Source organism: Nasonia vitripennis, chromosome 4, assembly GCF_009193385.2.
Source record: "Nasonia vitripennis strain AsymCx chromosome 4, Nvit_psr_1.1, whole genome shotgun sequence".
In the NCBI taxonomy this organism is placed as follows: domain Eukaryota; kingdom Metazoa; phylum Arthropoda; class Insecta; order Hymenoptera; family Pteromalidae; genus Nasonia; species Nasonia vitripennis.
The window spans coordinates 28,044,876-28,168,560 of record NC_045760.1 but is presented as its reverse complement, the minus strand read 5'-3'; the positions used below and the strand labels follow the sequence as shown (position 1 = coordinate 28,168,560).

At 41.4% G+C, this 123,685-nt stretch overlaps 10 protein-coding genes, 1 long non-coding RNA gene and 2 other non-coding genes across 32 annotated transcripts; 6 read left to right on the top strand and 7 right to left on the bottom strand.

Annotated features, from left to right (window-relative positions):
• Positions 1-20,834: 20,834 nt before the first annotated feature.
• LOC100121379 lies at positions 20,835-27,842 on the bottom strand. 4 transcript variants are annotated; one of them, XM_016988439.2, is made up of 6 exons: positions 27,636-27,842; positions 26,540-26,880; positions 24,841-25,076; positions 23,982-24,176; positions 23,185-23,457; positions 20,835-23,057 (listed from the first exon to the last, which is right to left on the bottom strand). In XM_016988439.2, the coding sequence occupies exons 2-6, from the start codon at positions 26,682-26,684 to the stop codon at positions 22,374-22,376; spliced, it is 1,533 nt and encodes a 510-aa protein (XP_016843928.1). In that variant the 5' UTR covers positions 26,685-26,880; positions 27,636-27,842; the 3' UTR covers positions 20,835-22,373. The 4 variants fall into 4 exon arrangements, with proteins under 4 accessions (XP_016843928.1, XP_016843925.1, XP_016843926.1 ...); XM_016988436.2 differs by having other exon boundaries at positions 24,841-25,079; positions 27,636-27,841; XM_016988437.2 differs by having other exon boundaries at positions 24,841-25,079; positions 27,673-27,841.
• Positions 27,843-28,275: 433 nt separating this feature from the next.
• On the top strand, positions 28,276-32,365 carry LOC100121397 (GPI ethanolamine phosphate transferase 3). Its single transcript, XM_001604961.5, has 5 exons — positions 28,276-28,629; positions 28,758-31,425; positions 31,501-31,671; positions 31,754-31,977; positions 32,058-32,365. Exons 2-5 carry the CDS (start codon positions 28,821-28,823, stop codon positions 32,241-32,243), a joined length of 3,186 nt encoding a protein of 1,061 aa, XP_001605011.2. The 5' UTR covers positions 28,276-28,629; positions 28,758-28,820; the 3' UTR covers positions 32,244-32,365.
• Positions 32,366-34,040: 1,675 nt separating this feature from the next.
• Positions 34,041-35,576, top strand: LOC100678724 (RING finger protein 212B-like). The gene is made up of 5 exons (XM_016988417.2): positions 34,041-34,211; positions 34,308-34,492; positions 34,561-34,742; positions 34,828-34,979; positions 35,064-35,576. The coding sequence occupies exons 2-5, from the start codon at positions 34,336-34,338 to the stop codon at positions 35,254-35,256; spliced, it is 684 nt and encodes a 227-aa protein (XP_016843906.1). The 5' UTR covers positions 34,041-34,211; positions 34,308-34,335; the 3' UTR covers positions 35,257-35,576.
• Positions 35,577-37,028: 1,452 nt separating this feature from the next.
• On the bottom strand, positions 37,029-65,193 carry LOC100121434 (cadherin-87A). Its single transcript, XM_031930505.1, has 23 exons — positions 64,419-65,193; positions 52,848-52,912; positions 51,976-52,193; positions 49,720-49,977; positions 49,116-49,250; positions 48,838-49,030; positions 47,973-48,283; positions 47,598-47,753; positions 47,315-47,502; positions 47,033-47,195; positions 46,502-46,952; positions 46,177-46,368; positions 45,702-46,091; positions 45,215-45,430; positions 44,822-45,121; positions 44,493-44,737; positions 44,057-44,350; positions 43,461-43,881; positions 42,822-43,363; positions 42,575-42,750; positions 42,139-42,501; positions 41,850-42,063; positions 37,029-41,756 (listed from the first exon to the last, which is right to left on the bottom strand). The coding sequence occupies exons 1-23, from the start codon at positions 64,448-64,450 to the stop codon at positions 41,646-41,648; spliced, it is 5,634 nt and encodes a 1,877-aa protein (XP_031786365.1). The 5' UTR covers positions 64,451-65,193; the 3' UTR covers positions 37,029-41,645.
• Positions 64,978-68,835, top strand: LOC107981788. Of its 2 annotated transcripts, none has more exons than XR_004227687.1 (2): positions 64,978-65,066; positions 66,119-68,835. It is a non-coding gene; the product is annotated as an uncharacterized LOC107981788 (long non-coding RNA). The 2 variants fall into 2 exon arrangements; XR_004227688.2 differs by lacking the exon at positions 64,978-65,066 and adding an exon at positions 65,376-66,053.
• Positions 67,872-72,026, bottom strand: LOC100121452 (histone H2A.V). The gene is made up of 5 exons (XM_001605015.6): positions 71,768-72,026; positions 71,565-71,642; positions 70,173-70,286; positions 69,895-70,024; positions 67,872-69,792 (listed from the first exon to the last, which is right to left on the bottom strand). Exons 1-5 carry the CDS (start codon positions 71,768-71,770, stop codon positions 69,731-69,733), a joined length of 387 nt encoding a protein of 128 aa, XP_001605065.2. The 5' UTR covers positions 71,771-72,026; the 3' UTR covers positions 67,872-69,730.
• Positions 72,027-73,822: 1,796 nt separating this feature from the next.
• Positions 73,823-80,253, bottom strand: LOC100120743 (SPARC). 2 transcript variants are annotated; one of them, XM_001600140.6, is made up of 6 exons: positions 80,008-80,253; positions 77,039-77,118; positions 76,630-76,818; positions 76,332-76,550; positions 75,856-76,206; positions 73,823-75,776 (listed from the first exon to the last, which is right to left on the bottom strand). In XM_001600140.6, the coding sequence occupies exons 2-6, from the start codon at positions 77,108-77,110 to the stop codon at positions 75,714-75,716; spliced, it is 894 nt and encodes a 297-aa protein (XP_001600190.1). In that variant the 5' UTR covers positions 77,111-77,118; positions 80,008-80,253; the 3' UTR covers positions 73,823-75,713. The 2 variants fall into 2 exon arrangements, with proteins under 2 accessions (XP_001600190.1, XP_032455315.1); XM_032599424.1 differs by lacking the exon at positions 80,008-80,253 and adding an exon at positions 78,120-78,366 and having other exon boundaries at positions 75,297-75,776.
• A 986-nt stretch (positions 80,254-81,239) lies between these two features.
• Positions 81,240-87,176, bottom strand: LOC100121491 (ras GTPase-activating protein-binding protein 1). Of its 3 annotated transcripts, none has more exons than XM_008211769.4 (10): positions 86,951-87,176; positions 86,655-86,881; positions 85,415-85,614; positions 85,148-85,328; positions 84,722-85,072; positions 84,166-84,645; positions 83,890-84,079; positions 83,528-83,805; positions 83,287-83,449; positions 81,240-83,196 (listed from the first exon to the last, which is right to left on the bottom strand). In XM_008211769.4, the coding sequence occupies exons 3-10, from the start codon at positions 85,510-85,512 to the stop codon at positions 83,051-83,053; spliced, it is 1,887 nt and encodes a 628-aa protein (XP_008209991.2). In that variant the 5' UTR covers positions 85,513-85,614; positions 86,655-86,881; positions 86,951-87,176; the 3' UTR covers positions 81,240-83,050. The 3 variants fall into 3 exon arrangements, with proteins under 3 accessions (XP_008209991.2, XP_031786366.1, XP_032455310.1); XM_031930506.2 differs by having other exon boundaries at positions 84,166-84,627; XM_032599419.1 differs by having other exon boundaries at positions 86,655-86,874; positions 86,951-87,162.
• Positions 87,177-87,855: 679 nt separating this feature from the next.
• LOC100120768 (RNA-binding protein squid) lies at positions 87,856-97,501 on the bottom strand. 10 transcript variants are annotated; one of them, XM_032599422.1, is made up of 10 exons: positions 97,152-97,490; positions 93,865-93,998; positions 93,019-93,054; positions 92,518-92,558; positions 92,107-92,234; positions 91,634-91,912; positions 91,290-91,551; positions 90,648-90,719; positions 89,434-89,550; positions 87,856-89,156 (listed from the first exon to the last, which is right to left on the bottom strand). In XM_032599422.1, the coding sequence occupies exons 6-9, from the start codon at positions 91,907-91,909 to the stop codon at positions 89,483-89,485; spliced, it is 678 nt and encodes a 225-aa protein (XP_032455313.1). In that variant the 5' UTR covers positions 91,910-91,912; positions 92,107-92,234; positions 92,518-92,558; positions 93,019-93,054; positions 93,865-93,998; positions 97,152-97,490; the 3' UTR covers positions 87,856-89,156; positions 89,434-89,482. The 10 variants fall into 10 exon arrangements, with proteins under 10 accessions (XP_032455313.1, XP_032455314.1, XP_001600539.1 ...); XM_032599423.1 differs by lacking the exon at positions 97,152-97,490 and adding an exon at positions 95,937-96,481; XM_001600489.6 differs by lacking the exon at positions 93,865-93,998 and having other exon boundaries at positions 97,152-97,501.
• Positions 97,502-99,490: 1,989 nt separating this feature from the next.
• On the top strand, positions 99,491-107,681 carry LOC100170120 (uncharacterized). Of its 2 annotated transcripts, XM_031930263.1 has the most exons (12): positions 99,491-99,569; positions 99,668-99,824; positions 99,908-100,054; positions 100,474-100,652; positions 100,712-100,918; positions 102,102-102,323; positions 102,398-102,590; positions 105,724-105,946; positions 106,034-106,340; positions 106,598-106,743; positions 106,840-107,056; positions 107,341-107,681. In XM_031930263.1, exons 2-12 carry the CDS (start codon positions 99,710-99,712, stop codon positions 107,557-107,559), a joined length of 2,175 nt encoding a protein of 724 aa, XP_031786123.1. In that variant the 5' UTR covers positions 99,491-99,569; positions 99,668-99,709; the 3' UTR covers positions 107,560-107,681.
• On the bottom strand, positions 103,937-104,010 carry TRNAI-AAU. Its single transcript has one exon. It is a non-coding gene; the product is annotated as a tRNA-Ile (tRNA).
• TRNAI-AAU lies at positions 104,751-104,824 on the top strand. Its single transcript has one exon. It is a non-coding gene; the product is annotated as a tRNA-Ile (tRNA).
• A 2,977-nt stretch (positions 107,682-110,658) lies between the features above and the next one.
• LOC100121508 (solute carrier family 5 (choline transporter)-like) lies at positions 110,659-123,390 on the top strand. Of its 3 annotated transcripts, none has more exons than XM_016988334.2 (8): positions 110,659-111,004; positions 113,502-114,057; positions 114,510-114,880; positions 114,939-115,243; positions 116,991-117,270; positions 119,692-119,909; positions 119,982-120,461; positions 120,816-123,390. In XM_016988334.2, the coding sequence occupies exons 3-8, from the start codon at positions 114,607-114,609 to the stop codon at positions 121,065-121,067; spliced, it is 1,809 nt and encodes a 602-aa protein (XP_016843823.1). In that variant the 5' UTR covers positions 110,659-111,004; positions 113,502-114,057; positions 114,510-114,606; the 3' UTR covers positions 121,068-123,390. The 3 variants fall into 3 exon arrangements, with proteins under 3 accessions (XP_016843823.1, XP_008209973.1, NP_001123290.1); XM_008211751.3 differs by having other exon boundaries at positions 110,660-111,004; positions 120,843-123,390; NM_001129818.2 differs by lacking the exons at positions 110,659-111,004; positions 113,502-114,057 and having other exon boundaries at positions 114,607-114,880; positions 120,843-122,932.
• Positions 123,391-123,685: the final 295 nt, after the last annotated feature.

Sequence of the window (123,685 nt, the reverse complement as noted above, 5' to 3'; positions counted from 1 at the left end):
TATAGAGTAGTGTGTAACGGCACCTTTTTAAGATTAGATGAGGCAACAATGCTATGCAGCCTGCGCCGGTGCATATGACAATCGCGCGGCTATAACGTTATTGACATCTACGCTCGGCGGTGGCGCAAATAATGGCCAGATGGCTTAATAGCCAGCCAAGGCTTCACTTTCTCTAGTCTGCTGCTTCGTCACTCTTCTTCTTCTCCTATATACATATACTACACACTCCTTTATCCGATTTTTGCGCCAACTCGCGCCTAATCAATCCAGAAGCGCGGCTTTTTTCACCGACGTGTATAAGTATAATTGCACTCGAGTCTCGGAAAACTCTTTTCTGATTCGCTTAGTTAATTTAGCCTCGTGCGGTAACGCTCCTCTCTCTCTCTCTCTCTCTCTTGTCATCGTCGTCGTGGAGTATTAAAAAGCGCACGTACACACACACGGGTACAAGAAAACGCCACAATATATTAACCGAATGGTAGGTATACTTACGGCGAAGTGATGACAAGTAGGTGCGGTTACGAAATTACGAAATTACACGCTTATGAAATCGATGCGCGCTCGCGCAGGACTCTCGGCTCTCTCTCTCTCTCTCTCTCGATGCGAGATTTACGCGAAAAGGCTGGAAAACAACGTCTGTTGAAAAGCACACCGCGCAATTCGTAGCGCGGCGGACAGCACCGAATTATATCGTTACCTGTGTGTGTGTGTGTAGCCATAAGCGCGGCTTAATTAAAATTTAAGCGCCGAGCGAGGAATCCCTCTTCGAGTAAGGAGGCAAGCTATTTACAGTTACATCCCCGGGAAAATATTCTCTCTTGGGCCATTGTAAAAAGCGCAGAGCGCGTGATTGAAGCACAGCGAGAGAGCCGCGGCTGCATTTGTAAAGCGGGGGATAACGCGAAAAGTCGCGCCGTTAGGCATTACGACGACGCACAAGCGGGGCCGTATACAACAGGAAATAAAATATCAATTGAGGACGCGCACACATGCGCGCAAAAACGTCGCCGAGCGCCGCGCTTAAGCCGGTTATTCCTCAGAGATTCTCTCTTTCTCTCCTTTTATTAATGCCCGCAACGGCTATTTAGACAGAGGTGAGGCGGCGCGGCAAATTTTATCCGAATCAACGTTATTTTATTTACGGCCTTTTTTTTATACACCAACGATATTTTCTATACAGCAATTAGACTCGTAGTTATTCGTAGTTTTTGCTATGTGGATGATGGAAGCGCCCGCAGCGACTTTCCGCCTAACGAAGTTTTAGTTGCCAGTGTGTTTTTTGCCCCTTACAATATAACGAGCCGACGGATTGAGCAAGTTTTCGCGATTGAAGAATTTTCGTCAAACAATACCACCGCGGCGTGTCATCTCTCCCTCGATTTCCAATTGAATCTCTCTCTCTCTCTCTCTCTCTCTCTGGTGCAACGACGTGACAACATAATAGACTCGGAAAAATCCCCGCGTTTATCTCGCTTGCGGCTCGCTTTGCATTTTCTAATTGTTTTTCTTTCACGGGGCCACGCGTGCGCCTGAATAACATCGCCGGCTAATATTTCGTTAGGCGAGAAAATGGAATCCTCGTCGTTCGAAGCAGTGTCGCGCAGCTCGTTATCATACGAAAAGCTCAGAGCTTAAAAGCGAGAGGGTATATAGTCCAATTACTCGTCGCTCGCGAGGATTTACGCTGGCGATAAATCATACGGGTATGCAAATCCGTAAAAAATGTCAACGCGAATACACAGGAGGGGGGATCATTATAGAGCTTGTACACGCTTTCCAGGCATTTTCTTTGTTCTGGTTTCGAGCCTCTCTCGCGATTGGTGCGATTCCGAGAATACCCTTTCCTCTCGGCGCAGCTATGACTAATAGTTTGCTTAAGATACACTTATTTGCAAATAATGCGCTTTTCAAAAATGCAGTGCGCGCCGACTACTCCCCATGCACAATCTCTCTCTTTCTCTCTCTCTCTCTCTGGCAGCGGCACTTGTTGTGAGCGCGTACGCGTGTAGGTGAACGATCGTTTGTCCTCCTACCATCGATTGTCCGCCGGGATGTTGCATCCTTGGCTGGAAAAAGAGAGGTGGGTGTCTAGACTGTTATGTAATTGGAACACAGGCTTTGTCAGCCCCCGCTGTCCGTAAATGGCTAACGGAAATGAGCCTGAGAGAGAGAGAGTGAGAGAGAGAGAGAGAGAGAGAGAGGAGAGAGAAACACAGGCGCACTGAGCAAGCGATAGATAGCCGCAAGAAGAGGAGAGAGAATAAGAGGGACAACAAGACACGAGTGCATCGGCAGCTTGGGCAACGCGAGGATGCACTTTGAATTTCGCGGGCTTGTGCAAACGCGTTATTGCCGGCCGCTCGCGAGCTAGAGCTATTATCGAGTGTCATTCATTACTTAATGAACTTCCTTCGCGAAGCTCGTCATTGTTGCCTCGATTTTTCGGCGTACTAATTGGGCTTTTTTAAACGATGTGGGCGCGACCAGATTAGGGATTCGCTTTGACGGGATCGTGGAATTTTATACTTTGTATACGCGGGGCTATCTGGAGAGATGATCCAAGTGGGGAAAAATCGAGGGTCGATTGATGGCGCGTATAGGCTTTCAAGCAGGTTTAATTACGAAAGGGTGTGCGCTGATGGCTTTGTGCGTACACAGCTTTCTCCTCGAGTATAGAAATTGAGGATTAGCCTAGAGGAGATTTTATTTTTATCATTTTTTTTTCGATATATAAATATGGACAACTCAGAAACGTAACTGACGATGAAACGCTTTTTCTCCTATTTATTGGGCATTTTATAGAATAGACCCAACCTCAAAACCATGATATTAGCAATTTACTTTTTGTAACTTTTTGTATTGCACAGTAAATGCAAAAAAGTTTACGAATTTCGATTTGTTTAGATTATTTGTAAAATTAGATTATAATCACGATTTTCTCATTTTTTAGACCAAGTCCATTTTACATATAGCCCTTTCCCGCAGCCATTAACTAGCTATTTTTTCTACTTGTCAGTCTTAATCAATTAAATCTATCTTTACAAGCATAGAGATGTCTTGAAAATTGGCATAACTAAAAAGAATGCTTAAATGTTTAAAAAATCATTTCATCGATGAGCAAAAACTGGGCAATTTTCGGTTACGCAATTTTCCACCGAATATAACGAGCAAAACTCAACCTCCCAATCCGATAGCATCCCCCAACGAGACGACGTATAGCACGTACGATCGGCGACGACTATAAGAGAGAGAGAAACCTCACAATAGTCGGTGCGGTGACTGATAGGCTGTGCACATAAAGAAAAGTAGAATGCAGAAGCGAACTGCTGCTGCTGCTCGGAGAGACACTCGCGCATTGTGCAACGAAGGATGCACTTAAAATTTCGCGGACTTGTGCAAAGACTTTTGCCTCGACTGCGGAGTCGCTCAAGAGACACTGAAACAGCCAGCCGCGGCGAGCTGTCGCATTCGGGCCGATCGCGAGCATTTATGTTGCGTCGATCTATTTCGTCTGAAGGCCTTACCTGAGCGCGCGGATCGTTCATTTTCTAATCCCCCTCCCGCGACGACGACACGCTGTCGTGACAAATGTTAATGTAATAGGCCCCTGACTGAGCTGACACGTGCGACGGATTCGCTTGGGCAATGCCAATTTTCAACCTGCTCCTTATTATTGTCGTAATTTATATAGCTCGTTATATTTAAAAGAAAATTAATAATATACTTACTCGATACGTGAAAAATCGCTATCCGGACGATTGAAACCGTAGCGACAGCTTAGTCGCCATTATAGGATAATTGCGCGTACGAGCGTTAAAAATAAACGTTGAAAAATAAAAAAGGCAAATATGTATAATAAGCCACTAAAAGCTGCGCATTAAATTTAATGACCCGAGGTGTGCGATTCGATATTTCCAAGTTTAACGAGGTGTCTTGAGCTGCTCTTCTGATTTATACAGAAACATTTAACAGCAAAGACTCCCGGCTTATATATATATATATATATATATATATAATTTTTTTTTCATGCATAAAGCGCACTATAAAATTTGCACTTCTGAAATTACTCACTTAGCCGCTCGAGCTCGTAGTCGCTCGAGCGTGAAAGAGCGACGCACAGACGACTGCCTTTACTTGTATTTTTCTATGCGCACAAGCATAGGTGCGCAGTGTTAATAGAAAACAACGGGTATAAACTAAAGCATAAGCAATAAGATGCAACATTTTTATCATCGATACTTTAACGTGGGCAGGTAACGATACATCGGCTGGGAATCTCCGATGCGTATTATAAATCAATGAAGCCGCGGAGACTGCGCCGCAATGAGATAATTTATTACGTTCTCGTTGTACGCACAGACCTACAATTATGAGGTTAGTACAGTTAAGGGCCCCTACACTCCTCACAAAGGGATTTTAATTGAATATACAACACACACACACACACTCACGACCTTAAATTATATCCTCGAAATTTATTTAAACAATAAAGCCGCAGCTCCTTAAGTTATTCCGGAATTTGATCAAGTTAAGTTTCCCTCGGCGCGCATACATTTTTCCGAGGAAAAATCTGAAGAACGCAAATATCAAGGGACGCGAGCAAGCGGTAGCGTCCCGTGCGGCAAAGTAAAGGTAGAAAAAAAAAGCGAATTCCGATTTACCGAGATCGGCCGCCGCGGTGAACCTTTACCGGGAGCATATCACTTGTAACCTCTCTCTCTCTCTCTCTCTCTCTCTCTCTCTCTCTCGTAAAGCCGACAAGAATCGGGCCGACATTATAAGTAAAGCTAGTAAGTTTAAGCTGAATAAGACTTTATCTACGGAAGAGAGTTGAACTTTCGAAGGCTTTTCTTAATTAAATAACAGTATAAATCGCTCTGCACTCGGTTAATTAAAGAAGGCCGTTTTTAAAAGTATTTTAGCGCATTTTCCAGCCGGCCATTATGTATATCCTATCTTGATTGCTTTCCTACCGTAAAACTGTCCCGGCGTTTAATTGATTCGCGGAAAAAGCCACGTTTATACCGCACAAAGTTCAACGCGGCACAAGAAATAGCTTACTTTTTCTACTCGATAAGAAGCACAGCACACGCGCGCGTGTCTCTAAAATAAATTGCGTAACCCGCGATGAGCGAGTTCTCGATATTACATACTTAGTAGTTCATGCCACGGCCGCCTTATACGCGCGCGGAATTCGAAGTCGTTCGAGCTCGCAAATTGCGATCATAAATAGCTCCCGTTCAAAACACACGTGGCGTATAATAATTTTTGCGCCGCTAGAGAGAGAGAGAGGATGTACACTTGCCAGCGCGCTCGACTTTTCTCTCCAAGGCAGCTCTTATACTCTGTATATAGTGTACTGCAGAGTCGTATTTTTTAAGTATAGTAATTACTCAATTCTCATGCGGCCGCTTAATTATTTCGACTCTCTAAAGCGTCGGGATACGGCTCTTTTTTTTATTGACTATATAGCCGCGGCGCTTAAATCATTTCTTTATTAATCTTAATTCTATGCATGCAACAGTTTTCAGTTTTATGGGCGCTTCTTTCGAGAAGCGCGATTTTTCATACTTTTCCGAACTTTGTTGCGCAACGAGATATATATGTAGCAATTAGCGAATCTCGCGCAAAAAGCGCCTCTTTATTAGGTACGACGGGGTGGCTTATTACACGAGCTCGGCGCGACCACCGGCGAGTCGTAAGGCGCATATACGGCTGCGGCCGGAAAAACAGCACGTATATACACAGGCGGAGATAGGGAGGAAGATATAGAGGCGAAGAGGAGAGAACGAGGTATTGGGAATTTTTCATCACGGGGGCGTGAGACACAGCGAGAGGCGTCGGCATCAACAGGAATGTCTTCTGGTAGACGTACACACACATACGCACACGGCGCTGCATCATCCATACGAAGAGATATTCGCATTATCCCGTAACGCAGATTCGTTTCCGAGCTTTTTCCCCCTACGGATAATACGCTTCTTCGTCCGCTCTCGCGCTGTATGTTTCATACACGCCTCGGCGCAGCTCTCTCTCTCTCTCTCGCGCGCCTTTGATTTGTAAGAGAGGAAAAAGGCCGAGAGAGGAGGAAGAAGCGCGAGGTGAGGTGCATGTAACGGGGGAAGGGAGGAGAAAGGTTCGCATGGACGCCGCTTTATTATTGCTCTCGACGGCGGATTATCTCGCGGGTGAATGAATTTTCCGCGGGTTTTTTTTTTAATTTCGCGCCCGAGGTTTCCAGTCAGCGAAGGTAGGTGGCGCATGGGCGCTTTTCGCGCTCCCGTTATCGGAATCTGCGAGCCCGGTGCATTTATATAGCGATGCCAAAACTGTCTGCTCGAGCCGCTCGTTCTATAACTGCTTCGTTGATGGCGATCATTGGTATTTTGTATTTGTATTGTGGTATTGTCATTAATGAATACCGAACACTTGCGTCCATTGGAAAAATGCTTCCATTTCCTCTACACATCCACACAAAAAGCCGGGCAAGCTTCAGGCATCCATAAAATCTCTCCGGCACATTCTGCACCGATGAAATCAGCATCGTTTTATTACACACACACACGGCCGCTGATGCGGACCGGAAAGTATATCACATACTTATTCTGCATATTTTCCAAACTATTCGAGCCCCGCTCGTATAATATCCCCCCGATACATCCAGTCTACACACGCACGCGCTCGTATAAGAAAAGGTCAAGAGTTTAAGCACCAGCATCTCTCGGCCCTTCCTATCTCTTTCTCTCTTTCTCTCTCCGTACACAGCAGCAGCAGCAGGAGCGGCGGCGGCAGTAGCCAGCTCGTGAATCACCTGTGTGTCAATCGCTCGTCAGTCTCTCTCACTACGCGCCTCGGGCAAAAAAGGATAGCTTCGCGTGGAAGAATAGCCAGGACGTTTTCAACATCGCCGCGAAGAGAGAGAGGGAGAGGACCGCGGAAGTCAGCTGTTGCAGCAGCCAAGCGAGCGAGAGAGAGAGAGAGCGATGACTCTTATACAGCCGCTATACAACGTATATGGGATGCTGCGCACGCGGAGAGCGAAGGACCTTTCCATTCCGCGCGCTGCTTCGTGCGTGCGCGCGCGCGATTATCTGCCGGCGAGATTGTGTTTAAGAGGGAATAATGAATTCGGAGAGAAAGAGGGAGAAGGAGGAGGTGGAGAAGTGGTCCGCCCGCGCGCTCACTCGCGCGTGAGAATCCGATCGCACCCTTGAGATCAGCCCCAATTATCTCGCCATCTCGCTCTTTCCTCTTTGCTCTCTTTTATCTCCGGGATTTGCGTTATTACGCGGAGAGAGTACGTTGCCTCGCGTACGCTATATACGTGCTAATTAGAGCAATTTTTTCCGTTACCACTTTGGTGACGAGAATTCAAACTCGGTATAGGCCGCTCTGTCTATACTTAACTCGCTGTGTAGACGGAAGAGAGAGAGCAGGCTGTACACACCGGCAGCAGAGAAGGATGAGAGAGAGAGGAAGATAAGATGTTCGCCAGCAGGTGATGGTGGGTTCAGAGGTCGACCCCTTCCAGCGCGCCGTATATATTCCTGTCCTTTTGCTGCTCCGTGCGAGCGGAGTATACCGGTAACGAGTAATGGCAGCTTTTTACGATACCTCTCGCGATTATTTTTAAATCTGTTTATACAGGTAGCTAAATATCGCAGCGGTATTTTCTCTCTATTTGTCCCGAGCTCGGCGACAAAGCCCAAATAAAAGGCCTCGAGAGAGAGAGAGAGAGAGAGAGAGAAAGATCGGAGTTTATACGAGAGAACCCGTTCCGCGCTCGCCCTTTCGTGTTCCTCAGCGACACTTGGTCGAGCTTTTTTTTCTCTCTCTCTCTCGATCTCCCCCTTATCTCCTCCATATAACCCAGGTGTATATACGCGTCGCGTTCGGTGTCGATGTTCGACGAAAACAGAGTCGATTGTAGTACTGCTGCTGCTGCTGCTGCTGCTGAGATACCGATCGGGCCCGAAGGCGAGCCCAAAGCTCCTACTACCCGTCTTGCTCGCTCGCGTCGTCGACGCGAATTACCGAAGCGGCTCCCTGCATGCGCATATTCCCCGAGAGATACAAGTCGCCGCCGCGAGGATGAGGATTTTACGAGCCCGTCGCCTACCGTCTAGTATGTGTGCGCGGACGGAGAAAGGACTGCGTGCCACCGGGGCTATTCTCCTCTTCTTCTTCTTCTTCTTCTTCTTCTTCTTCTTCTCTTCTTGTCTCTTCTCTCTCTCTCTCTCTCTCTCTCTCTCTCGAGACTGCCGCGAGCGCAGTCTTTTTCTTCCCGCTCATTTGTCTCGGGAGAGATGCCGCTGCCTTCCTTCCGCTTCTCTTCTTCTTTTGCTTTCGATTCGGCTTTATCCGCAGAAACGAATGGCCGTATGAGTCGCTGCGCTGATAAGGCGAGCTTGCAAGTCTCTCCGCGCGATGTTCCCACGAGAGGGTACTTGGTACTGTATGGTTACAATTATAGGATTATTATTACGTTCCTAATCTACGCACACGATGTAATTTACCGCGGCTCCGATAATAGCGTTGCGCAACACTCGCCGACTTTGCGCTCTTATCGGCCTGGTGCGAATAGGCGCTGGTATATATCTAATAAAATCATAATTTTATTACGAGATGCGCATACACACACGGAGCTCGAGAAATTCCATTGTAAATAGCGGTATACGTCTGTTCGATCTTCCTCCTCTGCTTATCTTCTTCTTCTTCTTCTTCTTCTTCTTCTTCTTGGCGAAATTACAAGGCGACATCTGTTGTTGAAATTATCGCTCTCCCGCGGATGATATTCAATCTCCCGCCGCTGTAGCGCATATTTGTCAGAGGATTACGCCGCGGCTTTTCCCGCGCATATATGAAAAGTCCTTAAGGAATCGAGGCGGTTATCTTCGCCGCCGACGAGCTGACCTCTGCGAGCGAGCTATGCGTGTGTGTGTGTGCGCGTGTGTGAACTGGAATATAAGCTGCAGGCGCGTGTATTATTTCGCTTAATACAAAACCAGTTCGCTTTATAAGAGCCGAGCGAAATCAGCTCTCTTTTCGCGGTTAATTAAAATCGCTCTCGGATGTACAAGCAGTGTACACTCATTGTGATCCGTTTAAACACACTCAAACGGGGGGGGGGGGGAAATAAAGCAGAGAGACGAGAGCTGCGCTCGCCTTTTAGTAAAATCAACATTTTAGAACCGCGACCCGAGGAGAGAGAAACGTAACCCGTATTGGACTGCGAGAGCGCTGCCTTTTCACACGCATCTTCTCGATCCCACTCGCGCTCTATACTGCTGCGCTGTCCATATTTATCTCTCGCTCTTCCTCTATCTTCCTCGCCTTCGTCCGTCCGTATAGTATGCGTGTGTGTGTGTGTGCGTGAGGTTGAAATTCTTATTGACTGACTTAGGTATTACCTGAAATAGCCCTCTTACACATGCGCATCCTTCGCTATTTCAGATCCACATTACGTATACTCGAGCCGTAAGCGCAAGAGAGATAAGAATGCAGAGGAGGAAATTCGTTAAAGTGTTCATCGCATTAATAAAAGAGCCGGACCTGACTTTGACGATTTATTCACGAGTCTCTCTCTCTCTCTCTGTGTTTTACGCATATCTCAGTCGAGAGCTCGACAAAGTCCGGCTTTCATATTCAATCGTCACTTGGCCATTTTCATATCTTCGCGGTGGTATGTGAGAGAGTCGATGTTTTTCTGCGAGCTTATAGCAGTCTCACTAATTTTCCAGTCGCGCGGCGAGCTTTGAGGCGACGCTTACGGTTGAAAAGTTTATTCCGAGTGGGTAATACCTTATATTTCATATAAGCGAATAGATATAGGTCAACGCGCTAGAATCAAAGATCGTCGATCGTAAACAACGCTATAATCCACCTGATCGCGTTCGGCTCCTCCGAAAAAAAAAAAAAAAAAAAAAAAAACTGTCCCTCGCTTCTCCATATTTCACTGCTTCTCTCTCTCTCTCTCTCCAGAAATTTTGAAATCCCCCCTGTATACGCGCTCGGAAAGATATTGTAAGCAGATCGGACGGCATAAACAAGTGGGATAATTGCCGCTGCAGCGAGTTTGGAAATTTAAAAGCGAGCGCGATCCGGTATGTTTCTTTAAATTACGGCCCAGCTTGCTCGGATATAGGAGGCGCATTTTTCCTCCGTATATAAGAGACGACGACTACTTCGGTGTGTGGGCCTTTTCGGAGATTTGTGAGGCACTTCTACCGGCGTCGAGATGGACTTTTACTATTGTTTATGGGAGTTTCTTTTTATACACGAGCGCTGCACCGGGATTTAGTCGCTTTTTACGGCGCTTTTATTGGGCATATCGGGATTCCTAATTGGGAGAGGCTTTTTCTCTATTTCCTATACGTAGACCGCGGGACACGGATTTTCTTTCAGTCCTTATCGTCTAATTTATGTGTGTACCTCGGAAAAATTCAAACGAAACTGTATAAATTCGTGGGTATATATATATATATATATATATATATATAATATGGATCAAAAAAATGTATGCGAAGCTCGAATTCCAGCGCATTCTTACGATATCGGCTCGAGAATCGGGAATACGCGGAGCTTTTAAATTCGAGAGATAAAACGCTGCTCTCTCACTCTCGCGCGCGCGCGAGCGGCTTATCTGATCGAAAGTGTAACACATCAATTTGATCCAATTAAGATTTTATCCGAAGGTCGCCCTCCGATCGCGGCTATATGGATATTATGTATGGTGAAATTAAGCCAAAAACGCGGAAAAAAGAATTTAACCGAACAATGCGAATATAGAGAATCGGATATCGAGCATTGCTGTACTGCACACACACACACACACACACACAGAGGGGTCGAGAAAGAGAGGGGAAAAAGAAAAGACACAATCTCAAACACGCGTGAGATTCCCGCAAGGCCCGAAAAAAGCCACACATACACGCATACAGAGCTCCGAAGAGAGATCGCAATCTGCGCAGCGACGAAGGACCGTGTGCTACGGAGGAGACGAGGATACAGCCTCCAGAAAGAGAGAAGCTATACTCGCGGGTGTAAATACACAGGACGAAGATTCCGATGTGCCAGGGCGATTCGCGCTCTCCCGGGTAAAAAATCAGCTGCTCCCTGCGCACAGCTTTTCCTCTCTATTATACGCACCGATACATTAATTTTTTTCTCTTTCAGCCTCGATCGATCGCCGATTGTGTTTTATGAGCCGACAATTTATCGCGCGAGCGTGTACTTTGCTAGTTTTCCTAAGTAAAAGCTGGCGAGAGCGCTCGCAGAGATCGTTATCTTAATTTTGTATTGTGGCCGAGCGCGGAGAGAAGAACGATAATGTATAACGACGACGGGCATCGGCAACAGTTATATATTCTCGAAATAATTGTCCACGCGAGCTTCTCACGTCTCTCGATTTTTCGCGCCAAGAGCGAGTCTATTGTGACGAGAGAAAGAGAGAGAGAGAGGGACCGGATGATATATGCAGGGGATTTTCGGAGGCGTTTTCTTTTCGGTTAGGCTAGATCTTGATAGAGACCGGCTTTTACGAGTTCGGCCCTCGTAAAGTGTTGAGAGCGAGGATACGCGTATGGTATACTCGTCGTATTCGGGATCGTTATGCGCGGCCAAGATTCGGTCGGTAGATATATAATCGGTTTGTATCGGTAAATTATTATTTCACAGTGTGACGTACGAATCCGAGATACGATTGTGCACATACGCAGCAGCTGTTGCTGTTGTTGTTGTGCATATGTAAGCGTTATGCGTTTTCTCTTCCTTTTCTAATTGCTACACGACGTCTTTCCAAATCCAACACGCGTCACCGTCAATCCGCGGAAAATCTCGCGCGTTTCTGTCGATGTGACGCGAAAGGTATGCGCATGTATGCTGCATTCTCATGAAATTAATTTTTCGATTACAACGACGTCGACGCGGATTTCACTCTGAGAAATTTAGAGAGTAAACATCGGCGCTGATAATTATCGAATATATACTGCGTTTTACACATGGATTAAATTAACATAGTACATCGAGCCTCGCGGCTTTTCTTTCGAATAAAAACGAAATTTCCAAGGCCTCCTGACATCATCACCTCGTAAGAAGCCTATGAAAAATGGCGCTTTTTTAGCTTTGCAAAAAATCAAAAAGTCGACCGCTGCAGCTTGCTCCGTGAGAACAAGGTTCACTCGGCGCGAGCAAGTGCGGCATAAGTCACCTACTGAATTGCGACGAGCCGTTACCGACTTTTCGCTACTGTGTGGATCGTGTAGAAAGCGGATGTCTAATATCTCGTTGCGCTGTATGTGCGACGCAAGGTATACCATTATATTTTTCTTCCGATCGATTGTAATGTATACCGATTTTTTTCTTCTCCCAACGGGATTACAACGCGTATATTATACACGAGCACTTGCTTCTCTTCGAGATGAAAAAAATAAATAAATAATAACAAAAAGGTCCCGGCGTGACATATGGGCCGGCTTATTGAAAAATTCGAGATTAGGCCTTAAAAATGAGACCTAAGCTCTCTCTCACGCGAGGGTATACGATGTCGTATACCTATATACATACACAGCGCGCGCATAGTATGCAGCTCGAGAGCGATGTCGTAAAGCCAGTATTTTACGAACTGGAATAAATTCACTAAAAGGACGGCGCGCGAGCGAGCAGGTATAGGTCAAGCTGCGCGGCGCGCGAAGGAGATAAAAAAAGGAGGAGAAGAAAAGAAGCCGTGAGATGGAGGGGGGGGGGGAAGGAGACCGAGAGAGAGAGAGAGAGAGCTTAGATGTGTTACGATTAAAACTGTGGGGGAGCAACGAGATTAATGACGTCATAAAGCCAATAAAATATTGCAGCTTTGGAGAGAGAGAGAGAGAGAGAGAGACGCGTGTGTGTTGTTCAACAATGCGATGAAGTTTATACTTTTTTTAAATGTATAAACAGTCTTGGATTTTGGCATGAGGAATCGATCTCGTCTGACGGTAAACATACATTCATTTAAACATACACCGTATGTACGTACGGGTGAACGCTCTCGAAAGAATTTTCCTTCCCCCCCTGAAAAAAAGGTCCATCGTACGTCTCCATGAATTTTTATGTGAACAAATCCCAACGAGCTCCTCTATTTCTAATCGAGAGTTTATTTACTTTTCGTCTCTTCTCACCTTTCCTGCGGCATTTTCTCAGCAGGTGGCTAAAAAGCAGCGCACGGATTGTACAGGTTCATCCAGCGGAGGGAGGAGTAGAGGGGAAAGCGCTCTTCTCTCTCTCTCTCTCTCACACACACACACGTAACTTTTCCATTTTATTAGCTCCCTTTTCTTCCGTATACCTCTGCAGCGACAGACACAAGCTATTTTCCCCGCAGTCGTGAAATTTTGTTTACGAGTAGAAAAGCGCCCGACTTTTCTATTGTCCCCGCCTATTATATTCGATCTCTCGAAGTCATATTCATATTTTATCATAGTTCTCGGGAAATCTTTTCTGTCGTCGTCGTCGTCGTCGTCGTCGTGTGAGTCTAATAAACGTATACACGAAAAACGCGTGAGAATCATATACCATACCTTGTAAACGCGTAGGTGAACAGATGTTTCGCGGCCGTTTTCGCGTTATCTTTAAAGCTCGTGCACCGCCGCTGTATATAATATGGAATGAAATCCGGAACCGTAAAGCCCCAACAATATCGCTACGGAGATAAGAAAACTATAAGCGTGTATTACACTGATTTTCACTTATACACTATCGGCGCATTTCTTAACGAATATCGCGCTCGAAATAACCCGAACGCCGCTGTGATAAATTTCAGGCGCATGATTCCTTTTGGAGCCCCTGTTCTCCCTCTCTTTTTCTTCTTCTCGTCTCGGCTCTGTGTCCCAGAGTTTCGCTCTAGAATTCATCCGAGCCCTCGTTATTTTTTTCTCTCTCTCTCTCTCTCTCTTCTCTCGCCGTAAAATATAGTATATACCCCCGACGACTCGCTGCCCTTGACGCCGAATGTATTATCCGCGCGTCAGAGCTGCTCAGGTCAGAATACGCGATGATTAGTCCGTCTGGCTCCGGAAGCGTATGTGGGGGATGATGCGCAGAGGAGGCGAAAAAAGGAAATGAAGAAGTGCTCATAACGAAATCATCGCAGGTTCGCGTTCGTATAAAACGAAGAAGAAGAAGAAGAAGAAGAAGAAGAAGAGAGAGGAAGCAGTAGGAGACGATCGCGCTGTAACCCGGAGCACGTTTGTTATATTGGTTTTTGAAGTTTTGCGCTCTCCCTCTCGTTTGAATTTATTCCCGCCCGCGACAGGATGTGCACTGCATGCATTTCAATTTCCAGACACTCGGACACGCGTAGTATACATCGGAGAGTCAAGGAGAAGAAGAAGAAGAAGAAGAAGAAGAAACAATAGACGCAGGAGACGTGAACGCGTGCATCAAAAGCAGGAGCGGCGCATCCAGAGCACGTTCGCGCCGCGGAGACAGCGCGCGTCTCCTCCTATATAGACGGCATTTTAATATTTCCGTTGTTCGACGCCCCTCGCGCGCGAGTATATCCTTGATAAATCGAGGCGCTCGGAAAACACTTTCATTAATTGTCAGGCTTCTTCTTCGGCTCTTCACCAGCTGCGCTGATCTATATATACGTGTGTGTGTTGATCCCTTCGAAAAATCGCTCTTGTTTGGCCGGTTGATTGATGGTGAGCGAATGATTCTCTCTCTCTCTAAACTCGTTTATTCAAATCGCTCGGCCTGCCCTTATGTATACCTGCGCGCGCGGCTCGTGTTTCGCTCTCGACAATGACGCCTCGACCCGCGGAATTCTGAGAGAAAAAAGGACGAGGCGTGTATAACGCGTCTGTGCGTCTGTGTGTAGGAAGGAAGAAACGAGACGGTAACTGATGCTCGAATAAGTGAGCCTTGACTAGATTAATGATGAATTAAGCCTCTCCGGAGAGCAGACGAGTTGGATGTAGTGGTAGAAAAAAAATGGCATGTTCATTACATGCCTCGTGATTCGAGGTGTCAATCTCTCTCTCTCTCTCTCTCTCTCTCTCTCTCTCTCTCTCTCTCTCTCTCTCTCTCTCTCTCTCTTTCTCTTCATACACACACGAGCGCAGAGTAAACGTTTGTTTTATTCGCTCTTGTATACCTGCTCTACAGGTTGCGCTTTTCAGGGGAACCTTCTTCTTTTTCTATACGCATATGGCTCTGCGAAAGATTAATCAAATTAGCCGCGAGAGTTTGTCGTGGAAAAAGAGTCGAGCGTTGAGAGAGATTATTTATACATCCTTTTATGCCCCCTATCAAAATACGCTTTCGCCGTTAGCCGCACCGCGTATCTCTTATCACGTGATTAATCACGCGAACGTTTTCAGGAAAAACTATATCCGAGCTTTTCGAGAATCTCGAAAGCTCCAAGGACACATCCAAAGCGATTTATAGCCAAGTAATCTCAATCCACTTCCTTTCTCTCTCGCTATGGGACTTTGTGTGCGCCGGAGCTGAGCAATAGCTAGTCGCTTCCATGCATTATGCGCGACTGATAGCCCTGCGGAGGAAGTCCACCTTATACACAGTGTACATGTGCGGGACTGTCAATGCCGCGCCGGAACAGGAGCGCTCTCTCTCTCTCTCTCTCTCTCTCGATTCCCCTTATTTCTGACTGGATTTAAAAATTCACTCACGTTCCTACCTGGAATACACTCGCCTTACTGTCTCTGTGTGGGTGTATATGCATATGCCTTTATAAGAAGCATTATCTCTCTCGCAGTCCCTTGTGTTCCGATTTCTCGCTGCACAGCTCACGTGCGCTCCTTGAAAGACAAGCGCTTTTATTTATAAAGATGCAGCAGCAGCAGCAGCAGCGCCGGACGTGCTTTCGCCGCTGTAAGTACGTGAGCCGCGGGGAGTTTCCGTTTTTTTTTTTTCTCTTCTGTGTTCTCTCCCCCTGACGTCTCTATTGTTTCGAAGGGTATAAAGCTACCGATATGCGGCCTGGGTGTGTAATGCACTCGTTAGATTCGACGCTTATTCGGGGATTTTATTAGATTTCTTCGAGACGGAGAGCTGAAAGGCTCATGAATAATTCCGTGAGACACGAGAGAGCTTGAGAAATTACATATGCACCGAGTAACGGAGAGGATGTGCATTGTGGGTGGGCATGATGCACTGTTCTTATTCTTCTTCTTCTTTTTTCTCGTATGTCTTCAATGTGTTCTGAATTTCCGAGCGATTTTGATCGATGGTACGATCCGTGGAAAATTATTTCGCGACCTTCCGTATCGGCCCGCAACGATTCATCATAATCGGCCGATTGCAACGGCTCTTTTTTATACAAGGGAAAAAAACTGATTGTTTAAATTATTAATAAGCGATTCCACGCGCTTTGTTCCACTTTCGCGAGCGCGTGCCTGCAATTATCATTATTCAAAGCGACGCGAGCGCGGTACAACAGACTAGTTTTTGATTGATAAATCGCCGGGTGAAAAGCGTTAATTGACAGCTCGTTGAATAATTTCTAATACGCGGGATGATTAAAAGTTGCCTCTTGGCGCGCGTTGAGTATTATGCGTGTGTTGTACGCGTTGAGGTGGACAAGGGTGTTATTTGCTGCGATGGGATGGGATACGTGCGTGTGTGTCTACTCTATTAATCGTTTACCGGCTGCTTTGTGAGCGAATGTTTATAGGGTGTTGGCTCGTTATTTCGAGTTTCCAACTCAATTTACGCCATCGAGATTAGCGATCAAACTAATTTCGCGAACGGAGCTGTTACGCGTTGTCAGTGTGCGATATCACATCGAAAAAATATACTATTTTGATAATTTATCAGTGCCGGACTTGCTCTTAAGAAAAGCGTGTCTAAAACTGTCTCAAGCAGTTACAGCACCAGCGGAGCGAGTATAAAAAAAGGCTGCTTCAGCATCGATATCAAGCGCTCGGTTAGCAGATTCAACTGCGGGTTTTCGCAATAGCCGTACGCGCCACCTGTCGTCGCCAGCCAGAAGCTCGGTACTGAAATTACAATAGCCGCACATCCAACAGCTCACCTACGTAACGCGACGATCCAATAAAACCCCGAGGACTCGGCTCCGTAATGACACGGCTTACGCGGCGGTAGCTCTCGTCCCTCTCTGGAGATATACTTTTATTAAAAAACGAGAGAGAGAGAGAGAGAAAAAAGCGCGCAGTCCGCATCAGGATATAATAAGGCGGAGAGTAGAGAGAAAGCAAAAGGAGGCGAGATTCGCGCTGCACATAAGCGAGTTGGACTGAATATAGCGCACAAAAGCGATCTCAGGAGCAGGTCTAAATGACTGTCTGCTCCGCTATTCGCAGTCGCGAAAAGCCGATCCCCGCGGGCGCATCCAATAATTTTGCGGCCGACAGGTAGAACTAATTTTCAATGCCATTATTTAGCGCAGAGCCGCCGGATTGTTATTTCGTCCTTCCCTCGCTTCTCTCTCTCTCTCTCTCTCAGCGCATGAAGAACTAGAAGTGGTAGGGGGGCACAAGCGCCCCTTTTCTACCTGCGGTGATTGCCTTTTGCACATCAAAAGAGAGGCGGCGACTCTGGCTACCGTTTTGCTGTTATTGAATTATAAGAGACCAGTCGCCTTAATGGATCGCCGCCGACGCTCCGAGAGAAGGATATAACACACACACACACACAGACAGAACGAGAGAGATCTCGTGTTTGCACAAAGTGCCCAGAGAGAGGATTGGTATATAGTATGCGAGAGAGTTATTTCGCTCGATCGATTTGCGGCTACTGCTTCTTTTTAAGTTGTTTGACTATTCCACATCTCTCTCTCTCTCTCTCTCTCTCTCTCTCTCTCTCTCTCTCTCTCTCTCTCTCGGGGCGTAATTGACTTTTTGATGTGGGAATCCGAATAATAGTCCTTCGCCCCCCTCGCTTACGCATCTCCTTCCTCTCTCTCTCTCTCTCTCTCCCTCTCTCTCTCTCTCTCTCTCCCTCTCTCTCTCTCTATATATTTGTTTTTACATTTACAGAATTAGCCGCGCGCGAGCACTGATTGATTTTCATTATGATTCCATTACGCGTATGCGCGTATACATCGCGGACCTCTATTATATGGTGTATTGCTACCGCTCGCGCCGCAAATTGCGCGAGCGCGCTCATTTCAAATGCTTTTCGCGATCCAAATTTGCCGAACCGGATTCCTCTTTCTTCTTCTTCTTCTTATTCTTCTTTCTTCTGCCTCGAAAAAATGACTGACGGCTTATACACTATATATATATATACAATCCACTCGACGCGGTGACTTCGCTTCTTTCTGTATTATACTTATGTACTTATATATTCTCCGAGATCGAAGATCGCGGCGAAAAATATTTTACGTAACGGAGGCCGAGCTGATGTTTTCGATCTTCAGTAACGCTTGACCTAGCGCTTTTTTCTTTTCCTAGCATCAACAGCGCACGCATTTACTATACAGCTCGCATACACACTCCGCCAACAATATATATATATATATGTAGGTTCGCATTGTATTTAAATCCAACGCCGGCGACACTTGTCGCTCAATTAGGCCGACGGTGAAATTTACATAAATTATACGTCGAGATTACAATATATATATATTTCCCGTGAAAAATAAGCGGAAATTTACAGCGGAATGTACAGCTGCGAAAATGTGAGCGATATCGAAGATGCGCCGCGGTAAGTACCCGTGCGCGCGCATAGCAGCATCGCTATAAAAGAGAGAGAGATAGAGAGAGAGAGAGAGGAGAGGCTGTATAGTGTCTCTGGAATGATTATCATGCGAAGAGGGAGAGAAAAACCGAGGTCTTAGGTCGACGCGCCGCCGAGAGAGAGAGAGAGAGAGAGAGAGGGTCATCGGCGAGAGGGCAGCACGAGGACGGCCAGAGGTCGATCGGCGGCGAGAAAGAGGCGCTCCGCTCGGAAGAGAAACGAGAGGAGAGGGAGCCGAGCAGCGCACACACTATGCGCGCTTTGCATCTACCTGCTTCTCCGAGCCTACTTATACCGATCGCTACTATATAGAGACGCGCCTCTCGCGATCCGATTTTCTCTAGGTGTACGCTATACTGTATAAAAATTGCTCAATCCTTTTATAAGCGAGAGAGCACACAGTGCACGACTATTGTTGCGCCATACGGATGCGCAACTAGGCTGAGGGAGATCTGATAAGCGCGAGTCTCGTAACGTCACAACCTTGATACCATTATTTCAACGGGAAGAAAGTTCTCGCGCTCTTGACTTTTTCCTATGACAATGCCTTTTGACAATGCAACGCGCTACTGATAAATCCGGTTACGCTAATCCCCTCGTCGCTGATATAATCTCGCTGAGATTCCTGCGCAACCGCCACTGCCGATTTTTTCGCGTTTGAATTACATTTCTATATTACGGCGTCGATGCGCGTGTACACCTGCAGGACCTGTCAGAGCTCTGCGCATTTCCATAGAGCGTCGAGCAAAACCGATCGTTCAACTCGCGCGCCGCTGCGTTCATAAGCCGCCGATTTATAATAATACACAAATAACAGTCGGAGAACGCGCTCGTGTACACACAACCGTTAGATTACGCAACGATACATATACAAAGGGTAAAAAGTATCGGTATACACGCATCGCTATGTAACAGACGAAGATGAGAGAGAAAAGCCTCTCCCAAGTGACCGAATTAGCGTCTGCGCGCCTCTACGCCGCTGTATTTTATAGATATTCGAGCGAGTTATGGCTGCACGTACATACACACAGATATAGGCGCGAGCGAGCGAGCTCTCCTCTCTCGAAGTATAGGTGAGGCGCGAGAGAGGTGAGGGAACATATCTGTGCAGCGCAAGAACGAGCTTGAGAGAGGAGGCTGCGCCGCCGCGCGCATGGCACTTTTGCGCGACCGGTGACCTCTCGGTGGCCTTTCGGTTCTCCGCAGCGAGTATACCGCACGTATACCTGTACGTGTGTATGTACGCCTCTATAGGAGGAGGAGGAGGAGGACGACGACGACGACGACGACGAGTCGAGTCTGACACGGAAAACTCGCACCGCAGGTTGAAGCTTCGTGAGAGATGCTGCGCGCAGGCTGTGTATACTCGACTATCGGATCGATCCGATCATTTTTCTTCTCTGCGCTCGCGCGCGCATGAGTCGCTTGATTTTCTCTAGTTTCTACAAAAATCATTCGCTGTACACAGCGTTCTGAAATTTTATTTGGCAGTGTACGTACAAACTAGCTGCTTTGATGAGTACAGTCGGGGGACGCATTTATCTTCTAGTTAGAGCGGGTGCAGCGCATAGAATGATATCGCACAAAAAAAAAAAGCCGGGCTTTTTTACGCTTGACAACAATTTATATCTCGCGACAGTTTTGGCTTTCGTGAATAATCGAGCGGTATTAGCGGCGCCGCGAGGGTAATTAATTACCCGTTGTAACGCTGAGAAAGCATGTTGAACCTCTGAAACGACGATCATTTGTTCGATCCGATTCTGGGTTATACTCTTCGCCGATCACTTTCTACGCGCGATATTATGATCGCACGCTGCGGAGCATCTTCTCGCCCACTCGCTCGAGGTATATCTCTTTGAATCGGCTTTTATTATAAAATCTAATGAATTCTCGGGGCTTTTACGAAGAATCGGCTTTCTCGGTTTTGTTACAAGCCTTTCACGCACGTGTGGGATTATATTATATATCTCGGAGACGCCTTTCAAAAGCCGTGATTTAGCGCGCCGGCAACTAATGGCGGGAAATTAATAAATATCAAGAGCCTTCTAATTTAAATACAAACGTTGCATCTCTTATTGAATATCGAACATATTCTGCTGTGCGAGGGATGAGAAGCGTTGAAGTAAAAACAGTCGTTTTTTACATTATGATTATGCCGAATTTATTTACTTTACAGAACTTACGATAGACTCCACTGTATCGTCCATTTCTTAAGTTCACGTGGCAGTATCACGATAATAGTATCGCATATACGAACACAAGGTTATTTTCATCTTCTATATAATATTTTGTTGATATCTCGACAATCACACGCTCTCATCTTATACATCGAACGAATTACACAGATGCTTGTATAAAAATGCAAAGAAAGTCTATAACTATGATAATGTGCATTTATGAAAAATTACAACTAAGAGTAATACTTTGTAGAACACACCGTTTAAATCAACCGTATCGGTATAGCACACACGACAAAAACGTAGACGAGACAATTGTTTATAATGTGATGGATACAAAACTCCGACAGCAAAGTAAGGGTACATAACGATACGATACATATGAGTGACTAGAACAAATGACTATAATGACGAGTTTTTTTTCACTCTTGCTTCTTGTTGTTGCACTGAAATAAGACGGAAAAATTCAGCACGACGTGCGCAAATCAGACCAACGACGTCAAAGAAAGATTCAATCCATGCATCAACAGCCCGTGCGACGCTAGGCAGTCTCATCAGGGCTCACATTTTCTCCCGATAATGAAACGCAAGTTATCGTCTTATATCTTGATATTGGAATAAGATTTTTGTACGTAAAGCTAGTTTTGATTGCTCTGTGAAATCGATGACCTTACCCTCAATTTTCACTACTGGTTGCGTACGCTAAGTGTTATTCTAAGCAAAGTGAAATGATAAGCGATCGAACGTACAAAAATAGTATCTTTCTCGGCTACGAATAAATGAATAAAGATAAAGGAAAGTTTGAATTGCATGTACATCGCTAAGGAGGAAAAATTGTATAAAACTGTATCGATACTTTCATTCAAATGGAATTAAATTTCATCAGCCTTTGTGCATAGCAGCGCTAGAAGGAAGGCAATTTCTTCGCACAATCGAAAACTTCGTTGTCCCAAAGAAAGTTTTGAACACCGCGGCGAGAGAATCGACAGCGATAAATGCATACTTTGGTCCTGAACTCGCGCATCAAAAGAAGCTTTACGCAAAAAAGGATCTTATATCGATAATACATACAATATAATAATAAGTTAAATTTCGAATTCCGCGGTACGTACACAGAAGTTCAGAACTTCTGAAAACGCCTTGCCTTTTCGCGGGACAAGGACAGCGGCCTTTTCAAAAGGCGATGGGCGCATCGTTGGCTCGGGAACGGCAAAGTGACTCCCCTTAATATTCGCAGCCCGCGGCTTTCGAGACTTTTTTTATTAACTTTTTTTCTTTCTTTCTCTATATCACCCGCCGTTCTATGTAAATATGTATAGCGACGCGCAGTAGTAGCTTCCGCGCACAGTTCGAAAAGTGTTTGTGTGTGTGTGTGTGTGTGTGTGTGTGTGTGTGTGTGTGTGTGTGTGTGTGTGTGACGATGGCCGAGAGAAGCGCATTACAGTGCAGCATTTTGATAAGAAGAAGAGGAGGAGAAGGAGAGTGTCGGTTAATGCTTCAGGCAAAGTTGAGGGGCTCGAGGGTCTTGCTGGAGCAGGGTTTGGCGTCGTCGGGTTGCGCGGGTTCCTTCTGGTCCTTGTGCTGTCGCCAGGACTCGGCCCAGCGCTCGTCCTTGGCTTTCTTCTCTTCGAGGCTCTTCATCGCGGCCGACTGCCACTGCTCGATGTTCGCAGTGGTCTTGTCGGTGCGCTGCACGTGCTCGTAGCCCTGCATCCAGTACTCCTGGATCTCGCTCCTGGTCACGGATGTCCTCGTGGTCGTCTTCTTGGCGCCGTCCTTGGAGTTACGCGGTCGAGCCTTGTCGGCCGACTGTATGGGTAGTTTCTTAGGCGGCGCCTTTTTCTTGCTCTCGTCGGTGCTGAAGCTCGTCTTGGTTTGACTGGCGGTCATGTTGCCGCCAGTACCGCTACTGCCGTCGGCGTCGCGACGCCTACGCTGGCGGCGACGCTCCGGTTCCGGTTGGTCCTTTTCCTTGTCGGCTGCGGCACTCGTGCCCTGATTCTCTAGCTCCTCGTCGAACTGGTTCGTGTTGAGGAAGTGGTCGCGCGCCGAGGCCCAGTGGTCCTTGCGCGGCTTGTTGTTGCCGTTGTTCGAGTCCATGCTGGTCCGGTGCTTCTTCGAGTTCTTGGCTACCCATGGCGGCGGCTGCTTCGTCGAGCGAACGCCGTCCTTTAGGGTTGCCTGCGTAAGGGGCAAAAAGCAACGTACAAACCAAAGCATCGATAAAAGTGCCAATTACGTCGTTCACACTCTGAGCCGACATCCACACCTGTCTAAATCACTTAGCTTCACACCAGCAACGACTTACCCCTGAGGAGGAACTATCTACAGGCTTATAGAGCTGCTGAGTCGGGTCGTCCTCGCCCGGGGGTGCGTGGCAACTGGATCCGTGTCGGCCGTGCAACCAAGAGAGCAGAAACGATAGAATAGCACAGGATAGCCCGAGGGCAGCGGTGGCCGTTAGCTGTGACCGCGTCCTCCGGGGCACCCAGCCCGCGCCGTGATAGTCGAACACTGAAAGCGCCAACAAAGCGCTACTCGTCGTGTACGAGATTCCGACGCTCGTGAAGATCCAGGCATTCTGTGAAACGAGAGGTGAAACGTTACTTTTTGATTATTCGAGCTTCAATCGCGAGAAAGCACAAGTTTTAGGTTTTGGCAGTTGAAATGATAATCTCGTTTTTAAAAACTATAGTGTAATATTTTCAAGATCAATTTTTAAGTCACAATAGTGAAAGCGCCGTGTAATGCACATATTTTTAGGTATGTTCATATAGACCTTATACAAGCTTGTACGAAATCAAAGTAAAGGAAGAGACAGATTTTCAGAGACAAAATTTAGTGTCACATTGCTCATAAATATAGAAACGCGACGAGAAGCACACAGAGAAAGCGTTTATAGTAAGGAATGTCAAAATATGCATATCGTCACAAGTTTCACATCATATCATTATGTGCGCACTTACATTGTTTACAAAGCAAGAAAAATCGTTTCGAATACCTGCGAGTTATTCTACTATTTTTTTACTCGTATGTCTCGTGTGTTTTGAAAAAAGAAGTGTCGTGAGAATAGAAAGAGGCGAAAAGAATGAATATTTTCCTTACCAGTCGTGCCCAATTAAAGGGAAAGAAGTATACGACGTGCGAGATGTCCAAAAACAGAAGCAGCGCAGTTATTAACAGACAGAAGACCGCAACAAATATCATGAAGCGAAGCCTTCCAACTAGCGGTAGCATAAAGAGACTGACCTTAGCAGTTCCCGAGCTACAAAGGGTCGCCAGACATGCTGCCGATGATAGCTGTCGAAAAAAGACACACAGCCACATTTTATTGACACATGTACCATACTCTCTTGTATAAATCGTTTATCGATGCGCATAATTAAAATTGAAGTTATGAACGCGCGCAGAGTACATTACGCAACGCGCGCGAGCGGGAACTGCTGCCTCTGCTGCAGAAAAATAATTACATGCATTCGCATAGGCTCAAATGATTTTGCAAAACCGAAATACCTAATTGCATAAATATACATTTGTAATTAACGAACAGGCCGCTGCAGAGCGCGGCGCCATAAAAATCAAGTTAATGAAGTAGTTGTGAAAAAGCTGAGCAGCTGCCGAGCGAGCGAGCGAGCGAGAGAGAAAAATAATCGGCTGCAATTGTGAAATTTATATTTTCCACGCGGATTTTTCAGCGAGAACGCGAGTATGCTCTTTCTCTCTCTCTCTCTCTCTCTCAGCCAACTTGTTATTAAGATCTTCATCCTCCCTCCCACTGCATTTAGGCAATTAGGTGTTTTCTGCCTCTTCGGGCAAGCATCTCAGTCTCAGAGGTCATACACGCGATATAGAATTCTTCCAGCGCTCTAATGGACTTTCCAGGAACTTTAACCCCGGCGAGCGTATCTACAAGTAAAAAAAGGAAAAATTATCATCGGTGAACGAGCTGTGCAATGGGACTTACGAGAAGAAGTAGTCTGACAAGGCCGGTAGCTGTCTTGAGGTGGCCCTGTATGTCACAGTAGAAAATCAGATGGCTGGTCCTTGGCCAAGGCATGGCGTTAGCTGACGATCCGTGTGGATGATCGTGTCCGTAATTTCCATAATTCGTGTGCGAATTCCAGGAGTGAACCGTCGAGTGAATCCCGGGAGAATCCAGCTCCGAAGATTGAGAGCTGATGCGCCCTCCTGTTCGGCTGCCTGCTGCGTTTAAATCGATAGCGTTGCTGACTTCGGTCGATCGCATGTTATTTATTTTTTTATTTTTTTATTTAAAACTATATATATCGAATTTTCGAGCTTCTTAGCGTCGACCGCCTGCGAGCTCGCAATTGATTCTCACGCTGTGAGCGCGACCATAACTCGAAGCCGCGATTCGGAATTTACAAACGATATCGTTTTTTAATTGAGAAGAACGAGAAGTGTTACATTCAAATGAGAGAAGGTGTGTATATATAAGAGGTATATAAAGCACGTTTCCTTTTGTGAACCAATTCGAGATATGTTAACCCCCGCGTGATGCGCGAGCTGTACCGTTGTAGAGACGTATTGTCAGATGCTTATATTTACACGCAAGTTTGTAGACTTATGATCGGAGATGAGATAAGAGAGAAAATCGAGAGTCACGCTCTCGCGCGCTCGCGTTTTTAAGCTTATTAATTTACATACCGAGAGAGCGAGAGAGAAAAAAACGATCTGCCTGTAAATCGTCCCGAGGGTGACTCTCGATTTTTTTCGGAGCAGCGCCGAATACAATCGTGATTCGATTTCTCGAAACGCACACACAGTATATACGTAAACGTGCTTATACAGGCATTTCCGAGAAAAAAGGAAGCCATAAATTCAATTTAAAGAAAAAGAAGTCGACATGTGTGTGTGTGTGATGCACATACATAACGGCTAATTCAAAGGCGCCTCGTATGGCAAATGATACGTCGATGGAGATAGAACACAGGCAGCGTCTAAATAGTTAGCCTGACAATATATACCTCCTCGTCGTCGCCGTCGTCGTCGCGAGAGAGAGAGAGAGAGAGAGAGAGAGAGAGAGAGAGAGAGAGAGAGAGCGATTCGGAGGCGAGAACAATGCTCGGGAAATAAATAAGAGAAACAGCGCGCGCAAGAGAGAAGAGAGAAAGGAGAAGAAGGAAGAAAAAGAAGAGAGAGAACGAACCGCCCATAGCTGAGAAACAGAATATAACAGCCGGTTGTAAAGAACCTGCGCGCGCGCTACGGAGACGGCCGAATAGAGACAAGACAGAAGTAAATTAGCGCGCGCGAGGGAATGAATAATCGCCCGATGCATCGATTTGACGTGTCTATTATACGCTTATCGTCGTCGAGTACTTTTTTTTATCTCGAAGGAGAAAAAGAAACAGCCGCGCACAGCGTTTTACTTTCTCTTACGCGTTGAAAAGGAAGCGAAAGAAGAGCATTTCCTTGCGCAGTCACGCATCGAGTCGCAAACGTCCGCGTCCCAAACACGAGCGGGAACAATATGTAAGTAATCTCGTCCTGGGGGCAGAGAGTGCCGAGTGCTGTTCGTCGTCGCGCACATCAGCGCGTAATCTATGTAAATTACGACGACTGAACTGAGCTACTGCCCTGAGAGATCCGCTACTTTTAAACGAACGACGACGACGACGGCGACAGGCATGTGCACGTACCAATTTCAAAGTCCTGAATGTCTTCAGGCCGCGAATAGGCGGCAGGTGGAGGCTCCAGGTCGCGAATCTCCTCAAGGAGGAGCACCTCTATCTCGTCGGCTGCGTACAAATCGGAGACCGAGCGAAGATGCCGGGACTCGCTCATTACTCAACGGCCGGCAGCGATCAGCTGTTATCTTTCTGCCGCCCCAAGCAGTAGTGCTGCAGTCCGACGATTATTTTCAATCTCATTGGATCCGTCATTTGGCTATGGATTTCGATTACGGATCATCGATTCATCGAGAGGCGGATATGCTTGTGTGTGGGACCTCTGATATACTCGTGCGCTGATCCGGCTCCTCCTGAAATGAAGTTTTTCGAATTAGTCATTGCGCGTGTTTTTTCGATCATCTGATATTTTGTTTTTTTTTCTCTCTCGGAGCAAAGAGTTTCGTATGCGGCCTCGCGAATACTATCCGCATTTAATCTCTACTTTGTTTTTTTTTTTATTACGCAATAATCATGAACAATTTTTTTTTTTTTCGTTCTCAGAAAGCGAAACGACGATTTATCGCCGTCTCAAAGGTTACGTGCGCTACCTACTTACCTGAATAGAAAATGAAAAACGAAATGCACTACGGAACGCAAAGGAAAAATCCAACCCAGAGAATCGCATGAAAACGAAAACACGATCACGATATAGGCACAAAAACGTTTCTCAAAGTAAAGGGTTGTATACGCCCTACAAAAACACAATACAATAGCAACAAAGAATAACAGAGGAAAAACGTGTAATTCGTTTCTACAATGCATCTACAAATAAACCAAGCTTTCTCTCTCGCCTTGCACGACAACAAGACCTCATTTTCACATATTCCTCTCATCCCAAAACAACGAAATCTTACCCCCCGAAACACAAAAAAGCAGCTCGAAAACACAAAAGAAACGACGAAAGGAACGCGTAGACATACAAAAAATCGATCTAGACATCAACAACGCACACTCGCGCACACAAGCCTCTCAAAATTCGAGGGGTAAGTATATAGGAGAGAGAAATTCTATCGGATTTCGTGCAGTGCGGTATGCTTTTACTCTTGCGAGCAAAATAATCGATTACTTCGCTAGACTCGACGCTCCACGACGATGTCGCTTACTTATCTTCGCCGACGAGCACGAGACAATCACATTTTTCACGAGTTTTCTTTCACTTTTTTCGCCTCAAACGCCAACTCCTCGGGCCAAGTGACAATACGAGATCGCCATTTTTTTCCGTCCCCCTTCTCGGATTCCCGAAAACATAAACATAACCTAGACGGGACATTCACGCGCAGACGCTAGGCTACTGGGATGCTGATCAGCGCTTGCGCGAATCAACCCCTCGCGCGTATGCGTTTTATATATGGGGTTGAGCTGCTCTGTATGCTGTGCGGGCATGTGTGATGCAGCTATAGAATGATGCTGTGGAGGGGATACGCGTCGGATTTGGGTTTTGAGCGATATACTTATGTTTGACTATTTTGGGAATACTTGTTATAACGAATTTATTATTTTTATAATTAAAAGGTTTGATTATAATCTAATTTTTAAGTTTTTAATTTTAAAATTTTTCCAACGTAAAACACGAGAAACTCTGACTCACTCGCTATAATCTTAAACTATATTGACAACAATAGCTTAAATAACTTTTCGAAGATAAAAGAAACCAGCTTTGCAACAATGTATCTGCATAGCAAATGCATTTGAGGTTGCGCTGACGTCAGAAAATCGACGGTAACCAATAGGAATCAGTTCTAAATGCAGCCATCTCTGCAGTCGCACCATCAGCGCTGTTTGCTATAATGTGTAAAAACTGAAAAGTGTGTCCGCACGTCGAGGTAGCGACGATGTCTCATATCTTCCTCTTTGTCGATGATTTTTTCCAAGAAGAATAAACATTTTAAAGTACACACTGATAATAATGCGGTGATACGATTCATAACCTTAAATATTTTCTACTGACAGTTTACTATTCCAATGATGTATTGACACAAACATACTTGAATCTTTTAGAAGAAAAGCACACACGGTCAAGTCAGTGCAATGTTAACGTAGTTTTTTCAACAGTGGCAAAGGTAATTTTTCCTGATAACTTCGCTGATAAGAGTTTTTAAATGCGTTTGTATTTCTAACCTTCAAGCTCGTACTTCTATGAGCTTTTGGTCAAACTTGCAGTTACAGTGTGGTTATTTTTAATTTTCAGGTGTTATGAAAGCTTCTCACAGAGATCGTATACAAAGCGGAAAGTTGTAAGACACCTTTAGCCATGGCAAGACTCTTTGGTTACATATCCATATTGTTCTGGGCCTCCTTGTCCATGATCTTTGGCCTTTTTCTCTTTACCAATGGATTTTTTCTCCGTCGAAGTGTGAGAACCGAGCAGAGTAACTGTTCTTTTACTCAAAATGATTTAATTAATTTGGATGATCCTCTTTTCGCTGCCACCGAGTGTCTGAAGCCACGTGCACGCGTGATATTACTGATTGTAGATGCTCTCAAGTATGAATTTGTTACCAAATTTCACGATGCTGCTTCAGCATCCACTTTTCACAGAAACAAAATTCCTATTATCAGCGAAACATTGCAAAGTCATCCAAAGAATTCTAAATTGCTAAAGTTTATAGCTGATCCACCTACTACAACGATGCAAAGATTGAAAAGCATAACTACAGGAACATTGCCTACATTCATAGATGTACATAATAATTTTGCCGCAGACAATATTGTAGAAGATAATTTCGTTCAGCAGAATATAGATAATGGAAACATTTTTATGGGAGATGATACTTGGACCAAACTATATCCTAATAAATTCTTAAGAGAATATGCTGCTCCTTCATTCGATGTATCAGATCTCGATACAGTTGATCTTGAAGTTAAGAAGTGGATTTTCGAGGAAATTAAAAATAAAGATTGGTCACTTTTAATAGCACACACCTTAGGTGTAGATCATTGCGGTCACAAGCATGGAATGCATCACCCAGAAATGCTAAGGAAATTGAATGAAACTAATTCTTTTATACAAGATCTCATTGATAAAATTAATGAAGACAAAAATGACACAATACTCTTTGTAGTTGGAGATCATGGCATGACTGAGAGTGGTGATCACGGTGGTGACAGTGCAGATGAGATTGAAGCAGCCATGTTCGTTTACTCAACTTTGCCACTAATAGATACAAGCACAAATTTTGATATTGAAAAAAAATTTATAGTAAACCAGATTGATATTGTTCCAACTATATCGGTTATTTTAGGGATTCCAATACCATTTTCAAATATTGGAAATTTGATTATTGAAGCATTACCAAGCAAGCCTTTAAAGTCGTATGATTTTAATTTTATCGCGCATTCTGTATGGCGTAATGTATTACAAGTCCAGCATTACATAGATACTTATTCATCTGAAAATTTTCTTTCTGATGAAAATAAGCTAGAAGAATTGAAGAGTATATATAATGAACTTTTTAAGAAGATAGAGTTTGTTAAAAGTGATAGTGACTTGAAAGATTTTATAAATATAGCTGATAAGTATTTTACAACAGTGCGAAGAATTTGTTACGAAGTATGGGTGCAATTTGAGCCTAATTTAATGTCAAGAGGTCTAGTTTTATTCTTCTGCTCAATGTTTGCATTTTACATAGTGATTAGTGGATTGATAGGAAAAAGAATGCATTCAGTATTAGAATCTTCTTTTTTGACTTGTGTATTCGCTGCAGTCTCAATAAGTTTGACATCGATTTTTGTACTGTATTGGCTGCAAGTGTTAGATGACTTTGAAAATACATCACTCTTCTTTGGTGGTCTGCTTCCAATCATTTGTTTTGCAATTTTACTAATTCAAAATTGGGATTATGTTTCAATGACATGGTATGAAGCATCTCGACAGAAGAAAACTTTAATAAGTGTTTTTTCAAGACTGATTTTATTAGCAACAGTTTTTGGTGTATTTTCAAACAGTTACATCATTGAAGAAAATAAAATTTTATCCTACTTTCTCATAACACTGTTTTGTTTTCTCATTTACTCTTTGAAAACTAAGAGTACTACTGAGACTTTAGATAAAAAAGGGAAAGGTTTGGGAAAGTCAAACAAGAGGATACTCTACGTTTCTATGTCACCATTGCTAGTCTTTGTTATTTGCTTACTAATTAGAAGTTCAAACTACTTTTGGAGGTATAGGGAAGAGCAGAAACAGAAGAATGAACACGAACAAGATTATGTTAGCTTTGTTATTGGAAAAGCAGGGTCAATTGTTTCAAAAGACATGGAAATGATTTTTGTTGGTATTGCCATTGCATCACTTGCTCTATACATCACAGTAACGAAAATTTGGCTTCGCGATTGCGGAAATTTATCCGGATATTCTCCAAGTGTGATCTTAGCCAGATTTACTCCAGGGATCATAGTTGTTGCTACTTCATGCTTTTGGATCCTGAAATTGCAACGAAATTCTAAACTGAATCCTACTCTTGCACAACGCGTACATGCATTGCCATGGATTGTTTACATACTTTTTGCAAACGCTGTATTCTTAATATTTTATCGTCCATTAACAGTTTATTTACTTCCAAAAGAGAGAGACAGTATAAGCATTTACCAAGAGGAAACTTCGGTACCAAGGATTTATGAAAAAATAAAAAATGTTCTATACAAAAAGAAGAGCGAAGACGAAAATGAAATGCCAATAGTTTTTGGACTGGGAACAGTTTACAGCGCATGTTTTATTTTACTCAGCATGTTTTTATGCCTATTATACATTTTACTACTTGGATTTGTAATAGCTCCAAGTGTAATTTTGATGAATCTAGTATGCATAGGATTATTGTATGTTAGTGCTCTGGATAGAATTCGCAGTGCTACGAATTTTGGTGAGTACAAACTATACTCTTTAATAACTTAAAATGTCTGGTATAATATTTAATTTTACTATTTTTTTTTTACAGAGGAACTTTTGCATGTTCCAAATCCAGCTATCTTATGTTGGTTTCTCATTGCTGAGTATTTCTTCTATGCCACTGGTCATCAACCAAGTTTTTCAACAATCCACTGGGATGCTGGATTTATAGGAATTGATGGTTCATTACAACTGAACTCAATTCGAGCAATACTCATTGGTAACTAAAATTCTTTTCCTCTATTTATGTAGAATTTAAGAATAAAACTGAGATGATTGAAATAAAAAACTTTGTGCTACAGGAATGAACACATTTGGTTCGCACATAATCCTAGGAATGGCGCTTCCCCTTCTCATATTTGCGCCATTTACATTGCGCTTGGTTTTCCCTAATTTAACAAAATCTGCAAAGACTCAATGGGATGACGTGAAACGAGGTGAACTTGTTTTGTTTCAAAATGATACCCCATTTCATTCTGAAGTCTTCTCTGTAGCTGGGAAATACATTTTATATCATGCAGTTAGAGTAAGATTAATACACATCTAATTAAAATGTAACACATAAATGTACGTTTATGTTCAATGGGACTTATGATTTATTTACAGGTGTTTGTATGCATGCTTGCTGCTATGGTGCATTGTAGGCATCTCATGGTCTGGAAGATTTTTGCTCCAAAACTTATTTTCGAAGGAATAAGTTTTATTGTTACAGTTGGTAGTGTTTTAACGTCGTTATTGTTATTGTTGAGAATTGAGAAACGCATTGAAAAACTAATTACTCAAATTACTTGAATTGAGCGACGATGAGTCTGAAAATCAGGTAATAATTATTAGTGACATGGACTGTATTAAAGATTTCTAAGTCACGGAGGTAGAAGAATAAACAAATACATGCTTTTTAACGTACAAACGCTTTCCTGCGTACAGTGCATTCTTATTTTTACCACGTAAGAGCCGCGAATTTGATGCAGGAATGCGCACATACGCATTTTGATAAACGATCCAGATTTGTAACACTACTATTTATCTATAAAAAGTACTAGTTTCAATAATAATATACTAACGGAACTAGGAATATTGTGTTCAATGATATTTCAACTATAAGCATAATAAATAATATGGCGACTAGTTCTCTGAATAAAGAAATCGTTTAAAATCTGCCTTAACAAAGAACGTGTATACTGAAGAAAGCTGTAGGGTTTAGACTAATGCCCAGTGTGAGTTAATGTTGTGAAAAATTAATTTTATTGCTGATTTTTAGGATGGCTTAGGATGTTGTGTTGATAAATAATATAACAGATTTTTATTTACATAAGTCAATGTTGTAAGAAATCATTTTGAATATTACGACATGTTTTGTCTGATATATTAACATGCGTTGAAGATATTACCAAAATACTAATTTTCAGTAGTAAACTCCTTAGTCAATTATACAATTTTAGCAATATCAAGCATAAAAGGAATATAAATTAATTTTGCATATTAGAGTAAATGAAAATATTAATATTGATATTAATAAATAAAAACAAACAATGTAACGTAGGAAAAAATAATGCATTCAATAATTGCGTCAACAAAAGTATCTAAAAGCTAGTGGAAATTAAAATTACCCAAATTAATAAGTCATTAATTATTCTTAAAAATATGGAAATGCAAAAATTTAAATAAAGTAACCATTTGATCAGAGTTGCAAAATTGTATTGTTTGATTGCTCATTTATGCAATTATTTTCAATGATCCAAAGACTATTATTACAAAGAAGATATCTGATTAAATTATAGCTGTGGTTCCTATTTGAATCATATTAGTTTTTAATGTTAGAAACATCAAATGTAGCATGAAATTATGCCATTTGGATACTTTCATCGATTTTGCCGCTTTGCTAATAATAAATTTATCAGATAGGTAATATTTTTAAGGATTTTTACAACTAGTTTGTAACGTAACGTAAACAATAAACTATTCTATGATCACTCCGATAATTAATATTTTCACTGAACTTTCATTCTAGATAATAAAAATGGTATTAAAATTGTTATAAACATTTTTGCGCTTGACTCAAAGTATGTAATGTTTAATGCGAGAAACGTGCACTATAATAAAAATTATCTTAACATTTTGGAATGTTTTGAAAAAATAGTACGCTGTGATTCTTTTTGATTTCTCCTTCCAAATCCACTAAAAAAATTATATTCATAATTTATTTTACACTCGTTCATGCGCGAAGAAAAATGTATACGTTTGTTCGCACCGTAATTATGTTCTAAATACCTGAAAAGCCGATCTTTTTTCGCAAAATTTTCCGAGTTTCCTGACACAGTCACGCCCAGGTTTCAAAGTCGGCAGTGTACTTTTAAACTCTTCTTGGGATTGCAAATTTACTTTTCTTTATCGTATACTCATAAGATCGGTTAGTTTGAAGTTATATTTGGTTAAGCTTCATTGTATGAAATTCCGTTAAAACATTAAAGAATTTGCAAGACATAACTTTTTTGAAATTATATAGCAGACGGTAATACTTGTTCCATTGTATGTGTGTATATATATATATATATATATAAAACATTGTTTGCCAAACAAAAAGTCGATTGGTAACACTGAAAGTCAGAGTAAAGCTGAAGACTGAAGAGTCTGAACTCTGAAGGTGAAGAGAAAGGACAACGTGATAGATCTGCCGAATAATCGCTTTACTTTTGCACAAAAATAACTAAAGGTTCTTACTAACTTCTTTAAAGGGATTCTTTTCAGTCTAAAATACAGGTAGACGATATTCTTTCAACCGTCGATTTAGGTGTAGGTTATATCGAACTGCTTTTCATCGCGGAAAAGTGATACCAGTGTTTTGTTTGACAACAGGTGGTTTATTGCGTGTATATAGAGGTAAATGATCATAATGGAACCGGCATTAGATAAAGCTGTTAAAAATTACAAAGAATGGGTACGATGCAACTCGTGCTGGTCGAAAATAGAGCAAAAGGAACCAACAAACTTTTACATTACCCAGTGTGGACACGTCTACTGTGGTAGATGCATTGTGCAAGGTAAATCGCGTTTTAACGTTTCCAAAGCGTTTACTTACGTATACATATATGTTTGACTTGATTTGCAGCTGAGAAAAGATGCTTTCAATGCGGGGATATAAACGTCATATCTTTACCTGTGAGAGAGCCTCTAAGCCCTCAAATAGCTCATTATTTTAGTGATGTTGATGTTTTACGAGACAAAGCTGAGCAGGCAGATATTTTCCAGAAGAATCAGATAAAACTTTATTTGCAAAGGGCTCATGAAGTTGTACGTTTATTTGTCATCATTTTTCCTTCGCATTAATTTATTAATGATTTGACAAGTTAGTTTATCTTACCTATTTGTGTTGCAGGAAAATAAATATCAGGCTTTAAAACAAGAATACATGGCTAATGCTGATCATATGAAAAAACTTCATGAGAAATATAATAAATTGAAGATGATTACACTTATGATGCAAAAAGAAAACAAGAAGCTACTTTCCAAAAGTGGCGTTTACACTCCGTAAGTATCTTGCATATAATTTTTAATTAGAATAATCATTCAAGTAAGTCTTTTTAAACTATTCAAAAATTTAATTCAAAACAGAACTCAGTATCGAACTCCACCTGATCAAGTAAATCTGAACTCGAGCTACAAAAATGATGAAGGTTTTAGGGTACCAACGATAACAAAGGTTCCTAAATCTGCAGGCTATTATTCTGCTTCTTCTAGCGGTTCTAATTTTTCAAACTATCAGACAATCACACCAAAATCTAACTATTCTCGTTATTCAAAATGAGTTATTTTCATATCTATAACTTGGAATAATTCTATTTTCGTTTTTAAATCAGACCATCGTAAAAAGTTTTTCTTTTATCCAAATGAATATTTATCTATTGATCAGTAAATATCCATTCATAGTTTTTGAAATTTGATAATCATGTATTTTCATTTTTATTTTTGATAAAGACCTTAGGAACTTGTAGATCAATGTTGAATCAATCTTTATTTTTAATTCTTTTTTTTCGTACAAAGAACTAAACTTATGTAAAGCAAAGGTCAACTTAGCTCAAAACGATCGTTCTTTTAGTAATAAAGTGCCTAACAGCCAATACATAATTATACTTCTTTTATTCATGAAAATCCAACACTTTTAGCTTACAATAATAGAAAAAATCATTAGGTAAGTACGTTATGCCCAAGTCAAGATAATCCAAAAGTACTAATTGCTTAATTTTTACAGCTCTTTGACGCATTTCTGCTCGGCAAATTGCCGGACAGAGCAAAAACCTGAGAAAACCCCAATGAAGCTATAGAAGAAAAGACCAGACCAAGTACAAGCAGCGCACCGCACATCAGAGACAAGAACAACGGATGGAAGTTGGTGTAAAGGAAGAGGCGAGTTTCCACGTTTCTGCGCTTTTCTGAGCCGGCGAGTCCTTGCTCTTAAAACCGCTTTGTCTATATCGCGCGTCGTCGCGCGCGCGCGTTGCTCCACTGCAATATTTCATAAGGCTAATTTTCGTAAGCGCGCTCAGTTCGGCAGTCGCTGTACTTAGCTACGCCGGCGTGTATATACGTACACAAACACACACACACACACACACACAACTGCATCCGGCGCTCCAATTACTTAATCGGTTAGCAAAATATCGCGTAGTTGCGCTACAAGGGACGAGTTACGCCAGTCGCGCGAACAATAAGTCTCGCTCTTTCTGTATGCACGAACAGAGTCGGTGGTCTTATAGCGCGCGCAGGTGCTGTCCGAAAAGTAAGTCATTCAAAGTAGGAGCTCGAGCGCGCAACGACTCAGCTCTCCGACAAAGTATTAATTATCCGCGCTTACATCGTCTCTGGCGGAACAGTCCTAATTCCTGTGATCTTATACCTTTGTTTCCCGTCGCGCACTCGCGAGTGAAAGTCTTTGAATATACTCGGCAGTACTGCTGTTGCAGTAGGGGTCTTATTTCCGTTTTGACGACGAGCCGCGAGCGGCGATCGATCTAATCGGGAGAATAATCGCCGGGAGAGAGACAGATGCGCGCTTCTATACACCGGCAATTAGAAGCGTCGAAGATTCAACTTTTCTCGCAACTTTTACGACACTTGGCGCTCAGGATTTCCGGTTTTTATACGTTGCAGCTTGCACTCGCGACACGCCTGTGCTTTTTTAGCCCATCGCTATTGCGATTTTTTCTGCAGTACATCCTTTTTTTATTCGGTCTTATTCTTTTGAAGGTGGAGGGTACTTAACACTTCATCGACAAAGTACAATGTATTAAAAAACATTTATTAAAAAATTGTTACAATCAAAACAAACGAACAGCGTTTTTCAACTGCGAAGTATACAGGGAAGAATTTTCAAAACAATGGCATATATTTTTTTTACGATTTTTCGGCAAAAAATGTCATGTTTCTTCTTAGAAGAATGTCCATTTATACGATTGACAATATATAATATACTATGTAATGTATACATGCTATTCGTTACTGCCTTTTTGCCGATATCTAGAATATTGACGTTTTACATCAAGTCTAAATCATCGAGTAATTTTTCAAACGAATTATTCGAATATAATTTTGTATAAGCACATAAGATCAAGGTGTGTTTGTGTCTGTCTTTGTGTGTGTGTGTGTGTGTGTGTGTGTGTGTGTGTGTGTGTATTAAAGGCTTACGTTAAATATGTTACAATCTTACATCTGGAGCATCGAATCGATTGTATAAATATATATGTATATCAATCGACTTGTAGACAATGACGAATTCGAGAAATTCAAAATAATTCAATACGTCGAACCGATAATTCTCTATTTTCTTTTATAATAATAATAATTAATTATTGTTCTCTACTTTAAGTATAAATATCTACTGATATTGGTATGCGTTTTATGACCGCAGGGACAATTATATTCGTCATATTATAAATACTTAATACATGAAACATCGTTTAATTCGATTACTTATATCGATTTCGTCGAATTAAATGTCGTTTTTATTATTATTTTTCATCTTTTGCTACTCTTCTCTCCCAAAAGTATACGAGTTACATTGCACGATTTTTTTCTTTTTTCTATATTAAGACCTTCTTCGCAATAGCATGTTATACGTACGATGGATTTCGAATATATTGAACTTCCTAAGCCCAATAACGCGCGGTGTAGACGATTTCGTTAGAAAATTGTTCCTGTTTCATATGAGACTTTATATATATAGAAACAAGGACAGCCACCTATGTGCTTATCGAGTAAGGTCACATCTTGCATTTGAAGCTTCGTTAAAATCATCAGAGCTTGCAATTCGATCACACGCAATGTTATCCGACGATCATGTTAACTGCGGACATTTATACTTACTGACGTTTCTCTCATCATTTCTTGATCTTCATAGATAAGACAAGAGATCGATTATTAGTACAGTTGTGTATAAATGTATAAGCACTATTATTGAACACGAACATTGGCACTATCAAAAGACGTTGTTTAACATCCTTTTTTGTTGCTTATTATGTATATATAATACATATACATCGTTAAGAAATTCCAGCAGTCGTAAATATTCTCTAAGTTACTTGAATTTCACAGTTTTTTTCACAGTTTATTATTTTGGTATATTATATATAATATACTAATATAGATTACTTCGAAAAATCATTGTATAGCAAACTCTTTAGCAAATTTTCCTTAGCAAACCAGATTGAATATTATTCCTAGCGTTTATTAATTCAAGATAATGTACCTACAGCTATACGTTTATTTTATGCTATATACCTCTACGTGAATTTATCGCAGTCAGACTTTTTTAATGAGAAAGTGAAGCGCACATACAGTTATTGTAAAATTTTTCAGTGCTTAATCGTTATTATTATTATTATTATGTAAAAAATAATCGTACAAATATTGATGTTTCTAGAAATTGTTTGCTATAAATGCATAGTCTTATAGAGCGAAAGTTATTAATTGCTGAGAAATCTTCATCATTTTCAATCAAGCAATCACTTTCTCAACATTATTGGCATATGCTTTTGTTTAATTCCTACGTACTATCGACTGCGCTATTTGTATATTACTCAGTAAAATAGATTCTATATGCGATTGAGTTGGTTTCAAGTTGAATTTTTCCGGCGAGTATGTTGAATGAGTATGCGCAACTGAAAGGGTGTTTAGAATTAAACTATATCACTGTTCTAAAATTAAAATTTAAGTCTTACAATATCGTTAATTGAAAGTACTTTTCTAATTGTTTTGCCAGAAAAAAATTTATAACGTATGTGGTTCGTTGTCAATTGTTAATTTTGTTAGTAAAAACGTAGATATCGTCAGAAAAAATATGATGCTTATTTGCAAATTACCAGCTAATTTATCAACTAATCTAGAACAATATACACACTCAACAAAAATTATCTAACCTGCGAAAACTGGGGCTTATTCATTTGGGTAAGTTCATGTCAATGATTTGTTTTTCTCGGCAAAAATACACACTTTTCGTAAAAAATTGCTTGTATTCTAATTACATCCATTGCGAAGAAAGTCTTGTCTTAGCTATGATATGACTATGTCCGCCCATTGCCTTAGTTCAAAGGACTTAGAGCACTCAAGTCTTCGAGTTAGGGATACAGGTATATAAGTGGGATGAAACGAAAATTAAATCAAAAACAATAATAAAATAATAATAATCTCATTCATGATCATATACATAAAAGGTATAAAACAGGATTTCCAAAAACACGTTACATGCTTCGAACTGTACATTTCGATTCGCTATATAATATGGTTGATGAGCTCGTCTGAAAAAACGAAAATAAAAAACAATTTTCGTTTATCGCTTAAATAAGTCTTATAATCTAATAAAAAGATTACTTTAAAAATATAAGTATAAATACTTTACAACGCTGAGCTACAATCCAGTCGTAATTCACAAACGCTTTACAAAATACAACTTCGGGTAAAATGCATTATTTTATACTAAGATGCGAATAAACGATCAAAGAAATTTGTAATAATCTCTCTCCCTATATTTCATTAATCAACGTTTTTAATCCACAACCAATGACTTGAGGGCTTAGTCTCGAAAACTCGAGGGCTTTTCCAGAGACTAAAATCAATTGGTTTATCAAGAACTTGCACCTCGACGCGAGTCGATCACAGTGTAAACGTTAAAATTTTAACTAATAAACGATTAAATCTTTAAATATATCAATGTATAAATAACGTAACAACTAACTATCGCTTTTTTTCGATCGCGCCAAGGTTCTGGCAGTAAGTCGAATTTTTTTTTTAATTTTTTCTTTGATTATTCAATTTACAACAAATTGCGTTGAAAAGTTGAAGTGCAAACGTGATAGATTTCCCTCTTACATTTCGACTTGTGAGTAACGTTAAAATTGAGTTGCAATTGCCGCTTTAAATGCTGCAAATGGAACTTTACTGGGAAATGATAATCATATAAAACTTGAGCTTCGAGAACGGCGAATTGGGCTGGACGGAATCTACACATTTAAATACGCTTATTAATAAAAATTATATACAAAAATTGGCCAAGCTACATGTCGATCGCCATTGGCAATTATACGTTTCGCGTCCGTTTACAATATTATTTTTTGTTTCATTACATATCATATTAAATTTCATCTTTATACTACTAGGCTCGCAACTCAGTTTGATTTTTTTTCGTTGAGATGGCTTTCATTCTTTGGAAAACTGGCATTACTAATTCAAAAAAGATCAGCTTTCACATTGAGAATAAACTTTTTTTTAACAAAATATAGCTAACAATTGAACTTTCCCTTCGGAGCTCTATAAAGTATAAATAAAAGTTTTCAAACAACGATCGTATATATACTCTTTTTAAAACTTAAACATCTTCTACGTGATTTCAACAATTTACGAAATAAGAGTAAATTTTTTTGATTTCAACTCAACAGGCAATACATAAAAACTATGTAAATGATCAACAACAAGCGTGAAAGCTTTCGCAGTTTATGCATATTCCGAAATAATAATTATTTCAAATTATTATATCAATACATTTTATCAATTACGCAATATGGAAGACGAATAATCGGTGTCATTTAACAAACTTTTATACATATCATAACTTTTATCAACAATTACATTGAAAATATGTTTAATTTCAATTTAAAACAATCGTTAATACATTATAGAGCTCCGACAATGACCTGGTAAAAGTCAGATAAATGCATTAAAAGCAAAAAAGGGTTTGTCTTAATACTTAATCTTCCTCCTCCTATATGCTTCAACTTTCCAACCAATGAATTCCTTGAGCTCGACGCTGTGGCACCTCACACATGAATACACGTGATCACACATACGGAATACATGCAATAATCATGAATCACTCGATTAGAGTCCATTTTAAACCGTACAGGTTTCCTTATAACAACAAAGTGAAAGTCATCAATGGGGCCGGACTCTCGCGAGCTGCGCTCTCCTCAGCTACAGTTCCACCCACGTCAATTCTCTGATGCAGTTGCAACGAGCAAAAAATTAAAATGCAAAATATTGATAATTTTCCGCGAAAAAATTATTTTAATCGTTCGTTAATTTGCAACTTTTTTAAAGCGAAAATTAACTATAAATCTTAAAAACAAAATGACTTTTAGAAGCTTGCATATTTATCTTCTCTTTGTGTTTTCTTCCCAGATGTTGTCGTGATACGCGCGCGGAAATATTTCATCGTGGATAGGCGATCGCGACACCCGAGAATCCAGCTTTCCCGGCGTGAATGTCTCAAACGAAGAGATCGTCGATCATCAACGCTCGCCGTCTTTGAGAGCCTTCCAAAGAAGAGTAAATGCTACGATATATTTATAAGTAGCAACGAATCGCGAAGAAATTTAGAAAGACATAACTCGGAAGACCGACCATACATTAACTGGTTATTGTCAAAGTCTTGAGAAGTTACACGAGCGACAGGAGAATTAGTAGAGGACGAAGAGTTTTGGTGGGCGACTTATTGTATATATGGCGAATTCGTGTTGCAACACAGAGGCTAACTATCCCTCTAACCTATAGCATCCTTACAATTATTTCTCAACTCCTTGTCTTTCCCCGTTAACTTTTTCATTTTTACCTTTTCTCTATCATTCGTTGATTTTCGCGATTACTTCAGTTTCGTCTATCCACTAAATTTGGCCTATTATCTTCGCTTGATGATGAGAAAGAAGTCACCTAGACGAGCCCTGAAACGAATTGAGGTTGTCCGTCGTTATCCAAGGTCAACTGGGACAGCGTTACCGGCTGGAATGTCGAACCTTGAAAGCCCATCGCAGACTCGTACATCTGAAATTCCCGTTTAACACTTCGCATTAATAAATATTATTTTTATAAAGAATCAGTGAGATTCATTGATGAAATGGCCACTCTTGCGCTTACATTGCGATTTCCTGGAAGGGTCGTGTAATCCGGCGTTGATGAACGGTGCCTGTTGGATGGCAACGGATGCTGTATCGTGGCGTAAGTGTTGTCTTGCGACGTATCGCCCATTGCAAGGCTCATATTACTTCCCCGTCTTTCCGTACTTAAACCGGCTTCCGGCTCGCTAAAGACTTGCATCGTCAATTCTTGCTCCTCGTACAGTTTAAGTTTCCTAAATTCGCAAAAAGATATAATAAATCATGTCATTGAAACAAAATATGTTGCAAACAAGTCGTATTTTACTCACTGTTCAATCCACAGTGGATTTTCCGTAGTGTTCAATTCGTCTATAATTTGCTTTTTGATAAGTCCATCTTTCTTGCGAATATCATTTGGCACACTTATGACCCAGTGTTTCAGACAGCAACAGACGACTGTTACAGTAACTGCACCTACGAGAAGAACCACGAGAAGGGCAATAAGTGCCGCGAGAGCAATGTCAAAGGATTCCTCTTGGACACCCACGTATGCAGGTACGACATTCTCGATGGCAAAGCCCGTGTAATAGTCCTTCAAAAAGTCATACTTTGAATCTATGAGTTTGAGCACCTGAGGTATGGGTGAAATTGTTTGCGTCTTTGGATCGACCACGTGCAAGTACATGTCACACCTAAAATAGAAATATAAAAAATTGTAAATTCATATAATTAGAGTAGCATACTTTATGAGAATGTAATACTAACCACTCTCGACGAATATGACCAGACGAGTCGACGTGGTATCGAATATCGTCTACTACCACACGACTTTGAGTAGCGTTCGACAGCTCCAAAATAATTTCGTCCTTTTCTCGATTCACTTCTTCCGGCGGCCTCGACAGAATTACTCGGATAAGTTGACACGGTTCAAAGACCCACACCTTTAAATAAAAAGAATGTTCCTGAATTACATAAGCTTTTGAATCAAATAAAATAACAACGCTCAACTTACGTGAACTTTGGTCACAGCAAATCGTTCAGGCGAAGCAATCTCCTTAGCAACGATCTCCACGATAAAACGATCCTGATTATATTCCGCCATATAACCGCTCGTCACCAGCTTTCCGTCCTGAGTGACATTGAAGGGACTCGGGACTATCGAACCACTCGGTTTGTCGGAACCATATTTATAAAGATTCGCACTAGCCACGTAATACTGGAGGGTGCCGTTATCGCCAAGATCTGCATCAGATGCGGTGACTTTGGTCACGAGCTCGTTTATGTTAGCCATTGAGTTTACGCCGGCGAAGTAGGCGCTCCTCTCGAAAGCTGGCGGATTGTCGTTCTCGTCCAAGATCTTTATCGTGACGTTGACGTAACCGTGCTCCAGATTCTTGCGCGAGTGATCGGTGTCCTTTGGATCGACGTAAATATCGGGATCATTGGCTGCGAGGATCGTCAGGAGATAGCTGTCACGCTTTTCGCGATCGAACGAACGATTCGTGTAGATGCTACCGTCTGACTTGTCGATGTAGAAGGCTCGGTCGGCGTTTCCTAAACGATTGCAAAATTTATTTCATGAATAAATACTTTAATTATAAAATGTTATAAAATTTTACTAAAATAAATGATATCAGAAATAATTTCTTACCAGCTTTTATGTAATAATATACTTTGGCGTGCCTTCCTTCATCCTTGTCCTCGGCAGTGACTTTTCCTACGTAATAGTCTTTAGGACGGTTTTCTGGGACGTTAAAATTATATTCCTCATAAAATTCAGGGACGTTGTCATTTGTATCGATGAGGAGGACGGTCAAAAGACGTAGAGTTTCGTAAGCCGTAGGACTTCCATGATCAGCGGCCACGAGCACAAGCTCAAATTTATTCTTGGTTTCACGATCAAGAATTATTTTTGCTCGAAGCTCTCCAGTCTCTTGATTGATTGAAAACTCCTCGGTTTCTTGAACATTTCGATTACCCACTTTCATGTGATAGCTAACTTTACCGTTATCTCCGGAGTCTCTATCGATAGCTTTTACGGTCATTACTAAGTAATTTGGCTCTCCACCATTCTGAAAAAATAATGTTTTAAATATTTGTTCGTTGTTATACTTATGAATGTAACTATTGTTGTTAATTTTTACTCATTCACTAGAGTGAGCTTTTCCGTGCAAATGTTCTAACTTTAACCCAGTTCCCTACCCTACTTTACTGATTTAATTAAAACAAACTAAGTAATAATCTTACTTCAGGAACTTCAACTGTAGCGTTTGGCAACTCGGGCATGATGAATTCCGGTTTATGCTGATTTACAGGAATGACGCGCACGTAGATGTTGCACGTATCAAAATGAGGTCCCTTGCCAGCCATGTCTCTGGCTTCGACTTTGATCTTGTAAGATTGCGCTCTCCCCAAAAGCGAGACTGCCGGGTACAGAATTCCGGTTTCTGGGTTAAGAGCGAACGAGCCATTTTCGTTACCTTTGATTATTTTGTACCACACTTCTCCATTAACGCCTTCATCGTTATCGACAGCTCGAACCTGAAATGTATTATTTATTGTAAGCGTGCAAAACTTTTGATGGCTAAACTTTGTGTGTATTCTTTGTATGCAACGTGCAAAAACCGCTCTACGTTGCAAAAGTAATAGCTTATTGTTTTATTTTATAAAAAAATGCAGTTACCTGTAGAATGGGAGCTGGAGGATTGACGGACAGGTTCTCAGCCACCGATGCGCGATAACTATGTTGCGTGAAAATGGGTCGATTATCATTAACGTCTACGAGTTTTATAACAACAGGAACTGATGTCGATCGTCTAGAATTCATTGGAGCGTTGTCACTCGCCATAACAGATATCGTTATTTCCGGTATAATTTCGCGATCCAGAACTGTTGCTCCTCCCACCGTGATTTCTCCAGTTTCATGGCCTAATAAATAGAGAAACAAACATAACAATGAAAAACGTATGTAAAAGAAAATAAAATCGAACGTAATATTAAAAGATTACTCACCGATATTGAAATCGGATGCATGCTCTCCGATTAAACTGTAGGTTACTTCGCCGAAAGGACCTTCGTCGGCATCAATGGCCTTTACAACCGTCACACGAGTGCCGGGCTGTGAGTTCTCCTTAACGGTCGCGTTGTAGGATTTGTGCTCGAACTTTGGATCCTCATCATTGACATTGATAATGGTCACCGTGACTTTCGCGGAAGTCGAAAGTTGAGGAACTCCCGTATCGTAAGCGACGACGGTGAACTCCAGCTGCTTAGTTTCTTCGTAATCGATGATTTGACTTGTACGAACGATGCCTGGAATGGACAGGAAAATAGCATTGATTTCAACGTATCTCCATTTTCGCAAAAATTGATACGTTGGCTGAAGAAAGCATAAAAATAACTCACCAGTGACGTTGTTTATGTGAAAGTAAGGACTGGGCGGTTCAATTGCATAGCCAGCAATGTTATTATCTGCATCCGTCGCTGTGAATGCCCCGACGATTGCTCCAGTTGGTTGCTCTTCTTGCATTTCTATCGAGTACTTTGGATCCTCGCGAGTCCACGGTCGAGCGAATTCCGGTGCAAAATGATTCACGTCGATGATCGTCACGACCAAATTGCCTGCGACAAAACAACGAACGAGTTATATTTTAAAAACATTCCGACACGAATCAATAAGTCGAAAAAGCTCTATTTAAGAGTATTATACGGAGAATAAACGAATTTTCAAATCCCTTTGCATCTCTATTGTATACTCCATTAAAAACGCCGGAGTAAAATACCGAGGGCGGAAGGAAAGGAAAATCTCCGAACGCGGAATCCGATTATAGGAACGAAAGAAAACGAGTTCGAAGATGAAAACCGCATGCATTTAATGAATAATACGCAGTACCTTTTCCCTGTTGCAGAGTGGGCGCGGAAGTATCGGTGACGACGAGTGTGAGGCTGACAGTCGCGGCGATATCTCGATCCAAGCTCTTGACCACCGACACCTGTCCGGTCTTCCGGTCGACGGCGAAGAAGTCCTTGAAAGCAGTGGTGCTGTCGTTGACACGCTGGCCGTTCCTGTCTATCGCCGTGATCGGCTCGGAAATGGCGAAATTCAGCGCCTCGGGATCCGTGCTGTCGGGATCGATTGCTTTCAGGGTAGTGAAGACCGTACCTATAGCCGTGTCCTCCGTCACTTCCGCTCGCTGAGTTCCCGGGCTGAAGTACGGCGGCTTGTCGTTGCTGTTTTCCACGTTAATCATCAGTGTCGTTGTGCCGGTGAGACTGGGCGATCCTTTGGATGCATTTTCATGAGATCGTTAATATCACGAGTGAGAATAGAATTGAATCAGGAAAAGTGTCGATAAACTGTATTATACCCTTATCGAACGCTATGACCTCGACGTGGTAAGTGTTTCGCTGGTCGTAATCCAATTTACGCGATACGAAGACTGCGCCACTCGTTTCGTTCACGGCGAAATCGTTGAAGCCTCCCTTCTGAATCCTGTAGACGAGCTCGGCGTTGATACCGCTGTCGGCGTCGGTGGCGGTCAGCTCCTCGACGACCGTACCTATACATTATTCGTAAAAGCAACTGTTTATACCGAGCAAAGCATAACGCCCTAGCGGAACAGACGCAGTCATTTGTTGAATAATAGCATCGGATTCGCGGAAGAGCGCGAGAAAGTGAGGAACGGGACTTACCAACGGGAGAAAGTTCGGGTATGCTGGCGGTGTATAGATCGTGGGCGAAGGCGGGCGCATTGTTGTTGACGTCTCTTACGGTGATGCTGATGAGGGCTTTATCGCTGAAAGTTCCGTCGCTCGCCTGCACAGTCAGTGAGATGGAATCGCCGCCGTTGGTGGAGTTGCTCATGTCGACGGGGGCGCGCTTGGCAATCGTGATCTCGCCCGAGTCCGAGTCGATTCTGAAGATACCCATCTTGTTGCCCTCGACGATGGAGTAAGTGATTTTCGAGGTCTTGTCGCGATCGCGCGCCTGCACCCGAAGCGGGGGCTCGAACTTCTCGGCCCCCTCGTCGATCACCGCTCGGTACTTCTTGTGCTGGAACTTGGGCGGACTGTCGTTCGCGTCCGCGAGACTTAATCGCAGGGACACGCTCGTTGTTTGACCCTTGCCGTTGTCGTCCGTCGCCTGCGAGCAGCGAATTAATTAGCGCTCGCTCATCAAACTTTTTACGGCCTCGCGCTGACGAGGTTTAATCTGAAAGTTACCTTGTAATTCAGGAAGTACTCGCTCTGCTCCTCGAAATCGAGGCAGGGCGACGTCCCCGGAGTAGGACAGGCTGCGACGGTGATGCTCCCCGTTTTCTTGTCGACGTTGAAGTGCTCGGATCCCTTGCCAATCAGCTGGTAAATTATTCCGGCGGCGCCGAACCTGATAAGGGGTAAAGCTTTTAATCAGCGAACCAATGCTAATGGCACGGTATAATCTCGAAGATAGCTTAAGGGGGAGTGAATGTTCACTTCGAGGGAGCGTGAGGGGGAGATACTTACCGGCCACTGTCGCGATCTTTGGCCGTGATGGTAGTTATCGGAGTGCCCGGTCCAGCAGTTTCCGAGACGAGGGCCGTGTACGAGGGGTTGGAGAAAGACGGCGCATTGTCATTGACATCCGTTATACCAACCGTGACTGTCGCGGTCGATGAGAGCTTCGGATTTGTATGAACTTCCTCGGCGACCACCTGCGAAACGAGTCGACGGACGGCGATATAATATTACAGCAAACTTCGCAGCTCCTATTGTGTGTTTATAATACTGTGGAAAATCGATCTCTCACCAGGATAATGAACTTTCTTTGATTAGGATTTTCGTAATCCAGCGAGCCATTAGTCACTCGAATATTCACAGATGTGCTGCCTGTTGCTTGGCTCGGCTCGACGGTAAAAGCGCCGGTAATATCCTCCAGTCGCAAAGAGAATACCGAATTCAAACCCTGCGCAGAACACAATTATATTTTCTCTCTCCGCCCAATTCGTTCAGCCGGAGCTTTGTAGCAGCGAATTGCGCGCTCATTCAATTCCGGACTGCAGAGCGCCGGAACTTTTTTAATATTTTCTCTCGTTCAAAGCCGGCGTGATTCGCTCTGTGTACACACACACACACACACACGCGCGCGCGATGCATATAAAAGAGAGATACAATCGCTACTCACAACGTCGGGATCGCGAACCATCATCTCGAGATGCGGCAGGGGTGTGCCGTCGGCGATGTTCTCCGGTATGGAGATGCTGTACTCCTTGCGGTTGAAACTCGGCGGCTCGTCGTTGACGTCCTTGATGGTGACCGTAGCCTCGGCTACCGACACTGTCGAGGGATCGCTGCCCGGAGTTCCATCGACGACCTCCCGAGCCTTAACCCGGAAACTCAGCACACCCGTCGAATTCTCCAGAGCTTCTCGGTCCAAAGGCTTGGCTGTGCGCAACTCGCCCGTCTCCGCGTCCAGCAGGAAGTAGTCGAATGGATCTTTATACACACACACAGGGGAAAAGTTTCGTCGTTACTTTACGCTACGAGCTGTCGGCGAATTAATTAGCGACGCGGCCGCCACTCGGCTCGTCGATGAGAAAACTTTCCTCGCTGCTTTATCCCCGAAATTATACGCGCGGGGAAAACGATCTCCGGCTAGAATTTAATCGAGAAAATATCTCTCACCGACTCGCCTCTCTCGCTTAATTCTGTTTGGTATAAAGAAGCTGGGGAAAAAAGATTCGCCAGCGTATACCAGTCCATAAAAGTGTCTATAAAGCTTAAGCTTTAAACGCGGCGATGCAAATCATCCCTTAAGCTCGCCCGCGACTTTTATTGTTACGACGGCCGCACCACGCGTAATCCATATATCCCTGGCTTGTGTACTTTTTTAAAAGCACAGCAGTGCAGCGCACGCTGTGGCTTTTTTCCCTAACAATTTATAAAACCAGCGCTCGCATTGTTTGGAAAATTCAAGCCGCAGCTCGCTCGCTCTCGGGGAAAATCAATAGAGCCGCTTTCGTGCACGCTTATATCATGTGCGGACTCACTGGTGACGAGTTCGTAGACGATTTTCCTCGGCATTCCGCGGTCGCCGTCCCTCGCTTTGACAGTCATCACCAGTGTGCCGATTGGGTCGTCCTCCTTGACGACTCCGGTCAGCGAGTCCAAGAACTCGGGCGGACTGTTCTGAATGTCGGTGACTTTGATCTCGACTCCGGTGCTGTTGCTGTTGCTGCCGTCCTGTGGACCAGTGAAAGAGAGAGTGTGTTATATATGGATGTGGCTTTTTTCATCGTCGTCGGTGAAAAGGAGAAGACACACTTACGCTCGCCTGGAGTAGAAGTTGGTAGAAAGGTCGCTCTTTGTAGTCCAATGGCTGCTGGAGTACGAGTGCCCCGATGTAAGTGTCTTGGCTCCTCTCGATGTTGACAATGCCGAATTTGGTGCAAGCGTCGGGGAACTGTGTAAAATGTGCGATCATCGATTTTCTATATTTTGAAATAACGCGGGAAGCTTGCAGCTTTTTAAATTTCGAATTTTGAAAACATGGAAGCACGAGTTGTACGAGAGATAAAATCTTCAGTCTCAGCCTCGGAGTTCGTTAAAAATGGAACGCCCGAGAGCGCCCGCATTTATAAGATCCTTTTTTCAAAATTAAACCCCGCTTTAATTTTCAAAAATAGGTCCCTAGGTCCCGTTGCATAATCAACGACCAAAAGCTCATTACCGATCCGGCGTGTCGAATCTTTTTAATCAAGCCTTCCTCAAACAGTCCGGATCGGAAATTAAAAGTCAAGAGCACAGCCGGCAAAACCAATACACATCGATCGCCTCCCGTAATTACTTCGCGTATACACTGATTAACGTGAAGTATCCCAAGAATTCACCCCCTAAACAAAAACAAAAAAAAAAGAAGAAGCTTAGCTCACCTGAGGCTGGGGTATGCAGGTGACTTGAATATTCTCGCCGAGCAGATCGGGATCCGTGACCCGTATGGCCGGGAGTATGGTTGTGCCCGGGGGCGAGTCCTCGGCGACCACCGCCTCGTACGGAACGCCGAGGAATTGCGGCGGGTTGTCGTTCTCGTCGAGCACTATCACGTGCGCCTCCACCCCGACGATGTTCGGCTGCTGGCCCTGCGGCACCGAGTCCTCCAGCGTCACTCGGAATCTTATCGTGTCCGCCTCCTGCAACACGTACACGTCGCATGATGTATTGTACATTCATACCCTGCCGCATTGCGCTTCGCCTATTCGCGGATCGATTCTGCGGTAATCGCTCTCGCGAATTTACGGCCAGCCACGACTGCAGAAGACATTCGAGAGAGGGCCGTAAATATTTGATGAACTCGACGCGCGTACGTCGCTTATACGGATGTGTGTGTGTGTGTGTGTGTGTGTGTGGGATACTTGTTGCGATATGAAAATTCCAAGCGATCTATAGCTCGGGCATATGAGAAAAATCGAGAGATGGGATCGTATCGTGTTCGAAAATAGCCGGGAGAGCTGAGGGAGAATATGCGGCCTTTGTCGCGGGCACAATGCGGCTGCAGCTTCTTTGCGAGGAAAAAATAAGTATAGAAAAAGCACGCGAGGCTACACGAAAAGGAAGAAATCCAGTTACAACATCGCGCGCGGAAAGTCAGGATTTTGCTCCTGAAATCGGAAGTACGTCAACCGCAGAGAAAGAGCGTCTGCTACGTCTCGGGGAAATAAAAGGCGAGTCTCTGTGTCGAATTATTACCGCGTCGGGGGACACGTATATGGTGGGTACGAACGGAATATAAGCAGAAAAACCAGTTAATGTAGTTCTTTGTACCGTGAATCGAGGGTAGACGTGTATTTTCGAGAGTATGGCTGCTGCGGAATTTTTTGAATTATTTGCTCCAGCGATGTACTTGTGTATTTGTTGAGTGTGATGCGAATAAGGATTTTATTTTGATAGAGAATTGAGGAGACATTTTTTTTTGTGGGAAATTGTGGAAGTGTGCATTTGTGAATTGGGTGAACTATTTAAATATAGTTTTTAATTTATTGACGTATTCGTGGTTTGATTTTTAGAGCAGCTATTCGTGGAGCCTGATCGATATGAAGTTAATTATTCCAAGAATGTTCTATTTTCATGAAACTTTTAGTGAATTTACGATTATATGGCATACTTACTGCTTTTGGCACGTTAAAGAAATAAATGCTTCGAAGTTAAAAGCTCATTTCTATATCACTCACAGAATCCCTTTTGAACCAAAAGGTTGTTTGTGGGCAGAATCTTTGGCCAACGCGTGTTAAAATGAGGTTTATCTGAAATAACTGGAAATACTCTGAAACGAATTTTTGATAGCACTTTATTCTAAAAAATGTTGACCAGAAATTCTGCCCAGAAATATTAGGGTAGATTTTCTACCAGTGTTGTCCAAGGGAAAAATCACGTTGAAGTAATGATTGTTCTTCGTCATCTAAATGGATTCTGTTCGTTTTAATTTACTAGCTTCAAACTTTTTACATAAAAATGGGTATTTCTATAGGACATAGAAACCTAATGGAAAAAAATTAATATTTCATAGGATACAGAAATAAAATAAAAAAATCCTCTTAACAAAAGTTTCTATAAGTGTTCAAACAGTTCCAGTACAGCAAAATAATATTTCATCATAAATGAATGCATATCCAAACGTATAAAGAACCTTTCTAAAAAATTTCTGATCCCAAAATTGCAACCTTTACCCCTCACCATCACATCCCTTGCTTTTACATAATAATAACGCTCACAGCCAATAACACTCTGAAGCTTCGTGCTCTCTCACTCCTCGAGTTTTATTTTACTTGGGAAAGCAAAAAACGGAAGAGTGGACGAGAGAGAAGCCGGGCACTATGCACAAAGGCCGCGCAGACAGACTCGGCGCTGCTCAAAGTTTTAACACAGGCGTAGTTACGATTTAACTTCGCAGCGCGCGCACATGCAACTTTGAGAGCATAATAAAAATACCCTTTATACACCTAAATACCCAAGGCTGCACAGGATATCGCGAGGTACAAAGAGAATTCGTTATTATACTCTCACATCACCCGGCTGAAAATAATCATATGAAAGTCATATGGTTATCATATGATTATCATATGATTATCATATGATTATTTTCAGTCGGGCATAAAACGTATTACAGTAAGAGAAAAGCGTATATAACTCACCTCGCGGTCGAGCGGTTTGGCCAGGGTCATGACACCGGTGCGCTGATCGACCACAAATTTATCGGTCAGCTGTACGCCGTACTTAACCGGCGAGCCCTCGGGATCGTGTCCTTTCAGGGTGAAGACCTTAGTGCCCACTGGTGTCGCCTCGTTCAGAGTCCAACCCATCGGGTAGCCCGAACCGTCGAATATCGGCGGCTCGTTCACATTGTTACCGGCTGAAATGCCAAATTTTTCACGGGATCCGATAAATTTTATTAGATTTACACATCGCGAAAGAGAGAGATCAGCAGCTTTCCGATAATGCATAGAGAACGCACTCGAGCGAACGGCTCTGGATAATACATTCCTCCGAACTATATAGACGTATACTTTTCTCGGATCCACTTCCCGTATGCGTGGGTGTATAATATCGACTCGAGAGTCGTATTCGCTCTTGCGGTTATATCTGCTCGGCTTTTATGGAGATTAAATTATACAATATATACCGAATTCGTACAGATGAAAATTTGAAGTCCTCTCGAAACTTTCTTCTTAATCTCTCATCGTAATACCTATCGATTCCGAACGTCTGCGAAAAGTAACTCGATTCTCCGCGTCGTCTCTCTCTCTCTCTCTCTCTCTCTCTCTCTCTCTCTCTCTCTCTTTCTCCATCGGATATATTCACGCTTTAAACGAATAAGAAACTTTCCGTCGTCGGCTAATGATAAAACCCGTACACTACTGCAGTGGGATAATAGCCTCTGGACCTTATAGAGCGGCGGAACATTCGAATGTGGTAATACCCCGCGCGCATAATCGAAATACGTAAAGTTCGCGCGGCACAGTATATAGAGAGCGGTTTATATTCGGGTATATACATATAAACTCACCGACACACGTAGCCAGCAGCAGCAGTGCGGCCAGCAGTGGGCTCCTTCCAACTTTCCCCATGTACCTGCAAGCAGAGGTAAGAAGAGGAGAGCTTTAGAAAAATGTGATTTAAAATTTTCGTTCAACGAGAGATAATTAATTCCCGCTGAGGCTGCAACGGTACATTATTCAAATATGTAACAGTACACGCACATTCGACACGTCGTACACACGTCATTCGGCTGTATAACGACCATAGAATCGTGCGGACAATGCAAAGTACATCGCGTAAATGCTAATGCTATCCCGCAGAGATCCCAAGAAGCAAGTTCTCGCCTCCCGTGTTCCCAAATCTCGCTTCTCTGCACCGCGCAGTTTAATTAGCCTATATATACATACACCCCCGCAGCCCCTATTGTTATCAGCCCTTATTCTTTCCATCCACACATACATCATATATTTCAATCTCATTTCCCAGCTATAGGGCGCACACAGGGAGAGCTTTCGCGTCTCCGGCCCTCTATACACATCCAGCCTCTCTCTCCTCTGGCTGTTGCGCGCGCGTCGCGTAAAATCGATGGCTGCAGCAGCAGCGCTGAGGGAAGGAACGAGCAGCGCAGCAGCAGCGCCTCTGTCCCTCTCTCTCTCTCTCCCAGGGCGAGCTTTTGGCGGCTCTGATGTCTTCGCGCGCGCGAAATTCCCAAAGTGCTAACTTCGTCAAGGGTGAAGGAAGCGGCAGCCGAGCGTGGGAGTAGTAGGCTTGTGCGCGTCCATTATGCCTTTTAATTGCATCCATTAGAGCAGCGGCTAGGGAGAGACATTGTCGCGTGTGCGGCCGATGACACGTTGACGCGCCGCTGATGCCGCCGGTTATATGCACGTTGTCGTCGACGTGTATATGTGTGTTGCGATTTGTTCTGTCGAGAGATAGTGTATGTACTGTACGACGACGCTTTTTTTTCAGCCCACACGGGGGTGGAGCTTTTTTTTTCTCTTTCTTTTTGGCGCCGCTTCGGGATTTATATATAGGCATTGTTTTGATGCGTCGGCGAGCCCTGCTCGATGTTTACGGCTCGGCCGTGTGTTTACAGTGATCGAGAGACTGGGCTGAATTTTACTGATTTTTACTGTATGGTGTTTTCTTTTTTTCGAACCAATTAGGAGGCCGAGGTTCCACCCCGCTAACGATGTGGACCTTTACGATTTGCATACATTCGTGTTAGAAGAGAGAGGGGGAGAGGTCGTTCATTAGTGCTTTTTAGTGCAAACGCAAGTTCGCAAGCTTAATCTCATATTTATCTCTAGCTCCGGTGCAAAAGTTCTCCCTCTCTTAATGGTAATAAAGTATAAAAAATAAAGGAAAACTTCCGAAGCTTTCCCAGTGGCGGCGGCGGAACACTTAGTAAGGGAAAAGATGGAAAGAAATCGCGGAAATTTTACTGGTATAATAAAAACTTTTATAACGCGGCCCAATAAAGGCGTTAACTCGACAGAGAGCTAACTATATATATATGCCCTGAAACGTCGCGACGATTTATTCCTCGAGTATACATCCTTTAAAAATCTACTTATCGCGTCAGCAGCGATATACACCCTTAGGGAGAAAAAAATATCCCTCCCGCAACGAGAGAGAGAGAGAGACGCGTATAATATAAATCAGCTCTTTTCACCGCTCCAGATAATGCAACCCGGTAAGAAGTTTCTGACAGGTTTTACGCTTAACGTTTATACTTCCTTTTAATGCGAGCGAGCGCGAAAGGGCGCGAGAACCGCATTTACGAGAAGCTCGGCTGCTGTTCAGCGCTTTTCCGTCTCTCTCACGGGCGCAAACGCTCCCCGCTGCACCAATACACCTCTAACCCTCAGAGGTGTATATGTGTGTGTGTGTCTAGCCACCGTTGGGGATTGGCGGATTTGCGCGGCGCGTTCTGGAAAATTCGTTTCTAAAACAGGACTTACGTATATACCGCAGCTGTACTGAGCTGCAGTGAGCTTTCGATACGAAAGCTTTGCATGTGTTAAGCGAATGTATTATGCGATTTTCTGTGTGATCTTCGATTCGAATTGATACTGTATAAATGATCCTATGTATTATACACGGATTTGAGACGATCTCTCCTGATTAAGGCCGGAATGTAATATAGGAGAGAAGCGAGCGGCAACGCGGGCTTCGAGGAGAGTCAAAGACAATCCGTAACTCGAGCGACTGCATTAATGCACCGGCAGCTGGCGGGCTGCGTACACACGACCGCGATGTATGCATCCACCCGCTGCTACGTACTCCCGTCGCAATATTACCGCCGTTTGACGTCGCGTCGCGACATATGTGTGCGCTGATCGTCCGCCCACGCATCAGCGAGTGTATAAGCCAAGCGATGAACTTGAACGGTGTGATGATGAATTTTTCATCGTTCTCTAGTTTGAGGAGAATGATACATCTCGTATTTCGCTTTCAGATGGCGAAATTGCAGATTCGAAGTGGATCGAATGCAATCAACCCTTTAGAGGATGTAATATTGATTGGTCCCCGGGTATAAATTTTGGATTATTCCATAGAGCAGTTATTAGTTGCAAATGGATCCTCGAATCGAACCGACTAGCTGTTGATACATAATGCAAAGCAGCACTTTGGACTAGCTCAGTTATATGCTAAATTCGTAAACGTGCAAGTTCTCTCGGATAAAGTTTCGAGCTCACGGTTGTCCTGTAAAGTTGAGCACTTTTGGACAGCATATCTCGAAATTAATTTTCCTCTTTGACACTTACTGTGCCGCAGTCGTACTTATAAACTTTAATCCACAGCATTCATCGTTCGCAGCTTAATCCTCTGCAAGCTCTACTATACTAAAATATCAAATAACGAAGCTTCAGCTATACATACGTGCAGCTGCGCCGCATTAAGCGGACCCCAATTCGCTTTGACGTGGTACGTTATAATGTTACGTAACAACCGAGTAGACGGACAGCTTTTGGTTCGTTGCAATGACTGTGCGATTAGCAAAAATCAATTCTATCGCTACTCGTTGTTATATACTGTTATTATTCTTTAAAGTTATTTTTCCAGACGAGCAGAGCAGCAACAACGAGAACTATTCAAGTCTCGAGAAACGCGCCGAAGTTGAAACAAGTCGAAAGTTTGCTTTGCATCCGCAAAGTCTTGTAAACTTGGGCCTCCGCAGCTTCGTTTGTACAACACAGCCAAGAGACTTCACTCATGCGTTTGGAAGTCTTGTACCTACAGAGAGCTGTAGGCACAAAAAATTATGGACCTAGTGATGGCACACGCGTTACACACTGTTTTACTTAGAAAGAGGAAATATTTGGACAATGTCTCTAGCTTATTCTCTTTGCAAAGTATATAAATGGATATTTAAATCTTCGTATGCTTGATCATATTTGATAGAATATCGGTTCGATTAAACTCGCAGGATGTACATCTAAATCCGGAAAGGCTGCCTGTCGCATCGCTGATAGCAAAGTATGTATCCGTTAGGATTAAAGCGAGTCACGAACGCCGTTGCGAAGAGCGATTATTATTTGCGTAGGATGAATATTTGATATTGGTATTCATGGGCCCAGCGGAAATAAACATGTGCTCCGACGAATAGCAATCGTATATACCGGTAATTGATAGATCGTAGCGAGCTGATAAAAATATGTTTCTAATTTTTCTATTAAAATTATTTTACATGAAATTATATAAACTTTGATTCATAAAATCTGCGATTCAAGAGGATACAAACTTCCAGAAGCTGATTTCCAAAGTCGATTGCTGTATAAGGGAGCGGAATATCGAACTTCGTACGCACACCTCCGCGTATAACTGTGTCTATGCATCGAGAGAGGCAAAGGCGTATAAAGTTTAGCGAGTAACGGCTTCGTCAATATCGATTAACGGTCGCATTGTTTCGCGCTCGCCGGTATGCTCGCGCAACGAACCGAAAGATTGTTTGTTTTTCCCTCTTGTTATTTCCCTCTACACAAGAATTTCACCAGCCGTGTACCGATTAATTAGTCTACATGCTCAAAGAAGAACATTTAATCACCATCAAAATACAGCACGTAACAAAGCCGTTCGTTTCAAAATTAAATATTCCCGAGAGAGCGCAACTTCTTCCCGCAGCAAGAAAACACAGAGTGCGTTATTCCGCAGTTTGCGGTTTCATACTTATAAGCGCGAGTCCGTGAGAAAACGTAAAAAAACACAAGAGAAGCCCATGGCACGTACACGGCTCGCGTCCGAGCATGCGTGTACCGCCCTTCCGGTCCTGACCAGACGCTCTTGCTCTTCTGGCAAAGAGCGAATGAGAGGAACAGAGCGAGAGGGCAAGCTCTCCCAGAGAGAGCAGTCTGGTATTACTAATTACAAGGATAGCTTACTTTGAACATCTCGTACACGCGAACTGAAACTAAATAATCCTCGGGGACGATGGTGTATAGGGTAGTTCGGAGACACCGATGTATTTAATGCAAGAAGTGGAAGAGGAGATGGGGGATGCAATCAATAATCCATAAATTCCTTCCACAAAGTACTCTCTGCTCTGTTGTGTATAGCTATAGGAGAGAAAGTTCCTTTATGGAGTAATAATGTAAGTGCAAAGTTATCCGAGCTATACCCGGCTTATAACTATACAAAAAAACAAGGTACTTTAATCGGGTTCTTTGTCGCCGATAATAACCTTTCTCCGTTCGAAAGCTCGTCATTCGTTTGGAATACAAATGAGATGAGTGCAGAGGAAACGGACGGAAATTAATGCAACTTTCGTATATTTTATAAATATTAACCTGTGCATATACGTGTGATTGTATGAACCTGTTGAGTGTTTTCATCGTTAATTCATCGCTCGGATTTAAACACTTCTCGAATGTATTCTATATCGATATCAAAATATCTACTACAAATGAATGTTCATATCCATCAAAGTTACGGACACAGCTGAGGCGGCTATTTCACGATGATGTATACTCGGACTCAACCTAGACTTAATACAGAGAGCCTCGGGCCACTTTCACTGTTGTCGGATTCGGTGTGGGATTGTGTGTAGGTCCAGCCTGCATCCGTTACTTTTATGAGCTTTGCTCTGCCGCTTGTCTACATTTGCGTAATTACACTTCCAAGCTATGCACAGCTACAGCGAAACAAACGCGTCGATGGACAAAATAATGAAATTCGCAACGATGTAAGAAGCATAACATCAGCTCGTAATATCAGAGCTTCGCTTGTAATCAGCTCATTAACCAAAAGCGCACGTTACAACGTAAGACTTATGCGCACTGATGTGAATGAATGAAATTCTCTTCGGCGTTCTCATTAGCATTGTTAGAAGCAACAATATAAACGCGATCTCCGCGTAAAACGGAACTTTCACTCTGTCTCTCCTTCTTTCGCCATTATTCACGCATACGTGCGCGTCTGAAACAATTTAAACTAGACTCTGCGGCTGCTATATAGTAGTAGTAGTAGTAGTAAAAGAAAAAAGCTAACTCTGTTCCGCAACGGGGGGAACGTTCTCTCGTGCTCGCACGCGGAATGACTGCACTGGAGAGAATTGCGCAATCATCGGTGTGTACGTGATATGTATGTGTGCAGGTCTATACGGGAAAACGACGCTCATTACTCCCGAGGCTTTTCCTGCGTACCGAGCAATCTTCCGCGAATTTCCGTATCCGCGGTGCAGCATCCGATTGAAACTTGCTGATCGTCTTCCGAAATTTACCGAAGTTGGGTGTGTGTGTGTGTGTATACCCACACTTATCTGTAATGTACGACGAACTCAGAATGACATTAAACGTTTTATGATCCGTTGCTTTGAAGTTTTGCTGCTTCAAATTGATACGCATAAGCGGATTGTACATCTTGTATGAGGTGGTCTTTTTTGGGTTGATGCTATATGGGTTGTATCAAGACACTGTCTAGTGCCTCCTGAGTAGGTAGCTTCTTATTCAAGACATTATGCTGGAACAATAATCTATGCAAATGAATTATTGCTTTAGAGCAGTATAAAAAGGTTTCGTGTCTCTTTCTTCGAAGACTATATAGTATATTTTATCTATCCAAAACTACCTTAAGTTCCATCTTAATTTCTTTTACTCTCTACGGTGATCTAAAACGCAAATTAACAAACGCCTTTATCTGCATTATGCTAAACTTCGTAAAATAGGAAACAACGATGAGACAAGTTTTTCACTCGTGCACACGGAGATCAAACGAATTATTTTATACCTAGCTTCGATGCAGCAAATCAAAAGCAATATCTGGTTAATTTAGTACCTACAATGGTTGTAAATGTGTTATATACGCGTACGTGTAAGTTGAATCACACGAAGAGCACAGCACATGTGTATAACGAAAACGCATTCGCAATATTCGCATACCTATCAATTCTGCTGGCAATCCCTTGATTATTGGAATTTCTATTAGTGCCTCTTCCCCCAAAGCTCGCGCGAGTCAATAAAATGTGTACACACGCAAAAAATTACTTGATATCTGCGTTCTAGGCTTTCTAGGTACAGACAATTTGTCGATGGTTGTGTTTCATTTGATGGATTTTTTGTCTGCGATTGAGTGATTGAGCTACAATACGAATATATAAATTGTTTTATTTAAGTAAGTTTTAAAAGCCCTTTAAAATGTTTGTAAATGAAACAGATTTTTAAAAGTAATCTTTAGGAAAAAAAATTAAAATCGGACATTTTTAATTATTTTATTTTAGAGTATTGATTAAAAGTACACACGAAAATCACGTCGAAAAACATATGTATCGTAATAACTGGTGTATCACACACTGAGAGAAAGATATCATTGCCGTAAACATGTACACACGTTAAGAGGAATGATTGCTAATATATTCGTGTACATCTTACAAATATTCTATACGAAACAAAAACAGTTTGTATGTATACTATAGATTTCTGTAGTATACATACAAAATATTGCGGGAAATATCTGTATGTTAATAGTTAACATATGAATTTCATGACTATCGTGCGTATAGTGTTGCATGCAGATGGCGTTTCTCCCGTACCGCCTAACCTCAAAATCCGTCATCCTCTTTCATAGTGTTTTTTTTTCTCTCCTTTTTCTTTCGGAAAAGAATGTTTTTTTCCCGCATACCTAAATTAATTCTTGATAAAATCACCTCCGCTAGGCTTACAAATTGGCAAGATTCGTGTAAACATGCCTGTAACGGGTTTTACACGCAAACCACCTCCGCAAAGAGTTTAAATTCACTTTCCTTCCTTCCGGAGAGATTGTGGACGCCACTGGCTGGGATTTTCGTATTTGAAAATCCTAATCAGGGGCATCTAGGCTAGCCGATGGCAGGTTTTGAATCTCACAGAAGGGGGCGTCGTAGGAGGGGGTCCTCTTCATCCCTTCTTTCATTCTTTCTTTTCCTCTTTCATACAAAAAATATTCTTGAGTGTTTATTTATCATAAATAATCAATAAATCATTAATAATCGAACGAAAGCAACTGAATATACCTAAGGAAGCATGCAAAGTGCCTTTGGAATGATATAATGTCAAAATTCAAAATTTTGTCTTTCATCAGCCTTTTGGGTCTAAAAACCAGATCTGATAGTTCTAGAAATAAAATAATGAGCGTGATTCCAACTGATTCAGCAGCCTCTGGCATTTCCAAAAAGGTATATATCAACTAGTTTATCACTATTAGTTCAAAAGTTATTGAAAAAATTCAAATCTGAAAAATTAATGATTACGATATGTTTAACACACTACTGAATTTTTCCAGTAACTTTTGAACTAATAGTGATAAACTAGTTGATATATACCTTTTTGGAAATGTCAGAGGCTGCTGAATCAGTTGGAATCACACTCATTATTTTATCTCTCGAACTATCAGATCTGGTATTTAGACCCAAAAGGCCGATGAAAGACAAAATTTTGAATTTTGACATTATATCACTGTAAAGTTACTCAGCATTAATAAAATTCATACAAGTGTGTTTTCTAATAATTATTATCTGATTACTTCATAATGAAACATCGTAAAGGGCAGCCATATGTTAACTATTAACATACAGCTATTTGACATATAACATTAACTACGTTAACTATTAACATACGTATTATTGGCTCAAATCGAACATGCCTATGTTAACAGTTAAAATAAATGTTTGCTGCAATGTTTCTTTGCTTTCAGTGCATTAGTGCCATAGCAAAGCAATTATAAAGTGCACATACGGAACGGAGTTCCGGGCTCAACATAAAAAAGTTCACAATTTGCAAACAACGTTACAACTTTATTAGTAGCTACATTAAGACAATTACTCCACACCGGATCGGGAATGCAGTCGTATTCCGGCGGAATCCATACCTGCTACGTTGGATATCAGATTAATCTCCTATCCAAACAGAGCATCGATCCAGATTCCACTGAAATTACCAGATGAACTTGTTCGCTAAAGCAATCAATTCGCTGGCTAACTTTTTGGCAATCGTTACCCGAAAATTTCCTCTAATTTTTATATCAAACTATTCCACTGATTCCACACTAATCTATACTCTGACGCAAACTCAGAGAAAGCGCAAATCCGATCTGGTTTTGCAACGAAAACCAAAAGTGATATTACTTCTCCTAGCATGCGAATATCACGGCAATTGCGTTCCCTTTTCCAAAGTCAAGCAGCGTGGATAAACGCGGCAATAATCTCAGATTGCCCGGTTCTTCGTCGTCGGCAGCAGTCCAGCAGTAGCAGCAGCAGAGTCTACTGCTGCATCGCTATAAGGAATGTTCAACGAAGCTGAATCTTTTTAAGAGGCTTGTCGCGCCCGCGTAGAGCAGAGCCAACTTAGATTATAGCGCGGAAGGCTTCTCTCTCTCCTTTCTCTTTTCCACTCACTTCTTGTCATTCAAGCAGGCGTAGGTACACGCGCGCCAGAAAGACAAAAAGATCCTTATCTGCACAGTAGGTATATGCAATACTTATACTATCCCGCACCTTCTCCCCCGACTTAATTAACGAACATTGTTTCCTCCCCCGCGCCGCAGCGCGGCGGGCGCTAAATAATCGTAAACGCAATTTCTTCGAAAATAACGTTCCTGCGCACTGCCGACGACGACGGTCTTATCGGGCTGATCCCCTTTTTGTACAGCGCGCGATTGTCCGCGAAGTGAAAGAAAAAAACCGCGGGAATTCGTTACGGTCTTAATCCTCATTTGCATGGCCTGTGTGTTTCTTCCGAGGAATTTCCTTCGTCGTCGAGCGGTAGAATTCTTCGAGACAAAGTGTCCCTGCGCAGTAATGAATTTCGTTCCTGCGAGGATTTGTAGCTCGAATTTAAGCTTGATTTCGAATCAAAGTATCGAGACGAAGCGGTATTGGACTGGCCCTTCTCTGTCCAGCGACGCTAGATGGCGCATACGCGCTTTCCATTTTCCCACATTGCTTTCTGCGAGCCCAGTGCATATGTAGCGGTTTGTCAATCATGCCAAAACTGTCCCGATTATGCCACTCGTGCTGTAACTGCCTTAGACTTTCTTTTTTGTCTCCTACTTGTTCTGTTATTTCATTTGTTTCTTATTGATATCCTCGGAGAATACCTTTTTTGGACGCATTTTGACGTTCATCACACGGAGTAATTATAAAGCCATATAACAATAACGAAACAACCCCCAAATTCGATTTCGCATCGCGATAATATCGGCCCCGCGGGTTCGACGGTCAATCAAATACAATGTGTCTTGGTAAATAGCAGAGGCGAGGTAATTATTGTCATTACGGTTACGCGCACTGCTGTGTGAGCCAATGAGTCGTGAAATTTGATTTCAATTTCTTAATCAACGTTAAAGTGGAGCGTTTCTTTCGAAACGACGGTTAATTAATTTTGTGGGATGAATAATTTTACCGCAGAGAAAAAGTCGACGGCGTGTGTTTTGCTTGTACACAAGAAAATTGCTTGATTGGGTGTGTTGAAAAGCAGCAACGCTTGGCTAGGCATTAATTAAAATCTAGTTCGGCGGCCGGCACTATTTTAAAATAATCGATAATTCCTCGAGCCCTGATTAGCGGCCATTGTTGACGAGACGAGGGGTCTTCTTTGGTATACGGTATAGCTTGGCGGTGTAAAGTTTTTACTGAATTTTGAAAAGTTCAGCGTTTGAAGAAAAGCATCGTAATTCATTCGAGCTCTCGTTTCAACGGAACGAAAATATTCGAATTCTTTACAAATACACGATTATACGTCGGCGTGAAAGCCGAAATCACCCGACGATATAAAAACATCGCAGCGCAAATCATACGCAAACAATAAACGTATATCCGCGTTTGAATTACCGTTACAATTTCGTTCTTTCAACATAGCCATAAAATGTTCAGTGTAAAATTAAAAAACGCGCATATCTTTGAAAAAGCTGCCCTACCCAAACAGCCATTATCTCGGAACAAACCCGGATAAAAACGACAATGGCATATTATCACGTATACTGCAGCCGCAGAACAACGAGCCTCATCATGCATACAGCACAACGTGTCCGTCGAAAAGTACACAGGTGTCGTCGTCCCACTTCCCCGCGCGAACATGTCAGGCGCTCCAAGTACCAAATCAGCCCGTATCTCGTCCTCAAGTGAGCCACTCTCAACTTGGTGAGTGTTCCTCGACATTATATACACATACCTTGCGCGGTCAGCTATCGAGGACGCACGACGGCATCTCTATCACATATATACACACACGCAGGAGTCGCTCCCGAGACCCACTGCGTCATATATATAACACACAGTGTCTCGAGGTCGCGTTGCACGCAAAGAGCCTTAGAAACCGGTGTCGTATATGAGAGAGAATGCAGACGCAGGTTCACCTGCATATACATATATATATATACACAAGACTCGGGCTCAGGAGGAGCGACGGTACTATATAACGGTTCGTCGCGCGCGCGCGAGGTCTCTGATCTGTGGGAGAGCCGTGCGCATATACACCAGCCGCCTGGACATTGCGCAGGATTTTTACAGTTAAAACGCGGCCTACTAAGTACTGCGCGCGAGAGGTTTTCCTCTAATGGGGGAATTCGCACAGCTGACACGCTGTTGTTTTTTTCTCGGGGGATGCTGAGAGGCTGAGAATTTGTATACACGTGGACTCGCCGTCGTTAAAATTTCATTTCCAGCCGAGAGTATAAGTATGACGACGACCACTTATGTAGCGGTTCTTTTCGCTTGCGAGTGTTGTAAGTTCACAGAGCTGGTGTAGAAACGTCGGCTAAATTTTACCGAGATGACGACGACGAAGAATCGCGCGTGTAAATTATTCAACTCCCTCGACTTTCCGTTTTAGAGAACGTGTAAACCGATCGAAAGAGCGTTTTCCACTCTTACGCAGCGAAGACGTAACAAAGCGTTACCAGCAAAAATACACGAGGAATCCGGCAATTTGTGCGGGGGAGATCATGCGAGACCATGGGAAGCTCGCCGAGTTCCCAGGAATCCGACATGGGAACCTCCTTTTTCTCCCTGTAGACATAGCGCGTAAGGTGATTATGTAATAAACTCCTACGCAAACAAAAGGAGTCAACGAACGAATAAGCAGCAGGTGAGTTTAAAAAATATACATGTATATCGAACACGTACCAGTGGAATCCCGTCGTCGGCTTCTTATCCATATCGAGCAGCAAAAATTCCGTAACTTCTGCCCCTCCTTGATCTTCACTGGATTTTCCTCATCCCGTTACACATTCGCCAGGCTTTTTCCTCCTCTTCCCGCGGGTGCCCTCTTTCTCTCTCCTCCTCGCGCGCACTATATATCTCGCTTCCTTCGAGAAAAACCTCAGAAGCAGTATCTATCACTTCCTCGTTCCTCTGCTGTCCCCGTCGGAAACAAAAGGCAGTCGCGCTCGTTTCTGTTATTATTTTTATTTTCGCGCACAGGATAGCTCCGATCGATAAACGCTTCGAAACTGCCGCCACGCCGACTGTATGGACAATCAGCGACAATGGAATTTCCACTGAATTTGAGAGAAAGAGAGGGAAAAAACTGACGAAAATATCCTGCAGCAACGCAGAGAGAGAGAGAGAGCGAGCAGCGAGCCTGGCAAGCGTCGAAGGACGCGGCAGAGGGAGAGGAGAGGAGAGCGTGCTCCTATATACACATCTCTGCGAGAGGGCGATTGCGAAAAGCTGCAGCCTGCGCAAGGAATTCTCTCTCGCGTCTCGTCTTCGACGCACGAGCAAGTGTATACACCGGTGTCTACGCGGCCGAACTGTCCGCGCTGTAGAAGCGTGAGTACTTATGCGATGACAAGTATGTACAGACACACAAACACATACACACACACACACACAGTGCGATGAGCGAATAGGGATAGGAATGGCGCGAGCTCCGCCGGTGGCGCAGGCCGTACGTGGACTGGCGAGTGCAGTGGCCGCCGCCACCGCTAGCAGCGCTCGCTCGCTCGCTCCCGGAGGCTGCTGGAAATTCTGAAATTTCTCGCGCGGCACCTATATAGCTATATACCTTGTACACAGATAGCGGCGGCGCTTTGCCTTTCCCGGCGCGGGCGACCTCGGCTACTCCCGCCGACACTCGACTGCTTTCGCTGATCTCTTCGGAGGTGCTCGGCCAAGAGAACACTGCAGCGTTGTATAGCTGTATATACGATAGTGCGGGATGTCGTATGCTGTGCGCGAACCCTTTGTATTTTTTTTTTCTTGCAATGTTTATTTGGAGCCGCTCGCGCTTTCTTTTTTTGCAGCCCGTATAGCGTTTCGGGGAAAGTTCGAGCTTGAAATTTTAGTTCGCTTGCGCGCCCGGCGCGATGCCGCGGTGTTTTTATTATTAAGCTTGCGAGGAGCAGGAAAATCTGGAGGGAAATACTTGGGGATGGAGTTTGGAGTGTAAGGAGTTGTTTGAATATAATTTTTGTTTTATCCGTGTACGTCGGGTGAGCTCCGGGGAAGGTCTCGAAACAAGGCAACCAATGAGATTTGTTTAAAAATGCGCCGGTCGTCAGGAAGAAAAAATTGTTTCAATAACGCTTAGAAATTATCGGCCGATTGATATAGTTTGAAATATCAGTCTCGGTATTATTTAAAAAATGTATCTTTATTCGAACATCGTGAATCTCTTCCTTGACTCTTCCCCTAATAACTTACAGATCCGCAGGTGGTTGGTCGGTTCCGAAAAGACATAGGCTAGCGAACTTGTCCAAACATTGGTATATTCCGCCCACTAGATCACGGGACTTGACCACCTGAAAAGAAAACACAGTAATTAAATCCTAGTCCAAGCTCATTTCTCCACATAAAAGTGAATTTTACTTTTACTTTCGTAGCATCGATCACGTTCATCAAATCTCTGTTGCTGCAGTAGGATAAAGTTCTCACGTAGAATTCGTCGCTCGGATCGGCGAATCTCAGGGCGTTGCTCAACACCTCAGCCGCTTCTTCGATGAGCTTCTGGCGCTCGAGGGGCTTGGCAATCTTCGCGTCCAGCATTCCCTGGTACAGCGGGAACTTGACTTTTCCGGCGTGAAACGCCTTGACCAACTCCTTAATATTCCTCGTGTTCGCTTCGGAGAGCAACAGATTCAAAAAGGTGACTCCGCTTTCGCCTATCTTGGTTACACACTCATCGCATTCAACCCCTGGGAGCAGCGAGGAAGACAGTCATCGTATGTGCTACGCTGGTTTCTATCCTCGAAAGGATTTTGGCCGATACATATTCCAGTTTGTCTTTTCTGCAGCGCCGAGAGTTTGGCCAGATGTTCGATAAACAGTTTCTCTGTGCAAGGATCCTTCCACCATCCCTTCGTATCCTGGAATCCAAAGTTAATAGCGCCGAAATCAAGCAGCAGTTTCAAGCTCGTCAAGCGGTCGTTACGATAAGTCCCGTAGAAATTAGAGGTAAAAGCGTAAAACAGCGGCGAATAGCCTAACTTATCCGAGGCGTTGACATCAGCACCGGGACTCAACAACCTACGAACCGAATCGACGTTATGGTATACACAAGATGCATGCAAAGACGAATGCGTTCGTTCGTTTGCTTGAAGTATCGCCAGCAACGTGGGGTCAGCCTTGCGGTTGGCTTTGTCTACAGCACTGCAGTATGCCTGGTAGGCGTTCTCACCTAATGCGTTCGTCTAGGTTAAAGTTAAACCTTCGATAGCAAGTTCAGTTCGGGCGGCCAAATCGAGTGGATCTTCTATGCTTTTGGCGATGACCTCGCTGCCTTTCTTGACTAAGAGATCGACGATTTTCTGGACTGCCGGCACATCGTGGCTGCGGCTCGCCACGAACAAGTGTAGTACGGCGTTGCCGTCTCGCGGAGTACTCTGGCTTGAACGTCGGCTCCGTATTTCAGAAGCAACTCGATCTGCTTGTCGGAGCATCCTCGGTTTTGGACAGCCAAGTGAAGAGGCGTCTCGCCGTCCGAGTTACGCCAGTTGATTTCGTAGTTCGCAGCATCGAAGATCCGGCTCGCCGAGTGTAGAGGGTTATCGTTTTTCTCGCTCTTCGTACTATTTCCTGTAACCCAGTAGCCTAGCACCTTGTTAAATCTATCGAACATCTTCCGTGACGCACTTGAATTCCGTAACACTATAGCGAATTGCAACTGCAGCCGTGGAGCGTATAACCTGCATCTCAGAAGACTCACAACAGACTCGGCTGGGTGATATCATCGGGAGTATATTAGCTTTGTATAGTAGGAAGGAGAGGGAGTATAATAGTTCTCCACGTGCACATGGTCACGGTGTGACTACCCGGCCTATTTTGACAAGTATTTGATGTTGAATTATGATCTCGTGTTTTTTAGTACGAGGACTATCTGATCTATATATAGTCCGATGTGACCGGTATACGATGATAAGCCGAGTCGCTCGCACGTGTTGGCTCAATGCGACGTGACCGGTGACCCCGACGTTTCTGAAACTCAAAAGCTATATTTTTCGAATAACTTTTGGGTGAAGAATAGATACAACACTTTTCTTTGCGCGAGCTCGGATGTAGATATTTAAATTCCGACATCACTCTGTATATCTTTAAAATATTTGTATAAAAGCTGAAAAAATTTAATAATATAAAAACTTATTTCAAACTCACTTTATTTCATTATCTTATACACATAGGTATACATTATAGATACAAATATACAAAAACATGGATCAGACATCTACAATGTTCATGTCTGTAAATCTGTTATGAGCTATGTAATGTTTCGTCGACTTCATTGATATATATTGCTTTAAATTAAAGTAGAATCAATCACCTTATTAAAATATACATTTGAATTTTGTTTTAAGATTACAACTTACGAATTTCACAATAATTCGGAAAACGCTACGTAAGAAACTAAATCTAACTTGAATTTATAAGTGATGTTAGTTAAAACTGTATCCTTTTGTTGAAGATGGAAATTCGTGTGTATCTTTCTGTCGCCTTGATAGGTAGTAAGAAAATATACTCTACTAATTAATCTTATTACAAAGAACACTAAAATTTAATAAAATCGACCTTTATTATGAAAATGAACGTTTTACATATTGCTGGTATTTGCTGCCAGCATCATTGCGCATATGCAGTGTAATGTGTGTAGGTGTGTTTGACAATTACATTTCTTAACCTATAATTAATTTTAGAATTAACAAATGGATCCTATTCACAATAAAATGAATGAAAAAACTGTAGCTTTCCCAAAATTTTTACATGTCATATCGAAACGAAGAAAAAACATTGCTAACTCACAAATCTACAAGTAAACAACTTCAATACGCACATTCCTTGTGATTTAAGAGCCTTAAGTTTTCATGACAAAACTTTTACACTTAAGCTTCATTCGTGACAAATTATATCCAATTTATTTATAAACGAATTTGAAACATTTTTTCAGAGAAATTAAATCTAACTTGAAGGTGTAAACATATTAAAAGAAAAGAGTTAATAACATAAAAAATATTTTTGGAAGGTCTTGTTAAAAGAAAATTTGCTACTTTACACACACTAAAAGAAGATCATTCTTATGTCATTATATGCGCATTACAAGAAAAAAAAATTAATATTATTCGAGCTAAAACTCTAAAACGAGTCAGGATTTACCTCTTCAAGTTAGACTTAATTTATGAAAAAAAAACCTCCAATCTATAAAGGGGAAAAACAAGCTAAAAAAAGCGTTAAAATATTCATTTTATGATAATCTTTAAAGTTTGAAAAATAAATTTAGTTCAAGATCGACTTTCCAAAGTTTTAGTAATTTCTTATTATAATATTGCATCAGAAGTATTGGAGATTTTTTGACAGTTTACATGCAAAAATAAAGCGTCCTATTTATCAAAATGATTGTTCCAGAAACTAACTACTTATTTCATTAATATTTGGCATTACAAGAGATAGCAATGGTGATTTGAACGATTAAATAAAGTACTGTTTGTTGGTCGAAAATGGATGAAATATTGTAAGAAAAAATCTAATTAATATTCTTCGAAAAGTCGAAAAATTGAACTGGAAAATGCAGAGGCCGAGTTTTAGGAGCGAATCAAGGTTTTCATCAACATCGAGGCATTCTTTTGACGATGCTAGAACGTATCGACTTGAGGATTGTCTGATTAAGAGTAAACCTTGAAATCCGTCAAAAAGCTTATTTAGCTAGTTAAATTAGTCAAACGACATCACATCATGTCAATCGCTTGCATTATTTTATATCTCTATACATAAATCTATGTATATATATATTTATATCACGCCTGTCTCTTTTCTGCTATGCAACTTAGGTACATTTTTTCAACAACCACTGCTTAATCTTTGCTCTCTTTCATTGCCTACCTGATTCTCCGAGCCCCCTCCCCCTCGTTACATTTTCATCGCTTTTTCAACGCTTTAATTTTTCGCTTACTCATTTCCCGAAAAAATCTTAGTTGTTTCATATTTAGCAATTTGTTGTAAACTTAATTTTATGCTGGCTTCTGCGAACCTTTCTTGCCGATAAGCGATTTATGAATGTGAGGAATGACACCTGAAAAAAGTAAAATTGATTAGTATCCACATTTGTTAGGCAAATAGATATTCTTTTGTAAAACATACAAGAGATGCAAATAAACAATGATTGATAACTTACCACCACCAGCTATGGTTGCCTTGATTAAGCTGTCGAGTTCCTCGTCTCCACGAATGGCTAGCTGCAGATGTCTGGGTGTGATACGTTTTACTTTCAAATCTTTAGATGCGTTACCCGCCAACTCAAGGACCTGAAAATCATTACAATGAGTTCAAATTTTAAAAGCTAAAATTTTTTAGCGCAAAGTAATCTTTATAATCAAATTATCTGTCAAACTACAAAATTTAGGAAACGTAGATATAATTTTAATTACCTACGAGTTTCGAATTGTTACTCACCTCAGCAGTCAAATATTCCAAGATAGCAGCACTGTAAACAGCAGCTGTAGCTCCAACACGTCCATGGCTTGTTGTTCTGTTCTTTAGATGCCTGTGAATTCTTCCCACGGGAAACTAAAAAATTCATCACACAAATAAATTTTCATTCCTTCTAATACGTAAAGAAAGTGAACCTAATTCTTTTTTAACGATCGAAAATTGAATATTTAAGAAGAAAAGTAATCGAACAATTACAAAATCCAGTAATAGTAAAATAATAATAATGTTTTCTAAAAGTAAACAGTTGATCAGATACTAAATGAATAAAGATAAAATAGGAGTTATCGTCATTAGAAATTTCACATTCGGGCAGTCACTTAAATAAAGGAATGCCAAAAAAAAAAGAAAAATCTAGGAATAATTTATAAAACAAAAAATAAACAACCAGGAATATTAAACGAGCTAAACAAATATAACGGAAATTCAAAGAGCACACAGTCGGATCAATGTTTTCAGAAGTGATTGCTCCGCTACCAACCGTCTCAAAAACATCGAGCTACCAATCTAGCAAACGCGTCAGCAGCTTTCCTTAGCGAGGAAATATCGAACGAGCAGTACGATGACGCGGCTCTCGAGGTATATATTCAACAATTCGGCTTTTGTTGCAAAAATCGACGGCACCTCGTCAAAGCGTTCGAGCCGGAAAAGTCGGAAAAAATCTCACGTCCCCAAAATACTCGCGGAAAACCTCGTTTCCGAAACCACAAAAATGTCGTTGCAGCACGCGTCGCTCCGCGTAATTCGTCGATTAGCCCTCAATCATAACTGAAAAGTCCGTCGAAAAGTGGACGAGATCGCGCCTAAACAATCGGAGCATCGATTCGCGAGCTCCGACAGCCTCAGCTCGGCGTAAATTCATAGGAAATCATCGAAGCAACGGCGAATTCGCGCGAGCGATTCGAGCCAAACAAAAACAAACGGCCGTCCCTTTGGTTATATTATCCCCTCGAAAACAAAAATCGCTCGACATCGTTGTTCATCCGTTTGATTTTTCCCTCGTGTGTCCCTCCTCGAGACTCCGGCACATGGTTAAACCTGAGCCGCGGCGGAAAGCCGTACGGAAAAACCCGCCAAAAACGCCCTTGCCTCACGGCTCTTTCGCGCCATTTCTCAGCTCGCGCTCTATCTCCGTCTCTCTCGGACCTGCGGCGCTGGGTATACAGTATAGCCGCCGAACGAAGCGTAAGCGCGGCAACGATCGCGATACGGCGGCCACACAGAGCCGTGTCTCGATAAAAAGGCGCCTCGATCCGACGCTGCGCGCTGCGGTATCCGAGCCGCGTATACGCGTACCGAGAATTTCGCGGAGAAGTACGTGGTGAAGGTGGAAAAAAAAATTGACTCTCGACTCACCTGGAGGCCAGCCCTCGCCGAGCGGGATACTGCCTTCGCCTTGGCCTTGCCGGAATCTTTGCCCGCCTTGCCGCCAGCCTGGAAAATTGAAGCGGCGATTTTTTAGGTTATCGGCGCTACGCCTTCGTCCTCACACACTCACACTCTCTCTCTCTCACTCTCCTTCTCTCTTTCTCTCAATCTCGTCACGTCGCGATACTCACCATTGTGATCAGGTTAGTGAGCTGCTAGTTCGCTTTGTCGAGTTCAAAACCGGAGATCCTAAGTCTCTCGGAAATAGAAAAACTGAGAGAGCGTAAGTATATAGGTATCGCTGCTGTATACGAGAGATACTGGCTGCTGCTGCTGGTGCTCACGACACTGTGCCTGCTGAGACTGCTCTCTCCGCCGCTATAATACTCGCGCCGTCTCGCTCCCTCTCCCACTCTTCGCGGTGTACAGCTCTCAGCCAACGCCGAGCCGTTCTCTCTCTCTCTCTCACCTTGTTGGATATGTATATAGGCGCTCCTTCCGCCGAGACGATACGCGCGCCGCCGTTTGGCACGACACTGTAACACACCGCGAGTTTAGACTAGCGCTTGCTCTCTTTGTCTCCCTTGCGCCGTTGTATACCTATATAATAGCGTCGGACTGAGAGAGAGAGAGAGAGAGAGAGAGAGGCGCCGTTTCGTTACCGTCACCGAACTGTCATGGCTATCTCTCCTCCTGCTCTCTTTGTTCCCCTCGGCTTTTTTCACGTGCACACGCGCGTTTAACCCTTATTATCTGACCTGCCGCTGCGGATCGCCATTTGTTTTTTTTTTTTTCAACTTGTCGCGATTTCGACGATGTGTTGAATAAGCGACGATCTGGGGATTTGCGAGCGTTTTTCGATGGAATCGTTTTTTTGTTTCTAGGTGCAGTGTGCGTGGAAGGAATCGATTTTTTCCGATGGTATAGCTTGTTATTGTTTACTCGAGCTTGAGTTGCTATTTGGAAGTAAATGGTGAGATACATTAGTAGTTTGCGATTTTACGTTCATATACATAAGATTGGAAAAAGACAAGGATGATGGACGCGTTGTTTATTCCAACACGCAAGCGTTAGCGGGGCGAGAACGCCGGACGCTTTTTAAAATGAATTTACTCGCGTATTATGAATGTATCCGTATTGTTTAACGTTAAATTTCGTTTCGGTGAATTATAAACGATGATTCAGCTACACCCATAATGTTGGAAATCGTTTACTTTGCTTGTATGCTCGAGTTATAAATATACGAATTGGAGCATATTGCGCCGGTGGTTATATCAATTTTTATACGTTTTTAAAACCTCGAGCAGTAGCCCAACAATGTAATATGATGATTATCGATGTTAATTCGCACACTCGAGCGTAAAATTTAAAAAGTTTCGAATTTCTGATGAAATTTCGAGGAGAAATTCCAAAAAGTATTCCGATCTCCGACTATACATACGTTTTAAAACTTTGTACTTACCAGGCAGAGCTTTGCTTGTTTCATTACATATAAAATTAATGTTTCATCTCAAACCAAGAACTATTATTATTACAAAGCGAAATTATGAATTCATCTGAAATTTCGACTGGTCTTTTCTAACGAATTTGCTGGTATGAAATATGAAATGAAACATAGATGGCGCATTAGCTGCTACGTCAAAGAAGCACAAAATAGGGAAAATTGTGAGTTTGGCCATTCGCCGTGATCATAGAACATTTCCATTGCAAACCTAAGCATATTGGAAAAATTTGCCGTTATTTTTGCAACTCGATAGCACAGTCGAGCGAATGAATCAAATGATGCAATATGAAACGTTTAATAACGTAAATGTGAACAAAAATGAAAATTTGTCTTTTTAAGACAAGACGATACAGAAAAATTGAAAAACCATAGGCTCTGTTTCAAAAATCAATCAAAAACATAGCACTTAAACCGGACCACTGAAGTTGATTGTTTTGCACAGTGAATTCTATGTATAAAAGATTATCAGAATAATTATGTAAACGTTGCTTGATATCTTGTAAAACGAAAAAAATACTATGGGAAATATATTGCAACTGTCAGCATAAAATAGGCAATCACCATATCATATTGTATTGTCACATGAATAGTATATCAAAAAGCGCGCGTACACTTCATAATTCTAGCGGCGGAGTTTGAAAAATTAAGCAGTTTGTGGTCTGGTAAGTGTAAGACTATTAGCAAACAACAATTAAATACCTCTTCGATATGGAGTATGAATTCTATGAAAAGAACAAATATTTATCATACAGTATATATTTATTTTTTAGTGCAGTTATATTGACCACATAATACTGGATTTTATACCTTCTACGTGCAGCTCTGTTTGCGTCATTTATTTCAATTGCTATTTAAATGCCTAAAAAACGAGCAATAAGTAAGCATATTCAAATGCGCAAAAAACAGCGACGGAAAGCTACAATTATATTTCAATATTTGTCCGAATCATTACGAGTATACCCTGAATATTCTATACTTCCTAGCATTGAAACAATTACAAAAAATATTCGAAAATCCGCGAAAACAGCAAAAAATTTTCCAACGGCTTAAAGGATACACATTACAAACACATATCCCAAGGAAGAAGCGAGCACACGCACACGACCCACCGCGAACGGCCATCGAGAATAACGTCTTTGACGGTCACATTGACCAATAAACATGTATATGGGCATAGCATACGTTCCTTGGTATCTCCGTAAAGCCTCTATTCCAGTGAAAAAAGCGATACAAGCGCCTGCTTATACGCCGCACACATTCAGGGAGGGACCGACAACAACGCGTGGCTCTCGGCGACGCGCGCGCGCAGTTGCAGAAAAAGAAAGGACGCCAAGTGTGCGAGAGAGAAAGAGAGAGAACGACGCGCACATCGGGTATAAGCCCGCCAAGGGGCGCGCTGCGGTCAACGGACCGCGAGAGCTTGAGCTCGATACTGGCGCCGCCAGCGGCTAGTTTCGGAGGCTCTTTGGGCGGAGACAACGCGTTCGGTGCACGCACGCACGCTATGTATTTTTTAGGGACTTCAAGGGGGCTGTATAGTGTGTGCAGCGCTTTGTTTAGCGGCGGTTCGGGGAAGATGCGGAATGGAATTTAGACGGTTTTGTTTGTATGCTTTTGGAATCGATGGATTTTTCGGCTGATTTTAGTGGGACCTTTTTGATATTTCAGGTTTTTTTCGGCGTTTTATACTGAAAATTGTGTTTTAACATTTAACATGCAGCGATCGATTAACGATTTACAATTCAAAAAGTCGTCGTCTGCGCTGTTTTTATAACATATTGAGCTTTCAATGCCGATAGTATGAAACCGCTGTACAATAAGGCGGTATATGAGTGCGTAGTAGAGTCACAAGCTACCACAACTGCGCGTCTCTTGGCAATAAAAAGCGGGAAAGCGTTATTCAAATGCGTCTATTGAATTGTTTTCTATAAAATAAAACTCTGCCGATGTATTGATTAAAAAATGTATCTACGCACTATATGATTGCGTAAGAGCAAGTGTGAGTGTTGATTGTTTAGTATTTTATATGAATAATTGTAAGCCGCTGCTCACAAATGATAATTATGTTAGTAGACGACCATATACGTAATCTTTTGTTCAAGGCATGTTACCAGCAACATAATCGATACCGCAGTTCCATTCCATTTAACAGCTTACGTAAACCTTACAATATACACTAATAGTTTTCTCTCACGTATCGTGGCAAAAAGCATACGTTATTTTTATCATAAGTATTTATTCACTGATACATGGCGTGTATTGCAATATAAAATTTAAAAAATACATAATACAGTTACACGATGACTGGTCTCTATAGCTTACATTATATTGGCAATCAAACGAATGAGTATATGACATTACGAATAGGGCAGGTGTGCATAGAAAATGCATGATTAAAAATTGACTATATATATAGACAAATAGGACTTAACCGCTCTTGAATGAAAATGTCAGCATAAAAATATTAAAATGCACTTATATACGGATCATCGTACAAAAGAATTCTTGGCTAGACAAATTTACCCTGCACGTAAAGATCTCTCAGATGCATAAGCGCGTTGCGAAGCAAGAAATATCGCCTCCTTCCACACACGCACACAAACACACATACGAGCGATCTCTACCAATCAATTTCATTCCTCGCTCTCAGCCGCAGCTGCCTCTGCCAAGTGGTCGCACTGCTCCTCCAAATCATCCTGCAAAGCATCGAGGTAAAAATGCATAAAACAACATCCACATCAAAAGCAGATTGAAAAAAAAAATCTAAATACATACCTCCTCGAGCTCCAAGCACTTGCCCCACTCTTTGAGCGTGATTTTGTGGTCGTTGTCGGAGTCGCAGGAATCGAGGAACGGCGCGATGCAATGCTCCAGAGCCATGAGAGGTGCCCTGATGGGGAAGAGCTCGTGTCTGGAGACAGCTCTGTCGTGTGGATGACCGTCGAGGTCGCACCACTTCCAGATCGCCGCGTTGGACCAACGTAGCGTGTGATTCGATTCAGCCTCGCGCTGCATCTTCATGTAGTAATGCGGCAGCTCCTGACGGTCGGCCAAGTCGCGCATGATGTTGAACAGCCAGTCGCGCATGCGACGAGGGAAGTCGAGCCTGTCCTCTTCCTTGCACGCCTGTTTATTATTATTATTATTATTATTTTATTTCTTTTTAGTTTCGACGATGGATCAGCGTGAGGTACAGCTTTAGATTTTTAGATAAAGACGACCATCTGTAACATTACTAGTTCCAAACTTACAGGCATCCGCTTGCACTCCCCGTAGTACTCGATGTGGACGTGCTGGTAGTCGGGGCCTCGACAACGTGGATCGTCGGTGTCGCAGAAGCATCTGGCTTGGTAAACTTCGCAGTCGCTTCCGAAGGTCTCGTTGTAGTTGGTGCAGACTCGTCTTCTAGGCTCGGCTTCCTCGTCGCATTGCTCGATGCAGACGCACTTGGCCTCGTGGTCCTCGGTCAGCTGTGAATTTTTTAAGCGATTTTTTATCGACGATGATGTTTTATGGACGATACGAAGAAGGTATTGGAATCGAATATACCTGACAGACTCGACCAGCCCCGCAGTGCTTGAGCTGGCAAGGATCGCCTTCCGGGAGTTCGGCTTTCCTTTCCTTTGCATGTTCCGCAGCTTCGGCGGCAATGTCGTCGCCCTCCAACATGTTCATGACGTCGTCGTCGACGCTGGCTTCGGTTGTCGTGGTCCTCGCTCGACGATGCTTCTTCTTTTTCTGGTGTTTGGCATTTTAATTAAGATTTGTTATATATATATACGTATATATTATTTAACTTTGCCGAGTTAAGGCTTATGAATTTTCATGGTATGCGATATTTTATTTCTAAGAGAGAGAGAGAGAAAAATATTCTACTTTGCGAAATTCAAGAATGCTGTATGAAAAAATGATATACATATCAATATAACGTTTACGGTTTATAGTTTTGATAACGTACCTCAGCAGAAGCATCGCTGACTAGCAGAAGCGCGACGACCAACAGCCCGACGAGCAGATGCTTCGTCTCCATGGTTGCTTCTGTGGAGAAAGGAGAAACTGTTATTGAAACTATATTCTTTTTATTGTTAAACTATAATTCGATGAGCTTAACTAATGTCTCTGAAAATCTGGAAATTTTCAAACGCCCGACTGCGCTTTTCCAGAGGCGCAGCTAAATTAAGCTATTTTCGTCTGCTCATTTCTTTTGATTTTCACGCGTCGCCGTCTCAAAATATCCCATAAATCTAGGCTGACACTAAACACCCGTCAGTCAAATCTTTTAAAACCGTATTTTTCATGCTGCATTAATCTTGTTAATGTGCAGCGGACATGCCTCTTATTATTTATTCCGCCTTTTTCTCAAAGCTAGAAATTAATGTAATTAAATAATCTAATCAGAATCATATGTCATTAAACGAGTTTGAAATATAGAACGGAAGTAAGAGATATTATCGGATATCCCGAACTGCACTCGGTATCGTAAAGGTCGCTTTACCGTTCTCTGCGTATATTTTTAAGCATAAGCCCCCGTTTGCTCGTTTCAATCGTCATCGACAGAACAGTGCGTCGCTATGTATGTTTTTTTTCCTCAGAATCGTTTCTAAGAGTCCGTGATAAGCATTTTGTATTCTATGTACAATTTACTGGACAGTATTATTCCACGATTTTTAGCTAAAGTTTAAACCGAATAAACCATCCAACGAGTTTCTCATAGTAAAATTGTCATATGAGTTGTCTTACTTAAACAAAATCCTACACTATGCATATTTAAATATTATCACGATCAACATCAACCGACAGCATAGCAATTAATCGCGTCCTTGCGCCTACACATCGCTCTCCAAACACCAGAAAAAAAAATATATATATATTCCTAAAATTAGAATCAATCTAAAGCTCGACTATGTCAATGTCACTGCACTAATCAGCCCAACATAAAAATGAATTTAAAATCGCGACTCAGCAGCCTTAAATCCATTCAAACCCTTAAAGAATTACGCTTCCCTCGCAATTTTAAAATCATAAATCGCGACACATACACGCGCCAAGTGAATAAAAGCTCCGCGACGCTACGATGTCCAGGAAGCGTGGAACTGTCGCAATGAAGAAATCGCGCATCGGAGAGAAAATCCGCACACGCGAAACTTTATTAAACGAGCCTGAAAAGGGGCCGCCGCGCGGAAGCTTCGCTCTCGGCTATGATGTTAGCCGCCCACGCGGCCGAGCAACGCCGCTCGACGGAGCCGCGGCTACTCCGCGCGTAGCGATACGCGATCGTAACGCACGGACTTATCTCTCTTTCTCGCGTGGAACAGCTTTAGCGAGATCGAGAGGATGCTTGTGTTTTCCGACGACGACGGCTGATGATGACCCCGATATATCAGAGGCTGTTGGATCTCTCTGCGACCTGATTATGCGATGCGTCTTTCTTTTTTTTTTCTGGGTGATTCTTGGGTTTGTTATGCTGGGACGACGATTGGATGGCTGAGAGGAATTTGAATGATTCTATATAGCTGTGATGCGTTTGTATGCTTTTTTTCATGGCCTATTTCGCTGGGTGGGTCAAGAACGGTGTGGATTCATTGTTCGACTTTGACTTTGACTTATTCCGTATCAGAAGTAGATGAGAGAATTGCAGGAAGTTGATTGCAATATAATGGACGTTTAGAAAAAATAAAGAAAATTATAAATGTCAAGCAGGCGGAGAACGCGAAAAGGTGACGAACTATTTTCAAGCGATATATTGATGAATGTCTATTCAAACGAAGCATAACAATGTCATCCATTACGACAGCAATGCTAATGAATATATCGTCTTTCCGAGAAATGTATACAATAACGATTTAATTCACTTCGAATATCTCTATACAGTTTTGTTAATGAGTATACTTTCAAATAAGTAAGTGACCCCCATTAGATGTATCAACAACAGTTTGTTTTCCTCCGAATAGTTACAAAATCTCAAGAGATATCACAACATACTGTACCACATTGATATTGAAAAACACAATGTTATATTTTTAACTACAGACATACGATTGTGTAATATGTATTCGATTGCGATACATAATAAAATAAACGACAGTTTAGTGATCGGGTCAAAGTTTCAGCAATTCACGAATTATACAATTTTCTAATACAAATATGCGAATATCGTCGCGATTTGATAAACTGATCCATCGTTTTAAAATCGCGTGGGATACCATATCATATTCTCATGTAGACCGAAGTATAACCCACGCAAAAATATACGCGCAGACTATCAGCGTGTGCGTATTGGCTGTGAACCAAAAATAGCATTCGACAGTTCGTTAAACTCTGCGAAGCATTTATTTATCGTTAAGTCGATCAACTTGTGAATCATGTAAACGAAAATCTTCACATAGTTTTGCAAATCAAAAAATCATTCAGCAATAATTCTAAAAATATCTTTATAAATGACGATTTTCAAAAAAATCGTAAAATTATTGTTTTGCATTAATAATAATCACTAAACTAGTTTTCGTTGCTATAAATGGTTTGCTTATCGCGAATCTAGAGCATCCTTCAATAATAGTAGGAAATTCAAGCACGCGACGTCCGTCTGTGCACTTCCTTTAACAATTATCAATCAGGATGCTACATTTTAATCGCGCAGTTGATGCACTTGAATGAAAATAACACAATTAGACAATCTATCAAGAGCTTGCAACCGTAAAAAGAGTAACCTTCTCCATTATCTCACAACCAAGTCGAAATTGTTAAATTTGAAATTGAAAAGTATTTGGATAATTTAGTAACGATATTTATAGGTATTATTGAATTATACATCGAAATATGCGAAATTCACTCATTCACATCGTCGAACCTTTCAAACCTTCTTTTCACACCTTCTTTCAAAATCAAAAAATAAATAAAACGATCAATAATAAAAAAAGCAACACAAACCTCGAGCAGCCTCCGGCCGATGTATCTAAGAAAGCTTTCAGTGTCTCGAAGCAGCAAAAGCAGCCGATCGACTCGCTAGGCCGGCGGAGACTGTCCGCACAGCAGCGCATAAAACCGCCGAAGAATCGCAGCGGGATGTGATCTCATCGCTCGCTCTTGCGCCGCCCTTCCATATCGCCTGGCCCGTTTCTCTTCGCAGAGGGCTTGCTCATGCTGTTGCAGTCGTTATGCTTTTTTCTCCTCCTCTTCTTCGACTTCCTTACCCCCTTTTTTCGCTCCTCCTCTTCGTGATCTTGTCCGCACGCGCCGCTGATTATTATTTTTCCGGCTAACGCAAACGCGCGGACGCAGTCTTTGACGATGATGCGTCGCGTAATTCGACTTGAACGAAGTGTAATGTCGAGAAATTGAGAGCGACTGCAGGCGAGTCGATCGGAGAAATTACGTTAGCTGATTTGATTATTGTCATTTTTGCGTCTTGGTTTCTTCCTTGAATTTAGGACAAAAAGTTTTCAAACATATTGTATGTCCACATTTTCAAATACTATTGCGTTGTAATTTTAACGGGGACGATGTTCACGAACGATTGATCTCATAAGAATCACAAGAAACATATATCAGTTTCCACTAAATTTATTATACAATGTTATGAAAGGGACAATAGAGCATTACTTCGTAATATATGTATTGCTACAAAAAATCAGTCGATCCATTACTTTTTTGCTTATAGGTTCTTCGAAATTATACCGGGAGATGTTATTTTGCAATTGAAAGTAACAAGACGACCTTTAGATACACAAAATTATCGTTAATTTTTTTTTTTTTTCAATGATCCATTAGATACCCTCATCAGTCTTGACTAATTTTAATATTTAAAAGAATAGCATATGATACATACGTAGCATGATTTAAAGTGGAATTTTATTGCATCCCATATTAATATAAATAATTTCAAAATTTACAACAAAATTTAATAATCTGTGAACTGATGTCGTTCTGTAAATCGTATGAGTAGTTAAGTAACTGCACAAGTTATAACAAATACACGGTATACAATATATTGCTGCACTAAATAATATATCGCGTGAAAATGAAGCTTATTTTTATATCAAAGTTCACAAAAACGATGTATCGTTAGTAGTTACAAACTAGTTAGGAAAAATAAGGAGTTGGTTTTATTCCTGTTTTATATTATGCTGTAATTACAAAAAAAAAAACACACAACAACTTCATATGTTTCAGTAGTAAGATAGGTATATTATACTAAATGCAAAAAACGTTACAATACACTCGCGACACGTTCGTTCATTATTTCTTTCACTTCTTATGTTGGCTTTTTATTTTGGTTTCATCTTCATCGCACTCATTTCATATTTTTGTCGTCTTGTATTCTCTTTGTTCCCCTGTTACGTAATTTCGCTCAAAAACAATGATTTTTCTACAAACAACGTATATAGTTTTGCATGTAAAGAAGGCTTTGGAGAATCTTGTGTCAATATATTTTCTAAAAGACATGATCAATTTGGAAAAAAATAATCACACAGTTAAAAAAAGTCAATTAGTTGATAAATTGTAAAAAATACGCGTACACGTGTGTACTAAAAATTTGTATTGTCTTTCATCGAAATTACGAGCAGCGAAACTTTAGTTTATTCTGATTACGATTTTTTATAAAACTCTAATTTAATCACATTCTTTATAAACGTTAAACGGTAGTGACTTGCAAAAAGTGTTGCATTTATTCAACTAGTTATTTTTAGTGAAATGACGAAAACCGATTATTTCTTACAATGATTTTTGGCCGTTCTGAGAAAAATTTGGGTGACTAATTTGATAAGATTTGTTTACCAATCGATCTTATTCAGGGATACGGGAAGGAGAAGGAGGAAAACCAGTTTCCTTAACTTTGAAAATCAAGAAGGGTAGAATTTTTTTTAAGGTACTTAATTAAGTTCTGTATTTTATTGACAGAGATTATGCAAAACTTAATTAAGCTATTAAGGTATGACAATGTTATGCAGAGGATTTAATAAACTTGTGCATAACTCCAAATTTTACGCAAATGTTAAGTAGTTTATACATGACTTTAAAATGTTATGAAAAAGTTAATTAAGTTATGCGAAATCCCAAGGAGTTATGCAAAAATCTATTAGGTTATGCAGAACCGAAAACAAGTTATGCAAATATTAGTCAAGTTATGCAAAACTTAAAAAAAAAATACGCAGTCCTTAAGAATAAACTTAACTAAAATGTAATAAAGTTATACAAAACATGAAAATGCTATGCAAAGGCTGATTAGGTCATGTAAAACTTTATACACGTTTAACTTATGTGAGGATCAATTATTGCGGTAAATTCTGCGCAAAAAATACCGTTTACGCGCATAACTTTTTCATTTGTGCACAACCTAACAAAGTTAAGCATAACCTAATTAACTTAAGCAGACTGTCATTATTCTAAGGCACAACTTAATGAACTTAAGCACAACCTGATTTCTTAATGCATGACTTAAATGAACTAAGGCCCGTTTTTCACACGCTCCACCTGCCCTAGTGATAACTTAAGCACAACTTAATTAAGTCAAGCAGGAATTATTCGAATAACGAAGCGGAAAATATTTAAACGTGTGACCTATTCAAATTAAGCACAACTGAGTTCCCATGGCAATCACTGAAAGTCCTTAAAGCAATTCTTAATTAAGTTATGCAAAGCTACTTTTAGGTCGATGTCAACTTAGAGAATTGACAAAAGTCTGTACTCGCACTTTAACTTACTCTCGTTTTAACCCCCAAGTCTGTCTTGTTTCTCTGGTAATTTCCGCGCTTAAAAAGTTTATGTTGCACTGATCTTCTTTCTTAAGGAAGAGCCTCGCGAAAGTTTTATTCCTTTTCGGTCGGAATGTCGTTTTCTCGAGTTTGCGTATTTTTTTCTTTTATTTGTTTACGTACGGTTTAGTTTTGAGCGTTGCTCAATTTTCGCGTTTATTCTCGTCTCTTTATTATTGAATCTTGACGTTCTAATCGAAGGGATGATTTTCCAAAAATTAGCGACGATTTTGGTAGTTCTGATTGTTGGGATTTCCACCTGGCTGTCTCAGTCCCCCTCGACCACCTTCACCTCCTCCACGATTGAAGCCACCACGTCCGCGTGTTCCATGTTGACCACCTCGCATCATTCCACCTGGACCACCTGTTTACAGCGAATAATATTACATGAATGCCAATACATCAAATGCAGCAAGCAATGACTCGATGCGAAGCGTTTAAACGAAATTATTACCTGGACCGCGTTGTTGCTGTTGCTGCTGCGGACCTCCCATAGGACGTCCCATGTTACCATCTCCTGGATTTGGCCGCCCTGGATTACCAGGTCCTTCCCTTGGTCGGATTTTCTTCTCCTCAACGTTCAGCTTTTGACCATTCTCGTCCGGGAAGTAGATGGGCTACAGATTTATCAAATTTTATAAAATTATTCTATTTTTCATAAGTATCACAAAAAAAATTGCAACAATTAAACTTACCAAATCAGCAAGAACTTTACTGACAACCGTCGTATCTTCGAACGTAATAAAACCATAGTTTGGAACTCTGGTGTTATTTGGCCCTGGCATTCCTTTCGTGCGATCATTTTGTTTGCTGTGCACACGAAGATCAGCCACGCGGCCATACCGTTCAAAAACTTGCCGTAAGTCGCTTTCAGAAGCGTTATGCGGGAGATTTCCCAAAAACAGTTGATGCGCATCAGTGTAACCTCCAGGGCGTCCTGTGCGACGTTCGCCGTCCGGAAGCGGACGAAAATCTAATTATAAAAATGATAGATACGTCAGTAAAAATACAAATTTTTTGTAAAAGTTTCATTGAGATGGAATTATGCTTATTTTACCTCTCTGAATGGGACCACCGGCTCTAGGTAGTCTTTGCTGATATGGCTGTTGCGTCTGTTGTTGTTGGACACCACCCATTCTTGGCACATGCTGACCCATAGGTATGCTGCCAGAGCTAGGCATAGGCGCTCCCGTAGTAGGTTGATGCGTTGGTACCCGATCTTCGATGCGCAGATTTTGAATGGGAGGCTGAAAAAAAGTAAAAGAAATCATTGATTATCTAACAAATCGAGTAAACAAAGAGTACTTGATGTTTTTAATCGAAAAATAATTACTGGCGAAATTGACGGCTTAGGTACTTGTGGGCTCGTGCTTCCAACAGCTGGCAAAGATTTTACCAAGTTTGCATACGTCACGGGTCCACTAGAACTAGTGCTGCTTGTATTCAGAGGTGAAACTTGGTGTTCAGTTTCAGCTTCAGAAGCAGATGGTGTGTAGTTCTGCTCAGCCTCCGGTTGTTCGCTTGTCTCCTCCGTAGTAGGATAAGCCTCTGATTTCACCGGTTGTGCTTGCTGCTGTTGCTGAGAAACCGAATCTTGTTCATTCTCTTGTTGAAACTGCTCCTGAGTAGTGGTTTCAGCGATGTATTGCTGCTGCTGGGGCTGCTGCTGCTGCTGTGGCTGTTGTAGAGGTGGCTGCTGTTGAGGTGGTTGCGGCTGCGGCTGCTGTTGTTGTTGGAGGGGCTGCTGAGAGATGATGGAAGAATCTTCATGAACAGATCCATTCAGGGTCACCTGCTGCATTACAGGATGAATCTAAAATAGTAATTTATTGGGTAATTCTAAAACCAGGCAGCAAATTTAAAATGAGTGTCAATGCATTGATTCTCACCTGCTGCTGAGGAGGCATAGCGTAGTAAATTTGTTGCTGTTGAGTCATGAGAGGAGGCTGTTGTTGGGTTTGACCATGTTCGACAATCTTCGAGCCCAGTTGTTGAGCCTGATTTTGCTGGTCATCTTTCTCAACGTCTGGTCTCACAGTTTCAACTTCAGTTTCCCTCTCGATGCTATCGTTGTTGCCTTCTCCCTCCAATTCTTCCTCCTCCTCATCGGCATAATCAAAATCTTGATAACGGAAGATGTCGTTGTGCACATAATACTTTGTTGGAGCTTGGGCCGCTAACACAAAAGTTTGCGTGAAGCGACGCATCGGATGGCCAGCATTAGACAGCTCTCCGGAAACCTGCAGAAAATGTTCAATGAACCAATCTTGCGTTGTTTTATAGAGTGGCAAAATGTTGATTCTTTGTTAAATTACCTGGATAACAACACCATTGCCAAGAGTTGATTGGGAATCCACTTGATTGATCTTGGCATGGCAGTCTTGGAAGTTCAGGGCTTGGATCTTTTGATGGATTTGTTTTTGGCCAATCGCCGAATTGGATTCGCGATTGGTTTCCAAACCTCCATGGACAAAAGATGAATAGTTGTTGTAAAACCTGCAAGGAGCATGGCACGTTTAATCGGACGCCTAAGGGTGCAAAGGTAACTTGGGTCTTGGCATTAGTACGGAACAGCATCGAACCTGTGTAAGTGCGCCGGAGCCTTGTTGAGTAAGGTGTAGTATTGTCGGACAAACTCACGACCGACAGATTGTGGTGAGTGGGGTGCCTCCATGACCATTTCCTGTCTACCTTCTGTTTTTGCTTTTTAGTTTCTTAAAATTCTAAATTACTGGTTTCTCCTACTCACAAAGTTGCGGCTTAATTTTAATAAGGCAGTTGTCTGTGAATCGGATTAAAACATAGACTGTTAATTCTCAATCGAAAAAACTGGCAGCAAGGCTTATCTATAATTGTCAAGATAAGTGCTATCGCATGGATTTTCTATTAAATGCACTATGGAACAAAGAGCGATTTCAGAAAAAATACGTCGTAGTGTCATCGAGCCAACAATGTATTTCAATCCGATAAAGCCAAAGGGATAATCGCGCGAGAACTGACGTAAATTAATTCCAATGAGTGGCGAACCAGCGTCGCAGCGAAGTTCGACGAATCAGGCCTCTCGTATAGCATAGGACGAAATCAGCCGGGCTCGTGTATTCCTACCAAGCCGCCTTTTTAACATTCGGCAACGTATACAAGTGTAGCCGAAGTCGAGCCATCAGCGCCAGAAAGAGGAAAAAAGACGCGGATCTTCCGGAGCCTACACACAGAAGAGCTGTGCGTAGAGAAAAACACGTGAAGCAAGGCTTCTAAGTCCTTGAGGGGACAGGTTTCAAGGTTCTCAAGCGAGACCATATAGGTATTCAGTTGCGATCCTGTATATATAGGCATAAAGCGATAGCGCGAGCTTCGGAGCGAAGCCAGGTGCCACGCGCGAGAATTACGCCTGTCCGCAACGCGATCGACCGGCCATCCGCTAACCAGAGGAAAGAAAGAGAGCAGAGCGCGCCAGCCAAGAGAGACAGAGAGACGAAGCGAGCGCCCGGAAGGCTTCTCGAAAGAGCGAAACGTGCCGCTGGCTCGGCGCGCGAGCCGAGGACACATCCACGAGCTCCAACTCCCGAGGGAGGCTCTAGGGTGCTAGTCCGGAGGGCCGAATCCGTTCTCGGGCTTCCTCCTCGGGAACGCGCGGAGTCGACTCGCTCTGCAGCCGGCGGTGCAAGCATGGCGCGACGACGATTTCTCGGCGAGTAGGTGTACGTACAGCGTACGCGGTACGCCTCGCGGCTGCTTCGAAGCATCGCGAGATCGGAGTGGAGCGTTAAAGCTTCGTAGCAAACGTATACCCGGACGCCGCGGATGACCGGGAGAAAAGCTTACCTTGGATGAAGTCGTCGTGGTCGTGGTCCTCCTCCGGACGGGGGGTCGGCCAAGTGCGCGCGATGCTCGGCTCTCTCTCGATCAGTGCGCCTATCTGTATTCTGTGTCTCTCTTCTCTCTGTTGTTCCTTTCTCTCTCTCTCTCACTCGCACTCTATACACGTCCTCCCTCTGCCGCTCCTGTCTCCCTACTTCTTCTCTCTCGCTCGCTCGCTCGCTCTCTGCGGCCTGTGTATTATAATATACGGCAGCGTGTGCGCTTGTACTGTGTGTGTGTATATATATATATGTATATACCTGTGCGATAAATCGGGTATATACAGCGATAATGGACAGGTTCTTCGCGACGATTCGGAGATGAGAACTCGTGGAGGGGAAAGACCGCCTGCACCAGGAGATCGTATACGCTATTTTTTACCGCGAGGAGCGAGAGGGATTTTACTAGCCGGCCCTTGCGCCGATGAGCACGCGAGTTGGAAAGAAGAGACGGGGCTCTGCGTTGGCCAATCGCGACTCGAGCTACGAGCGGAAGACAGACGCGGACGGATTAGGCTCTGTAGCGCCGCCACCGTCGACTCTAAGGCCCTCTCTACAACAAAACTTTTTTCTTAAGCATTGGATGCGCACAGCCAGCGCTTACCCAAAATGTACAAAATAAATGAACGTATTGTTACCTAGAGGGAAATTGTCTCTTATACGAGGCTTGCTCCAGCAGCGTTGAAATTTCTTTTTCTTTTCTATTATTATTCGTCTTAATGCTCTGCGCTGGCCGCGCATCCGATACTTAAGAAAAATTTTTGTTGTAGAGAGGGCCTAACTACGATATCTCGGGATTCGCAACGTTGCGATTATCTCTTAACTTTTTCCTTACGAATTTGCCGCTCTTTTTACTTTCTGAGATGTTCAGGCTTACGAGTGACCTGTATAGGCTCTTTTACTCTGCGTTTCGAGTGCTGTGCGATAGGAGGAACAATCTTATATCGTCGAGGATGTTGCGCGGGATTGGTCCGACATTTTGGAACACCGCAGAATTGGACAATTCTTCGGGCTTCGTAGAAATCCGCGTATCCCTATTTATATACCTTGCAATTTTTTCGTTTTCTTTTCTGCTCGCATGCACGCACTGAAACTTGAATCGATTGTTTTGGAAATTCGAGCGCTTGGTTGTTGGAACGAGAGATATAATGAATACGAGTGGATTGTTGGTTTTTGCGAATTTTTATTGTACTTCTATATCAGATCGATGACAAAATATACTTGTGCTTTGTGTAAAATTAAGTATATACTCATAGTAAATATTAATACTTATGCTATTGCAAGTATACCGACGTTAATAAAAAATCGTTCGTTTGATCGAATAAGAGGTGACTCAGTATTGCAAAGCAAGAATATAACGATAAAATCATATCGGTAGTTCTATAGGTGGTGTGAGAAAAATAAATATGAATTTAATTTTTATATACACAAAATGAATTTATTTAGATCTAGTTCTTACCAATAATAATATATAATAAAGGAAGCAATCATCTTTTTACGACATACTTTTTTCGATTTTTTTTTACCTACAGTCTGTTTCACTTTAGCAGAAAAACTGATTTAGAACCGCTATTAATCTCGAAAATCGACTGTTTTCGAATTCTGAAAAATTTTAACCCCCAGTTTTTCTGATGTATACTTCATTCTTCATCGTGTAAAAAGTACATTGCCTGCTTAATTCTCTACAATTAGTTCTGTCGCTCTCACTTCTTTCAAACTAAGTTACAAACAAAATTAAAATAAACTTACACATGTTAAACGATGTAATACAAGCTTTTTAATCTTCACGATTACCCCGATTAACTATATGCTACTAATCTTTTCTAAGACTGATGACTTGATGAGTTTTTGTACAAAACTCGCTTCTGCCGCCGTAGAAATAAAAGATTTGTATAATGTATCTACAACTGTATTATATCCCCCCCCCCTTAATTTTTGGTGTTGATTACGACAATGTAATCACGGTGAAACGAAAGAGCCATTATCTAAATATTTTGTGAGTTTCATTCAAAAACATAAAAATACTGAAATTAAGTTATTATTGAAAAATTATTTGACAATATACATTTTTCTGCGACTACCGCATTTGAACTTCGGATGTACATAACATATTTTAGTTAAAAGGCTAGTGTCACATGGTTTTAGGTGTGTATAAATCGAAGACAGAATACAGTAATTATAGGCGCAAAAGTTGACGAAACTGATTCTGCGTCACTCTTAAGCCTATACAAATAGTGCTCGATTAACCTCTAATGAGGCGACAAAGCGAGCTATTGCTGCTTTTTGGCAAAGCTTAGTTTTCTTGTCAAAAATGCTTCTGAATGATGATGATTCGACGGCTATGATGCACGATGATTAACTTTAGTCGATGATTGGTACTGCCTACGCGGTTGCGCTTGGGAGTCTTGTTGAAAATGACGAGGCTTTGTTATGGAATGATGATTTGACGAGTTATAGGATGGGTGACCTGTAATCAGTAACAATATTATATTAGTTTATAGAATTGGCGCCTGTAGAGACACAAAAATAACCAACAACATATAAAGAGCAATAATAGAGACACGGATAAATAATTTACGCGTTACAGCGAGAATAAAAAATAATGAAAAAATACATTCAAACAAAATAGGAGAATTATACATATAACAATGAATAAAATATATATGCTTAAGTGAAAAAAAATATAACAAAAAATAAATTAATGATTAGTAAAACCAAAGGTCAGAAAAAAGAGAGAAACTCACCAATAGTTACGATGCAAGTGGCATCGCGGTCGAAAGAAAATATGTGTCTTTAATAGGGCTGGTGCCTCTGGTTTTGGCGGCCGCCACCTCTTTGCTTTCCGCCAAAGCCTGAGCCTCCTGGAACACAACCAGTCGAATGTTTTAGACAAGATTCTACTATACGACTTTTATCAGAAACATCAACTTTCTACGTCACTAAAAAGCCAATACACTATTTTACTAGCTTATACCAATCATTCGATCAATCGTTAATTAATCAAATGATAAGGAAATTAAAATTAATGTAGTTGTTACATTAAACGCATTTAGTATTTGGAACATTTACGCACTAGTGTAATAAATAATATCTTAGATAAATTAGAAATTAAAGAAACTTTTTAGGAACAAGAGATAACGAAAATTCTATCGAGAGGCTACAGGCTAAGGTAGTAGAGCTGCAGATTGTTCGCTCTTTTTTCGATAGATTCTTTTCTTTTGTTTTATTAATAATTTAGGCAAAATTTCTCTCTCCTTTTATCCCTTTATTGCCAATGAAATATTTTACCATATAAAGTGAATCTCCAAATCTTGCATGAACTTACAATTTTAACAATGCTCTGCATACTCTTGCTTGTTTCTTGTCCATAGAATTTTTTCATTATTTTTTTTTCACGTGTATGAACAGTACACAGTGATAATGAATATATATATATATATATATATTTTAAAGCTGGGTAAGCAGGAGATGGTAAACATAACATGCATGGAAAAATAGATGTTATTGTATGAACGCGTTTTTTTATAACCATTTTATAACGCATCAAATTATAATGAAATAGTACACACTTAAATAAGGATAATTCTTTCGTTATTAGATGCGTAATAAAATTACGTTAATTATGACTTTCACCTGAAGAAGTGTTTGGTGGTGATAAAAATTAATATTTTTAGTGGAAGAGAATATCAAAACAAAAGGTATGACTGATCCGTTGAATCGGAGTCGAGCCATGTGCGCGAGGGGTAAGAAAACGGTATGTGGTATGTGTTATAAACATGTTTTATAAGGCTATAAATGAACGTGTCTCTATTGGTTTAAAACATACTAAAGTATATATTAAAGAAAAAAGTAATCAAGTTGGACCAACAAGACGGAATACTATGGAAGACAAAGAACTGGAAAATGTGGTTGTTGTATTAAATAGTTGGAAGTCAACTAAAGGAACGCTAATGCGTACCTTTGCCGCGTGCACCACCGCGCCCACCACTGTAGCCACCATCGTAACTACCACCGCCATATCCATAGCCATCTGCATTTTCATGGAACATACGGTGCAAAAACAAAAGACAATTCCGTAAGTCTTCTAGTTATGAACTTCTTATTTGGTTTTTTCATTTTCTCATATTTTCAATATAGTAAGATTATAGAAGAATCGGCTGTTTATGACGCCTCTTCGCGCACATGATCGTACTTTCTTTATCCTAAATAATGCTTATATTCGTTTAAAAATTATGAATATATGTATATAATGTATGTACAAACTATTGCTAAACCTTATTCTATGAACATTGACAAAATTACGGATCAAAGATGCGATAAAAAATTCATTCTGAGAACAGAAACTATTTTTCAAATCCGTAATTTTGAATGAAAGCAACGACGCAATAAATAGACCCACATTAATAACAGTAAGCACTAGCAAATTTGGAAGAAAACTCAAGTTAATCGAGATAAAAGAATCTCAAAAAATTCTTAACACGCAATGAGGATGAGAGAGTAATGAAACTCCTGTTAACTGATTTGATATGAATAATAAAAAAACATTATATGCAAAAATGAAGAAAAAAAGAGAATGAAGTTGTAAATTTGAATTAATTACCGTATCCACTGTAGTCGTATCCGCCGTAGCCTCCGTAGCCACCGCCGTAGTAATCATAGTTTCCACCGTATCCGTCATAGCCACCGCCGTAGCCACCACCGTAGCCACCCTGGCCGTAACCGCCTCCGTAACCACCCTGGCCCCATCCACCTTGACCACCGAAGCCTCGGCCTCGGCCACCGCGAGCACCACGGCCTCCTCTACCTCCCATACCGCGCATGCCTCCCATCTCAGGCCTGGGGGTGGCTTTCTTTACTTCGACCTAAATTTAAGAAAATTGTAATTATTATTGGAAGCTCTGGAACAACGATTAAATCCTTATTTTCAATTTTCAATCAACCAACCTCTTTGCCACTGATGGTTTGTTTCGATGTCTTCAGCAGCTCATTAGCAACTTGTTCAGACTCAAAGGTGATGAAGCAGAATCCTTTCCTCTGGTTCTTCGTTTTGTCGAATGGCATCTCAACATCGACAATTGTTCCAAATTGCGAGAAGAAGGTCTTGATGTCATCATCAGAAAGTTCTGTCGAAAGACCGCCGACAAAGATTTTGCCATGACGCGCCTTTGCTTTCTTAGGATCAACCTTTTTGTTGTTGATGATGTGATCTCCATGTGCCATAGCCTGAAAACGAAAAGAAATTGGTGCTTAGTTTTATGTTGCGTGTTAATAAAGTTAAATGCTTTTGTTTAGCGAAAAAACTTCAGGAAAGGATTTTCTTCACTGCCACTCAGTAGCAGAACTGACTTTGTAATATCATCATATTAAATTTTCAACATTTCTTCGCATAAATTTAATAAATTTTTACTACTATTTACCTTATCCAGAGATTCTGCCTTGGCAAAAACAATGAAGGCAAATCCCCTTGAACGGCCAGTGGTAGGGTCGGTTTTGACATTGATGCTTTCAATGTCACCAAATGTGCTGAAGTGATCCCTCAATTCCTCTGAAACAAAAAATTTTCCCATGAGTGAAATTCTTTTCGTTTGCTAATAGCATAATGGTTGTACTACAGTTTCGACTCGTCAAATTTAAATTTCGAATTAGAAGAAAATTTTGAATTCAAAATAAGCTCAGAAAATTCTTGTCGTCTCATACAACAGAGCCAGTTCTGTCGTCCGAAGGTGTCCTAAGATAAATCATCATTGCTTATACAAACTTTTAACACGAAATGAATTGACTTTCTTTAAGTTAAACGATCAAAGCTGTAGTTGAAAAAAAATACTCACTGTCTGTCGTTTCCCAGCTAAGTCCACCAACGAACAGCTTTCTACATGTTGCAAAACAGAAAAAATATTTGTATTAGTCAAGTGAAACAAGCAGATTTTGAAAGTTTTCCATTCAAGTTCAATTGCATAGATTAATTGCCCATTAGACTGCTACTATTATCCTGGTTTATTAAATATTTAATTTAAATTTGAAAAAATCAATAGAAAATATCTCTGAAAGAGCATTGAATTAGTATTTAAATTTATTGTAATAGGCAATATTTATTTTGAAAATAAAACTTAAAAGTTTCATATTTATTCATTAAAAACAATGCAATAAGATTTTTTTTTTATTAAATTACATGAAAATGAAAACTTGTACAGTTATCAGGTTATCGATGTCAGCAAAACGAAGTTTCAAATCTGCTGGATTAAAAGGAAACCTCTTTTTCAACACTTAAAAAATGTACTCTTTAAAACTAATTTCATGAAGGAAAGCCAAGAAAGTATGGAATGAAGTACCTATCATTCAGCGAATCCTGGTTGCCCTGAGCGGACCTGCAAAGGTAATTTTAAATTAAATTAGTTTGACGAATACCAAGGACTTTTAATCTTAAGTCTTTAATTTATATTGAATGAATCCAACAGGTGTTCGTCCAATTCGAAATAAAAAAGAAAGAAAAAAAACTTATGATGCTAAGGCTATAAATATTAAATTTCGATTTGTAAAGCTTTAAGTTGGACTCCTGGAATGCAAGGAAGAATCTTAAAAAAACCCTGTCAAAGAAATCAGCGCTTTATTTATTTGAATCCCGCAAAAAATTTAATTTCGTGATCGTTCAGCACACTGCTTCAATAGGATTAATTGATTTTATCAATTATGACATTATCACAGATACATCGAATGGCAAATAGTTACAATAACAAAAACCACAAGATACTGTAAAAATTAAAAGTTTTAAGAAATAATTACAGTTACATCAAAATTACAAGTTACATAGCATTACAAGAAAAATTAAAATTACGGATTTTACAAGAAACCAGTCGAATCGCAAATTTTTAATTATATTTAAAACTATTTTTAGTGCTCGAAAAAATGCATTTCGTTTGAAATCGTAGTGCTGTATTTAAACCTCAGTTGCTGCAATATAGCCTTAAGTCTTCTAAATTGATCCAAATCACTTGTATATACTCTTTACTATATGCAAAAGTTCTTCACGACTTTTCTCCCTTGTTTTACGTTTAGAACATTTGAAATTCTTGTCAAAGCGAAGTTTCAAATATACACGCGTATCAAATATTGGATTTCACTTGGTATATTTTTTTTAACAAAGAATTTGAGGTCTGAACTCCGCTGCTGATAAATACCGTGGAGGCAAGTGCTTCCGAGAGTTGTCATCGCCATTTTGTTGTTGCTCTCAGGTGTTGAAGCCGCAAAAGCAGCCATCGGCAAGCACCATTTTCATCACACAGGTCCATTTGCTGGCACGCTGGCTTGCCACCTGCAGACACCAAGCCACACAAATTGGGTTAGTGGCGTTCCAAGCTCCTATACCATTATCATTGGATGATTCTTTAGACTTTTAGACGTTTACTTTGATACCTCAGTTTACTTTTGCTACTAATGAGACTGTGCTCCGGCTCACGATGCAAATGGCACTTTTATTGAGGCGTTTTAAAAACTCTGAACTCGAAATGCATTTTTGGACTATCTGAACATAATATGTTAAATTTACATTGTCAATCTATAAGATGTCGCCTGAAACATTTATTGTCTTTAAAAGATTGAGAGCGCTTACGACGCTTTACATTTACAAAGATTGTCATGAAAAATCCAGATATCATCTACAAGCACTTTTGTACTAAAGGGAACTCTATAAATATTTTGAATATACAAAATACATCCACGGTCAATTTTGAATGCGTCGAAAACCTTAGGAGCACACAAATTTAAAAATTGCACTATCACTTTAAACATTTAAAAATGTCTTTTTATACACTTGAATAGTGTATAAGGTCTAGTTCTCAAAACTACCTTTTATACATTTTTTATTTTACAATCTTTAATTAGTATTTGAATACAACTAAATGCAGCATAAATATTGTCCTTTTTTATTCTTGTATTTGTAGTATATTAAGAAAAAAAACCATCTGTCACGATTACTGGAAGATGAAAAATTGTTACGTTTTTTTTTATTTAATAGTATTGGGAAGACTACTTGAGTTATCTGTGTTCACTTCATGAATGCCCAAAGTAGTTTTTGTTTCAACATGTTGCAAATTTACATTCATGTTTTGTCTCTGTTATAGTTTTCAAACAAAATATAACGTTTGAAAAATTTTCTAATTTCAAGAACATTTCTCTCAAGTTTTACTATTTTTAACCATCTAAACATTACATCAGCACTTTTTTTGTTAACATTTTAATTACTTGATCATCTCAAATAAAATTATCAATTTTTTTTTCAACCTCTTGAATATTTCTGAAAAATATTGAGTTTTTAAATTCTAAGACAAAGTTCCAACATTGTATAACCTTAGCAAACTCATTGCACGAATCTGTAAAACTAGTTAGATTGCAGCACAATATATACTAAATATTATATTTTTCATTCTGCATTTTCATTATTTTTTGAAAGCTACGCGGTGAATAAAATTGAAGATCTGAAGTTATGGAGTTTTGAAGAATTGATGTGGGAGAAGCGAACGTTGATCACAAGTAGTCCAAGAGCGTATTTCTCGGTATCTCGATCTCGAAGTAACATACAGCTGCAAAAAATGCTCCAGAATACGAAGATATTTCATATTTGAACGGTATCAAGTTACACAGAATTTCTATTGAAACGTACAATATATTGACTCTTAATACTTAAGTTCTACAAATAAACAACGACAGAAAACTGTAACATCAATTCCCAGTAATAGAATCGGATAATTTAATAAGTTTTAAAAAAAGGGTTTGACTTATCGCATTTTTTTCCAATAATCTCTTTTTCTACGAATTATTACTCAAGTTAAATCCATGAAATATTCGCCGAATCAATTGACAGACTCACGTTGTTGCAACAAACATTCATGCACAAAATTTCCAAATTTTATCATCTGCAAAGTTAGACAATAATGTTTGTGTATGTGTAATGTATGTGTATACTCAACAATTTCAATTCCTTAGAACAGCTTTTATACTTCCATAATTATAAAATTGAAGCTTACAAATCTAAAAAAAATTTTTCAAAATAAAACTACATTGCATGATGAAATAGTAAAAAAAACGAAAGTTCAAAAACATGAAAATTAAGAGCTTAACATACGGATAAAGTACAAATTGCAAACTTACTGTTGAAACGTATACGTTATATATATATATATAGTCAATGAATTTTTCATCTCAAATGAATGATATTGAAGTATCCAATTCTTAATTAATCTTTCAAACTTACCGTTAACTTTAGTGAAACTTTTAGACTTTCAATTACTGTTCTACGGCCCCGAATATTGAACTTTTTTTCTCTTTTCAATAAAATATATAGTCAGAAATTCTCAACAATCAAAAGAACCAGTATTTATATCGATAATAGTCATGATAATACTAATCAGAGTATTGTTAGAGACAGTAAAATCTGATAAAAATTGTTTGCTCAGTCGGAGGGAAAATTGACTCGTTCCTCGCATACCAATCCCCTCTCTCTCTCACTCGACAAAAAATCGCTTCGAAAAAACGAGGTAAAAAGTCAATGTTCGTTCCGACTCGCCCGAATGCACGCCGCCACTGCGGGGGTGTAAAAAGAGATGTACGAGAAAAATCGGACGCTCGTGTATAAGTGCAGGGCGGCAAGCAAGCAAGCAAGCAAGCAAAGCAAGCGACGACGCCATTATTGAACAGACGGCTGCGCCGCGGCGTCGCAAGAAAGGAGCCCCAACCGAAGAGTTTCCGCGCGAGCGCGTGACCAAGCCAGAAGGAAGGAATACACATTCGCGTATACGTGCGCCATTTTCTCTATCGTCGAACTTACCACAAAGCCACGCATTTATCGCGCGTCATCGTGTTTCGCAGAAACTTTGAACGGCATCGCTGTTGCTCTCTCTCTCTCTCTAAATATGCGTCGTGTATACAACTAGCGAGTTATCGCCCATCCACGAACTGCGTTTTCGGAGAAAAAAAAAACAATTAAGAAACGCTGCTGCTCGCGATCAAATCGTCCCCCGAGAAAACGACGAGCATCAGCAGCTCGCGAGAGATCCGCTTTCTCCGTGGAATCGCGTGGATTTCGCTGAAAGTTAATCTAGCCTGCGATGCCGTTGGATTCGTGCGCGGACAAGAGACCGAGTGTAGCAGGGCCGCCACCGACGCGCGTCAGCCATTTTCTTTCTCTCTCTCTCTCTCTCCTCTACTTACACACAGAGCGTCGAATCGTGACTCTGCGTTTCTCTCCCTTTGGTACGCGCGCGTCTCGCTCGCTTCGTCGTGTGACTCCTTTCCCGGAAGACGCGGCGGCGGCTTGCTTGTCGCGAGAAAAAAAGCTATCGATTTCCACCCACGGGAAATTCATAGAGAGAAAAAAAACGCGAAACTCTACACACTCGAATACGAGGACGTGGAAGAGTCTGAATTGGAGTCGTTGTTAAAAATGCGGAAGAAAGAAAAGTTGAATTACCTGTCCTCCTGGGATTCCTGGCCGTTTTCCGTGGCGTCGCCGCCACCGCCTCCGTTCTCGGCTTCGCCGTTCTGCTCAAAGTTCTGCTCGGCGACATCCTCGCTGAAGTCCTTGTTCTCCTGTTCGGTCATCGTTGCTTCTTTCTCGGACACGTTTATCTACTACCGCGAGTAAATAGACCGATCGACCGGCGTGTGCGTGTGTGTACGACTGGGCCGAGATTCGAATGAAAACTAAGTGTATATATCGGGGGAGAGAAGTTTGGTCGACCTGCGTCCGAACTGCTCGGCTGCCGAATGGAGAAGGCCGAGTCGATGCCGTGGGGAGAAGCGGCAAGCCGCCGTATGCGCCGCAACGAGATGACGCGCGTCCGTGCGCTAGAGAAGGGTGGGGGTAGACGCGCAGCGCGCGAGGCACGACGGGTAATCGGCTCGCCGCGGTCCCTCTTCTTCTCTCTGGCCAATCGGAGGTGTGCGTAGGAGCGGAGCTAGCTGTGCGCGGTGCCCGCTTTTCCCCTGGAATTTTACCAGACTGAGACGCTGGTCCCGCGCGCTACTTTCCGCGCTCGCCTGACTATATTTTGTGTAGATATGGGGGAGCGCTCGATATTATATCTGCATCGATATGGGACACATGCGAACGATTTTCGAGGGAGAGAGAGAGAGAGAGATACGATTTAGGAACGATCGATACGCGAGTGTTTTTCTCTTCGCTCTCTTCGATTTTCTATGCACACAGAGGGATGATTGAACGCGTTCATCCGTGGACTTTGGCTCCCGCAATCGATGTTTCGCTTTTACGCAAACAGCTGCAATCGCCTTTCCACGCGCGATAATACTCGACGAGCGCATTTCGCTCCGGTAAACGCGTTATGATAGCATAGACGCGAGTGGAAAAACAAGAACTGCCGTGATATCGAAGCAGTTTGTTTAACCGGGAGAAAAAAGAAATTGAAAAACTCGGTCGGACACATGGCCCCGGGACACCGAGCTACGTCACTGGCGACGTGTGTACGCTGATATCGACGGGGCTCTCTCTCCGGCCGGTTTGCGTCCGGAACTTGAAAAAATCGCCTCTAAGACAGAATTGTCAGAAATTCGGAAAAATCAAGCGGATTCAACGTCGCCCCGTATAACGTTTCACCGAACGGAAATTTAAAAGCCAAAGAAAACTCATCGTTATTTCCCGGCTTTTTTCTCGGCGAAAATTCAGCCCCGCTTGGCGCTGCGATCGCACAACGCCGCGTCGCTTTAGCCAATGGGAAAGCTCGGCGCCGTTACCAACATACACACAGACACGGGGCTGAAAGTGCGTGGCGCGCATACGCACCGGAAATCAATAAAGTGTTCGGCTGCCTCGTGTTAGAGGTCCCGCGCGCTATGTGCGCCGTCTTTCTCTCTTTCCGGAAGTCTCTCGTTCTGTGTTGTAGGTGCCTATACTCTACTACTCTCCCCCCCTTGCTTGTCTGCGTTTCTCTCTCTCTCTCTTGCATACGCTCGCGTGTAAAATTTGACGTCGGTGGTGGTGGTGCTCAACCTCGTTTCCTCCGACTTTCGGGCGTCTCTCTCTCTCTCTCTCTCTGTTTTCGCCGCTTTATTTTTACGCTACTCTTGAGAGATCTCGCCGCAAGGTTTCTGACCTTGCCATTGCTCGCGCTTATTTCGCGGAGAGGCTTGGGCTCTCTCTCTCTCTCTCTCTCGCAGCAGCGGTAGAGAGAGAGGGCAGAGACTCTCGAGAGAAGTTGAGGAGTTTTTGTAGCGCGTCGGGTCAATGTATCCTGAGGATTTGGTTTTTGATGAATTACTTGGGCGAAAATTGTGTCCTATTTACGTGCTTTATTCAAACTATTTATAAACGGTAAATTGAAACATTGCGTTTTTTTTCTATTTAAATATGGATGAATTTTTTGAGAGGTATAATAACGGAAAATTGATAAAGGGACGAAGCGTCAGCATAAGTTTCAAGAGGGTATTACGTGGCTGTGCTGTATAAGCTGTAAGCAGAATGAGATAACGCACGCGTTAGACAGTCGTCGAACCACGTGCTCTACTCTATCTCGTTTCATATTCTAATGGGCCTCGGAATGTGTTCTCGTTGAGAACATTTCGAGTTTCTATAGAGAGTAAAATATCTATTTTCGGCTTGTTTGTAATGACTTTTACTTACCCTGCCCATTTTTACGTTTGATAATTAAACGAGTGTTTTTGTTATGTATTTTGTAGATAAAAATCTACGTCTATAATTTTACTTACGAACGTACTTTTTGAATTTATTTTTTATTTAAATATTCGGAACTTTTATTAGGATAGAATAGTTATAGATGTAGCTATGATGAGAAGTTGTCGTTTGTTCTTATTTGGTTGTTGTTTACAGTTTTAGGTTAATTTTTGGTGCTTTGCATAAGAAATAAATTATCAAGTAAAATAATTTGCAATATTGAACAAAAATAAATAAATAAATACAAAAGCATGTTTTTCATACACTGAATACTATTTAGAAAGTTCTATTTTGCTTAGCTACAAATCTACATTTGAGAAAATTAAAAAAAAAAATCAAAAATGCACAGCGTTTGGCGAACTTGCAATAAAATTCGAGCGACGTTGAATCGAATACGTGCCAACCTTTGGGATTGCTTCGTCTCTTTCGACACTCAAGGGAATCATCTAATTTCTGGTAGAAAATATACTCAAGTTTGATAAAATATAACAGATAGGTTTCAAATGATTAGTTAAATCATAATATCATTTTCGTTTTAGAGCAAAATTTCATTGCTGTGTTAAGTGGGCCTCTGGGTAAGAAAATCGGCCTTTCAAATCAAGAAATTTGCGAGCTCGCTGACTATTTTCGTACTCAAGATGGGCGGATTTTTTACGCTCAGTTCTGTGCCGTCGTTCACGAAAATAGTAAGAAATGATCTGCATAAGAATTTCCGTGAAATTATAATCGGTTATTTTCATGCACTATTGATTCCATTGTATGAAATTGTATAATTATATTTAAATATTAATTCGTATATATTATCTTAAATTGCTGAACATATAGATTATCTAGTTTATGCTTGTGTTAGTTTTATCGCCATATTCCTCGATACAGTATTTCAATCTTACATAAACTAAGACAAAAAATAGATGAGGCTTCTCTATGGCAATTCCAACAGATATATAATCAGTTTAAGAAATATATGATGTGTCTTTTGTAAAAACTCGTCTAATTTACAATGATAAATTTTAGTTTAGTTTTGATAGAAAACCTTACAATCAGTAAAGTGATCATTAATATTAATATTGCGGTATCGTTAAATGCTTTTTGTGTATCGATATAGATCCACAATTCGAAAGCAATTTTCCTTTCACTACCGGACAAGAATGGGAAGACGCTTTACAAACCAACTGTCTTAGTTTATCAGAACAAAGACGATTGGAAATCATTCTCAGCAAAATAGCATCTCTAGTAAATTGGCGGAAACACGTTTTGAAGCCTTATTTCCAAGATTATGAATTGGTACGAAAAATCAAAATATTTTTAAATGAAATTGTAGAACATTATTTTCATTTTCGCAGATATCTAAAAATTGCGGAGTCGTGTCTTATGCTCATTTTGCCAGATTGTTATATTTTTTAGACATTACTTTGGCATCCGAGGAAATGAACTTGTTGATTAAAAAATTCGCCAAAGATAGTTATACAGTAAATTATGTTGCTTTTATAAAAACCATTGAAGAAATTCAAGATTTCTTAAAAAAACACCAGTGTTTGGACAAAGGCGGGGTGAGCTGTTTTAAATTATGTTGCTTCAATTCGAATATTTTTACGAACCCAAAAATTACAATACATTTCCTTTTCATAATATTATTATGATACCAATTTTTTTATTCTTTTAAAATATTTAAATATTACTTTGTGTGATAATAATGAAATGTTCAGGGAACCATTTTATACAGTAATTGAAATGCACATATAAGAGAATTTTCATACACGATGATAATACTGCGATGCATATTTATTATAAGTGAAACATACACATTTCTTCACGTGGATACACTTACAAGGCATCACGTTTTGCGCCTGCAACTAGACTATCCCTCATACATCTTAGCAGACTGTATCGAAGTTGACTGTATTGACATGATTACTTCGAGCGAAACAATTTTGAAATGTATTTATGTTAGCCCCGTGCATAATTAATGTTCTTAACTTTTAACATTACTCACATCATGTTGATGTAACACTTTTCTTCTATTATTCCCTCCATTTCTACTGAAATTTATATTTACTACTCTATACATATTTCTTAATCTACTCGTAGCTTGAAACTGTTGTAAATAAGTCTGCAGTACGCCGTACGCCGTAAACTTTAAATAACTTTATTACTTATTACTATTGAAATTACCCATAGCTAGTGTTAGTTTTTTACTTGTTTACTTCTTACAATCTACATCTCATAGGGATGACATAAACATTAATACTAATAAACTTAAAACTACACTATAGAGCCAAGATAATTCTTTCCTATAAACATCTTTAGTTTTCTTTTAATAGAGACTTTACTTATTGATAGGTATTAGAGATCATTCGGTAGAGTGTTAAATACACTCACAGCCACGTAATAGTTGCTTTTTTTGCTTACTGTTTCATCAATTTTAGGCAATGGTAGATTCTTGTTTCTTGTCTTATTTGTACTTCTTATATATCTGCCTCTTAACTCGTTATAATGATATACTATACACTCTAGTTCGAACATTTGCCTTATAGGTAGAGGTTGGTTCTGTGTTATATACCAGTTTTTATTTATAATTCGAAGTATTTTCTTCTGTATACCTTGAATTAAGTTCAAATAATTGTTATAAGCCCCACCCCATGCAATTATACCATAGTTTGTAATACTTTGAAAGAAGGCATAATATAGTAACATTAGCGTTTTACTATCCGTATTTGCTATAATAATTTCTAGGATTTGAAAGACGGTTTTCCAGGAAGAATAATAGAAGTAAAATTACCTAAACTATCACGACCAGAAATTGGAAAAATAAAGACTGCGTGCGTATTTCCAAAGCAATTACATTTTCTACCTCTCGACCCCAACTCAAAAAGAATAAGAGACATCCAGGAAATCATGTTGAGACTTCAAGAGCATGCTTTGAAAAATAGAATACGCGTTGCGCAGTATTTTCAGGTTTTTTTTTGCATTCAATAAGCAATGGAATAGTTCAATATAAATACACTTGATAAAAAATCCGTCACTTTTAGGATTATGATGTATTTAATGTAGGAAGAATAACGAAAAATCAATTTGAAAGAGGTTTCGACGAAATGAGAAATTCTGGTCTCGGAAAACTTTATTTAGCTCCAGAGGAAATTGAAAATTTAATAGCTTTTTACAAAGATCCCAATGATATGGAAAGAATTTGTTGGAGAACTTTTGAAGACGATATTGAGCAAGGTATGATAAATAGTATTTAATATATAGTTTTATCTATACGTTGAAAGGTAAATATATATGTACTGGCATTGCACAATATTTTTCATTTTTTTTTCATCAATACGCAAGAAAAAGTCTCTTAATCATGCATGATAAATAAATGAAAATCGAGTTTTTCTGGGAGCGGGAGGAAATGTAGCAGTGGAAGCCTACACTTAAGGGGTCCAGCCTGGTTTAAATCCAACAAAAAAACAACAAAATGTTCGTCCGATAAAAATTTGTTCTTTTCACATAAATTAAAAAACAAAAAATATTTACACTATACACTATTTCTCCCGAAAAATATCATATATATACCATACAAAATCACTGACCAAAATTAATGATATTTTATTATATAAATAAGTGTTTTTAGTTACTTGCAACGGATTTGTGAAAGATCTGGACCGTCTTCTTTACTCTACCCGGGCTGAAAACGTACCTTAAACATGCTCCCTCAGACTTAATGAAAAAAATGTCTAAAAAACATTAACTAAATGTTGTTGGCAACAAGTACAGTGTGAAAAATATTAATTAAATTTATTAGCTACGTATACAACGTATGGATGATAATATTTAATTAATGATTTTTAGATTTATGTACTAAAATGTCATGAATTTTGGTCAATGATTTTGTATGGTATATATATGATATTTTTCGGGAGAAATAGTGTATAGTGTAAATATTTACATTAGATATTTTTTGTTTTTTTTTTAATTTACGTGAAAAGAATACATTTTTATCGGACGAACATTTTGTTGTTTTTTTGTTGGATTTAACCCAGGCTGGACCCCTTAAGAAGCCCTCAACTAATCACTCGTGCTCAAATTATCACCCTTATTAAGAAGAGCCGAATTTCCCCCCTAGTTGCACAATACTATTATTCTAAAAAGTTACATTAACGTTGATAAGCAAACTTTTTCTCCACGAATGATTTTTTAGTTGCCTTATCAGTAGCACTGCCTACTGATGGTAATGCCGCCTTATGAATCGAAGTTGCTTTTATGTGAGACAGAGGTCGTTACAGGTCCTAAGAAAAAAAAATTCTACTGACCTACGGTTTTATGATATTATATTCAATAAAATAACAATGTTTTTTATAACAATTTAATTAATTGTATATTTTGAAATAAACCTTCGGCAATATTGTTGTACAATATTATTTAGTAAGATACATATTTCTTGCTCTGTTTAATGTGGTTATGAAAAAATAATAAATATATTTGGAAAAATACACCAGAGGTAAAAATTTTCAGATGGCCTGACTTAGAAATTAGAGCCCATTCAGGTAGTGCATGTATAAAAAAAATAATAATAACAAAAAAAGTGGCCCATGAGGGGATCGAACCCGCGACCTTCGCGTTATTAGCACGACGCTCTAACCAACTGAGCTAATGGGCCTTGATGCCAGGAGAAATTTTAGACCATAGAAAAGAAAATTACATTTTGAGCTCTTGAGGAAAAATTATTTTTTGATTAAAAAAAATTTTGTTAACTTAATATAAATTATGATAATGGATCATTTTTTATACTATCATTTCGTTGTTTTTATTTAAAAATTTATTGTTTATTTATTTATTATTTATTTATTAAATAATCTCATGCTTATAATAGTTCATAAAACTTATTAGCTTTTATAAGATTGTGATAACAATTCATAAAGTATAGAATTTGGACTCTAACAATAGTTGATAACACTTATTGATATCCATCAAGTTATTTGAAAAATTCAAAGTTTTAAAAATTACTTATGCGCCTATTATATATAGGTTATCTGACCATTAATGGAAGTACCATCCGGATGATAACACCAAAACTGGGGTTGTGAGCTCCAAAATTTTCATTTTCTAATTAGTTTATAGAAATAAAAATTTTTTGTTATGTCGAAAGAATCAAGCTGTTGGAGCTCATAGTCCCAGTTTTGATGTTATGTAAAGTTTTGATGTATGTAAATTGTTTCGAGATATTTCTATTTTGCAACTGCTTTTTTTTAATTTTAGTCCTAATAAATCGAACCTTGTGATACTTTTAACTACAATAAAAATAAAGTACACTTAGCTCAAATATCACTAATAGCGCGTACAAAAGCTCAAATATATATGTATATATATTTTTTTGACAACAATTTTTATTGATATCAAGGCCCATTAGCTCAGTTGGTTAGAGCGTCGTGCTAATAACGCGAAGGCCGCGGGTTCGATCCCCCCATGGGCCAATTTTTTATTCTTACTCTTGTACGTTGATTATATAACTGGCACATCGAATGATTGAGGTAAGAGACTCGTGTATAAAGATAAGACTTCTAAGTATTGTATGTGATTTGAAAAATTGGCCCTAAAAAAATGAAAGGGATAAATACGGGTGGAAATCCAATCTGTAAAACTAAGCGCTCACTGTGATGTTAGTATATAAGTTCTTAGCTAGTAAGTCGCAATGAGTATCGAAAAATATTGTATTAAACAACTAATTTTTTGTACAGTCCCCAGCGGACTATTTTTTTATAGTTGTTTGCTAGCTATTAAGCAGAATGCTTTTGATAAATTGCTCTTGCAATTTTAACAAAATCAAATAACCAAATGATCAATATTAAGTCGGAAAATACCGAAATATACAGATTGCGAGCGTCTCCGAGACCATACGATCAACGAAAAGAAAAATATTTGTTATCGCGCTTGTAGTTTTTATTCACTACACCTTTGTAATGTAATTACATGGGCGAATTTTTTATTCTTACTCTTGTACGTTGATTATATAACTGGCTCTTAGAATGATTGAGATAAGAGACTCGTGTATAAAGATAAGACTTCTAAGTATTGTATGTGATTTGAAAAATTGGAAAAATAAATCTGATCCAAAGTAAACAGCTTAATGCATAACTTGTCAAAAAGCTCAAAACTCTATATATCACTCAGAGCTTCCTGAAAGTTTCAAAACTTTTTTTAAATAATTTGAGCAAAAAAAACAAAAGAATTACAAATTTTCCAAGATTTTAATTTGGATGTAACTTTATATTACGTTCTATTTTTCCTTTAAAGACTTCAATTTATTTTTATTCGCTAAATTGATTACAAAAAAGCTTTGAAAATAGTTCAGTATAGATATTTTTTATTGCAGTATTTACCATAAAACATCTTCACAAGCATCCGAATTGCAAAGTCATTTCACCCTCAAAAGAAGTAAAAACACTACCTCGCAAAGGCCATCAAGAATGGGGGTGCTTAAAAAATGTATCTCAAAAAGAAATGAAAGCAATTTATGAGAGGACACTCAAAAAAATAATCCAGCGTGTCAAAGAAAGAAGATTTTCCCTCAGGCCATATTTTCGAGATTTTGATAAGTAAGAACTATTTCTTACTTTATATAGAAATCAATGTGATGAAGTTTACATGTCAAAAACACCTTTTTAAATCCTTCGACGTTTTAGAAATAATCGAGGTCACGTTTCTCGAGCTCAATTGAGACAAGCTTTAGCTGTTGCGGCGATTCCACTAACACAAGGGGAAATTTCATCTTTGGAGTTTATGTACAATAACGATATCGGATTTCATTATTTAGATTTCGTAAGTGAATTGGAACAGTTTGCGGATGAATTTCCAGACTGTGACGGAAAGCAATCAGAAAGTAGAATGAGTACGAGTAAGCAGCTTGAAAGAAGTGAAGCTCCGGAAGAGAAGGATATCGATTTAATTTTAGCAAAAATAAAAGCAAAGGCCGTATGCAATGGAATACAGGTATGTGCATCCACGTTATTACAAAATTCAGTAATGCAACATTTCCTTTTTTCATTTTTCTCATTTTTAGCATTACATTGTTTTCATACAAAACTAACAGACTTTTTATCTTGCTAATCTTCTAATGCCAATTCGTTCAAAAGCTATATTGGATTCATAATTGTAATATCATATTTGCATATAGAGTGAAATCGATGTCGAGCTCTAACATTACATGAAACTTTTTGCCATGATGAAACTTTTAAATTGTCTTGCAGGTGAACGAATTTCTCAGGCGGTTTGATACGAGGAACGAAAAAGTTGTAACGAGATTAGAATTCCATCGAGGTCTTGATCAGCTTAAGTGTGATCTCACGTGTACCGAAGTGAATACTCTTATGGATCACTTTACAGCTTCCGATAGGTAAGAGTCGACGATGAAATATTTCATGGAAAAAATTTAGCTTGTATCTTACATACATGCACTTTGGCCCTCATTTTCTCTTAAATGTGTGTTTAGGCCGGGCTATATCGATTACTGCAAGTTTTCTCAAGTGGTCGAAGGGGCGATGGTGCAAGGACACCTGGAAAAGTCTCCGTTGGCTAGTCCTGTCAGGCACGTACCGTCTGAAGCAACTCCACGTTCCTTTTTGAATTTCGACGAACGGCAAATACTCATGCGGACCCTTAATGTTCTCTCCACGTACGCTGACTGTAACTTGGAAGAAGTTTTTAAGGTAAGTTTATTTAAAACTTTACGCTGCATAATTACATTCTATACGTTGAGCTACTTTTAAAATTTTGTCGGAACAACATTTTTATTTATTGAAGCAGATATGTGAGCTATTCTTTATTTTATATATATATATGTAAAAACTTGGTCTGGTGAGTGTGCCCTCAAATCAATCAATACAAGACCTCGATTTTTCGACCGTAAAGTGTCCGACTTCTCGTAGAATGGCTCATATATATGCGGATATTATTTTAATTTAGCTTACAATATGTAACGTAACTTTCGCAGGACTTCGATAAGCAAGTGAACTCGGGAACTGTGACGAAAAACCAATTAATCCGAGCCCTTAGCGTCAGAAAAATTATTTCCGCACTTAACGCGAATGAGCTCGATGTACTTTTCAAGTGTTTTGCAGTCGGGTATGTAGCGGAACCCAAGTTTGATTATCGATCGTTTCTCAACGCTCTCAACATTTTACGCCAGAACAAAGTAGCTGTACCGTTTTAGTATCTCTATATTTTGAAAGGAACTGAAGTTCGTTGTCAGTAACCATTAAAAAGTTGTTATATATTTTCTATACATTTTCCGATGTATTGCACTGGCTGCTTTTCAATAAATATTGAACAAAAGCTTCGGGAGTGTTTACTTCCCGTTAAAATTCATCTCTATTCAGCGAGTAAAATAAATTGCAAAGGAAAATAGCGACTGCGTCTATTGTAATGACATAAACACGATCCAAGAAACTGAATTGTAAGTCGTTATGGTATTGAAGAAAAAAATTATTCGTTTTGCTCTCTCGACATTTAATTTACTCGGACTTGAATTTTTTATGACGTCGAATAAGCCCGAGGAGGTCGTACCTGTTAAGTGTCGCGACCTACTTCTAAATCGGTGCATTTTTAACTCACGTAAAGTTCGTCCTATCTTTACTGCGACATGAAATACGCGTGATATCCATAAAACGTTGATTCGATTATCCAACAGAAGCTGTATTATTCAAGCTGATACAGAAGATAACCGAACACTGGTGGAATAGATCCTCTACGAAAAAGAAAATTAATCAATGTTCCAGACTGTCCGCAAGCCCAGAGTTATTTCGGTAAATCAGAATGTTTGCGTCTGGCGGTGGCTTGTCTGATCGATTCCGATTCGTATTTCGAGCGGTGGTGAACGCAGGAACAGAGAAAAAAAAGGAACGAAAGCTATGTCTCGCGTGTCAGTCCTTGTATTCGGTTACCTTTGAGTGCGCGCCACGTGGCGATTGTCCCCTCAATAGTGCTTCACCTGGCACGTGGCGATTTCCAATCTAAAAACGAAAGCTACGTGTATCTATATACCATAGGGACAATGCCTCTTGACTTCTAGGGTTTACAGGTCGCCCCGTTAATTGCGATCTAAAGCCATAACGTTTGGATTAACCTTTCTGTAGTATAGGGGCTGGCATCCCTTTGTTAATTTCCAATACCAACGCTCACGTCTTTTATTGGAGATTGAGTGGGCATAACGATATTCCCATTAGAAGTTACAAGTATGTATCTATTGAATTTGAGTGAAGTCAATAATTAGAAAAGTTGGAAACTTACTATATATAAAAATAGATTTAGTTCACAATAATTAACTCATCAGAATACACACACACACAGACAGCCTTATAACAAGCTTCCCATTCACAGGCTACCTCAACCCGCTACATCAAGCACTCGCTCCAGGCCACTAAAAACAGCAATGAATATTTATACAAAAAAAAAGTTCTCCCTATAGCCCCAGAAACTCATCCGCCCACAATGCATCTCAGCTCTCTACCCACACATATCTCAAAACACACCGCAAGCTCGGTCCCCGCGTAGTTTCGTCCGTCTTAAGTCAAGCCGAAAATCGCGAGGAGCAGCTGCAGGATCATGCAGGCAAACGAAGCTTTACCTCGAGTCCGCAGTGGGTCAAGTGATATTGAGCGTCTTCTCGTCGATGCTCTTTCTCTCTAGAATAGCACGGCACACTACCTACACAAATTTTTTTTCTCCTACGTGTGTGCTTGCGACGTCTTTGACAATGTGTATAGGAGCTTTTTCAAGCTCCCCCTTTTTTCAGCGGCTCTATACACGTGCGCACGTATACACACCTGCGCCGACAGCTCTCGCGCTCCTTCCATTGCCACCTTCCAATCAATAGTAGCCGACCAGGCGACCCCGGCTCTCTCTCTCTCTCTGTGTATACCTTCTCTGCCTCTGACGTTTCGATGCATCGTTGCTTCTCTCGAAGTGCGGCTGGAATTCCTCAGGGATTTTTGAGCTTTCGATGCGTTGCCTCGAGTGAGTCATGCGATTCGGCTTGTATTATGGAAACTGACGGTTTGCTGGATTTCCAAGGCGCGCGCGCGCGCGTGTGTGTGTGTGTGTGTGTATAGTCGTAGCTGATGTTTATTGAAGTAAACTCGCAGTCGTATCGAGGCTGCGGAAAGTTTCCGAAGAAAGTTCGACGCGATGGTGACTTTTTACACATAGGGATGTATGTACAGCCGCCTCGTTCTCGAACTGGAAGATTGCAGTATGAGATTCGGAATTTTACAACTTTCATTCGATTTCAACTTTTTATCTGCATATAATTGCAAGAGTAACACGTTTTTTTCAAAAATAGAGCCGCGAGGATATAACGTATATCGTTATCGATCGACTCATGGCGGTATATTTGCATGAGCTTTCGGAATGACGTCAAAGGAGCTTTTTCGCGAAACTTAGAATAGCGTGGGAAGGGAGGCCCGCACGTGTAGGCGGAATCTACGATCGCAAATATAAATTGCACCAATTTTTTCAGGGACACACTCGCACCGAATTCGATTTTTCCGGTGGTGTTTGGAACGTCGAGAGAGCATGAAAAAAGCTTCAAGGAATTTAAAAAAAGGCCTCAATTTTTCAGCTCTGAATGAACGTTCCGAAACGGTTAAAAATACTCGGGAAACGTATAGCGTAAGAAAAAACGGCCCGACTTACAAAGTTTCGCGCGATTCCCTATATATACGTGGACAATATACAAAGCACATCTATTTCCACCGGACAGCAATAAGAGCACAATTTTCTATACATAACCGTCGTAAGTATAGCCCCTCGACTTATATGTCCGCATACAGCGCGATAAGTATATAAAGTCGAGCTTTTTGCAGAAATAGCCTAAGGCGCACAAACCTTCATTCAAGACATCATAACGAGGATATATGTGCGCGGCATATATAGGCTCTATCTCGCGTGAATATTGAATGAAATCCGAGAAAAGCACGCGAAAAAATCCACCCACGGCCTGGAACAAAAAAAAAAAAACAAAAAGAGAACAACCGGCCGTCAGACGCCTCGTCGCCTCGAAAAAAAGGGTCGCGGAGCGACGAAAAAAAGGAGCCCAGGTGAGAGCCTAGCACAAGAGAAAGAGAGAGAGAGATCCCCCTCCGATGTGTATATAGCATATACACACACAAGTCGCGCGCAGAATCATCCCGGCGACCAATGGCGTGTCGCTGAGGATCCGTCCCTTATCAGCTCTGTGAAGGAGGGGTTGCGGCTGCGCGCGCGGGGGCGGCTGACGTCGGCGTCGGGGGGGTACGGGAGAGAATCAATATCGCGAGCCCCTCAGTCGGCCCGCAAGCCTCGTCTTGGCGCGATCGCGAGAGGCTCAGTGCGGCTCGTCCGCCTTGGCTGTCTCTCTCTCTCCCATATTGCACACTAACACTAACACACGTGTACAAAGACCGCGTGTGCGATTTACGTTTTCTATAAAATCGTTCTCGACTTATGCAAGTAAGGGCGGATATAAGTGTCATGAGATAACCCGGAGATCGGAGCGGAGTATATAGATATATTAGAGAGAGAGAGAGAGAGATATATATATACCTTATACGAGAGCGCAGCCCTGGCGGCAGCTGTTTACGCCCGCACCGACCGACATCCAATCGGCTCCAGATAGTTGCGTGAGTTGTCTCGTTCTAACACACTCGCATCGCATACATACACCCTTGTTTATACGTATACTACCTTAGACTCGCCTACTGCTTATCCCTGTGTGTTACATATAGATGCTTGGCTCGTTTGCTAGACTCGCGCGACGACGTCACGACGACGACCTCGTCCTTTACCAAGTGTTTCAAGTTTACCGCTTTAGCTCGCGAGCTTCGAGACCTTTTTTCCGATCGGCTTAAAGATGTTTTTATTTTTTTCCTCGACGAGCTTTAATTTTATGTCTTGAATTAGAAATACGAGCCTATACGTGGCCAACTCTCATAGATACAGAGTTTCCATTACGTGTAAAAATAGCCGTAAAGTCGGATCTAGAGCTTTCGATACGCAAGCTCTAACTCGTGCCAAAAAAAGCTCAATAACCATAACGGAAAAAAATGTGGGATTATATCGAAAGCGCGAGAAAATCGACGAGAGCGATAGTCTCGCGTGCGAGTGTCGCAATGATAATTAAGCTCAGCTTTATTTCGCTCCAACTAAGTCTCGGGTCGTTCGACTCGCAAACCTGCCGCCACCGCTACCGCACACACTATTACGTACCCTCGCGTCTTTCAGGGTCGCACGCGATCTATTTCTATAAATACGAAGAAGGCTTATCGGAAATTTTTTTTCCTCTCATCTCTCGCTGCTTCGAAGCTCGTATGTTCCGCCATTGCCATTTTCCACCTCGCAAGCGCAAGCGCACACTATTCGATCATTTCCTGCTTTTTCGCTCTCGTGAATGGCTGCTATATGTATATCTATAAGAGCTGTAAAGCAGCTTTGCAAGTAGCAGCGATGCATGTGTAATACGTTTCGCGAGTCAAGGGACATCGACGAGCTTGCGCGCAAGCTCGCGGCGTCGATATCTCTCTAGGCCTGAGTCGAGGTCAGGCAGTAGTGCACACAGTAGCTACTTCGAGGCTCCGTGTAATGCAGATCGTTAAAATCGATGACTCGCGAAAGAGAGCCGAGCTTGCAGTAACGGAAAAGCTCCGACGTGAGTTTTCATTCTGAATTTTTCAACGGTCCGCGACTTTTTTACAGCGCATCGATGAGCGCCAACCGCTCGATCGATATTGTTTTATTCAAGACAATCGGAGCTTGCAGCGAAGCTTTATTCAGGGCGCACTCGGCGTTCTAATGAACTGCGCTCGCTTATCGGATGAGTTAATTAATTTATTTTAATCGCTGACCCGTCGATTGCGTCGTGCACGACTTGGAAGTTTCATGAATGAATTAAGCTCGCCGAGAGATACTTGCGGTGTAAGCTTTCGAAATGTTAGTCTAATTCTACAGGTTGTTCTAAGCCTCGATGACGATGACGATTATGTGTATTTTGTACTCGATAAAAGATTAACTGGTACAGAAGAGCGCGAGGTACGTGACAAAAGCTTCCGCGAGGGTGTTGTTGACCAAAAACATTTTTATTATGTGAAAAGTCACGCTCTTAATGGTGTAGACGCGCGGCTATAAGCATTATTGAATGTCGCTATAAGTGAATGATGTGTTGGTATAACGCGATTGAATCAGGGGAAAGATGCACAGGACGTGATGTGTTATGGACGCTAATACTATTTTGTGTGAATATGGAAGGGACGCCCGCGTCGGCCTTGGCTTTTATTGCAAACTAATTTTCTTCGTTATCTTTGAAGGATCGATTCAGCAATTTTTTTTTTCGAATTGTGCTCATTTTAGACTTTTACAATATTAACAAAAAACATTTGCATTTTTGCACGTCAAGTATTTTTATGGTTTTCAATTGTTTAGTAAATTTTTCGACGAAATTCGATATTCTCGATTCAAAAAGTTTTATTTTAGTAGCGTTGCACGTGTCAATATAGCATTGCAGTGCTTGAGATGCGCATGCGTGCAGTTCTTCACGTATATATTATATAACGAGCAGCAGAAAGCAATCCGTGAATGAATCAGTATACGTATTCTGACGTTGGCTTTTAAAGTATTTCTTAATGCATCCGTTGATTCTATAAAACTTTCTCAAATTCTGCCTGTCTTTTTTTTATATAAATAATCATAAATTAACAATGAAATAACATTATTGAAATTTGGAGATATTAGAATTTTATTCAAGACGTTCGCAAACCTAAAAACTGTATTCTAGCAGTGACTTTTAATTAAGAGGACGAAACCGTACATTCCAAAACTGCATTTGTTCCTGGAATATCTGCTTTTCAGAACGAAATTCGCCGTGTCGAGCATAGCTAATTGCAGACTAAAGCCAGAGAATCGCGATTTTAATTTTCGAAAAAAGCAGCTACGCAATATGCTGTACCCATTAAAAGATAAACTTTACGAAAGTAATCTCATCCAAGCGATACGATACAACAACGTTTTTAGCATCAGATATTGCGGTTCGCGTCAATCTCGTGCTGCACGACGGAAACGAAAGTTTCCGCGTTTTGCGCTGTGGTTTTAATTTATCAAACCCTTGGCCTCCTCGACGTGTTGCAGAAGGTGTCGCGGAGTCACAAGCTGAGCACAGTCCCTAGATGCTCTTCGCCCCAGGCCGACGATTGTCCTGACACCGGACTACTAGCAGCAGCAGCAGCAGCAGCAGCGGCAGCAGGAGAAAAAAAGGAACCAACCCCAAAAGAGCATCCCCGATAGCTTGAGGCCGCAGCACAAGTCGGGGGGGAGGCAAGCAAGGGCTCAAGGGAAAGAGGCATTCTAACCCGCGGAGCAGGGAAAATCGATGGCCATCAGCGCCCATGGGCGGCCTGGCGTTTAGAACGCGGAATAGCCCCTCCCAGAAGACCTCGCTCCGCTGGGGCGACTGTTGCCCTCCGAATTCCAGGCCCCCGGCGGCACTACGATCGGCTGCCACGAGCACCGCACCAAAGACAGCCATTGCTCGGGCCCCGTTCTATCCGCCGCGTGGACCAGTCAGGCCGATTCAGCTAACCTCGGCACTGTTCAGGAAGCCTAGGAGGTACCAGGACATGACGCCCTTTCACGTCTGAGGCTGCCCCCCGCTGTTGCGTGACTGCACTCCCAGGGGCCTCCAAAGGTTTGCTAACGATTATTTTTGCGATTCCATCGTTCTTGTACCGTTTTCAATTAAGCTAACTCGTTAGTCGCGCATTTACATAACGCGGTGACGGCCCACGACTGTCCGCGGAAAGTTCGAAAGTATAACTAATTTTTGTAACTAACTAAAGAAGCTTTAATTTTCCATTGTCTCTACTCTGCCTATTCGGGTCATCCGACGGCGGGTATATTTCAAAAAATAAATCATTTGAATATAATGTTTTATTCCTAGTGCACACGCGAGAGTGAAAGGGTCGCTTGGCGCTTCTAAATTGCGTGCGATTCATCACGGCCGTGTCAAGTGTAATGAGCCATTAGGAATTATTGCTGCGCTCGATCGTCGCGCCGCGACCTTTACGTCTAATCTTTCGTCATCCCTATCTATATGCATATCTCTCTATCTCTCTCTCTTTCTTTGTTCTCAAATGGAAGGTTTCCGAACGTTGGGAAATCGGACCGACTACCGAACCTCTCGGACTTGGGTCTGCGTCAATTGGAGTACACGCCGGTCGAACTATCAGCGCCGAAGATGATCAACATCGCGGGGGTCGTGTCGATCGTTTTGTTTTACATGCTCATCTTGGGCGTGGGAATATGGGCCGCCCGGAAAAAGGAAGCCGGCAACGACTCCGAGGAGGAGGTGATGCTGGCCGGCCGTTCCATCGGCCTCTTCGTCGGCATCTTCACGATGACCGCCACTTGGGTCGGCGGTGGCTACATCAACGGCACCGCCGAGGCCATCTACACGAGGGGCCTCGTCTGGTGCCAGGCTCCCTTCGGCTACTCCCTCAGCCTCATTTTCGGTAAGCTGTGAGATAAAGAAATTCGGTGACTGGTCATTTAATCAACTCGTTCGAACAGGTGGAATATTCTTCGCCAACAAGATGCGACAGCAGGGGTACATCACGATGCTGGACCCGCTCCAGGACGCGTTCGGTGAGCGTATGGGTGGGCTCCTCTTCCTTCCAGCACTCTGCGGCGAGGTGTTCTGGGCGGCGGGCATCCTTGCGGCCCTCGGCGCTACCCTAGCCGTTATCATTGACATGGACCAAGGAACATCGGTCATACTGAGTGCCTGTATCGCCGTCTTCTATACACTATTTGGTGGCCTCTATTCCGTTGCTTATACCGATGTTATTCAACTTTTCTGCATATTTATCGGACTCGTGAGTAGTGAAAATTCAAATTACTATCGCAAAGCGCATTACACCGGGAACCCGAATGACGACGAGTCTGATTTTCTGGAAAACTATTAAAGCCGAAGCCATATCGTTGCTTTTTATATAACGCCGCCGATGAAGCAACACAGGAGAGTAAAACGCGCGCTAAACGCTTTTCACATAACACCGGTATAATGGGACTGAAATGCCAGGCGCGAGAAGATTATCAGCGAAGCATTTTCTAATCTCGCTTATAGTATGACTATAGTGACGCAAATGCGGAAGTGCACGTACAATACGCGAGAGCGCGTAGGTGAAGCGCTCTGATTAACGGTATAAATGTCGTGGACCATATTTTACGTTATCGCGCGTAGCTATACGATGACTCTTTTTATTAACTTTCACATCCCTTTGATGTACGCGTATGCCTGCGCACACTTTCTCGTCGTATTTTCTGCCCGTCCTTCCGAGCGTACACGTTACACGTACACATAACTTTTTCAATCGGCGAAGAAGGTCAATTGTTATTACTCAACGGATTTATTTATTTTTCTCGGCTCTCGATTCTCGACTTTCATCGCTTCTGATTATCTCTGGTTACCGGATGTACACACACGCGCAGAGTAACATTACACTTTGATTTTTCCTCGGTTTAATAAAGCTCGAAATTTCGCCTATGCAGAGTAGAGTGTCTGAGTAATGAGTCTCGTCGAGAGAGAGAGAGAGAGAGAGAGAGAGAAGGTGAAACGGGAGCGCGTGCGTTGAGCCCACGGGAAAGTCCGTTATCGGTAGGTCGCATCATTCTCGTTTTCATGGGCGACCATTATACGCGCTAATTTATTGGGAAGCCTCTCTGAAGATGCATATACGCACACACGTATGCGAGCAGCCTTTCGCTTTCGTCAGATTCGCACGGAGAGATGAGAATGCGATTGGATCTTTCTTTTTCCTTTCGTTCGTTTTTAATTCGCGAAAATATTGTACGAGGTAGTTTCACTTTTACAGTTTTATTCGATTTTAAGGCCGTGAGAACTTACTATTTTTTTTTTACGTTATCGTATCAGCTGTAATTTATTGTAGTGAGATCCCATTCACTCGGGCTTTCCATTGAGGCTCAACATAACGAAACCCTTGAATATAACGAGCAGATAATTCCGCACTGGATATTACGAAGGCTCTCGACATTCAGAAAATTCAAGTTCAGCATCCAACAATAGAAGCATAATTGCATACAAGAACTCGAATCGCACGACGCAGAAGAAAATCCATTATACCAACGATTAGCAGATAAAATTGATTTCGACGTTCTTTCACTCACCGCAAGCATCTCCGTAATCTTATATGCATATATATATATATATATACGTATGGGTAAAAACCGGGCAAATTTGTGGGATAGCCCACAGGCGGTAAAAGTACCTCGTAGTGTTGTATGCTATGCACAGATTTATTATTTATTCAAGGGGCTACTTATAGTGCGCGCGGATTTATTTAATAAGGAGGGGATGCGGCCTCGACATTTGACATATACTCGACGTACTTTAACCTGCGATTATGAATTATGCAGATTTTTCAACTTTTGTCAATTGTTGTCTATTCTACGAATAATACGCTTATTTTGGTTAAAAGAATCGACGACGAACATTTATACGCAAAATTCAAATGACAAACGATTCGATATCCAGCTAATAATTTATATAGACTATAAATTACTCAAACGAACGCATCGCGTGGGCCCTTTCATCTGTTCCAGTGGATGTGCATTCCGTTTGCCTGGGCGCATCCGATAGTGCAGCCTCTGGGCTCGATGGACGTCGACTGGATTGGCGCGGTGGAACCAAAGGAATACTGGTCCTACTTGGACTATGGACTGCTTTTAATTTTCGGCGGTATCCCGTGGCAAGTTTACTTTCAGAGGGTTCTCTCCTCGAAATCCGCCGCGAGGGCTCAAATACTCAGCTACGTGGCCGCTTTCGGATGTATACTTATGGCTATTCCACCCGTACTCATTGGTGCTATTGCGAAGGCTACTCGTAAGTTTGTTTAATTTAATTATTATGTGTGTACCATTAGTTGTTTTTATTTATGTTTTACAACGTGTAAATGCCGTTGCTGGAACGTTGGGAATAAATTTGCGTGTATGGGTGTGATTGATTGATTATTATATTCTTCGACTTTATCCCCGGGATAATTCTATATTAATAAAACTATACAGGACAATTACGCGAAACAACTGCTTCAGTTCGCCAATTACGGTTTGCATAAAAATGCATAGTACGGCTCCTCATTAAATTTTAACAACCCAGTCGTGGAATTACACCCCACCGCGAAATAACGGAGTAGATAAAAAATGCAAAAACTAATAAAAAAAAAAAAAACGAGTCTGCCATGCAGAGTTTACAACTTTTCCCTGAAAATTGTATTATACACATCGAGGAAAGCGCGAACACGCGTCAGCTGCTTTATAACCGTCTTTTACATACTCCAACGTTTTATTTTTCCGCTGCTCGAAATTTATACACATCATAATCGCTCCAAGCACACGTGTTCGTAATATTTTTATTTACTCATAGTATAGCAAACTTTCTACTCAGAACTCAAAATTCATTAATAAACGAGGCGAATTTTTCGAATCGTCCGCAATTCGTCCACAGCTCGAGACGCATCGCGGACTTTCGTTCTCGATTAGAAAGCGCAGCTCTCGGTGTGTTACGAGAGAAACGTAAATATATACCTATATACACACGCCAGTGGCACACGCGCGAGTGTCCTCGCGAGTACTTACTCTCGGGAACGAATCGAAACCGGCAGATGGTCACCGCCAGACGACGTTATATATATATATACACTCTTTTCCCGCGAATTTCTTTCATTAACGCGTGAAACTTTACGACTATACGCGAGTATACAAGGTTGTATTCATTCATATTTTTTTTCTCTTAAACGATCCTCAATTTCGGGTCCTCTGTGCAAGCGAAAGCGAATTGCGTAATTATAGGCTTATCCAACCCTTTTATGCCACATTTGGGTTTACGTAATGTCGCCTGCGCTTCCCCGCGGTATCACAGTTATATCACCCACCCACCCACACACACACACACACACACACAGTGGAATAGTACAAAGTTCATTAAAATTCCACATCTCCCGCGCGCAGCTCATGAGAGAGACGGTATATAGTCGAACGCGTATCAAAACACGAGATTAGTCCGGCCGCAAGGGAAACGCGCATATAGATATATGCGTATTATAGATCCGGCGGTGAGATATAATAACAATAAAAACTCACCCCTAGAGCTAGCGAGAGTTTTGATAGCTGCGCGCTGCAGTGGAAATTAGTCACGCTCGGCTGGTTAGCTCTCCACGCGTGTGTATGTGTGTGTGTGTGTCTGAATTATAAATGTATTTAGTCCCGCCGTGTCTCCCGTTACCGACGAACTCGCCCCATAGCAGCGCGGCACAAAGCGAGCCACATGCTCCGGCTCACACGAGCGTTCATCTCGCGCACACCCTCTTGTGAATACCAGTAGTGTGTGTGTGTGTGTGTGTGTGTGTGTAGAGGGTTGAAAAAAAAATTTTCAGGGTTGAGCGTCAACCCCTTGCTGCGAAATGTCAAGTAGCCATCGATTGCGCTGTACCCCAGCATAGGGGCAAGTCACCTTACACCTATGCAAAACATAGCCGAGTGTTGCGTGCGTCGATGGAGGGGTGGATGACACGGGGGTAGGGGGCGGGACAGGACCATCAGGAGGAGACATTTGGAATAAGAGCAAAAGGTCGTTACACGGTAGAGAGAGAGAGAGAGAGAGAAAGAGAAAATAAAACGAGCAAAGATGGAAGAGCACGGCCGCGGGCTGATGTATCAAATGGGGCTGAATGTTATCTCTGCGAGAGGGTGGAGACTCTGCTTATTCTCTTTCCCTCTGAAAACTCTGGCGAATGATGGCGCGGGAGTCTGTGAGGAATATGCATTTTCATTAATTAAACGGCTGATGGCGAAGCCCTGAACTGAGTGGCAAATTGGGGTGTGGTTATTATTATTTTTTTTTTTTTTTCAAATCACCCTCGAGTTCAAAAAAGATTTTCCCCCTAAACGAGCTTTTCACCAGAAACAAAGTTTCCAGAAAATAAGAGAGTTCCAGAACGAGCTGCAGAGAGCAAAGGAACTAATGGCATAAAAGAGACGTAGAGGGGGGACTAGTATATATAGCGCGCAAAGAAAAGGGAGATAGAGAGAAAGAGCGAGGGTAGACGCGCCGGCTAATTTAATCCCCTTCGGTGTAGGCGCAGGCAGCCTCAGGAACGCGCGCGCGCGCGAGGGTTTGCGGCTTGCGGAAGAAAAACAAAAGGGAAGCGCCGGCAATTATCGCGTGTTCACGTGAAAAAATACGAATAATTTCAATATAGCGAGAGACAACCAAACGAATATCGAATATATATATATGTCCGCACAGCTTGGAACGAGACGGGCTACAAGGGTCCCTGGCCTCTCACGGAAACCGAGACTAGTATGATTCTGCCGATGGTACTGCAGTACCTCACACCGGACTTCGTGTCGTTCTTCGGTCTCGGAGCAGTCTCGGCTGCTGTCATGTCATCCGCCGACAGCAGTATCCTATCGGCCAGCTCGATGTTCGCGAGAAACGTGTACAAGCTCATCTTCCGACAGCGGGTGAGTATATACCTCGATCTTACATTATGATCTTCGAACCGCGTCTCAAAACGCGAATCGGGGCTGTCGCAGGCTTCGGAGATGGAGATCATCTGGGTGATGCGTGTGGGCATCGGTGTGGTTGGAATCCTGAGCACGATCATGGCCCTGACCATCCCGTCGATCTACGGTCTCTGGTCGATGTGCTCGGACTTGGTCTACGTGATCCTGTTCCCGCAGCTGCTGATGGTCGTGCACTTCAAGCCGTACTGCAACACCTACGGCAGCCTGACGGCCTACATAATCGCTTTCGTCGTTCGCATCAGCGGAGGCGAGCCGATTATGGGTCTGCCAGCTCTGATCCATTATCCGGGATACGACTACGAGAACAAGGTGCAGATGTTCCCGTTCCGAACGATGGCCATGCTCATATCGCTCATTACGCTCGTCGGAGTATCCTACGGTACGCAGGTCGTCTTCCTCAGTGGTAGACTCGCCCCTGGTTACGACATCTTCCGCTGCGTCGTCAATATTCCGGAGGATGTGGAGAGGGTTGGACCCGATCCAGCAGAGGTGAGTGCGGTGTTTTGCTAGACATTAGCTGATCTTGAATAGCACGGGGTCGTATCGACCTAGTAGTATGCGCGGTTGTCGCTAGATGGCGTCTTCCATCTTGAGAGTGCTCCATACCTTGAGTGACGCGCCACCTAGCGGAGAGCACGTTTTTTGCTTATTATAATTAATTGACTAACTTTATCAGCGTAAATCGGGTTTCAGTACTTGCAAGACAAAATTAAGCAATTGTAATTAAACAATAAAGACGTATTTTCGTGTGCTATCCGGGATCCGTAATTCGATCAAATCTCACCCATCGAGCAATCGCGCGTATCCTGACGGGATGAAAAGGGGGTCGAATCTCAAGCAAAGTCGGTGGTTCGCTACGTGGTGTTACAGGGCGAGCAGATGTCAGTTCTAGCAGCCGGTGACGGTAGACTCTACGGCAGCAAGGATGAATCCAACGGACGAGTGAATCCAGCACTCGAGCCGGACTACGACATGGAGCCGGGATACCCAGCGGTGGACCAGACGGGAAGCGGTGGCGGAGGCGGCGGTGGTTCAGCTGGACCAACTGCCCCAACCATCGGTTCTCGTCAGGCCCAAAACAGTACCGCCTTCTAATCGCGGACTCCGTGATCGGATGCTGTGACCAACAATAAGCGCGGCGACGCGGCGGCCCACCCTATCTCATCCACTTCTTCTTCTCCTTCTTTGGTTATCCAATCAGGTTGTTGAAATAATTTATTTTTCTTAACTTTTACCTACAACTTTGTTATTCGAATTTTAAATTTCTTTGCTGTGTCGTCCTTTTTCGGTTCACCGGCGAATCGCGAAATTCTGAAAATATTTGGTCTCGGAATTTCGCGGCTAGTCGAGATCTTCTTCTTTCCGATAAGCCGCGTCGCCTCTTAGGCCTAGTGAATTACTATATAACTTACCGTTTTCGTTTGAGATGTATATGTAACATATGAATGCATTTATATAGTCTACCAACTGCTTATTATTATACTGAAGGTTTTACGTTGTTCGAGAATATATTATATTATATCGGCCGATCCGCCAATCCGCGTTATTATCAAGATCGTTGTTTTGTATACAGATATATAATATATATATATAAAAAAAATGAGTTGATTTTATGGGATGCAGGTCATACACAATATATATGTACATACATGAGAGAGAGATAGAGATTATCTATGCAATATCGGTATATGTATAGAGAGAGAGAGAGAGAGAGGACGTGTTGATGAATCTACGGGGCGATATTTTGTTTATGAAAATATAAAGTTGAGAAGAAAATGTTGCAATACCTACATGTAGAAACTTGATCGTGATGTCAATTTCAGAAGATTATCGTACACGACACACTACTCACGCGATTTTTGTTCAATTTTAGGGATATACAATATAAATAATCCATAGTTATACATATATTTGAAGTTTAGTAGAACGCTTTCGTCGTGTATAACTCGCTGCGCCGCGTAAACGCTGATCGTTTCCCTCGCTTGATAAAGTTCCTCTGCATATCCGCGACGACTACTTATTATAAAACTGCATACGAGAGTATAAACGTAAACGCGTATTTCGCTGCAGGTATAAATGCATAAACGTGAAAAATTAGCAAAAAACGCGTGACTATGTATTACTCGATACGTGTTTCGTTGACCACAAAACCATACAGTTGTTGATTGTGATTGTTCATTATTTTTTTTTCTTTCCTTTTAGTACAATTGACGTTAGCAACGGCTTCTTTTTAGATAACATTATTGATAATCATATTATAACTGGAAGTTAAAAATGGATTTCTGTCGACTACTTTGTGATAAATAAAGTCTAAGTTTTTATTGGTTAGGTAAAAAAAAAAATAGTTAAATTATCGATTGTAAAATATCTTTGTTAGAGGATCGTAGTGAGAAAGAGATGAATTTATTTATGAACATTAGTTTTTTTAAGTACATGCGGTTTCATCATACGAATATGATGAATTTCAAAGAAAAAAAGTTGAGTATAATTATTGCACTATAATTTGCCTAAGTGAATAATTTTGCTTGAGAAATGTATATTTTTTGCCGAGTACAACCAAACACAGACGCGCCAGTCAAACGAATAGAAAGCGTTTCCAATGTTCGAAGGTGCACTTACAACAATCGGCGGCTGTGACTACATTTTTGCTCTTTATTGTAAGTGCATACCCCTTTCTCCGTCGTTATCGGATGAATCAACGTCGTTTCATTAATAACGTCGCTACAGACAAAATGAAAAAAAAAAAAAAATTACAGATAAAAATAGGGGCTGAAGGATAAAGGCAATTTTCGCTCGACTGCGCGTCTCCGTAGGTGACTGGGCGGTATTTCATAAAAGATGTATAAAATATTTTTCTAACGGAATACAAAATGGCGGATCAGCCTTCGATGCAGAGCTTGTTGAGTTTTATTATATAGTGTATAGCAAAGGGATTTTGTGTGCGCTGCACCGGAAAAAAATTATTATATCTAGCGTGCGCTAGCCAGTTACGTACAAAAACTCACACATACACACACGTACACACCACGTATACATGTAGATATAATATTTTAAAGGTCAACTGTTTCGAAGGTGAACAAAAATAAATAAGAGATATACACTTATGATATTATGATAATATACTGTTATGAAAAATACGCGCAAGATTTTTTAAAGTCTTGATTAGATCGGTTAACGGTTATAAATTATCGTTACGTGTTGTTGTATGGAGCTTCAGTTTCTCAACGCGTCTGTAGTCGACTCTCGATTTTGTTCTCTGTACATACATGCATAGTACTTATTACCGGACAGGGTGAGCTTGAAAAAATCTTGCGATCGTATACCATTGAAAGTGCGAAACAAAAAGACAAACAGACGAATACCATATCATATACTGAAGGTATAAGAATTCAGCTATATTTATTGAAAAAAATAAAAAACGACAGATGAAAGTATTTGCGAAAGTATATAATATTAGGGGAAAAAAGCTTACAAAATAAAGACGATAATTTAGAGACAAACGCAGATGACATAATATAGTATTTATTACAGAGAGATAGAGATGTGAAAAAAGAAACGTGAATGTTTATTCGCGTCTCTTTTGAATCGAGCACATACTCACAGACACACGGGCAGATGTAAAGTTACAAAATGTGCAATATAATTTATAGTTATCGTAAGGGAGAAGTATGTTTAAAAAAATGCGTTTGATTGCCGATGCTGTTGATTTGTAG

What these genes read in the sequence shown, in the direction of transcription:
- LOC100121379 (XM_016988436.2), bottom strand. Translation starts at nt 26,684, where the DNA reads ATGAGCGAGTCCCGGCATCTTCGCTCGGTCTCCGATTTGTACGCAGCC. An exon ending in TTGTCAGACTACTTCTTCTC is followed by an intron (nt 24,177 to 24,840) that starts GTAAGTCCCATT and finishes TTTTTTCGACAG; the next exon opens with CTATCATCGGCAGCATGTCT. An exon ending in TAGATAGTTCCTCCTCAGGG is followed by an intron (nt 23,058 to 23,184) that starts GTAAGTCGTTGC and finishes CCCCTTACGCAG; the next exon opens with GCAACCCTAAAGGACGGCGT.
- LOC100121397 (XM_001604961.5), top strand. Translation starts at nt 28,821, where the DNA reads ATGGCAAGACTCTTTGGTTACATATCCATATTGTTCTGGGCCTCCTTG. An exon ending in AATTCGAGCAATACTCATTG is followed by an intron (nt 31,672 to 31,753) that starts GTAACTAAAATT and finishes TTTGTGCTACAG; the next exon opens with GAATGAACACATTTGGTTCG. An exon ending in TTTTATATCATGCAGTTAGA is followed by an intron (nt 31,978 to 32,057) that starts GTAAGATTAATA and finishes ATTTATTTACAG; the next exon opens with GTGTTTGTATGCATGCTTGC.
- LOC100678724 (XM_016988417.2), top strand. Translation starts at nt 34,336, where the DNA reads ATGATCATAATGGAACCGGCATTAGATAAAGCTGTTAAAAATTACAAA. An exon ending in TGCAAAGGGCTCATGAAGTT is followed by an intron (nt 34,743 to 34,827) that starts GTACGTTTATTT and finishes TTTGTGTTGCAG; the next exon opens with GAAAATAAATATCAGGCTTT. An exon ending in AAAAGTGGCGTTTACACTCC is followed by an intron (nt 34,980 to 35,063) that starts GTAAGTATCTTG and finishes AATTCAAAACAG; the next exon opens with AACTCAGTATCGAACTCCAC.
- LOC100121434 (XM_031930505.1), bottom strand. Translation starts at nt 64,450, where the DNA reads ATGGATAAGAAGCCGACGACGGGATTCCACTG. An exon ending in ACCCGAACTTTCTCCCGTTG is followed by an intron (nt 46,369 to 46,501) that starts GTAAGTCCCGTT and finishes AATAATGTATAG; the next exon opens with GTACGGTCGTCGAGGAGCTG. An exon ending in TGCATCCGATTTCAATATCG is followed by an intron (nt 44,738 to 44,821) that starts GTGAGTAATCTT and finishes TCTATTTATTAG; the next exon opens with GCCATGAAACTGGAGAAATC.
- LOC100121452 (XM_001605015.6), bottom strand. An exon ending in TGGAATATTTGACTGCTGAG is followed by an intron (nt 70,025 to 70,172) that starts GTGAGTAACAAT and finishes AATGATTTTCAG; the next exon opens with GTCCTTGAGTTGGCGGGTAA. An exon ending in GGCAACCATAGCTGGTGGTG is followed by an intron (nt 69,793 to 69,894) that starts GTAAGTTATCAA and finishes TACTTTTTTCAG; the next exon opens with GTGTCATTCCTCACATTCAT.
- LOC100120743 (XM_001600140.6), bottom strand. Translation starts at nt 77,110, where the DNA reads ATGGAGACGAAGCATCTGCTCGTCGGGCTGTTGGTCGTCGCGCTTCTG. An exon ending in GGGAGTGCAAGCGGATGCCT is followed by an intron (nt 76,207 to 76,331) that starts GTAAGTTTGGAA and finishes AATAATAAACAG; the next exon opens with GCGTGCAAGGAAGAGGACAG. An exon ending in AGTGCTTGGAGCTCGAGGAG is followed by an intron (nt 75,777 to 75,855) that starts GTATGTATTTAG and finishes GATGCTTTGCAG; the next exon opens with GATGATTTGGAGGAGCAGTG.
- LOC100121491 (XM_008211769.4), bottom strand. Translation starts at nt 85,512, where the DNA reads ATGGTCATGGAGGCACCCCACTCACCACAATCTGTCGGTCGTGAGTTT. An exon ending in CTATGCCTCCTCAGCAGCAG is followed by an intron (nt 84,646 to 84,721) that starts GTGAGAATCAAT and finishes TTACTATTTTAG; the next exon opens with ATTCATCCTGTAATGCAGCA. An exon ending in GTAAAGTTCTTGCTGATTTG is followed by an intron (nt 83,450 to 83,527) that starts GTAAGTTTAATT and finishes ATAAATCTGTAG; the next exon opens with CCCATCTACTTCCCGGACGA.
- LOC100120768 (XM_008211770.4), bottom strand. Translation starts at nt 97,282, where the DNA reads ATGACCGAACAGGAGAACAAGGACTTCAGCGAGGATGTCGCCGAGCAG. An exon ending in CAGGAATCCCAGGAGGACAG is followed by an intron (nt 93,055 to 97,151) that starts GTAATTCAACTT and finishes TTACCTTTGCAG; the next exon opens with GTCCGCTCAGGGCAACCAGG. An exon ending in CAGGATTCGCTGAATGATAG is followed by an intron (nt 92,559 to 93,018) that starts GTACTTCATTCC and finishes TGCAACATGTAG; the next exon opens with AAAGCTGTTCGTTGGTGGAC.
- LOC100170120 (XM_031930263.1), top strand. Translation starts at nt 99,710, where the DNA reads ATGCACAGCGTTTGGCGAACTTGCAATAAAATTCGAGCGACGTTGAAT. An exon ending in AGGGAATCATCTAATTTCTG is followed by an intron (nt 99,825 to 99,907) that starts GTAGAAAATATA and finishes TTTTCGTTTTAG; the next exon opens with AGCAAAATTTCATTGCTGTG. An exon ending in CACTTTACAGCTTCCGATAG is followed by an intron (nt 106,744 to 106,839) that starts GTAAGAGTCGAC and finishes ATGTGTGTTTAG; the next exon opens with GCCGGGCTATATCGATTACT.
- LOC100121508 (XM_016988334.2), top strand. Translation starts at nt 114,607, where the DNA reads ATGATCAACATCGCGGGGGTCGTGTCGATCGTTTTGTTTTACATGCTC. An exon ending in AGCTCATCTTCCGACAGCGG is followed by an intron (nt 119,910 to 119,981) that starts GTGAGTATATAC and finishes GGGCTGTCGCAG; the next exon opens with GCTTCGGAGATGGAGATCAT. An exon ending in TTGGACCCGATCCAGCAGAG is followed by an intron (nt 120,462 to 120,815) that starts GTGAGTGCGGTG and finishes TCTCAAGCAAAG; the next exon opens with TCGGTGGTTCGCTACGTGGT.